Source organism: Miniopterus schreibersii (genome assembly GCF_964146895.1).
Source record: "Miniopterus schreibersii genome assembly, chromosome: 5".
NCBI classification, from domain to species: Eukaryota; Metazoa; Chordata; class Mammalia; order Chiroptera; family Miniopteridae; genus Miniopterus; species Miniopterus schreibersii.
The window spans coordinates 63,328,488-63,472,666 of record NC_138106.1 but is presented as its reverse complement, the minus strand read 5'-3'; the positions used below and the strand labels follow the sequence as shown (position 1 = coordinate 63,472,666).

Below are 144,179 nucleotides of genomic sequence, written 5' to 3'. Positions count from 1 at the left end.
GCCACCTGTATTATTTTGTAATTAAAAAAAAATTTTTAAGCAAAAATACTTCATACACAAATGTTTATAGCATCTTTATTTAAAATACCTACATAGGTGAATATATAAGCAAACTATTATATATATACTTAGACAATAGACTCCCACTCAAAAATAAAATGGAATGAACACTTGGTTTTACACATTAACAGGAGTTCCAAAACCATTATGCAAAGTGAAAAAAGTTTTACCAAAAAAGCCTATACTGTATGATTCCATATATATCAAGTTCTACACCATGCACAGCTAATCTGTGGTGGAAAAAGGAAAATCAGAACAGTGGTTGCTTCTGGGTGGGAGAGGAAGGATCGAATAGGGAGAGTATAAGGGAACTTTCTATGTTAATGGCAACGTTCTGTATTTTCATGGTTTAGGGTTAATTACAGTTTGACAAGATTCAGGAAATGTTCATATAAGATTTGCACATTTTACTGTATATAAATTTTACTTTAGAAAAAAAGAAATTGTGGAGATGGACGAAGACTTGAGTTGGTGAACACAGAATACGGTGTACACATGATGTGTTGTAGACTTGTACACCTGAAACCTGTATCATTTTTTTAAACTAGTGTCACCCCAATAAGTAAGTAAATAAATGGAAACTGTGAGTAAATATTGAACACTAATGAAACACTTGCTTAAGTATATGGGGGGAGGTGTACTGATACATCAAAAACCAAGATGGGTGGAGGGGCAGATAGATGAATACACAGGGGATAAAACAAGCTTAACAAGTGTTGATAAGAGAATCAAAATGGTGAGTTTATAGGTGTCCACTAAAATATTTCAAATTTTCTGTAGGGAATTTTTTCATAACAAAATTTTAGGAAGATAAAGGGAGCCATCTTCTGGAAGAAACTGGTATTGCTGATGGGCTGAAAAAGGTAAGAAGGAAGCAGGTTTATATGATTTGCTGTCAATAACTCGAGTAGTTTTCACATACGCTATTGGTTGTTGCTCATATGCACGCGCTGTCTTCTTTGGCTGGAAATCTTTCTTCCCTCAGATCTCGCTTCCCACTCAGATTTTACTTCCTCTAGAACAGAGGTCTGCAAGTAGTAAATATTTTAGGCTTGGTGGGCTAGGAGGCAAAATTGAAGATATTATACAGGTATTTATATAGCAAGAGAGAAATCCGATTTCCAAATTCTCATTGATGAAATTTAAAACATAATAATAATATCGAGTACAAGTGTTTGTAAAACAGGTCTACTAAAGAGAAGAATTAAATTCTTTTTTGGAAAGGTGGGTAACATTTCTCTTAATCAGAGTTCAAAGTTATTCCCTGTCATAAAAATTGATTGCAAATGTTCCTCTGTTAACCCTGATCTGTAATGAGATTTTACACATTTAATCTTTTACCCAAATTTAGTCTTTTCACCCAGATAAGCACTGCCCGATACTGAGATCAATCCAAGGGCATGTGATATAAATTGAGAATTTTAATCTCTTGGAAAGAAATTATAGAATTATATTAGATTATTCTCCAGACAGTTTCTGTCTAGCATGTGATATCTAATAATTTCTTGTTCAAAGTTAAGTGAAAGCTGCTCAATGGCATAACTAAATGGGTCTTGAAATATGAAAATTTATTTTGTATTTGCATTGAGGTCTCTATAAAGTAACGCTAAAATTGTAGTTTGAGCTCGAAAAATATAACCACTGCAAATTTGTGAGAATGGAGATCTTGCTTTTATTGTCAAAATGCCATTACCACAGAGTAAGTTTTGAAAGTTCTGTGTTGTCTTGTAAGTTTAGGTTGAGTTCATTAAGAAGGATCATTGAGTGATCACAATTAGCAAATTAGCAAAAATGAATTCTAAAGCCACCCAGTCAGTGTTCCATAATAGTGGTTAAGGGAGGTTCTTCTCACTTAGAAAAAAACTTCAGTCTTGGCCCTGAGCTAAAAAGCAAAACTCACAATAAAATGTTACCACTGGTAAGTCATCAAATGCTGTGTGGTAGGGCAAGTCGGGATATTTAGCTGCTAATTCTGATGCAGATATGTGGAGTGACAATAGTTACATCCATGAGAACAAATGAAGTTTATTGTTGACACTACTGGTTCAGTGACAGGGTAGTCAGACGTTTTCCACAAACTACCTGTTGGTTGATAATACAGTACAGTGATGTGATAACCATAGGATTTAAACTCCTTATATTTCCACAAGTGGAAATCCATCAAAATAAGCCTGTTTCTTCTTACAAAAGTTGTCACACATCATAGCTGATTTCACCTTAGGAGTATTGATAAGAGTTTTCTCAACTCCTTTTTAAATATTTTCACCTGTTGCATGCAGCCGATTCGCAGAGGCTAACTCTTCAGTCACTCCAAACACTGACTCCTTGAATAAACAGCCACAGATGAGCAGTATCAATAACACCTGTCAACTTATTAAGCACCACGGAAAACCACTCAAAATAATTTGCCTTCACTAAATCATTTAAACTATCGATGTTGTTCCCAGTGGCCTCAACACTTTAAGCAGCTGTTCTCACCCAAAGGCTAATGGTCTTAAACAGATTTGTTTTTTTCCGATTACATTTCTTCAGCTGCTGCAATAAATCATCATTTAATCCACATGGCTAACAAATAAGCCACTTGGAAGCTTACTATGACTGCAGCCCTCATTTCCTTCCTTTTTACCTCTTCTTATTTTGCGAGGAAGTTTTACTGTGGTGAGATATTCCATTTAATTTGTATAACTTCTCTGACTGTTTTCTGTGACTTGGGGATACTGTGAAAACCTCCTGGTCTGGTAATACATATTGTTATACCCAGTTTTTGCGAGATTAATTCACCCAGAGCCCAAATCGATCGTTTGGAGGTTTATTATGCCGGAGGCTGGGAGGGGCTCCTGCCCTAAACAGACTCGCAGCCCCGAACAGCCTTCGCAGGGAGAATATAAAGGCAAGACCCGCACTCCGTTTGGCTAAGGGGCGGGTGGGGGGCTAGCGAGCGGCAGACAGGAGCTCAGACATGCGTTAACTAACTTTCTTGGTTAACTATTCCTTGGAATTTACTCCCTGGAAGTTTTACGGGGGAAACCTTTTACAAAGTTGACAAAGAGCCAGGAGAAGGGGGAGAGGTCATTGTTTACCAAATTTTGTTGCTCTTGCTTATCTTCAAAGCAGCGACTGTAAAGGCTGAAAGGGAGCCCTGTGCTTCAATCTGCTGTGTTCTTGTAGCGCAGACACGGGCTCAGAGCCTGACGAACACGCTGCTTTGCCGTCGGGTTTGATAAAGAAACAACCCACCTTTCATTGTATATTAAGGATGGACTATCTGAAGTCCACTTTCTTCTTTTTGTTTTGACATGACAGGTATATGCTGGTAATAAAGACAATGAGTGTGAGGGGAGGGTGCTGTGCGCGGCCCGCGTGCCGCCGGGTGACACTGTGACGGAGCTGTGGGGAGAGTGCCACACGCGGGCTCGGTCCCGAGTGCCCTGGGGCTGCCGAGTAAAAGGCCACAGACAATAGTAAATAACTAAGTACGGCTGTATTCCAGCAGTTTTATGCAGGCACACTCAAATTTGAATTGCATATCATTTATTTGACTTTTCCCCCAGTCACTTAAAACGTAAAAACCATGGTTAGCCGCAGGCTGTAGGAAAGCGGGGGACGGGCTGGTTTGGGCCCACAGGCCACAGTCCCCCGAGCCCTGCAGGAGAACGTCTATGTAAAGCAGCCTTTTATTATTTCATTTGAGGGCACGGAAGGGAATTTGTATTTTAGTTTAAAGAGACTGTTATTCATATTCCTTTTGTCTTACAGACTTGGTGTTGTATTTAAATATGAAAACCTTAGGGCTTTCAAAGTTTTGAAAGTACAATTTCAGAAAAGAAAAGTTAACACGTATATTTGCATTCCTCAGCATATCAACATACTTTCTATACATTTCTGCTGGATATTAGCCTCTCTTAACTGGAAAGGGAGAAAAGGTAAACGTTTTTAGGAGGTTTGAGGCAACCGGATGTGCTGTAGAATCAGGCAACTGAAACCAGTATAACTTTGTTTGCCAGTGTCACCCCAATAAATTTAATAAAAAGGAAAAAATAAACAAAAGGTATGAACAACCAAAAATAGGTCACAGGGAAATGTTCAAAAATATTACTTGAAAATACCAGTACCAAATCTGTGTACACTATATATCCACTTCTGTTTTTTAAAAACAGATACGCCCCGCTGGGCGTGGCTTAGCGGTTGAGTGTGGACCTAGGATCCAGGTGATCGGGGTTCGATTCCCGGTCAGGGCACATGCCCGGGTTATGGGCTGCACCTGATCAATGACTCTCTCATCATTGATGTTTCTGTCTCTCTCTCTACCTCTCCTTTCCTCTCTCTGAAATCAATAAAGATATATTTTTTAAAAAAATAAAAAAATAAAAATAAAAATATAGATACATTCCCATCAATAAAAGGTTGAAAGGAAACACCAACACTTTAGAAGTGACTATCTTGGGGTAGAGGGGTTATATAAGATTTTTATGTTTTATTTTTGCTTGCCTGTATTTTCTAAGATTTTTACAATGACATCTTTTTTAAAAATAAACATACATGCTACATTATTTTAAAATAGAAAACATATCTTGAAAAACAAATAAAACATCTAAAGATATATTTAGGCTCCTTTGGAGATTATTCTTTGCGAATTAAATTAAGTTTGAAAATTTGTCTAACATTCTGTGCACAAGCAATATGTAACAATGCTATTCTGATAATTACTATAGTCAGATCACACCTAATTCACCCATACCGTAAATTTTCTTTCTCTTCAGAGAAATTCTCTTTCAAGTTGACCAAATTTTTCATATCTCTAACTGATGTTAATGGAGTCACAAATGAGCTGGAAGATTGCATACAACTACAGAATGAAGACTTCAGTATTTAAAAGCTACTTGAAAGTTGATTACCCCTCTCCCCCACCTGAACCCCAGGATTCTCCAGAGAAACAGAATGAAATAGGAATGGGGGGGGGGGTGATACATATGAAGACACTTATATTGAAGAATTGGCTCCTATGGTTAGGGGGCCTGGCCAAGTCCAAAAGCTGCAGGATGCTGGCAAGCTGGAAACCCAACAAGGAGCCAGCATTGCAGTTGAGATCCAAAGGCTGTGTGCTGGTGAATTCAGTGCTGTTTGGGGGACGTCAGTCTTTCGTTCTGTTCAGGTATTCAGCTGACTGGATGAAGCCCACCCATGTTATGGGGGGCAGTTTGCTTTATTCAAAGTCTACAGAGACATCCGAAATAATGTACAATCATGTATCTGGGCACTGGGGCCCAGTCAAGTTGACACATGAAATAACCGTCACACCCCCTCATTGAAAAAAATGAATCAAGAATAGGGAGTGGGGGTGGAGAGTAAAACTCCCACTCTTATAAGTGAACTTTTTGAGTTTTTAACCACTCAAAGTCTCTTAAGTATAAATTAAAGTTAGAACTTTTAATTTAAACATTCCCTGAACTTGCAATTACTTCTGTAGGTTTCATCGCTTTTTACGAACACCTCAAAGATGATAAGATAAAATAAAAACGTTAAGGATTCCTCTATGACTTTCATAAAGAAAAGACAACTTATTCCCAGTTAATTAAATAAAGGCACCTGAAAAATATCTCACAGTGGCTGTATTCTTGAAATTTATTTATACTTCCACCTCTTCTTTTTCTCAGATAGTAGCTGATATGTTACATGGGGGGAAAGAAAATAAAAATTTTAGTATCTCCTCTTGAGATGGCTAACTCTTCTATATTCATTTTGGCCCTGCCATTGCATGGTGTTTAGGATTAATGCTTTAAAACTGTTCTGTCCACCTTCCTGAAACCCCACTGCTTTTGAGAATGGTGGGCTAGCAGCTTACATCCGGAGGGGTGGTGGAAGCAGTCACTCACTGGTCTCCCAACACGTTTCCTTTCGTCTCCCTGAGAGAGCATCCTATCTGTTCAGCACTAATCTCTGCACAGGAGCCCAGCTAGAGCCTCATTATAATAATAAAGCAGGATACTTAGCCTCTCCATCAAAACGTTATGGTAGAATTTTATTACTGAAAGTCTTTAACTTTGCTTCTAAACTTCTTTTTGATTTCTAGACCACTATGATAATCTGATAGACAAAACACATGAGACTGTCAGTGTATATAACCTTTTGCACTGCTGGGTTTTTATTATCACATGTGTATAACCCCTATTAAATAATATTACATAATAAAGAGGAAAGTTAATGCTCATTTGGGGCTTCTTGATAATCTATATGAATAGATATTTCATAGTGACAGCCTCTCTTTCCATGTCATAGGTCATAGATAAGGGAGCAGGACCAAATAGTTTACCAGTGAATACTAACCAGGGGGAAAAAATGTTTGATTTTATGTAGCCACACCTTCACATAAATAAATAAAAAATTATTGTAAAAAAAATTTGGCCCATTTTCAAAATCTTTCGTTTCAAAATTTTTTATATTAATAACTTCTTAGTTTTAAAACTTTAGAGTTATTATATTTACTTCTTTAAAATATAGGTTCTCATCCTAATTAGAAAACTTCCTTTGTTTTGAAGAAAGAAGTTGCACTATCCACAAATGCTGTTCGAATTTCCTTTCTACCTGGTCTCTTAACTATGTGTTATCTAAACTTGTATATAATACTGTCCTGAAAGTGCTCTGTTAAAGGTTACCATCCACTAGTACAATAGTCTCCTTCCTGCCACTACTCTATTTTTCAGTTCATCCTTGTTATACGAGCAGCTTAACCTTTCTAAAACATGGTTCATTTGTCAATCCCCAACTCAGAAACACCAGGTGGAAACTGGTGGAATGAATGAATGAATGGTGGCAAGTAGGGTGAGGGGCCAGATTCTGGTGGCCCTTGAAAGCTCAATTTCAAGAGAGAGGTTTTTGGGAGGGGATTAACACGATAAAAGGTGTTGTTTTACTTAGATCCTGCCAGTAGTACTGGGCAGATGAATGAGAGATGGGGAGATGAGTCAGGCTAATTAGCTGTCCCATAGATCAGGTATACTGTGCTGATGGGAAGGGCGGTCCTTCTTGTGGCATTTGGGCCTGCCAAAGAATGCTACCTTGTTGACTGGTTCATAGTATTGGTTAGAAGCATCCTCCAAACCGATTGGAGCTTGCAGGGTTTAACATATATACAAGATGAGGCAATTTAGTTAAAGCGTAGCAATTGGATTTTAGATGCAAAAGCCCTACTCTCTGATTTTAAAGGGCTGCTGGTTCACTTGGGCATATAGGACAGTGCCCAAGGACATCTGGCAACTCTCTCTTTAAGAGCCATGACTATACTTAGTTAAAAGAAATCCTCTGTCCCTTTCCTCAGGATCCCAGGTCAGATGAACCAGACAAAATACTCTGGTTCTGCTATTGCTGTAAACTTGTAGGAACCTGTGCTCCTCAAGTACCCTCTGGGATTCCAGGGTCCCTCTCCCAGGTCATTCGTTACCCTGCTACATTGGAGAAAAATATAAACCTTTTCTCCCTCCCTGAGCTCAACTGTCTCCTTAATCCTCTCCAGCTCTCCCAGGGAACAAAGGTAAGTAGGAGACAGCATTCAGGCTTGCTTTGTTCTTACACCTATGTAGCAAGACTGTACTTTCTAGGTACCGAATCTCTTAGAAGAAAAAAAAATCCTAGTCTTAATTCCCTCTTCAGAATGAGTAAATTTGTCTTCGGACTAAAACAGCGGGAAATAAAGGGGGGGGGGGGTCAGAACAATAGGAGAAGCCAGGGAGGAAGGAATGCTCGCAGAATCAAGTGCCTGCAAATCCAGGAGCAGGAGTTACTGAATTTTCCCAAACAGAAATTATCAGAGATTTTGGGCATTGCTGTTTCAGAAGGAGTTCTGAAGATTAAGTTCAGAAGATAAGGTTGCAAGAGGCCATGGAGAAGCAGGGGGTAGGAACTGGAAGCTCCTCTCTGCATTCTGAGGCACTACCTGGCCGCTTTCTGCATCCTGGGGGCACAGCTTCCCTGCCACCTGCCCCCACCTGCAGCCTGTGCTAATGTTTTTCACCCTCAGCTCCTGAACTACCCCTCTTTGAAGCCCTAGCTCTGTTTCACTTCCTCCTTCAAGTCTTCTCTGAAGATTATAGTTTCCCTTTCATTCTCCACTCCCTGAAATCTTCCTGAGTTCAGCCACAGTCACACTAGTTAGCATGTAACAGTTATGCCATAAGCGTGAGCCTGCTCCCCTTCGGTTAGGCAGTGCAGTTCTTTAGTTGGGAGCCTATATTGTACATTTCTTTGGTGCACTCCGTGAAAAAACTCTAGGTTTATACTTATCAAATATACTCCCAGGTCTAAAATTCTGTTAAATATTTAAGAACCACCACTTTAAAAATACTCTATACAAGCGTCTATCCCAGCATGCTTTCACTAAATTTTCAAATAAAACTGATCCATTTTGCCGATCTCAACAAGATCGTCCAACTCATCCCTAAAGCAGAGTTGATAAACTTTAAATTTATGCAGAATTGTACAAAGGGGCAGCGCCTACAAAGACGTCTGGCAGTGAGCTTTCGAATTCGGTCTGCAATAAGCTAGCGATCGTATAATCAGGCCGACGGTAAATGTGTCGAATTTCGCGAACACTTAGAAAAGGGAGTGAAATGATCATTTAACGACAGTTTGCTCACCTGTCCCCTAAGGGAATTGAACAGGGCACCTAAACTCACCGCGGCTGATTCTAATCCGGGTTTTTCTGCATCAGGGTTAGGCAGCCAATTGGGCCGCCCGAGCGCCGTGCATCCTGGGAGCTGTAGTTCCTCGCCCCTCCTCCGGACTACAAGCGGAGCAGCCGGAGGACGGTTGCTTGGTATATTAGCAAGCGGGAAGTATGGCGGTGGCGCGGGTCGACCCGGCTTTGCCTCCTGGAGAAGGTAAGACGATCCTCACCCCTGAGTCCCAAGGCTTACTCCACGGAACTAAATTAGTTACCTGCCAGAGAAAAGAAGGGTTTAGGGGTGCAGTTCTGGACCAGTTCTCTTGATGAGGGTCTGTGGGTGTCGCGGAGGCGCGCTGCCCTCTGGGAGCTGTAGTCCCCGGGCTCTGCCTAGCTCTCTAAGCCTTGCCGCGAGGGGCGGCCAGGGGACTACAGCCCCCAAGGCCCTTCGCGCGCCGGGCTCCTCGGCTCCCGCGCTCCTTAGGCTCCCGGGGTGGTGGGTTTCGGACTGCGGTGACCTTTCTAGGATGTTTACTTTGAGTTCTAGGTGCCCAAGCGAGAACCGCGGGATCTCCCTCTGTCGCTTTGTCCCCTTTTCCCCTTGGTTGCTGGAACGTTCAGGACACCCTGCATCAAACACAGCTCCCTAGACTGACGCTGAACCCTTTCTTGGAAGTGTCCGCTGGCTGTGATAAACCCCGGGGGCGATCCGGCGCCCACACTTCTCCGCCCCTGCTTGTGCGGACGGGATCCTGGGGTCGGGTTTGGCGGCTGCCCAGCGGAGCGCGGGGCGAGGATGCGCCCGTGAAGCGGAGCCGCACGAGCCGAGCTCCTTTGTTTTGGTTACGGCCCCTGAGCTCTGCGGCTCGGCGTGGGCCGCCTGGCCGGGCCAGGGCTGAGGTCGAGGCCTTGCTCCACGGCTTGGATCAGGCGCTTGTTCCATTCTGGGGGGCAGCGGGCAGTCGATGATGCTAAGAAGTCTGTCGACTCCTTGGAATTGTGTGCAAAGGTGGTGCGTTTTCCCGGGACACTGCGCAGCTTTCCCGAAATTCTCAGGGAATCCCATGACGCCCCCACCGCCTCCAACCCCCAAAGCTAGAAGCCCTTAGACAGTGGGAAAATGTTGCACCTCCTCAGGAGAGCATTCTCGAGTAATTGTTTTCCTCAGTAGCCTTAATTTGCGTGTGCATTTGAAATTGGCAGTTTCTCTGCGCCCACCTCCCTCTGATACCTGCTTCTCTTAAACCTCACCCCCCCCCCCCCAGCCCACCAAGGCAACTTACAGTGCTAGCAATTAATATTTATAGAGCAGATTTTATATGAGCTAGATGATGTTTTGAGCGTTTTTGTTTTTTTTTAAGATTTTGCATCATCTCGTTTTTCTCTATAGAACAACATAATAAGGCAGGTTTTATTATTAAATCCATCTTACAGAATAGAAAAGTGAGCCCCAGAGAAATCAGTAACTGGCCCAAGACACCACAGTGGTGAACTGGTGGGGCCCAGGAATTGAAAGTCTGTTGCACTAAATTATTTTATTGAGTGCTGAGTGCCAGGGATGGGGCCAAGTGCTCACTTTTCATCCCCACATCAGTTTAATGAATTAGGTGCATTTTTCCCATTTTGTAGATAAGTTAACTGAAGTATATACTTTGATTGGGGCACTTTAGGATATGCTGGTAGTTAGGTTGTAAGCAGGTTCATCTCTAGCAAAAGATGAGATCCACTTGGTGTAATTTGGTATTTCTGAGGGGAAATGAACAAATTCAAACTGCAGTCCTTTAGAACTTGATTGTTTTTGTTTTAAAATCTTGATGTTAATTGTGCTCCAGTGTTTTCTAACTCTGGGATTTTATAATTCCATTCCTGTGCTCAGGTGTTGTATTTGTGTTTTCTAACAATTTCCCTTCTTTTTCCAAGGATCAGTGGTCAATTGGTCAGGGCAAGGGCTACAGAAATTAAGTGCAAACTTACCCTGTGACGCTGATATTCATACTTTGATTCTGGATAAAAATCAGATTATTAAATTGGAAAATCTTGAGAAATGCAGACGATTAATACAGGTAGGTATTGTATCTGGGCAAATAGTTATATAGAAACAGTTTATTATTACATCTATTAAAACAAAACAACCAATGGAAAAGTAACTGTGCAGGCCTGTAAAGTAGTAAACATTGCCTTAAATCTTTACATGACAGTTTGTCCTGAGGATGAATACATATGTCCTTCATTTATAGTGGACTAGGAAAAGAAACATTTGTTTCAGAAAGCCAACATTTTATGTTGGCAAAATATTGTGTTAAGATAACCTTTTACCTCATGATGGGAGTAAAGAGTTCATTCATTCATTCAACAAATGTTTATTGGCCTCCCCCCAGTATGGGTCAGGCACTGTTCTAGATTTTGATTGAGACAATTTAAGGACCCCATTCTCTGGAGCTTACATTCTCAAGCAGTTGCTGTGTTAACAGGGTTTTCTTTTTAGGAATTGGAGGAGGTCTGATTGCTGAGGGCTATGTGTATTTTGCATTGCTTAGGAGTAGCAGCAGCAACAACAACAAACTAATATAGTTACTCTGTAGAATATGTACACAATATATATGAAAAGTACAAATCGGGTTTATATATTTGGGCATGTTTGGCCACATAAGCAAATCTTTTTAAGCACCCTAACGTGAAAGTAATGTATATATTTTATTCCAAAGAATAATGATACCTTTCCTTTCCACAGTTGTCAGTGGCTAATAATCGGCTGGTGCGGATGATGGGTGTGGCCAAACTGACCCAACTCCGGGTGTTAAATTTGCCTCATAATAGCATTGGCTATGTGGAAGGGCTAAAGGAACTAGTACATCTGGAGTGGCTGAATTTGGCAGGAAATAATCTCAAGGTGAACTTTCCTTTTTTTTCTTTCTTTTTTTTTTTTTTTTTTTTTTTTTTTAGTAATTATGGTTTTTTTCAATTTACAAAAGTATTCACTATAAAAAAGAAATTCGAACAGTATAGAAATGAGTAGAATAAAAAATGAAATTGCCCATTCACACTCTGCAGGAATAATTTCCGTTAACATAAACTAAAAAAAAAAAAATCTCATTTTGAAACATAATGCAGTATAACATTCTTTTAAATGTGAACAACAAATCTATATTATACTTAGAAAAGTGGACCAAATAGAATTAAATGTTAGGAGAGAAACTATATCGTGCTGCATTAAGCTTTAAGTAAATGTTTAATGATATAGTGGAGAATATACTGTTTTAAAAGTCAGGAGATCTGGATTCTAGTCGTGCTTCCACCACTTAGGAGCTCTGTAATATCTCTGTGGCTCACTTTTTGATATGCTAGATGAGGGGACTGCATTAAATGATATTATTAATAGCTGACTTTTACTGAACAGTTAATTTAGACTAGGTAACTATTCTAAGCATCTTAACTGTATTAACTCAGTCTCATGACAGCCTATGCGGTAGCTAGTGTTGTTATGCCCATTATATAGATGAGGAAACCGAAGTGTAGAGAAGTTAAGTAACTTGCCTGAGGCCACACAGCCAGGAAGTCGCAGTCAGGATTTGAATCCAGATGGTTTGGCTGCACTCTTTGCCGCCACCTGTGCGGGGAAGTGGGGGATCCTGAGAGGGAGCGATGGGAGATTAAGAAATACACAGAGACGTATAAGACAGTTAAAGGGGGGGCCAGGTGGGACACTGCCCTTGGACGGAGAGACAGCAAGCTCAGCATCTTTATTATATACATCAAGGTAACAATTCTTCAAGGAAACTGCAGGTAGCTGAAAGGGTCAAAAACAATCCCTTGGCAAGCTTTCTCAGAACATACTGCTTTGCTGCACCCAGAACAACATCTTGGGGGTTTTCTATTGTTACACGCTGCACCCACTGTACCCAGAAGCTGGCACCCGACTGTTGCTCAGCTGAACACATATCCTAGCCTTTGGCAGGACATGTAGCATGCAAGCATAGCTCTGCTCAAGCCAGTGTGTCAGCCTACACAGTCGGCAGGGGAACCTGTATCCAGGCAGAGATTTGCCTCTGCCCTGGACAAGGTCCCTCAGGGTCTTCAGGGCACAGCCTTGCTCCTACTCGAGTCCTGTCCAGCTTCCAGGTTCAGCCACTCTCCACACTCTTAACTTATAAACTTTGACTTTCCAGCTGTCATGTGTCATCACTAAGGTTTCTTCAAGCTCTGAATATCTGGGATGATATGATCCTCTACTCTTCGGAGGTGGAAGCTTGCTACATAACATTTTACCAAATCCTGTTAGCACTGCTTTCTCTTTTTCTTGCTCTGCTTCCAATAATGAGCAGAGGAGGCAGGAGACTCAGCTATGAGGAGCTAGGAAATCTTTATTTTGATTTTGTTTGCATGAACTGACATGATAATTTTCTTGTGATAGGCCATGGAACAAATCAATAGCTGCACAGCTCTACAGCACCTCGATTTATCAGATAATAACTTATCCCAGATAGGTGATCTATCTAAATTGGTGTCACTGAAGGTAAGCCTGTGTTCTGACTATGTCATTTCTGAAATTTTATGCTAAGATACCAAGAGAAAGTGATCTGATTGGCTTTAAGGCAGCCTGCTGTATATGAAGAACAGATTGTGTTCATTACAATAAAACTTCTATTAGAATAGCAGAAACTAAGTATGAAACTTGTTTTTAGTATCTATAACTGATGTAATTAAAACTGGTCATTGTAATTAAGCTTAATTCTTATTTACCATCCTTCAAACATTAAATTCCTTTCAAGCCCAACCAGCCATGCTAGCAGCTTTGCAGTAGGTACATAACATGTTGGCGAGGTTGAGTGTAATTATGCATGAACTTTAGCCTGTTTTCTTGACACTCAGAATTGCTGTTTTTTTAATAATAGGTATTACTAAGTTATCAAAATTAACTTCACTTTAATTTAAAAAATAAACCTGTAGCATATAGCACTTTTTATGGAGGGGAATATATCATGCAGTCAAATAAGTAACAGTTGGACTCACAGCTTCAAACAACATATATAGGCATTTTCCATATTTTTGTTTCATTGGATATTATTAGCATCAGATGAACGTATTAAGCTTTAGAAGGAGTGTTATTAGCTCAGCTTTCCCGACATCTTTAACAGAAAATGCAACAGTTATTCTCAACAATTTGATTTGGCCAGATACTAAGAGAATTCAGATGAACCGAAGATAATTAATCTAATCTTTTTTTTTTCCTGAAATGGAGGGATAATTATCTTATTAGAATCTTATTAGAGTTTTGTTTTCTTTTTTTTTCTTTTTAAATATATCTTTATTGATTTCAGAGAGAGGGAGAGAGAGAAGAGATAGAAACATCAGTGATGAGAGAGTCATTGATCTGCCGCCTCCTGCACGCCCCCTCCTGGGGATCGAGTCCAAAACCCAGGTATGTTCCCTGACTGGGAATTGAACTGAGATCTCCTGGATCCTAGGTCGATGCTCAACAGTTGAGCCATGCCTGCCGGGCTTATTAGAGTTTTTGGTTCCTCATTGTTGCTGACCTGCGAGTAGCACATTCTAACTTCCTCAAGCTTTTAGTTTCTAAGGAAATACAGTTGCAAATTATGGATTGTAGGTTCTCCCCCTCTCCCTTCTTATCTTTTGGAAAATTTGCTTTATACATGATTGTTTCAGTGAATGTCTTCTTTCAGTTTCTTCACTCTCTATTCTGATGTTTTAAAGGGAAATAAACCAATATATTGGAAATTACTCAAGTTTTAATAAACTAAATCTCACAAAATGCTAGTTGCTACACTAAGCTTGTGTTCTTGGACAAGTCTTTAAACTTTCTTGGGCTTAGAATGTAGACGAGAAAAGAGAGAGTAGACCAGAAGAGGACCGAGGACCCTTGTAGCAGTAAGTCTTTGTGTGCTATGAGAAGTATAATAAAATAGGTCCCCCTATTTTCATACGTGCCATTTTGGTTTTTGTCAGAATAGACCCATTTATGCCCAGCTGGTGTTGCTCAGTGGTTGAGCGTTGACCCATGAACTAGGAGATCGCCAGTTCAATTCCCAGTTAGGGCACATGCCCAGGTTTTGGATTCAATCCCCAGTAGGGGGCATGCAGGAGGCAGCTGGTCGATGTTTCTCTCTCACAGATATTTCTCTCTCTCTATTCCTCTCCCTTCCTCTCTCTCTAAAATCAATTTGAAAAAAATAAACCCAGCCCGGCTGGTGTGGCTCAGCAGTTAAGCATTGACCTATGATCCAGGAGATCGCTGTTTGATTCCCAATCAGGGCACATGCCCGGGTTGTGGGCTTGATCCCCAGTACGGAATGTACAGGAGGCAACCAATCAATGACTCTCTCATCATTGGTATTTCTATCTCTGTCTCTCCCTCTCCCTTCTGCTCTCTGAAATCATTAAAGATATATTTTTTAAAAAAGCAAAAAACTAAAATGATTAATAATAAATACCTTTAAAAAAAGTAGACCCATTTATTTGTAATCTTTTCATTTGTAATTCATTTGTTTTTACTTTTAAGACCCTGCTTTTACATGGAAACATCATCACCTCTCTTAGAATGGTACCATCTTATCTACCTAGAAGTCTGGCTATTCTTTCTTTGGCGGAAAATGAAATTCGGGACTTAAATGAGGTAAAGTTTGAGGGTATTCTATGGGATCCAAGAAGCTGGAAAGTTGTGGGAAAGGAGGAGAAACACAAGAGAAAGTTGTGAGCTCACTTTTGGACTGTGAGCCTCTTGGGAGAAACTGCATCAAGATGAAACACTTGGCTCTAGCTGATCATTATTTTTCTCTTTTTTTCTTAATGTCTGTGGGTCATTAAGACTTAATTTCATGCGTAATGCTGCAGTTATTCCATTTGCAAGTGATTGGTGGTAGAGGGGCATCTACTCTAAAGAGGTTAGTAAGGCACACTGTGTGCCTTCCTCTGGCCCCTATTGCATTTTCAAAATGGGAATCTCTCAGCTGGGAAACTGTGCTGATCCTTTCTAAGGGACCTTGTGCAGCAAGGACAGATGGCCATATTGTTGGAACTTTGGAAGTCGGTGGATAATATGAGTGTTACTCGTCGCTTTTCAGAACAAGAGGGGAATTGTTACATTCTCCAATTGCCAAAGATGTGTAATCAGCGGAAGCCCTGTGCTTGACACTGGATAGTCCATTTTGTTCAACAGAGATATCCTTTGTTCCAGATCTCTTTTTTGGCATCCTTAACTGAATTGGAACAGTTGTCGATCATGAGCAATCCTTGTGTGATGGCAACACCTTCCATTCCAGGGTTTGACTATCGGCCATACATCGTCAGCTGGTGCTTAAACCTCAGAGTCCTGGATGGATACGTGATTTCCCAGAAGGAAAGGTGAACAATGACCTCTTTAACATCACATTTATTGTGGAAGTTACTGAAAAAACCATTTCTAGCTTTCTGCAGATTAATAAGCTGAGTATTTCTTAAGTGTGCATTTAGAAATGAAGATCATGAATGCGTTCATATAGCAAACTATGTGCTGTTCACTTAGGATTTTCTATCCTTTCTACAAAAGAATAAAGAAATACCAGTTCCAGATGTAGGGGTCTCAGGTAAGTCCCACAAAAGTTTGTAATTCACTAGATATGTAAGGCAGTATTAGTAATACCTCAGGACCCAACTGCCCTTTTTAACAGTGGCTCTGGGGGGAAATGCATGCAGAGTTCCAGTTTGGAGCTGGTCGCAGACGTGCTGATTGGTCTTCCCCTTTTCTGACCTGTGAAGTGGTAGGAATGAGGATTCCCCCATCTCTACATCATTGATGGTTTCTGTGGCTTGGAGTTGGAACCCTTGCCTGATGGGGCCTTTTGGACACTAGCACACGATCAGTGGAACTAGAGCTTTAGGGGAGGTAAGGAACTAGGATGCAGACAGAGGGTGGAGTTAGAGATGATCGTGAGGATTGAGGTGAGTTTAGTCTCATCACTGCCTCATTGCACTTCCTACTCTCAGTGCGTATGTACATGATTCATGGACTCACACATACATTCTCCCTCACCGTTTCTGCCCTTCTGTCCTGGAGACTGGTGGTATCCCTCGAGGGGTTTCCAGATGAGAGGATGAGTGGAAGATCACAGGCAGGGCTCTCCTTTTCCTTCTCTCTGCTGTTCTATCTGCCTGCTGGACGGGGCGTGGGGCAGTGAGGAATGGCAGCCAGGAGCTGCAGGTGGTGGTGCTGGTGCAGGGTGACTGACATGTCAGGTCTAGTTTGCCTGCCAAAAAGTGTGGCCTTGGCCTTTTTCCTGCAGTGAGTGTTGCCGTGTACTCACGAACTTTATTTTGTTTCAAAGTGGATTGTTCTAAAGCTGGAATGTGGATTCACTTGGATAACCTTCTCTGGATCTTTCTTTAAGTGGAAGAAGTACCTTGTTGGATTTTTCTCTGGGAGAGGGACTGGCAACATTTTCATACGTGGGAGGCAGCGTGGAGAGATGGACAGAAATGAGAGACTGGCTTAAAAAGAGACCTGGGAGGAGAGATGAGACCTGGTCGGGAGAGACAGGAGAAGCCTTCACATCTTTCCCTGCCACCCATTAATTGTGTGGCCTGGGCTGGTCCCTTGATTTCTCTGAGAGTTAGCCTCTCATCTGTAAAATGTGGGTGATACTACCTCGCTCTTAAGGATTCTGTGAGGATAAAGGATGTACATAGCACAGTACCGGTCATACACTAGGTGCTTAATAAATGGTAATTGTCATTGCTTAAGGCTAGGGACTAGGGATTGAAGTGTTTTGAGGAAACTAAAACAAGTGTTAAAACATAAAATATTTGTTGAGCAGATGAATAATAATACAAAGGCTATGTTTCTACACTGTGGAAATGGTTTACTCCAACTGACTTCCAGGTGATTTGTATTTCTTTGAACTTTCTGTGTAATGTTTTACAATTGTTTAACTTCAGAGACTTCAGGAGGTAGGGAACTGCTTTCACGTGGGGTAGCCTCCCTTTCTGTGGGTGTCCTACCCAAAAGAAGTCTGGAGGGTGGCACAATATAACAACCCTTTCTCAGACAGATTCTTTTCCCCCCATATTTAAAAAAATTGCAAAGTTTCATAATTCAGGTATACTTAAAAAATGATATTTACAAATATTCGTATAATCACCACTGAGAATAAGAGTAGAATATCACCAGTGCTGCAGAGATCTCCTTTGCCCCACTCCCATCATAAAACTCCCCTTCCTATGAGAGATAACCACTGCATTGACTTTCTGATAATCCAGAAAGATTATTATTTTTTCTGGTTATTATGGGGTCTTTAAATCAACCAGCTCCCGCCAGAGTAGCTGAAATTTAAAGGACGGACAGTACTAAGTGTTGGTGAATATGTGGAGCAACTGGAACTCTCATACGCTGTTCTAGGAACGTAAATGGTGCAATCACTTTGGAGAACTGGCAGTATTTACTGAAGCTAAGCATACAAATACATTCCCTGTGGCCCAGCAATTTGACATCTGGTCTATACCCTACAAAAACAGTTGCTCTGTCTACCAAAAGACATGTACAAGCATGTTCATAGCAGCCTTATTCATAATGGCTCCAAACATTGGGAGCTATTTGGAACATTTGGGAAATGACCCAAATGTCAGCCCATAGAAGAATGGGTAGAGTTGTATTCAAACTTAGGAGCCTAGATTGTTGTTGATGCCACACTAGTGAGAAAAATGCTGTTGTAGTTGATGTCTGAGACAACCCTGGAGTCTACACTGTATTCCCAGGTTTTAGAATATCTCTGGAAATATTTTGTTCAGGGGGAGGAATTATTCTAAGGGAGAGCTATTATCTTAAAAATTGATGGGTAGCCTGAGCAATGTCCAAAACATTCTCCTGGTCAACCTTGGGAATTGTCCTGAGGATAGGAAGGAATTTCCAGTTTTTGTATTTACCCAGCCTGTTATTTGCTAGAAACATTCGGGTTAAAATTTTCTCCTTCACAAAAAGTTTTGCAGATTCTAGGATGACTTCAGGTACCCAGATATTAAGTGTGTGTCATGGAAAAGAGTCCCTTGAGCGGTCACCCGCCCCTATGGTGCTTTGACTAGAGCTTTCTCAGGGAGAAGCATACCTGTGCAAAGACTAGCACCTTTGTATAGCACCTGAGTATTTGGAGTTCTTTCTGAATTTGTTTTGATCCGTTTTACTGGACCAAACTACCCCTCTGTTGCTTAGTTAGAGATAAGAACTTAGTTAAGGAGCAGAACTTTGGTGCTGTTTCTCTTTTGAAAGGATATTCAAAATATAGAGAAGTGGAGAGAGTAGCATAAGAACACCTAAATACCTACCATGCAGCTTCCAGAGTTATCAACATTTTACCAATCTTGTTTCATCTATCCCCAGCTCAATTCCTGGGCAGGGCACATGCCGGGGTTTCGGGCTCAATCTCCAGCAGGGATGTGGAGGAGGCAGCCTGTCAGTGTTGATGCATTGATGTTTTTCTCTCTCTCAAATCAATAAAAAAAAATTAAGATTAAATAAGTAAACCAATTCAAACATATGTGGGAAAGTAAACAGTAATATAATCACCTCCCATGAATCCATCATCCAATTTCAGTGGTTTTCAATTCATGGCCAACCTTATTCATTTACACCTTCACCCACTTCCTCTTCTCCTGTTATTTTTAAACAGATTTCAGATTACGTACAATTTCATCTGTGAATATTTCAGTATATATCTCTAAAAAGATAAGGGCTCTTTAAGAAATAACTTACAGTACTGTTATTATGTCTCATCTGTGATATATTTAGGTACTTCAGTTTGACAGTAAATGGAAGGAATACTTACTGCTTCTTGGAAAATAATTTTGAAATATTTGAAACTATTAGTGCAATCTGTGGAAGTGCCCCAAAGCAAGAAAAAAGGTTTAAATCATGTTAAGAGGAAGGGGAATGAATCAGAAGGATAGAGTTTTTTAAACTTGAGTTTTATTTACAAAAAACATCCAATGATGCTATAAAGGTACATTAAGAAGGGAGATCATGTTGCTTAAAAATGTATCTTGTCTACCTCAAGTCATCTTCTCTCTGTGCCCCCCAATTCCAGTTTGAAAGCTGAATGGCTCTATAGTCAAGGCAAGGGGAGAGCGTATAGGCCTGGCCAGCACGTCCAGCTCGTCCAGTATCTAGCTACGGTCTGTCCTCTCATGTCTACACTGGGCCTTCAAACTGCAGAAGATGCCAAACTAGAGAAGATTCTGAGCAAGCAGAGGTGAGCCCACGTATTTGTAGCAGCTGATGAATTCACAAGTGAAAATACCTCTGAGTCTTTTCTGTGGGCTCAGTAGGACTGAGGCAAGTGCCGCGGCCCACATTTCTGGGCTTTTGGGCCCTTTTCACTGTAGCTGTCGGGCAGGGAACTGAACCATGCAGTGCAGTCCAGTTTGCTCCACAGCAGCCACATTGCTGATCGTGCCTGGGGAGAGCCAGGCAGTATGGGAGAATGGAATTTTTTTAAAAATGGATCTGTCCTTTTAGTGTAGGTGTTCCATATGGGGTTTTAAATACTAATATTAAGAAGTATAGCTAGGAGCATTTAATGTTCAATTTTTTTTTTCATCAGAGATCCTGCCTTAAATGTTTGTGCAAGTGTATGCATATGAGGGTGTCTATCTATGTGATTTAAAAATAAGTTCCTTAACCTTTTTTATTCAGTGCTTTCAAATGAGACTTTGAAATTTGGTGGTGATTAGAGGCATCTGCTTTGAAGACTTGTAAACTTCCACCTTTCTGACAGTTACCTAGGAAGCAGCAAAGCTTTCTTTTTTTCATATGTGTTAAATCACATCTGATGTTATTGACTTTTAGGTTTCACCAGAGGCAGTTGATGAACCAAAGCCAAAATGAAGAGTTGTCTTGTCTTCCTCCTACTGAAACAAGGGCCCCAGACCATTCGAGCCCTGTTCAAGATTGCCAGATAGTCCAGGAAAGCGGTAAGAAATTAATTGATCAGTTTTCTCCAACTGGTTTGATTTGTTGGGCATCATAAAACAGAAAAGGTGCGGATTTTCATAATTTTTATTCGTTTTTAACTTAGGTGGTCATTTGGATCTTATGTTTTATATATATGTGTATACACACTCATACCTATATGTAAGGTGTCCCAAAGAAATGTATACATACTTTAACAGCTGATAACTCACGTAATTTTTACTCCTTTTCAGGTTTAACTGTTTTGAAATAATAGGTGAAGCCAGACTAAGCTTTGAACACAGAAAATTTATCCTAAAGTGCAACTAGACTATTTTTAATGGGGATACATAAGAGATAAAAGTTTACAGTACAAAAACAGTCAACGAATTGAGGTGCACAAATACCTAATAAAATGATTCTTGATGTTTGCGATTTCATTGCTTTGCGTTATCAGCAGTGCCTAGACCAGAACGGTCATCAGTTTGAGAACAGGAATTGACAAAAAGAAAAAAAAAGATTCACTTCTGTAGATTCTTTTAAATTTTGAAAATGAACTGTGTGTTAATAAACACTGACTTTATAGTCATTCAAAGTGTGTATACATTTTTTGGGAACACCCTGCATATATATATATACACACACACACACACACATCATATATATACATATATATCATAACTATTTTCTAATTTTTAAAAATTCAGAGCACTGCTAATTTTGGTATTGATCTGATACTTTGATTATTCTTATGATTATTGATTTCCTTAAAAATATTTGGTTTGATGTTTTAGGCATATTGGAGGAATTAGTGAAGACATTTTATCGCATTTTACTCTTATTTCAAGGATTAGATTTCCTTAAAAAGATGTAACTGGAAAGTATGTCTTGACTCAACAAAAATAGATAAAAATAAACATGCGAGGTGATCGATGTTTTAATTAACCAGATGGGGGGAATCTTTTCACAATGTAGACATATATCAAATCACCACAATATAGACTTTCAACATCTTACAACTTTGTATGTCAGTTAGACCTTGATAGAGCTGAAATTAAAAACAAAACAAGACAAACCTCTTTAGATATTTAGTGGTTTAAATGATACTCTGTTGATTCTTCTAGACCCTGTCGTCCAAGTTAATTCTTGGGTTGGGACAAGCAGTAATGATGATCAGGTATATGCTGTTAGGAGTAACTTTCCAGCCTCTGTACACACTGCAAGGTATTCTCGAAATGACCTGCACCTGGAAGACATACAGACAGATGAGGACAAGCTGAACTGCAGTCTTCTCTCTTCGGAGTCTACTTTTATGCCAGTTGCGTCAGGACTCTCCCCAGTATCACCTACAGTTGAGCTGAGGCTACAAGGCCTTCACTTGGACCTAGACGCTGGTGCAGGTGACTCGGTGAAGGGGCAGGAAGACCAGGGCTTGGATGAAGAAGATAAAGCTTTTTGGGCTGAAAGTGAGAATTCTGTTCAGATGATGAGAAGTGCAGTCAGTGCAGAGGGCAGTGAGGAAAATGGGCTGTTACCTTGTCCTGAGCTAACAGGAGCCAGTGCTCTCTCGAAAGGGGGCTCCCACAGTGTGTCATCTTTTCCTGAGTCAGTTGGACCTAGTGTCTTACATACAAAACCAGACAGTGAAGAAACCATGTCTGAAGCTGCCTCACAGGAACTTCCGTGTGGAGTCTTAACCCAGAGATCTGTTGCTTTGGGACAAGATAAAATTGCCCTTCAGAAGTTGAATGAAGCAGCCACCACACTGCAGGCCTGTTGGCGGGGCTTTTATGCCAGAAACCACAACCCTCAAGCTAAGGATGTGCGCTGTGAAATCCGGCTGCGCAGGATGCAGGAGCACATTGTCTGCCTCACCAATGAAGTAAGGAGGTGGGTCAGAAGCCCCGTCAGGTGCTGTTTTGTTGGTTTGGGGGTGTCAGGTTCTTTGAGTTGATTCGGAACACTGAATCAGTGCTGTTGTGGTCAGGACACACTTTGTACCACGTTGCCACTCTTGGTTTACCTGTCTCCTGCAGTATACTGAAGGCATTTTGGGAGCACTCTCATATGCATCTCCATGTCTAGCACAGCATTTGGTACATAGATGCAGTAAAGCAATGATTTTGAATGAATACATGCCTTTCAGGCACCTATAAACCTAAGCACAGAAAGGTAAGGAAATGTAGAAAAACTGAATAAGTATAAAAATGAGAAGATGAGAAAGTCTACGTAGAACTGACTAGATGATCTGAGAATTAAAGAGCAGGGATTTAAAAAGGGCTAAAATGCTGGGGCAGTGGTAGGAATTATGCCTTAATTCCATGGTTCACATGTTTAACTGACTGCCAACCCAAGAAAATTAGGATTTCAGAATTTATTTTTAGTATTAGTATTGCAGTCAGCAATATCTGTTAATAGTATCAGGTGAAAGAGGAGGCGGCGGTAAAAGAAACGGAGAAGGAACAGCCATTGTGTAAGAAAACTGGGAGAGAGTGTGTCCCAGCTCCCACAGGGAAATGTCTCGGGGGAGAGAGAGAGGTGCTGGAGGAGTTCCGAGAAGTGTACATTAGACTGAGAAGCTGGGGGTTATGATTTGCTAAAAAGACTCAGGAAAACTATTCTGTTCATGATTATGGTTTATTATAATGAAAGGATGCAGGTTAAAGTCAGCATAGGAGAAAGGCAGATAGGGCAGAGTCCAGGAGAGACCAGGCCCCAGCCTTCTAGTTGTCCTCTCCTGGTGGAGTTGTAGACACAGGGCTTGACTGGCCCAGCAATGATGTGTGACAGCACCTGTGAAGTATTGGCAACCAGGGAAGTTCACTCAAGCCTTGACAGCCAGGGTTTTTATCGGGGGTCAGTCACATAGGCAGTGATTGACCTTAACTACTCAATTCTCAGACCGTACCTGAGGTCAGACTGATACAGGGTCCCAGGTGAACAAAAGCACTTATTCACCAGCCCTGGCCAGGTAGCTCAGTTGCGTGGGGTGTCATCCTGCTACGCCAGCATTGTGGGTTCAATCCCCAGTAAGGACACATACAAGAATCAGCCAATGAATGCATAAATAAGTGGAACAACAAATCAATAGTTCTATCTTTTTCTGACTTCCCCCCTTCCCTTTCTTGCTTTCTCTAAAATCAGTAAGTGAAAGTTAAAAAAATAAAATAAAAACTTAATTCTCCAGAAAGCATAGCGTTAGCATAAACTGTCCAGTTTAGCCCAAGGACCCATGTGTACAGATACTCTTACCTGGCAGGACATTTCAAGGGCTTACAGGTTATCTCCCAGGAGCCAATCAAGGCCAGCTCTGTCTTTGTAATAGGTAGGGTTTGAACACATCCAGTCCTGCTGAGTTAACCCTTTCCTGCCCCGTGACATTCCTAAGAGCAGCTTTCATGGGATGAAGGCCATTTGGAATGGGCTGAAGAGTGAGTGAGAGGTGAAGGGTGAGTGTAGCCAGCTCCTTTGGGACATGCTGTGAGGAAGAGAAGAGCTGGAGGAGAATCTGGAGTTAAGGAAAAAATTTTTCTTAAGATGGGAAGATAAAGAGTTTTCTTAAGATGGTTATGTGTTGATGGAAATGATTCAATAAAGAGAGAATAACTGGTGCAGAAGAAAGAAAGAAGTGCAGGCTTGAGGTTCTTGAGAAGCTAAGAGAGGGGGTGGCTTGAGGCAGGAGCAGGTAGGGCGATAGGCTTGATGGTGGGGTGGGGAAGCCCTGTGTGATGGATGCTTCTCCTCTTTCAGTAACATATAAGATGTGGCAGCATTTGAAAATGAAGAGGGGTGAGGGTCTGAGAGGTTTAAGAAGAGATATGTGAGGTGTGAGGTATTCGTTTTTAAAGTGAACTTACAAGGGGAGTGAAGGAAGATTGCTGGACAGTGTGAGGAAAACTTCAAACAATAGGTCAGGTGGTGTGATTTTCATCGGCAGTTCTCAGCTGTTCTCTTCTGATTCGGGAGTGGTTGATTTTGTTCATCCAGGAATGGAGTTTTTCCAGTTGTGTATGGTAGGGGGAGAGAGGGACAGGCAAGGGAGGGAGTCCAGGATATTTGAGGGGGGATGATTACACGTATTGATGGATCTTGGAATTTAAATGGAGTAAAAGGAAAGACAGGAGGAAGGGATCATCACTTCAGAGGTCTAAATGAAGATCGTTGCAATGGGGTGCAAGAGCAGGTGAACTGGGGAGATAAGAGGTAGTGGTTTGTGTGGGTGCTTGAAATTATTTTTGAAAGTGGTGTAGTCAAAATAAGTGGCTGGGTCTAGAGTGAGACAATGAGAAGGAGTGACGTGGATTGGATTATTCTTAGATGGAGCATCCATGGGAATGTCGAGGTCTCCGGAAAATGATGACAGGAAAGGGGCAGCGAGAAAGACTGGTGCTGAGACTTCAGCAAAGGGGGCCGACAATGGGCAGTCAGTACTGGAAAAGAGTTTGGGGAGATTTAGTTGCTCAAGGAGGAAGGTAAAGAATAGTTTGTAGACAGCAGTGAGAAGCAATCTTCTGACCCTAATGGATGAGTGGAAAAGATAGCTTCCACTTGAGAGGGCGACAGTGCCCTCAGAAGTGGGTCTGATTTCGTTAAGGAAAAGTTCACCTCAGAGGTTGACTGTACAGGGTGGGGCAAAAGTAGGTTTACAGTTGTTCTATGGAAAATAAGAATAAATAATAATACAATAATAAACTCTGTGTTTTGTGTACTGATAACTGTAAACCTACTTTTGCCCCATCCTGTATAAAGGAGTTTGCTGATTACAATTCAGGAATCTCAGATGGCACAGGAGAAGACCTTGGGGGGCTAGAGAATGTGGGGAATTGGGTCGGAGGTTCAGAACAAGATGGTGGTGACAATCTGGGAGATAATGGACAACTCTGGGAGCCTTAGGTTTGTGATAAGCCTAAGTATGGAGAGGGGGCAGTGAGCCCAGAGTAAGACTTGAATGAATGAGGGGAAGTGATGGGATGAGGTGGTTGTCTATTGATGATAGCAAGAAGTTCATCAGGAACTGGGGCAGGCCATGAGGTTTGATGGGATTAGTCCTGCTCGTCTAGAAGGTGTTTCTAGCCCTGATCCTAATCCTTAACGCCTTTCTGCTGATGCCTCTGGTGTGTCCGGGTGGGAAGTTGAGGCCAGATAAATAGCTATTTTAATTATTTTTTTTTTCATCACTGGCAATACTTTGTGGAACCAATATAATCTGAATTTCAGTCCCATCTCACTTGGCTTCTTTGATGAGCCATAGCTTAAAACTTGTTTCACTTAGATATTTTAAAAGTGGAAAAGACCTTTTTGTTTTTTAATTTCTCTCCAAAGCATGTGTTTATTCGTTGTGAGAAGAAGTGCAAATCAAAGCACCCTTCCTTGCATCAGTAATGGATTTTGAATTATTACAGATTAAGAAAAGAAAGAGATGAAGAACGTGTTAAAAATTTTGTACAAGAAGAGGCTGTCAGATTCCTTTGGAACCAGGTAAACCCCTTCCTGCTGACTTGCTTAATGTGTGAACAAAGGAAAATTCTAGATTTATTGAGATAATCATGGAGTAGTTAGGCATACTAAGCACCCTTTGCCAAGATCAAGGATGTAATTTGTACTCTTTGCCAGTAACTTGGAACTAGGACAGTGAACTTTGTCACATTTTATTTAATCTCAAAAAAAAAAAAAAAACATTTTTTTTTTTACTTTTGAACAGAAAGATGAAGAAGTATAAGGATGAAGGCGAGTGACTAAATTGAGGGTTGTGGTTATAACTTTCCAATACGTAGGTATAAAAACTCAATTTGAAGTTTTTATGTAGCTATCTTGTTTTATCTTTTGGGAATATTTGAATGAAAGGTGACTGACAGGTGTGTGATGGTTACAACATGCATGTCCTGAAAGTATGCGTGACTTCAGGGGGAGAGAGTTTGAATCTTATAATAGCACACTTTAGGGACAGTGCAGACAGTAGGTTTTACTATAATTGTATCCCATCAAATATTTTTTTAGGATAATTCCTTGGAAATGTTTTTATAAAAGAGTTTCTTGTAATAGGATTTTAACTGTAAAATTCAAAAACCTTTTTAAGGTTTTATAATTACTAATAGTAGAGGAGTGCTTAAATACATTTTAGGAATAACAGTACATGGAATGCTATGGAACAGTTAAAAGGAAGAACTGGACTGGCATGGAAAGATCTCCAAGATAACATTCATTGTTCAGTGAAAAACAGCAAATTGCGGAATTTCGTGTTACACTTGATTTTAAAAACTCCCTTTGTATTTGAAAATACATAGTAAAAGGTCTGGAAGGATACATATCAAACTGCTATCAGTGATTACCTTGGAGGATAGTCAAAGGGAAACTTAAATATTCTATACGTTGCTTTTTTGTTGCAGATGTTGTAGTAAAGTCTTGAGATCTTCATTGTACTTAAAAATGTAAAGGTCACGTTACCAAGAACTCTGGGTATTTTTAGGTATTTTAGAGTTGTATATACTATATTGTTAGGTATTTTAACTCTTATCCCAAATGGATATCTAAAATGAGATTCTACTTATATTAGAGAATCTACTTATATTGGTAGTCTCTAATCTGCCTTATATGGACTTCAGTATATATTGAGTACATTATTGACCCCTTAGTCAGCTAGACATGTACTTCTGGTTGTTTTTCCAGAAGAAGCGAGAGACTTGCTTTGGCCCATCCCTACTTTCCTGGTGGGGGCCTTTTCTGACCAAGGCCATCCGCTTGTGCCAGCCTGGTTTAGGCTGGAGGTGCTGTATGGAAAGGGCAAGGCACTCAGCCGTTTGTAACTCCAGTTTTGCCATCTGTCATTTACCAACTTCACATGTGTTGGAAATAAAGCTCAAAGGACAATTATAAAACAGGCATGATTTTTATTTTATAATAAAACTACATCCTTTGGTTTATAGGTGAGGTCTCTACAAGCTTGGCAACAGACTGTGGACCAGCATCTGAGTTCCTGGCATACCAGTGCTCCACCTGTATCAAGTACTCTGGTGCCATCTGAACCTCCGTTATTCACCCAAAGCCAGGAGCCCTCTTCTAATCAAAATTCTGACTGGTTCATTGCTCCTGATGAAGCTCTGCAAGAGAAATCCTTACCAGAATTTCCAGACTCTGGTTTTCACTCCTCCCTAACAGAACAAGTCCACTGTTTGCAGGATTCTTTGGATTTTGAAAAAAGTTCCACAAAAAGCAGTGAAAGTTCCATAATGGGGAATTCCACTGACACAGTCAGGTGTTGCAAAGAGTCAGATGTAGCCGATGTTAGCGAAGAAAATGGTGAGTGGAGTAAGGAAAGCTCAAACAGTGAGCAGGATAATAATCTGCTTGAACAGTATTTAGCTTCGGTTCAACAGCTAGAAGATTCAGAGAGGACAAATCTTGCTGACGGTGCAGGAGATGCTTCTATAGACGATACTCATGGCATATCTCCTGCTTTGCAAGATGAAATCAGCCAGACACCAGAGAGTTGTAAATTAAATGCAGAAGGTCCAGGGCAGCAGTCAGAGTGTGACTCTGCATTCCAGGTATTGCATGTAGGTATTACTGTGTAGCATGTCTGGTTGCCTCAGAAGCAGAATCCACTTAATTTTTCTTAAGAACATTGTCAGTTGCCTTTTCTTTATTTTGAAGGGGAATGGGAATATTTCCCCCGATTTTGTTACTATTTATATAGAATTTGTATTCTTGTCTGATTTTTCCTTATTCTAGATACTGAGGTCAATCTTCATATTTATTGGGTTAGCTTTTTTTACTTCGCTGTAATGTATCAAACAGTATTTATGTCGGAAGCTGTAGGCACCTCATTTCTTAACAACAGGATTGCATCAGCAGTGTTCCTGTTTTTTTATGTATTCGTGTCCTTTTAAATATAAACTAGAGTATCTTAAAGAAGATAGAAAAATTTACCTTAAAGATATAACTAAGAGCATTTTGACTCCTGTGTGAGGAAATTAATTGGTGATGAAGAATGCACTCTGTTAAAGTGAATGTAAGTAACGTAGGAGGGTTGTGAACTGTTGAAATTTGCCAGCCTCCTTGGAGGAAGAGCCTGTGTTTTGAAGCCTTTTTCCTCCCTTATGAGGCAAGGAAAGCCTTCCTATAAGCAATGGGGAGCGAGGGCAGCCGTTACAGGATTTCTCAATGGGAGTGATTAAATTGTCTCCTGGCAAACCTTAGTTCATATCATGTATCAGTTTTAACACATGAAGCCAAATGTTCCATCCATAATTAAAATCAAACTTATTTAAAGAGGCAACATAAGGATATTTCTCTCAGACATGAAGACAGCAGACACTAAGCTCCGTTCATTTGGAATAATGTCACGGCGAACATTTACCCCCTTTTCATTTAGTCCTTTATTCCTCACAGTAAGCATTTGTGTGCTAGTACATGTGTGTGCATCTGTGTTCCCGCTGCGTATTTGCATGTGTGTTTTAGCAGAAGGCCCAGGTCTTTTATTTCACTTTTGACCTCTGCGTCCTAATGGAGAACATTTAAAGTAATATTAGTGGTAGACTATGGTATGTTGACTTTTTTTTTTTAAGAACTATTTTCTATCTAAATCTCTGAAAAAAGTGCCACATTTGGAAGACAGTTCAGCAGTGACTAAGAAGAAATAAACCTCACTTTTTTTACTTGTTAAAAAGGATATATATCTGTAACTCCAGGAAGAAATGATAATACTGTGTTTGAATGTTACAGGTACATATATTCGCAAATCAAGGATAATTTTTGGAAGCTTGATATTTTAATCTTTGAGAATGTTCTAATATCATTGAACAATTCATATCTGATTTCCCCCAATCTGTGGACATACAACTATTTAAAACTATGGCAATACTTATTCTCTAAATTTAGGTGCTAAATACCTATTTATTATTCTCTGACGTCACTAGGTCCCCTTCTTTGATGTTTTATACAATAAAAACTTCTGATCCTTCAAAAATAAGGTCAGGGATCACTTGATATACTTTGTTGATAGTTAGAAATATTTCTCCAGTGTGGGTAAGATGTATTTTTCTCTCAGTTTATAAATATGTAGCACTCAGGTTAAGAAGACTTGAACTTCATTCTCAGAAATCCAAAATCTCTTGAAAAAGAAGTATTTTCTGTCTCTTATAAACTGAGCAGCAGTCTTATGTTCAAAATATTTTTTCTAGTGAAGCTTGTGTAACGTAGAAAGCATGTTAAATAAAAATCGAATTTTTTGCTTTTTGAATAATGCTAGTTATCTTTTATGAATGATTTTGAAATTCTTAAATATTCCCTATTTTTCTATTTTACAGTTAAGTGCCTCATTTGCTGCCCATTGTTAGACAAAAAAAAATCAACTTGTACTTCACTACTTGTACTGCAAGCAGAACCCAAAGTGCTGCTTCATGGTCATTAATTTCTCATTAAAGCCCCGGAAATGTCCTGCTTCAGTATTGCCTAAGTGGGTTACTGCTGCCATCTTGTCCCTCTTAACCTTTTTTAAGAAACAGGAAAACACAACTAAAGTCATTTGAACATGAGCATTTGTCAGTAACATTTTCTTTTTTACCTTTGTCGTGTTTTTCTAGATATAAATAGTATTCAGCATACTTTTATTTTAAAATTGACAGAATATGATGACGATTAATATTCTGCTGTCCATTCTATTTAACTTTACGAGTGTTTTGAAGTGCAAGAATATTAAGTAGCCCCCTACCTTAACTTTATAGATTATCTTGAATGTAGATAGAACGAAAATAATGTAAATTAGAATGCAGGAAAACTGGCATACACTTAACATATTTTAATAGGTTTACAGTGTAATTTAAAATAATTTATCTAACTAAGATATTAGGTTTTTAACTCTATGGGTTGTTCATTGGTCTGACTAGAGAGGGAATGGTGAGCTTTAACACGGTCTTTGTGTTTTTCTTACAGGAGAGATTTAGTTCCACTGTGCTATTTTAGTTCATATTAGTTCTCTTGATTTATGGAAAAATCAATGTATTAAGTAGATACTTCTGCAGAAGCACAAAATCATACCATGTGAGAAATGGAAGGAACCTCTGGAGATTATTCTAATATCTTTAACAATGAAACTAAGGCACAGAGAGGTTAAATAATTTCTCTGATGTTATTGCTAGTTAGTAGTAAATAAACTGAAACCTAAAAGTTATTGTGTTCCCAAAGTTTGTTATACACTCTGTATTAATCTTTACATTTAATGAGTCAGTAAGAAAATCTCACATATTTTCCATTCTCTTTGAAAGAGAACACAAATTTCTGAGAGCTAAAACTCTGCCCCTCAAGGCAAAGCTGCTTGTACAAAAAACAATTTGTTCAGAACCCTGAGTGAATTTTCTCTAAGAAATGTGATTTGATTAAAATGGTTTTTAAAGAGCAATAGTAGAAACAAAATATTTAAAGGAATAGCTGCATCTTGGAGTCCATTTACTTGATGAGAAATATAACATGTTACTAAGATATAAAAAATTTTCTAGTGAAATGCTGAGTTTGATTATATTTCATCTTCAGTTTTACAGAACAACAGATGTTAAAGTTTTATCTCTCCTGATGTGCAGAAAGCTCCAATTATGACAGTTAATACATAATATAGTTTGTTTTTATAAGTTTAATTATAAAAGGCTTAGAATGTGCGTGTTTTAGGAAAACCTCACAAGTATTTATATATATGCAAATAATTATAGTCTTGAATGATGTGGATTCCATTTTTGAGTGTGGATTTTTCTTTTGTTTCCAATTACTTTAAATATACAAACACCATAATGGTGTATTTTTCGGTTATCCCCTTAAGACAAGTCTAGTTCCACTTTTTATAAGTATTTTCAAAAACAATATGAGCTTAAGAAATTATACTATCTTCCTTGGTACCTTTTTGATGCAAATTCTTAGAATTGGATTTATAACAATAATATAAAATCTTTTCTGGAGAATTAAGCCCTAGTAAAAAGGAAAATATAAAATGAGTCTGATCAATTTCCTGTTCATAAATGAAATAAAAAGAAACTTTATTGTTTAATGTATATTTTTATTTTGCCATGCACCTTATTAAGGGATATCTATTATATTGTAATATTTTAACTTTTAAATATGTCCCTCTCATTCATGAAGTAAAGCAGAAAGAGTCTGCAAGGAACGTTGTAAACATTTTTAGTGATACTGCTTTTACTGATCAAATCTGTTGTGCCATATTAAAATTAAAAGCCAAGTAAAGAAAGCAGTCCTCGCAGCATAGAGAGAAACAAATAATTGTCTTTTTAAAATGAAGTGCTTTTTATTTGTGAATGAATAGAAATCATACTAAATTTTAATTTCTTAATTGATTTTAGTGAATAGCTAGCAGGAGTCCCTCTGTAGTAACTGTGTTCATTTTCTAATTAAATTTCTTTGAGTGTTTTGTAATAATTTTAATGTTAACAAGAGTTTAAAAATAATTTGATTTTTGACTCTTTTTGGGTTTTTCTTTAATTTTCTTAAAGAAATAGTAGATGATTTCAAGGGGTTATGGTCTGTTTTATGAAGGCTTCATATTTTATATTGTACCTATTTAATTTGTATTTGAGTCTTTAATTCTAAATAAAAAGTTTGTACATTTGAGTGATTATCTGTTTATTATAATTAGTAGTAATGGTTGTTATTCCATGTGCTTGTAATTAATGGGTAATTAAAATTCAGAGAAAACTGCAGACAGAAGTCTAAGAAAGTTCTGAATATTGTTATATAAGTGAATTTACAATAAAACAGTCCTAGCCTTAAAGAAAATGGATGTGAAATGGAAGGACTGCTCGTTTAGTTTAATTTGGTATGGATTTAATTACTTTCAGGATAGTCACTGAAATTCTCTGGGCAGAGAAAGGCAGATAGTCCTCCGAAAGCACAGGCAACACTGTCAGATGCTGTCGAAACAGTGGGTGCTACAAGTGTCGGGTAAGTGAATAAGTATTTGGCAAAATTATTTGACAAAATTAGGACATGTAGTTGGTTGGTGTTATGAACTGAGTTGTATTCCCTGCCAAATTCATATGTTTAAGCTCTGACCCCCAATGTGACTGAATTTGGAGATAAGGACCTTAAGCAGGTAATAAAGGTTCAAAGAGGTCCTGGGGGGCCCTAACCCAGTATGTCTGGTGTTCCTGTGAGAAGAGGAAGAGACACGAGATTTTTTTCGCCACGTGCACCCGGAGTAAAGAAAGGCCTTGGAGGACACAGGGAAAAAGCAGCCGTCTGCAGGCCCACAAGAGCGCGCTCACTAGAAATCAGCCCTGCTGGTACCTTGATCTTGGACTTGCAGCTTCCAGAAATACGAGAAAATACATTTCTGTTTAAGCCACTCAGTCATTAGTATTTTGTTAAAGCAGCCTGAGCAGACTAATGCAATTGATTAATCAAAAAATTGGTTAGAGTAGGAAATCACAATAAAATGACCTATCTACCTTTAATTAAAAAAAAGATTTTTATGAAATTTAGCTGACATACTGTGAACTGCACTTATTTAAAGTGGACAGTCTGATAAACGTGTACAGTCATGCACATACTGACATTTTGGTCGACGGTGGGCTGCATATACAACGCCTTCCATAAGATACAATGGAGATGAAAAATTCCTGTTGCCTAGTGACATACTGTTGTGAAGACATTACGTGTTTGTGGTGATGCTCATGTAACCCTACTGCACTCCCCGTCCTATAAAATGTAGCACATACAACTATGTACAGCACATAATACTTGATAATAAACGACCATGTTAGTGATTTTTGTATTTACTTTGTCATTTTAGAGTGTAGTCTTTCTACTTATAAAAAACAGATTGCTGTGAAACCGTATGCTGTGTGATGCTGGCGGCATCTCATACATCTTTTTTACCACGTGACTTGATTGAATCATTCTCTTGGGCTTGATTTAATCTCGTGCTGTTTTATAAATTCAGTACAGCCTAAGTGTACAGTGTTTATAAAAGTCTGCCGTCGTGTGCAATAAGTCCTAGGCATTCGCACACATGCACTCACCATTCATTGACTCACCCAGAGCAACTTCTGGTCCTGAAAGCTCGTTTATGGTAAATGCCCTATACAACTGTACCATATTTTAAATCTTTTACACCATATTTTTACTGTACCTTTTCTATATTGTGATATGTTCAGGTACGCAAATACCATTGTGTTATATTTGCCTACAATAGTAAGTACAGTAACATACTGTACAGGCTTGTAGCCTGGGGGCAATAGGCTACACCATGTAGCCCAGGTATGTAGGAGGCTATGCCATCTGGGTTTTTGGAAGTACACTCTGTGATGTTGGCACAATGATAAAATTGCTTAACACACTTTCCAGAATGTGTCCCCTTTGTTAAGCAGCGCATGACAACACATAAAATCACAGCAATTGAGATAACTTATCACCCCCCAAAAGATTCCTTATCTCTTTCATAACCTATTTTATCTGGTTGCTTTTGCTCAGAATAATTAGAGGTTCATCTGATACTTCATTCTTTATTGCTGAGTGGTTTTCCATTGTATGTATTTGCTAAAATTTGTTTTTGGTGTTTTTTTCCCCCCAATTTTTTCCAGCTTTATTGAGATTATTGACATAAAACACTGTGTATGTTTAAAGTGTACAACATGATGGTTTGATATATTGTGTTCATTGTAAAATGTGTACCACAGTAATGTTAGTTAGCATTTATTCATCACCTCACATAGTTACAACTTTGTGTGTATGAGTTAAAAACTTTTAAGACCTATTCACAACTTTCAAGGAGTTTTATGGTTTCAGGTCTTATGTTTATGTCTCTAATCTATTTTCAGTTAATTTTTGTGAGTGGTGTCATTTAAGGGTCCATTTTCATTCTTTGGCATGTGAATATCCAGTTTTCCCAATACCATTCACGAAGAGAATATCCTTTCTCTATCGAGTATTCATGACTTTCTTGTCAAATATTAGTTGGCCATATGTATGAATTTAGTATCTCTTGATTATGTTTCATTGGTCTATGTTCTGTGTGTCTGTTGTTATGCCAGTATCATACTGTTTTGATTACCATAGCTTTGTAATATAGTTTGAAATCAGATGCCTCCCACTTTTTATTTTATAGAGTTTAATGCATTTGTTTTATAATTGAGTAATATTTATAAACAAAAGGATCTAATCAAAACAAACTTTCCTTTTTAGAGTAGGCAGTCTTTTCCTAAAAATTTATTTTCTTATATAACTTAAGTTTGGAAAAAACTATATATGCCATTTTATAAATATAGGATAATTGCCTGGCCGGGTGTGGCTCAGCGGTTGAGCATTGACCTAGGATCCAGGCGATCAGGGTTCGATTCCCGGTCAGGGCCCATGCCCAGGTTTTGTGCTCGATCCCCAGTATGGGCGTGCAGGAGACAGCCAATCAATGACTCTCATCATTGATGTTTCTCTCTCTCTCCCTCCCTCTGCAATCAATAAAGACATATTTAAAAAAGAAAAAAAAGAATAGATTTAGTGAGGACTGCCCAGACCTTCACCCCCTTGTTCTACCTAACTGCTTTCTGATTCCCCTGACATCATCTGGCTAACAGATGGAGAGAAGAGATATCAAGGAGGACCGTGCAAGACATTTAAGGCATCAGTACTGGAAGTGGCAAACATCTGTCTCCACAATGCCAGTTCCATTGCTCTGAATTTAATCACAAGGCCCTACCTAACTGAAGAGGGGGTGGAAAAGTATAGCTGAGCTGTGTACCAGGATGAAAATAAAATGGATTTGGTAATCACATGGAACCCTCTGTACCACAGCCCATTAACTTGTGCAGCCCATCCTATGGACTATTACCCTACTCAGAAAATTCTTCAGGTGAAAATTCTAGGAGTGCACATTCAGAAAAGCGCAGCCCATCCTTCCTGATGGGAGGAGACTACGGACACAGATTCCTGCGTGCAAGTCCCTAGAGCCCCCCTCAGTCTACAGTGGTCCTCTGATAATAGTTCTGTAGAGCCTGGCTTGTTGAAATATTTTAGATGCTTATTTGGTTGGGTATCTTTACAGGGAAAGTACACAATTTGAAGTAATTTAAATGAATGTCCATTCTTTGTTAAAATTCCTAATTACAACAATTTTACATCAGTCCTTATCTCTCTCTCCGGACACTTTAGCTGGAATTGTCATGAGCCTTTTAAACTGAACACATCTAAAATGACCTCATTTTTTTTCTCACCTAACCTAACATTTTATTTTATAATTTTTAATATTTTTCAGTGACAACATCTTATGAGCAACTTGGACCAGAGATTAGTCAACTTTGACTTACCCTCTTCTTTGGAAATTATATATATATATCTGTTTCTCTTTGTTTCTCATTCAATCTTTTGCTCTTATTTACTGAGCTATACCTCTAGTTCTGGTCCTTATATCTGTGGAAATCATCACCTACCTCAACACCTTATGAATCCGTTTTACACACTGCGGATCTGACTCTAATAACATCACTCTCAATTGAAAATGTGTTAATTTACTATCCAGTGCCCACCTAAAAATACCCATAATAGTTTAGAATTAAGAATCCATCACAATAAAATTTTGACCTATTTTTTCTATTTTCTTTTCTCCTAAATTAATTCTATATTCCCTATAAATTGGTATATGTTTTGTTTATAGGCATCCTCTTTTAAGTCTGAATTATATAGGTTGTCCCCCAAAAATGTATACACACACTTTGAATAATTATAAAGGCAATGTTTATTAAAATACATTTCATTTTCACTTAACAGCTATCAACTATCAGCTATCATTTTGGGGGGACACCCTGTATATTACCTACTAAAAGGTGACTTCTTTCATTTAACTCTAGCCCAATTTAATATCTTGCTCCTTTGAAATATTTTAATTTTGCTTTTCCAAAAATATTTGTGTATATTTATCTTCAGAGGTATTTGTGTACATGCATAATTTTATTTGCTTTTTGCAGTAAAAGTTCTATATTGGATTGGTGCATTAAAAACAAAGCAGTTGCTAAAAATATCAGTATATTGCTTTAAATGTGTTGAATGAATGACTGTAATTACTCTGCTGATGAAACAAATTATTTCAAAAAGAAAAAAGTCATGTCATTTTCAATAAATGTTTGCTTGGAACACAGTACTCTCAACTAGATTTACTTCCCCTCAGGATAATCTAATTTCTTTCTTCTTGAGACATACACATATACCATCTTAACATCTATCATTTATCCCCCATTTCTCCAGTTATCTCGATCAAATCATTCCTCTTCAAACTTTTTCTTCATAATGAAAATTAAGCTAAAATGACCTTAGTTATAATTTATGTATTATAGAAATAATAGTGTATTGTAACAAGTATAAAAAATTAAATGAAAAGCGAAATGAAACAGTAAAAATCCAGGATCCTCAATATCTACATCACTTGAAAGTATGTAAGTAACTTTTTAAAACTCTACCCAAGTCACTTTTTCTAGTTACAAGCTCTTTCTTTAGATTGTGTTTATTATTATTATTGATGGTTTGTGTTTTTTCTGCTTAACTACTTGTTTTGCAACAGTATTTTCCCATTGTTTTATTGCAAATGTATATCATTTTGGAATTATTATCTATTAAATAGGCTCTGAGAGATACTCCTGAAAAAACTGCTCTTTATTTATGAATTTCTTTTCCAATAGAAAAATGTGTTATAAATTCCAAAGAAATGAACTTGCAAATAAATGTTAAAAATACCATAAGTGGTTAGGAGCCTCTTGAACAGGGGCCAGGGAAGTACTTAAAAGACGATGAGGACACTTAAAGCCTAGTTGTCTATATGCGATTGACTGTCCTTAGCATTTTTATTTCATAACCTTGAGGCATTTACACACTTAGATTTTGGTTTGCTTATGTAGGCTGCCACGGTATTAGAGCCACTTAATTTATTTAACAATAATAAACCTCAATATTATTATTCAGTTTACCAGGGATATACCATAAGAATGTCTGAGAATTTTTGCAGCATTGGTCAGTAGTTTAAGCTTTATGAAAATAGTGATTGCATAAATGTGAAAAATATTAATAAAAAGTAAATTTATTCATTCACATTTGTCATATGGAAATTTACACCATTGGAACTTTCAACAATTTCAAAACAAATTATAGTTACTAACCAAATAAAGACAGACTTATTTTGTAGTTCTTAGATGCCTATATTCTCTTTAGTGAAATAGTGCATTAGTCCTTCTTTGAAATGGGCAGAAGAGTGCTTAAAAGTGAAAACAGAGAGAACTAAACTGTCTACTACTTACTTATAGTATTAAATAGAGCCTAAAATTTTAATCTTTAAATTATCTTTGTAATTATGATGTCTTTGAAAAGTCATTCATTAGTTTCCCAGTTTTGATAATGTACCATAGTCATGTAAGATTTACCATTAGTGGGGAAGTGGGTGATAGGCACATAGTACTTCCCTGTATCATTTTTGCAATTTCCTGTGAGTCTATAGTTGTTTCAAAATAAAAAGGTTTTTTTGGAGTCAGTTATGAAACAATTATATTATTTTTACAGTTTTTGTGTTAGTTACTTGTCATAAAATGAGTTTGTGCACATATTCATGTAGAAAAGCTCATGATTTAGAATTTAAACATGAAATGTATTTTATTACAAGAGAGGTAAATGGTCAGTTTATTTTTATAAAATATATCTTTATTGATTTCAGAGAGGGAGATAGAAACATCAATGATGAGAGAGTCATTGATCGAGCCCCAACCCAGGCATGTGCCCTGACCGGGAATCGAACCCTGATCGCCTGGATCCTAGGTCGATGCTCAACCGCTGAGCCACGCCCGGCCGGGCTAAGTGGTCACTTTATAGTTACTCTTTTAAGTTGACATTTCTCTGTATAGTCTCATTTTCCAAAGCTTTATATGCTAAAGTCACTTTTATTGTTGAGAGTATTACAGATGTCCCCCATTCCCCCCAACCCCAGCCAGCTCCCACCCCACCCCAGGCCTTCGCCTGACTATTGTCTATGTCCATAGGCTATGCATATAAATTCTTTAGTTAATCTCTTCCCACTCCCTCTCCTCCCTTCCCTCTGAGATCTGTCAGTCTGTTCCATGCTTCCATGTCTCTGGACCTATTCAGTTTATTTTGTTCATTAGATTCCACTTATAAGTGAGATCGTGTGATATTAGTCTCTCTCGGACTGGCTTATTTTTCTTAGCATAATAGTATCCAGGTCCATCCATACTGTCCCAAAGGGTAATAGATCCTTTTTTACAGCTGTATCGTATTCCATTGTGTAAATGTCCCACAGCTTTTTTTATCCACTCATCTACTGATGGGCACTTGGGCTGTGTCCAGATCTTAGCTATTGTACACTGCGCTGCTATGAACATAGGGGTGCATATATTCTTTCTGAATGGTGTTTCAGGATTCTTAGGGTATATTTCCAGAAGTGAGACTGCTGGGTCAAATGGCAGTTTCATTTTTAATTTTTTGAGGAAACTCCATACTGATTTTCCATAGTGGCTGCCCCAGTCTGCATTCCCCCAGCAGTGTACTAGGGCTCCCCTTTCTCCACACCCTCACCAGCACTTGTTGTTCATTGATTTATTGATGGCAGCCATTCTGACAGGTGTGAAGTGATACCTCATTGTCATTTTAATTTGCATCTCTCTGATTAGTGAGTTTGAGCATTTGTTTCATATATCTATTGGCCATCTGTATGTCCTCTTTGGAGGAGTGTTTATTCAGATCCTTTGCCCATTTTTTAATTGGATTGTTTGTCTTCCTGTGTTGAGTTGTATGAGTTCTTAATATATTTTGGAGAGTAACCCCTTATCATATGTATCATCGGCAAATATGTTCTCTCATACTGTGGTTTCCTTTTGCATTTCGAGGATGGTTTCTTTTGCTGTGCAGAAGCTTTTTAGTTTGATGTAGTCCTATTTGTTTATATTTTTCTTTGTTTCTCTTGCCCTAGGAGATGTATAGGTGAAAATTCTGCTATGTGAGATGTCTGAAATTTTACTGCCTATGTTTTCTTCTAGGATTTTTATGATTTTTTGACTTACATTTAAGTCTTTTATCTAGTTTGAGTTTATTCTTATGTATGGCGTTTGCTGGTGGTCTAGTTTCTTTTTTGCAGGTACCTATCCAATTTTCCCAGCACCATTTATTAAAGAGGCTGTCTTTACTCCATTGTATGCCTCCTTTGTGAAATATTAATTGACCCTAATGGCATGGGTTGATTTCTGGGGTCTCTGTTCTGTTCCATTGATCTATATGCCTGTTCTTGTGCCAACACCAGGCTGTTTTGATTATAATGGCTTTGTAGTATAGTTTGATATCTGGTATTGTGATACCTCCAACTTTGTTCTTGTTTCTCAAGATCGCTGCAGCTATTCAGGGTGTTTTTTGGTTCCATATAAATTGTTGGAGTATTTGTCCTAAATCTGTGAAATACGCTGATGATATTTTAATAGGAATTGCATTGAATCTATAGATTGCTTTGAATAGTATGGACATTTTAATGACATTAATTCTTCCAACCCGTGAACACTGTATATGCTTCCATACAGGTCTTTTCCCTCCTTGGTTAAGTTTATTCCTAGGTATCTTATTTTGTTGTTGTTACAATGGCAAGTGGGATTGTTTTTTTAGTTTCTCTTTCTGAGGGTTCATTATTGGTGTATAAAACTGCCATTGATTGTCAGATGTTAATTTTGTATCCTGCTACTTTACCAGATTCATTTATTAAATCTAGTAGTGTTTTGGTGGAGTCTTTAGGCCTTTCTATATACAATATCACGTCACCTGCGGACAGTGACAGTTTTACTTCCTCCTTTCCAATTTGGATGCCTTTTATGTTTTCTTCTTGTCTGATGGCTGTGGCTAGGACTTCCAGTACTATGTTGAATAAGAGTGGTGAAAGTGGACAGCCCTGTCTTGGTCCTGTTCTTAAGGGAAATGCTTTTAGGTTTTGCCTATTGAGTATGATGTTGGCTATAGGTTTGTCACATATGTTTAGGGTGGCACCGGCCCTTGGAAGAAGAGAGCTTCTCGCCCCCTTCTATCTCTGCAGCTCACTGCCAGAGGCCCTGATGGAAGCCTCTGAGGAGGTCGCTCTAAAAGTCCCAGTTCTGAGTTGCACTTCTCCCCCCATGTGGGATTCCACTTGGAAGGTGGCGCCAGCAGATTTGGGGAATACAAATCCAGGCAGCCCTTTTTGGGGGATGTCATAGGCCCTTGGCCCTCTGGAGGGGAGCTAGCTGCTTGCCTTCTAGCCAGGTGGCAGCAGCGCCCCACCAGAGATCCTAAAGGGAGGCTTTCAAGTGCGTGCCTCAGTCTAGCTTCACAGCTGCCCGCTGCCTGAGGCCCTGAGCCGGGCACCTTCCACTGGGGGTGGCACCTGCCTAAACCATGGGAGGGCAGAAAGATTGGCTCTTGTTCCCAAGCCCCTCAGCTCAGTATTCGTGTAAGAGTCTGTCTACAGTTTCTACACACACACACACACACACACACACACACACACACACACACAAAAAGTGCACTTTAGGTTCCTGTTGGATGCAGCCAGCAGTCCTTTATGCCGGGCTGTTTGTCTCATTTTGAGTTGTAAGAACTCTTTACATTGTCTAGATAAAAATCCTTCAACAAATATCAATTTTTTCCCCCCATCTGTGGGTTGCCTTTTCATGTTCGTAATCATATTTTTTTTGAAGGGGAACAGTTTTAGGTTTTGAGGGAGTCCAATGTATTGCTATTTTTAATTGTGCTTTTTTTGTGTTGTATTTAAAAAATCTTTGCCATACCTAATGCCACTAAGGTTTCCTCCTATCTTCTATAAATTTTACAGTTTTAGCTCTTACATGGAAGGCTATGATCCATTCTGAGTTATTTTTGTGTATGGTTTGAGGTTTATTTTTGCATATGATTATCCTATTGTCCAGTACCAGCTGTGGAAAAGACTGGTCTGTTCCCATTTAAGTACCTTGGTACTTTTGTCAAAAATCAGTTGGCCAAATATGTATGTGTCCATTTCTGGATTCTATTCTGTTCCAATGATTTATTTGTTTATATCTCAATATTAAACTATTTTGATGACTATAGCTTTAGCCTCAGTCCTGAAATTAGGTAACGTAAGTCTTTCAACTTTGCTGTTTTTTAACACTGTTTTCTTTGATTATAGATACCCCGGAGTTCTGTGGCTTTTGTAAATTCTACTTATCATGTACCATTTCAATTTTTAGTTCCTCTGAAATGGAGTGAGAACTCAAACATACTTGTAAAACCATCTGAATGCAGAATATTTCTAGATTTTTATAATTTCTCCTTCTGATCTTTGGGAATTTTCTTGTCCACACTTAACTCAATAGCAGATTTTTGCTTTATTCTTTTGAGCAATTCGATTTTGAATCATTCCAAATCACTTAAATGTTGTTTTCCAAGAATATTTTTGCTTTTTACATTTGATTTCAAAGGTTCCTATAACAGATAACTAAATTATATAATTATAATAACATAAGTAGCATAAACTGGTTTGGAAACAAGAGGAACTCCAATGGGTAGGAATGGGAATGCGTGCTCTGGAATGGGAATAAAGTGTGTCATCAGAATAACAAAGCTGTTATTGCTGTTTCATTTGCGTTTGAAGGTAAAGAAAATCTTTTTGCGCTTCGAACAAGATTCTTCAAAATTTAGGTAATCTAACATAGAGAGCTGAGAGGATATGTCCTTTTAAAACAGATTAGTAGTTGCCGGGAGTTGAGGAAGGGCCTGCACATGGGAATTTTTAGGGTGATAAAACTGTTGTGTATGGTACTGGGGTTGTGGATACATGATCCTATGTATTTGTCAAGATCCACAGGTCAGTACACAAAGACTAAAGTTTTACTCTGTACACATTTAACCCCCAAATCTCAAGTAGGATGCCAGGGGATCTAAGGGTGGAATGTGGACTATGATAAATGATTTGAACTGTATTGCAAATGCATGGTATAAACTCACTGAAGAGGGCAGGAAAAAAGGAGATGACCCAAGTAACTCTGGAAAACTGCTCTGACTGGATAGTGTGTCTCAGTCCATTTGGGCTGTTATAACAGAATACCATAGACTGGGTGGCTTATAAACAACAGAAATTTATTTCTCACAGTTCTGGAGGTTGAGAAATCCAAAATCAAGACATCGGCAGATTCAGTGTCTAGTGAAGCCTAGCTTTCTGATTCATGGATGACCATCTTCTGGGTAAGTTCTTACATGGTGGAAGGGGTGAAGGAGCTCTTTGGGGTCTCTGAAGCAGAGCAAAGGAATATGCATTAACTGCGAAATAGGGAAACAAGCCCAGCACAAGCTGTTGAGGACTATTTTATCTCTTATAAAGTAAGTGCTCCTGGCCAAGGCTAACTGCATGAAAGACTGTATGTAGGAGACTGCCTTTCCCAGCAACAGGCAATTAAGGTTAAATGAGGTTTTAAGAGTAGGGCTCTAATCTGATGAGATTGCTGTCCTTTTCAAAAATTGATTTTGAGAGAGAGAGAGAAACATCCACATGAGGGCACAATATCAATCTGTTGCCTCGTGCATGCCCCCTACCAGGGATTGAGCCCGCAACCTGGGTATGTGCCCCAAACAGGGATTGAACTGGCAACCTTTTGGTGCACGGAATGATGCCCAACTAACTGAGCCACACTGGCCAGGGCAAGATTGCTCTCCTTTTCAGAGGATGAAGAGACACCAGAGAGTTCTCATTCTCTCCCTGCCATGTAAGACACAGTAAGAAAGTGTTTAGAAGCCAGGAAGAGAGCTCTCACCAGGAACTGAATCAGCTGGCACCTTGATCAGTGACTTCTAGTCCCCAGAACTGTGAGGAAAATGAAGTTCTGTTTTTAAGTCACCAGATCTATGGTACTTTATTAAGACAGCCTGAGCAGACTAATACAGGCACCAAATATTTCTTTCTTTTAGTTTTCTACCCTTGGCAGAATCCTCTCAAGGTTGGTTCATGGTGTTTTTGGAATAGGGTAGTTGGTATCTAATGTGATAGCAGGCACTTATTTTGATCAATGCTTCTTCGATGGTTCTTGGAGCCCAAATTTCAGTCACTCAAAAAGAGGAAGCAAAGGAACTAAATCAGGAGCTGACATGGGCTCAGGAGTGCTTGTGCTCTCCAAGCTTCTGCCACCAGAGATGCAGCCAGATTTGCTGGTGTATCCCCTCAAGTTAGCTGCATCAGAAACAGGTTTAATTTAGCTTTTGCTTATCTAATTTTAAGATCCATGCTTTGTTTTGCTTAAAGAAATATAGTAACATTAGCATCTAAACTATTTTTCAGACAAGTCAGAAATGAACAGTTCCTTTGGTTTTATATCACAACATACATATATTTATATATGTTCTCATTTTTTCCCCAACTAAGTTAGGTTATCATATATGCAACACTTAGAAATTTATTATGCTGTGTCATAACCTGAGATAGGGACTTCAAGAAGACGAGATTTGGGACACCGTATTAGGTACTTTTCATTTGTAATTTCATTTATTTCTAAGTGCAGGCAGTGTTGCCCCCAATTTATAGTTGAGGAAATGAACTCAGAGAAGTAAAGCAATTTGCCTAAGATGGCACTTCTAGTAAGAGGCAAATCTATGGATCAGACCCAGGCAGGCTAGGATCCAAAAGTGCATATTCTTCCTACCGCAGTGTTCTGCAATGCGAGTGTGGTGATTGTGTAGTCAGAGCTATTTTAAGAATCTAGTAGTGATGGACAGGCCTCTCTGGTCCAGCCACTCTTGTTTATGGCTATAATGACAGTCAAATATATGTAAGAACATTCAAATTCCTCAGTATTACAACTGCCTGTATGAATGGGCATTAATAAGGATCACTAATGCAGTCCAAAACTATGATCACTTAGCATATCCTGTCTAAGTATTTGCCATTTGCCAGAGAGCCAAACTGTGAAATATAGGTGGCTGGGAGTGTACTTACTGGGGAGACAGGACTTGACAGAGCAAAAGTCTGTCCCATGGGGCTCTTCATCATTAGGCACAGAGGCAATGGAAGCAATTTTTATGATTACAAAAGGCTCTGGAAGGCTGAATTTCCTGGAGGAATGAGGAGAATGAAATGCTTTCTCCAGAAGAGGCTGCCCAAGTACAGAACCTCCTTTTGTTCCATTCATGAGGCTGGTCATTCATGCATGTAGTCCTGCCACAAAATCATCTAAATAAACACGTAGAGTCCATTGTGGTCAATACATGTAAAAATAATTAATGTTAGCTGTAGCTTATATGAATTCCTCTTCTTCAGCCTTGAGGTAATAACCTGGGGGCAGGTATACTTCCAGAGCCTGGGTTTTGCTTGGATAAATTCGGTTACCTCCACTGTTCTCTCGCAGCAGAGTGATCCCTCTGTCTTCTAAGGACGTGTGTCAGTTCCTAAATTTCACAAGGCTGCTAGGGATATTTTACTGGTTAGAAGAATGTCCAAAATAGGCTAGTCCAGAATTGGGGGGCAAGGTGAGGGATGTTCAGACGGTTTGCTGGAAGCCCCACATCTTGTACACAGAGAGTAAAAGGAACAGGGCTTATTCAAGGACAAAGAGAAGAATAAGTGGACTAGTAACGTTCCTGGGAGACAGGAGACCTCCGTGCTTGTCTTCTTGAAGGAAAGATTTCAGTCAAGAGACAAAGTGTAGCCAAGTAAGTACGAATTTATTGGCTGCAGAAAAAATATACCAAAATATACTTAGGACAGTGAAACAAGGAAGGTGCATAGAAGTAACAGGAGCGCCTAGGCTGGCTGCCCTGGCTCAGTGAGGAACCAGAGGGAGAGAAAGGGGCCTTGCAGACAGTTTCAGGGGGCAAGCCCAGGACAAGCTGCGACTTCCCATTGCTCCCCTGGTTGCAAGTCTCGTGGGGTCCCCTTGGAGGGAAGAAGGGGGAAGGAGATGGCACAGGTGTGCTCCCCTGGGGGGTGAAGTGCTCACTGGGTCCTTTGTCCTGAGTGTATTTATCTCTTTCTTGCAGGTGGAAATCTTAGGGGAATGTCTCAATAGAATATTCATTAGCTTTCCAGATGTGCTCTTTCAGAGTCGTGGTCTCCACTGATTGGTTGGTGCCAGGGCAGGGGGTCATTAGTCACTGCAGCTTGTCCTAAGGCAGCCAAGGTATCACTTGTCTGGTTTTGCTGCTTTTTTGGGCCTGAGGCTGAAATAAAACTGAGATGTAATCTTTACCAAGGACAAGGGCAGGGGGGGCTCTAAACTGCATGATTAGCTATGTGAAAAGTCAGGGATCCAAACTGAAAAACCAGCAATATGCTAGGGGAGGAAAAGTTAACCTGGGGGTGAGGTTCTTATTTTCCCACTACTGCCCCTTGCTAGGCAGAGTCTGGGGCTTCCTGCCCTGGTGAGCTTCTGTACCTGGCCCATCTAACAAACCATTTACTCTCAAGTGTCCTTAGTTTAAGGAAGTTAGAATTTACTAGGTGGCTGCAAACTGCTGTTTAACAATCTGCCTGTGTTTCCCTATTCCACTTGTCCTGGGATTTTCCTAGCTTTTACTATGCTAGAATATTAAGAATCAAGTAAAGATTCAAGGACCACTTGTCCCCCGATGGTGCTTGTCAAATCGTGTCTCTCTGACACAGGGAACAGTACATTCCCTACTCGTGGAGGCACAAGTAGGAGCATCTCCGGTTGGTCGCTTTTCAAGAAAAGACTTGAAATGGATGCTCCCTGGGGAAACCCTGCCTGTCAGAAGGTGGCGAGCAGCCGGGTCCCGAGCAGGCCCAGCTTTCAGTCCGCAGGGCGACAGCTGCAGGGCACCCAGGAGGCGCAGGAGCCGGGATGCGGGCGGATGGTGCGGACCGCTGGGCGCGCCAGCTCCGCCCCCCGCTCCGGGCCGGGCTGCCCCCGCTGGGCGCCGGCCCTGTCAGTCAGCGTCCTGGGCCCGCCCCTCCCGAAGCTCGACCAATCGGAGCCCCGGGTCGGGGGTGGGCCGACGTAGCGTGGTCACGAAGCGGGGGTCCCGGCGGCCTGAAATAGCAGCGACTGTCCTGAACATCAGTGTCCTCAGCTTCCGGGGAGCGGGGGGCTGCCTGCGGGACCTGGAGGTGAGTGCGGACCTGCGGGTTGGGTGCGGACACCCGGCCGAGCCTCCGCCGCCTCGGGCGACCCGTCGCGCAGCTGCTCGCGCGGGCCTCGGCGCTTCCAGGGCTCTTCCCAGCGCGCGCGGGCTCGGTTCCCGGCCCCGGCCCCGGCCCGGCGCCGAGGAGGTGCAGCCGCGGGGGCACGGCTGCGGCGCGGAGCCTGGAAGGACGGGCTCGGCCCGCGGCTGGGACGGGGTCGGAGCCCCGCGTTTGCCGCAGCGCGGCCTGGAGCTCGAGCCGGGGCGGTCCCGTTGGGAGGGGCCGGGGCAGGGCGGGAGCGTCTCCACCCTCGGTTTTCTGGACTTGCTGCAGCGCGGGCTCGTGCAGCTTTCGCAGCTGCGGGGCGCAGCCAGACCTCGGGACGGCCGCTTACAGACACCCCGCCCCCGCCCCCCATCGCTGCGCTGGGCCCCCGCGCTTTGGACTCCTCTGGCCTTACTGACATCAGATTCTTGTCAGACGGGAAGAAACGAGTGTGACCGGACAAGGTGTGACGCGGGGACGGTGGCCTGCTGCCCGCATCTGCTTGATCGAAGGCCACGAGAGTGGTAAGGGAGTCTCGGGCAGGGTTTATTAAAAACATTGCGTGTAACTGCCTGTTTGTAAACTTTTCCCTGCTTTTCGTTATTTACTCTAAAGGAAGATGGTTAACACATTTCCTAAAGATAAAGTCCCACTGCTCTGATGGGCCCGCCCCCTCCTCACCGTGGTTAAGTATCATTTGGAACATCTAGGTGTGCTTGAAGCTGGCGGGACTGCCTGCTCCGATCAGTTGTCTGATTACAGTGGAGGCCGGAGCACGCTATTCTTCCGTGGTGTTGGGTTCTGCTTGCCTTTGTTGAGTATCTTCTCTCTCTGTCTGTTATCCTCACAGTCTCTCTGGGCCTGATAAAGTGCTGTTATTTGTTACTGATAAAGGAAACGTAGGGATAGATCACTAAAGTCGAGTTGGCTGTCCCCTGTGCCTCGGAATTGGGGTGTCCCGACCATGCCATGGAAGTTACAATTCAGACATTTCAGAAAGGCCCTCCCTGACCAACTGATACAGATAACACTCCCTGGCCACCCTAGTGGTTCTGCTCTCTGGCTGCACATGATAATTATCTCCAGACCTTTATAAAAAGCTGTTTCTTGGCCCAACTCCCACAGATTGTGTCTGGTACATTTGGTCTGGTGTACTCCGGGCATTGGTATTTTTAAAAGCTTCCAACATTATATAAATGTGCATGCAAGGTTGAAGACCATTGTCTATCAACATGCCCTGATTTTTCTTTATAGCAGTTGCTGCTCCCTGACTTATTTAACTGATTCGTTTACTTCACTTCTCTACCAACTCGCCCCCCCCCATGAAGGCATGGGGACCTTTCGCCTGTGGGGTGGGGGTGGGTGAAGGAGAAATGGGGTCTGGGAGAACAAGTCCTGCAGACCTCTGTCTCTGCTTCATCTCTGTCCGAGGATTGACCTTCTTTGGTTGACCCATCATTGTCATGGTCTTGGATGTGTCTCTGTTTTTCTCTTTAGACCCTGCCCTTTTAAGTTTCAAGGTTTTACTCAGTACCTTATGAAAAATACAGTTGTTCTTTGAAAAGTTTAGGTATAAACATTAAGTTTGGGTTTGTTTCATGTAAATCTGTGCTTTTTGTCTTTTATGTAGGGGTCCATGTATTCTGAATTAAAATTGCAGATACTTGCTCTGATAAGTACAATTACAGGTCATAGTACTTAGGAAGGGGACTGCCCCAGAAACTGGATGTATGGTTGTCCTCTAAAATATTCTTTGTGGAATGGTTATATAAGAACATTAGCTTCCCAGAGGATGGGGTTGCTGCCTAATTTTCTGTTTAGTACTGCACTCAAGTATCTTATTTGTGCTATTGACAATTGTAATTCCATTCCAAGTGATGTAAGCAATCACTTTATAATTCTCTCGTGAGGTAATGATTAGGAAGTCAAGTACCTAATGGCAGTCTAGGGTTGTGGCCACAGGCCATAAAGAAGTTAGATTGGCTGGTAAGCAGTCTTAATCAAAATTTGGCAAAGCAGATCATGCTTTTTACTTTCTGCTTGTCTTTTGCACATAAATATGAAGCATGAGTAAGCAGTGAACAGACACTTCAGAAAAATTTGAAAGCAGGACTGGTCAAATTTAGATTCCTCATGGGGTAATCATAACTTTTAGATTTGTCTTGATGCCCCTTGTTTTCTGGTAGGGTGAATCTTTGAACTACGTAATTATTCTACTCTTTAAGAAAAATAGCACATGACCCTGGCCAGTGTGGCTAAGTGGTAGAGTGCTGGCCCATGCACCGAAGTGTTCCTGGGTTTGATTCCCAGTCAAGGGCACTACCTGGGTTGCAGATTCGTCCTGTGCAGGAGGTGACCAATTGATGCATCTCTCGCACTCACATAGATGTTTCTTTCTTTCTCTCCACCCTCCCTTCCTCTGTCTTTAAGAATCTAAAGAACTTAATAAACTGATGAACAGACTAATTCAATGACATGGAAGCATAGATGAGACTGACGAATGTCAGGGGGATGGAGGAGGGCGGGTGGGTGGAGGGGGAGAGAGTATCCAAAGAATTTATATGCATATATGCACAACCCAAGGACACGGACAATGGTGGGGAGAGGGACTGGGGAGGGGGATGGGACGGGGTGGAACAGGTCATTGGAGAGAAAAAGGGACATCTGTAATATTTTAAACAAAAATAAAAACAAAACAAAAAATAAATAAAATTCAATGGGAAAAATATCCTCAGGTGAGGATTAACAAAGAAAAAAAAAGAAAGAAAAACAAAAAGAATACACGGAGCTTTTACCTTTGGTTTACATTTCCTTCATTTATATAAAGTTTTGACCAGCTCATATCTGAAAGTGATTTGCCATGTTTATGTATATAAATAGCCAGATACTGTGTTTTATTGGTAGGAAAGGAAATATTCCTATCTCCACTCCTCTCACTATGTTGTACTGAAGTCTCTGTACATCTCTGCTTTAAAATGGTACTCTTGATTTCAAGTATGTTTTCCTTGACTTCATTTCAGTACATTAACCTGTACATCATGTACTTATTTCTGTTGCAGCAAGAAGAATGGTATAAAAATGAAAAAAACATGAACGTGCTTCCAATGTGGCAAATAAGAGCTGCTGTCCTGATTGCTTGAGGTCAGGACTTCACACTGGAAAGAAAGTTAGATGTAAACTTTAATTTCTTAGTTCTAATAAGCATCTTTTCTTGGGAACTGGAAATTTCCAATAAAGATAAAGTATATTTATTATATATTTTTATTTTTTGGGTTGATCTAGGAAACTTCTTTCTACAGTCATTCCCATCTAGCACTTTTGCTCTTACTCAATTCTAAGGCAATTTGAGATACTAAAGGGTATTTTTCTGTTCTCTTTGCAAATAGCTTATTTTGTTATAATGCCTACTTTTAACATTTATAAGAAAATCACAGAAACCTGTTACATATTTTTTCTTTCACTTTCAATCTTTTAATTTAATTACTTAACAAATTTTATTTTTCAATTACAGTTTACATTCAGTATTATTTTGTGTTATTTTCAGGTGTACAGCATACTGGTTAAATAATCATATACTTTACAAAGTGCTGCCCCAGGCAGTTTTGCTCAGTGGCTAGAGCATCAAAGTCCCAGGTTTGATTCGGGCCAAGGGTACATACTTTAGTTGCATACTTGATCCCTGACCCCAGTTGGGGCATATGCGGGAGGCAACCAATCGATGTGTCTCTCTCACATCGATGTTTCTCTTTCTCTCTCTCCCCCCTCCCACTCTCTCTGAGAAGCAATGGAAAAAATATCCTCAGGTAAGGATTAGAAAAAACACCAAAAAAAAAAGTGTTTCCTTGATATTTCTAGTATCCATCTAGCACCATACATAGTCATTGCAATATTATTGACTATATTTCCAATGCTGCATTCTACAATCCCGTGACTGTTTTGTGACTACCAATTTGTACTTCTTAATCTCTTCACCTTTTTCACTCACTACCCCAAACCCCTTTCCCTCTGGCAACCATCAGTTCTCTCAGTTCTCTGTATCCATGAGTCTGTTTCTCTTTTGTTTGTTTGTTAATTTTGTTCTCTAGATTCCATCTATAAGTGAAATCATATAGTTTTTGTCTTTGTCTGACTTATTTCACTGAACATAATACCCTCTAGGTCCATCCATGTTAAAGCAAATGGTAAGATTGCATTTTTTTATGGCTGAGTAATATTCTATTGTATATATGTACCACAACTTTTTTATCCGCTTGTCTGTTGATGGGCACTTGGGTTGCTTCCATATCTTGGCTTTTGTTAATAATGCTGCAATGAACATAGGGGTGCATATATTCTTTCAACTTAGTGTTTTGGGTTTCTTCAGCTATATACTCAAGTGAAATTGCTGGGTCATAAGGCAGTTTCATTTAAAATTTTTTTATTACCTTTCTTACTGTTTTCCATAGATGCTGCACCAGTCTGCATTCCTACTAACAGTGCAGGAGGGTTCCCTTTTCTCTATATCCTTGTCAACACTTGTTTGTTAATTTATTGATGGTAGCCATTGTGAGGTGTGAGGTGATATATCATTCTGGTTTTAATTTGCATTTCTCTGATGATTAGTGACATTGAGCATCTTTTTAATACGTCTGTTGGCCATCTGTATGTCCTTTTTGGAGAAGTATGTATTCAGGTACTTTGCCCATTTTTAAAATTTGATTGTTGGTTTTTTGGTGTTGAGTTGTATGAGTTCTTTATAAATTTTGGATATTAATCCCTTATCACGTGCATCATTTGCAAATATCTTATTCCATTCAGTAGGTTGTCTTTTCTTTTTGTTTATAGTTTTCTTTGCTGTGTAAAACTTTTTAGTTTGATGTCCCATTTGTTTTTTTCTTTTGTTTCCCTTGCCTGAGAAGATATGTCAGAAAAGATTGCTAAGAGAAATGTTCAAGATTTTACTGCCTATGTTTTTTTCTAGTTTTATGGTTTTGAGTCTTTAATTCATTTTGAGCTTATTTTTGGATATAGTATAAGAAGGTGGTCTAGTTTCATTTTTTTGCATGTATTTATCTGCCCAACTATCTTTATCCCATTGTATGTTTTTGCCTCCTTTGTCATATATTTATTGACCATAAAGGCCTGGGTTTATTTCTGAGCTCTCAATTATATTCCATTGATCTGTGTGTCTGTTTTTATGCCGGTACCATACTGTTTTAATTACTGTAGCTCTGTGGTATAGTTTGATATCAGATAGCATGATACCTCCAACTTTGTTCTTTCTCAAGATTGCTGTGGCTATTCATGATCATTTGTGGTTCCATATAAATTTTTGGATTATTTGTTTTAGTTCTGTGAAAAACGCCATTGGTATTTTGATAGGAATTGTGTTGAATCTGTAGATTGCTTTGGGTAGGGTGGACATTTTAATGATGTTAATTTTTTTATCCATGAACACAGTATGTGCTTCCATTTATTTGTATCTTCTTTAGTGTCGTATAATTTTTTGAATACAGGTCATTTACCTCCTTCATTAAGTTACTCCTAGTAATTTTATTTTCTGATGCAATTGTAAATGGGAATTTTTTTTTTTAAGTTTCTCTTTCTGATAGTTCACTATTTGTGTATAAAAATGCAACTGACTTCTGAACATTTATTTTTGTATCCTACTTAAGTTAACTGAATTCACTGATAAGTTCCAGCAGTTTTTTGATGGGATATTTAGGGTTCTCTATACAGTATCATGTCATCTGCAAAGGACAGTTTTACTTTTTTCTTTCCAGTTTGGAGGCCTTTTATTTCTTCTTCTTGTGTGATTGCTGTGGTTAGGACTTCCAGTACTATGTTGAATAAGAGTGGTGAAAGTGGACATCCCTGTCTGTTCCTGATCTTTTTTTTTTTTTTAAGATTTTTACTTGATTTTTATTATTAAAAAAAATATATCTTATTGATTTGAGAGAGAGGAAGGGAGAGGGAGAGAGAGAGATAGAAACATCAATGATGAGAGAGTCATTGATCGGCTACCCCCTGCATGCCCCGACTGGGGATCGAGCCTGCAACCCAGGCATGTGCCCTGACAGGGAATTGAACCTTTATCTCCTGGATCCTAAGTCCGTGCTCAACCGCTGAGCCACTCTCGGCCGGGCTTAATTGATTTTTAAAGAGAGAGGAAGGGAGAGGGAGAGAGAGAGTGGAACATCAATAGACTGCCTCCTGCACTCAACCTGGGCATGTGCCTTGACTGGGAATCCAACCAGCAACCTTTTGATGCAGGGGACAGTGCCCAAACAACTGAGCCACACTGGCCAGTGCTTATTCCTGACCTTAAGGGTAGTACTTTTAGTTTTTGCCCATTGAATATGATGTTGGCTGTAGGTATGTCATATATGGCCTTTATTATGTTGAGGTATGTTCCCTCTATTCCCACTTTGCTGAGAGTTTTTATCATAAATGGGTGCTGGGCTTTTTTAAATGCCTTTTCTGCATCTATTGATATGATCATATGATTTTTATTCTTCATTTTGTTTACGTGCGGTATCACGTTAATTGATTTACGGATATTGTACCAACTTTGCATCCCAGGAATAAATCCCACTTGATTGTGGTGTGTGATCTTTTTAGTGTATTGCTGAATTGTGGTGTGTGATCTTTTTAGTGTATATATTTAGATGCTCAAATTTTGTTGAGGATATTTGCATGTGTTCATTGGGAATATTGGCCTATAATTTTCTTTCTTTGTAGTGTCTTTATCTGGTTCCTTAGGTGTAAGGTTAGATTGTTTATTGGAGAGTTTTCTTGTTTCTTGAGGTAGGCCTGTATTGCTATGAATTTCCCTCTTAGGACTTCTTTCACTGTGTCCCATAGATTTTGGATTGTTGTGTTTTCATTTTCATTTGTCTCAAGGTATCTTTTAATGTCTTCCTTGGTCTCATTGTTAACCCATTGATTGTTTAGTAACATGTTATTTACGTGGCTTTTTTGTTTTTTAATCCTCCCCCAGGGATATTTTTTTTCATTGCTTTTTCAGAGAGTGGAAGGGAGAGAGAGAGAAAGAGATTGATTGATGTGAGAGAGACACAGCAATTGGTCGCCTGCTGCACACACCCTGACCGGGGGTGGGGGGGGTGGGGGGGTGGGGGGGTGGCAGTGATCAAGCATGCAACCAAGATACGTGCCCTTGACTGGAATCGAACCCAAGACCCTTCAGTCCCTGGCTGACACTCTAACCACTGAGCAAAATCCAGTTGAGCTAGTAACATGTTATTTAGCCTCCATATGTTTGTGTGTGTTTTTTTCAGGTTTTTTTTCTTGTAATTGATTTCTAGTTTCATACCATTGTGGTCAGAGACAATGCTTGATATGATTTCAGTTTTCTTAAATTTATTGAGATTAGTTTTGTGTCCTAACATGTGGTCTATCCTAGAAAATGTTCCATGTGCACTTGAAAAGAACGTGTACTCTGCTGCTTTGGGGTGAAATGCTCTGAATATGTCAATTAGATTAATCTGGTCTAGTATATAACTTAAGGCTGGTGTTTCCTTTTTTGTTTTCTCTCTGGAAGATATATCCATTGATGTCAGTGGGGTGTTAAAGTTTCCTACTATGACTATGCTACTGTCGATCTGTTTCTTTATGTCCATCAAGATTTGCTTTATATATTTAGATGCTCCTATGTTGGGTGCATAAAGGTTTACAAGGGTTGTAGCCACTTGCTGGATTGATCCCTTTATCATTATGTGATGTCCTTCTTTGTCTCTTATTCTAGCCTTTGTTTTAAGTCTTTCATTTTAAATTGAATTGTTTTCCCATATCGTATTTAATGCCTTGTTTTTCCTTCTGTCTTATCTTTAGCTATTACTTTTAGAAATTAGCTTTATTCTTTTTTTTCTTCTTTTAAAATTTTATTTTTGTTTAAAATATTACAGATGTCCCTTTTTCTCCCCAATGACCCATTCCACCCCATCCCATCCCCATCCCCAACCCCTCTCCCCACCGTTGTCCGTGTCCTTGGGTTGTGCATATATGCATATAAATTCTTTGTTACTCTCTCCCCCTCCACCCACCCGCCCTCCTCCCTCCCTCTGACATTCATCAGTCTGATCTGTGCTTCCATGTCATTGAATCTATTCTGTTCATCAGTTTATTAAGTTCTTTAGATTCCACATATAAATGAGATCATGTGATGTTTGTATTCTTAATATTTGTGATATTTATTTTCTGGTGAAAAATTAGGACATAAAATAAAAGGTGAAGGAGAAAAGTGAAAACTGCCCAAGTGTGACAACTGGCAACATTTTAGTATATGTGTGTTCAAAGAGAGGTCTGTTTGGTGTTCCTCAGGCTACATTTAGTTAGATATACAAATGGTCTCTCCTGTCTGCATGCTCTACGTGCTCGTAGCAGGAAGTGAGGTCTTTTCCTGACATGATCCTCCACAACGATGTTTAGTAGAAGTCTCTGGCCGCAAAGGGCTTTTTGCATATTTGCATTTCTGCCTATTTCTCTGCAGTTCCTTTAGCTCTGGAGTCTGCTGCCCCTGAGCACTGCTGTGCTGCTGCCGGCTGGCGCCGAACCTCGCTCACATTCTCTAAACTGATGGTGTTCCTGCAGCACGTAGGCCATGCCTGTCAGGTGCAGCTGACTCCTGTGGGGTCTCATCTCTGGGCGCCTCCCTCTCTGGCCGTCAGGGAAACCTGATTCTTATGGCCAACTCCTTGAGAGGGATTTCTACAGAGGAGCAGTTTGAGCCCTGGTAACAGTTTATTCCTCTGTTTCATGGCCATCTCCTTTCCAGAATTTAGAGGCACTTTGGGGGGGGTGGGTGCCTGGGTGTTGGAATGGGCAGTGTTGGGGGTCAGGAAATGGTTAAGTGCAGCCTTTCACAGTAGCTGGCATCTCTGTGGAAGTGGGCAGAGGGGTGGATTTATTCCTCTTTAATTTAGGAGGGGAACCGCCTCTGGCCTAATACAAGTATAAGCTTTTCCAGGGGAATTTCTGGCACTTAGTGCAGTGTGCGGTACAGAGTAGGCCTCCCTAATTATTTGTTGTGTGGAATGTTGAATCAGCTTATATCATGCAAAGAACTAAGTACTTTGAGAGGCAAGAAGTATGATAGATTATCATTACGTTGTTTGTTTATGATGTATGGTTTTTGTTTCTTTTTTAAAAAAATATGGCCATAAATGGTGTAGTCTAATTGGGGAAACAAGAAATACAATTACGAGATCAGCTGAGAAGTGAGAATAGTAAGGTCTGTGGGAATTTTGAGGATGGAGAGTTCGTTGCAGTGGCTTAGCCTTGTCTCCTTTATGAAGCGGGGGTGAGGAAGGGTTGTCATGGTCCTTGTGGCATGGGAATGAATTAGGCAGGGGGAGTAGATGAGCGAGGGAATAGGGAGCTTACAGCCCCAACACAAAGCTGAGGTGTTCCGAGATCTGCACCCTGAATCTTCACCTTTTCCTCCCTCCCTCCGTGGAAAGCCTCGCCGGGAATAAAATGCTAGCACTTTCTCTGCTTACCTATATCAAAATAGCGGCTGGGGAGAACATTTTGCATTCATTACATGGGGGAACAGGAGCAGCAGACTCTGAAGTCCTCTGCCTGTAGCGGATATGAGGAAGGAGTTGGGTGTCCTGTTACTTTCTCCTCGAGCTTTGCTTTTCTCTCCTACATCTTCAGAGCAGGTGTCTTTCTTCCTGTGCCTTGTTACCCAGCTGAGGGAGCATGGGGATCACATATGTGTTGGGGGAGCTGGAGACCCAAAGGGTGTTTCCTGACTTCTGCCATACAGAGGGAAAGCACTCTTTGTTTTTCAGAGTATGTCAGGATGGTTTGCACAGTATTCCAGAACCCTGCCTAAAACCACAATGTTTCCTCTTTAAATATAATTACTGCAATGTTATATAACTTGAACTATAATGGAATTGAAGTGATTTTGTTTACTTAGACTTCTGTAGAAAATTAAGTTACTTTAACTTTGCCATTTCTAAGAGTTTAAAAACATTCTTCTTTGCTCTCTTAGAAGTTAAAACCTAAATAGATAGTAGGGCTGGGGTTGGATTTCAATAAATTGTTCGGATGTGGAATAGATGTTACTTTGCTCTGGCTGTTTGCTTTCTCCGTGTGACTTTGGGCCTTCAGTGAGGTTAAAGAAGAGGAAATGTATCCTTCCTCTTACCCCGTCCCAGGCTGTTACAGTTGGTGATGTGTTTTCTGATCTCTCTTTGCAGGAGTCCTTTGAAGAAAAATGTGCTGCTTAGATCAATCCCAGCTTCTCCATTATGCTAAGAACTCTTAAGGATGCTAGCAGAAAAGAAACACGTGAAACTGAAAGCTCATCTGCAGCTCAGAAAAACAAAGACATGGAGTTTTGAGGCATGAAGGTAGCATGGCGTCAGCCATGGGTGATCAAGACACAGCCAGATAATGTGGTTCAGTTTCTTTAAGCTGCGTCTTTTCTGCTGTCTGCTTGCAGTGTTGATGGTAGTGGTGCTGATCGTGAATGTTACTCAGGTAGAGGTGAGTGCTGAGTATACTCTTTCATAACTAAGGGAACCAAATTGCAGGATTTGGGGCTAACAACCTTGGGAAATGTCGATCATCAGGAAACTCATCCTGGTGTCAGTTCTTGGTTATATTAATTATTTGAGAGCCTACAATGGTTATAAACTCTGCTAGTCACCAAGGGTACAGTGGTGAAGACAACAGACATGATTTCTTCATTTATGGAGCTCATATTCTACATAATGCATGTGAGAAAATAATAGTACTAAGTAATTATAATCATATAGTAATAAAGGATAATTAGAAATTGTGAAAAGTAGTATATAAAGAAAGGAAAGCGGGCTACTACTCCAGAGTAGCTTAAGAGTGATGAAGGAATGAATGCCTTTTCAAGGAGGCGCCCTTTTAGCTGACTCCTGGCAAAAAGCTAAAGGAGTATTTCAGGGAGGTAGTTGGTGATGAGTCTGTTTTGAAGATTACTGTATGGCAGTAACGGGCATGGCCCTTGTCTTACTGAATCCTGACTAGTGCCTGGCACTAAGAAGGTACTTAGGATTCCCCTCCCCCTACATCTGCCACCCCCTGCATGAACCCCTACATCACCAAAATGTTTGGAGTAGTTTCTATATAAAATGGTGCTGTCCTTTTAATTTTGTTGGCTTGTGGTAGCTCACAACTTATAGGTCTAACTTACTTATGGTATTTCTTTGTTTATTGGGTTTTGCTGTGGACTGAATGTTTGTGTCCCCCAAACATCCCAGCCCCGTGGGAGCTCAGGTTACTGTTCTCTTTCAGGCTCTCAGGTGGCCTTTCCCCAGCTTCTAGTAGTTTCATTATGTAACAGAGGGAATTGTAACCCACCCCACCGTTCTTTTGACATTGTTTCTGTAAATGCTGACTCTGACTAAAATGTAGCTTGTAGATAAACAGCATGTTTGTATAAGAATCCTAGAAACTAACTTACTGAAGCTGCAGACTCCGACCTGCAGTCATCCAAGTTCCAGGAGATTTGCTGACCTTCACACGTTGAACCAGCATGACAGAGACCAGGAGGACACGCACTTAGACCATCACTTGACCAGTTTCGAGGTCCTTATTGGAATGGACTGTGCTGGTCTGCACGTAGAGAACTTTTCCACACCCTCCCCTTGATCTTTTTGTTCTGCTTTGCCTCTCCCTCCTTATAAAAACCTCTGCCTGCACTGAGATGTTGAGATAGGCTTTGTGACAGGAGTCCGCATCTCCTCAGGTGACTGGCACTTGAGTAAAACCACTTCCTGCGTTACCAGCATCTGTCTCACACATTTGGTTTTTGTGGCGGCAGGCAGCCGAGCTTGGGCTGCGGCACAAGCACTCCTCTGAATGCTCGGGTGGGGCGCTCCGGAGACCTCCCGAGTGCTCTCTCTGCAGCCCTCTCCTCCTGTGTGCTGCCTGTGGATTCTGATCAGCTTGGTCTTTCAAGACGCTCAGCTCCATCGCCTCAACTGAAGTAGTTCACCAGGCTGCACCTGGGTTCGCCTGCCTATGCGGCAGCTTGGAAATGCTCTCAAGGCTGTAGGCAAAGGGCAGTTACAGTTACCACCTGCTTCTTTCCTTTCAGGCATCATTGTCTTTTGTTATCGTATGTGCAGTGTCTGGAAAACCATCGTTGAATATATTTTGGTTCTTTAAAAAAAGTTGTTTCAGGTGGAGAGGTAAATTTCACTGTTTCTCTATCTTGGCTGGAAGTGGAAGTCTGAGGGACTTGATTTTGAGGGGAAGGAGATAACAGAGAAGCTGGAGAGGTGAAGAATTAGTGGACCAAGGGGAGGAGGAGAGGGTGGGATCTAGAGCACAAATGGATCATGCAACTGTATGTAGGGTGAAGGGTGCATCGTGAGTGTTGTTATTTTATTATTTATTACAGAGGAGGAGTCATGCTCCTTCCTCTGACCTAAGAAGGAAAGATGTCATGATGGTTGGCAGTGTAGATACATTTGCTGCTGGAGGGTAGGACATTGAGGGAGTTCTTTCCTGTAGAGGAGGTAGAAGGTGGAAGGAGGCTGGAGCCCAGGAGGTTTGTGTACAGGGCTCGAAAGAAAGGGGCTGGGAAATGGAGCTGACCCTCCAGGATGACAGGGGCAATACATTTCAAGACCATAAGTGTGCATGGAACTCGCCTTCATCGGTTCTTCGAGTGTGTGTTTTTCTTTTACCACATTCAACAGCCGTGGTATAAGAGTAGAAAACAAGATAGTTGTGTAGATCTAGGGTAGGTAAAACGGTAGGAAAAGGGAGAAAGAAAAACTTGAGAGGGTAGGTCAGAGTTTCCTATCATTAATGTTAGAGGCGGAAGGAATGTTATCAAATTCCCCTAATAGTCCTACGTTAGTTCTTGGAAACTTCTGGGCTGCATGTCAACTAACATTATCAGCTCTAATTTTCTGTACAAACTGAGCAATAATGGAGAAGGGGTTGGCTTTATTAAGACAATTCTGATACCAAAAATAATAAACAATTCTCTTAGTGGAGTGTGGTGACACATTTTCCCTTGTCTGAAGAGATCACCTTGTCCAGGATGAGAATATTGTCATGACTTTTTTTTAAAAAAAACACATCTTTATTGATTTCAGAGAGAGGAAGGGAAAAGGGAGAGAGAGAGAGATAGAAACATCAATGATGAGTCATTGATTGGCTGCCTCCTGCATGCCCCACGCTGGGGATCGAGCCCACAACCTGGGCATGTGCCCTGACCAGGAATTGAACCGCGATCTCCTGGATTCTAGGTCGATGCTCAACCGCTGAACCACGCTGGCCAGGCTATCAGGACTTTAAAACTGTTCATTGTATTACTGCGATGATAATTGATTTTTTAAAAACAGCTTGGTGGAGGGAAGTTGGAAAGGCTCCGAAACTTGGCAGTCTCACCTCCCTTAATCCCCTGTCCAGTCTATGTTTCTGATCCTGATTATACCCTTCTTGTGATTAGAGTACCTGAGCATTTTCTAAAGAACACAGACTCAAACAGTTTTTTAAAAAAATATTTTTATTGATTTTTTAGAGAGAAAGGAAGGGAGAGGGAGAGAGAAACATTGATGGACTGCCTCCTGCCCACCCCTACTGGAGATCAAGCCTGCAACCAGGGTATGTACACTGACCAGGAATCAAACCTGTGACATTTTGGTGCATAGGACAACGCTCAACCAGTCGAGCCAGAGTGGCCGGGCAGCACAGACTCAATTTTAATAAAAAATATTGCATAATATGAGAAGGAGGCTATGTACCAATATGCAGCAAAAGACTGTAGGGAGAATTGTCTAGTGTTTCAGGGATAAGCTCTCATTCAGCATGGCCTGTATTTATTTGTTTTGTTTTTTTCTTACTAATATTTCAAGTATATATATTTTTCTGATTATAGAAACAGTACCAGTGTAATACTGAGGAATATTATTCATTTAGAACAGAATTCAGGAGGTAGGCTGGGCATTGTTTAGGCTTTGTTTCTCCATAAGTCTCTCGGGTGTGCCCTCCTTTGTGTGTTAGTTTTTATCTGCGGCTTTTATATCTTTGTGGTTGGATTGTAGGATGCAGCTGTAACAGGAAGTGGTTGCTTCCTTGTATATCTCCAGCTTGAGATGGTTTATTCCCTCAAAACCCTTCTTAAGAGATTACGTGCATCTTTTCATTTGCAGAGCACTGGTGGAATCTGAATTTGGCTGCATGCGTCGGAGAGAAACCTTGACCAACCTCTTCATAGTTCCAAATTGGGTCACATGGCCGTTCCTGAATCAGTCACTTGGGATTATCCCTTGATCAGTCAGGCCCTCCCCTGCGCTGACAGGTCAGCAAACAGCAGTGCCGTTTTTCAGTAGGCAAGGAGTGAAACAGATGTGGGACAGGAAACCTCTCGTCCACTGCTTACAGTGGCTCCAGGAGTGACCGACCATTGGTGTTTCCTCTTGGCTCTGAATCTAAAAGGATCACAGGCCCTGAAGTTGCCCGTATCACTGGCCTGGGATAGAGTTGTCATTTAGGAAAATTAAACAAATTGACCTTTTTTAATTCCTTTTGATTTGTGAATAAAATTCAGGTGGCTTAGCACCAAGTCTCTGGAGATTCTTGGATGGCTGCACGGGTCAGTCAGCAGGTCTTGAATGGTTGGTAGGGTTACCTAAGGTACAAAGGAGAGTGGGAAAGGAAGAGAACAGGGTAGGAAGGAGAGGGGATGTGTTGTGAGCACATTGTACATGGTTTAGTCCTTAATGGTTTGTTATATCCTCATAGCAACTAAAAATGAGAGGGAGGCTGAAATATTTCCTAATGGTAATTAGTAGGTAAGGGAAAATTTACTTTTCTTTTTTTAAACTGAGATATAATTGACATGTAAATATGCAAGTTTAAGGTGTACAGTGTGTGGATTTGATTCATAGATATATTACAGTATGATTACCACCATAGTGTTAGCTAGCACCTCCATCTCATCACATAATTATTATTTTTCTGTGGTGTGTACAATTAAGATCTTGTCTCTTAGCAGCTTTGAAGTTTATAATAAAGTACTGTTGACTGTAATTACTGTGCTGTGCATTAGCTCTCCAAGACTTATTCATCTACTAGTTGCAAGTGTGTACCCTTAAACATCTCCCCAATTCTCCCACTCTCTAGCCCCTATTTTTACTCGTTTAGCCTTTTTAGATTCCACATATAAGTGATGCCATACATTATTTGTCTTTCTCTGACTCATCTCACTTAGCATAATGCCCTCAGGGCTCATCCATGTTGTCACAAATTGCAGGATTTCCCTCTCTCTCACGGCCCAATAATATTCATATATATATATGTATATGTGAATATACATATATATATGTGAATATATATATATGATATATATTCATATGTAGAAAATTTAAATTAAAAATGAGCATGTATATCCGTATATATGATAATATGTTGATATATGTATCATACACATACACACCACATTTTCTTCATTCGTCAGTGGACATATAGGTTGTTCCCGTTTCTTGGCTATCGTGAGTAATGCTACAATAACCGTGTGTGCAGGTATCTTTTTGATAGCTTTTTTCATTTTCTTTGGGTATATACCCAGAAGTGGGGTTGCTTGATTATATGGTAGCAGTTCTATTTTGATTTTTTGAGGAACCTCTGCGCTGTTTTCCATAGCTGCTCATTTACATTCCCACCAACACATATCTGTCTTCTTTTTTGTTGTGTGTTTTTTTATTATAGACTTTCTGTAAGTTAAGTCTTTTTAAAAAAATCTATTTTTATTGTTGAGAGTATTACCGATGTCCCCTTTTCCCCCTCATTAATGCCCCTGTACCCCGCACCCCCATTCTCCTACCCCTGGGCCTTCCCCACACTATTGTCTGTGTCCATGGGTTATGCATATATGCATGTAAATTCTTTGGTTAATCTCTTCCCGCCCCCAGCCTTCCCACTGAGATCCCTCAGTCTGTTCCATGTTTCGTGTCTCTGGATTGTTTTGTTGGTCAGTTCATTTTGTTCATTAGGTTCCGCATGTAAGTGAGATCCTGTCTTCTTGATGGTCATCATTCTAACAGGTGTGAGGTGATAACTCACTGTGGTGTTGATTTGCATATTTCTCTGGTGTTTAGTGATATTGAACATCGTTTCATGTACCTGTTGGCCATTTGGGTGTCTTCTTTGGAAAAATGTCTATTTAGTACCTCTTCCTATTTTTTTTTTTTTTTTTGGTCAATTCCCCCACCAAGTGGATATTGTCTAGATTTTTACTTAATTAGTTAATTTATTTTTATTGTCTAGATTTTTAAATCTGGAGTTATATACACCACACACACACACACACACACAACCTTTTCTTTAACGTGGTTCTGGATTTGTTTACCAAGCTCCCTTATTCCTGTATTCCTTGTTGTAACCTCCTTGGTCTGGCTCACTTGGTGTTTGAGAACTTCCTCCAAGGCTGTTTTCATAATGGGACTTTGTGTTCTAAGGCTTTGTGAGCATAAATTTCCCTTCTCTACTGTAAAGCACTATTTTATTTTCTTGAACCCACCAATACTGTTGAAAGTCTGATGTCAATCTGGTTGTGCTCTGTTGTAGGCAGTCTGTTCTTTCTTTCTGTGAGCTTTCTGCATATTTCTTTGTCTTGTTATAATGAGCCTCGGTGTGGGGGTTTTCTTGTCCTCCCTGTTTGGCACTCTTTCAGCCCTTTATTCGGAGGTCTTTCATCTTTCTGTAATATTGGTAAATTCATTACTCATTGTCTCCTCGAATACTTATATTTATATTTATTCTTCTCTTTTTCTCTGTCATTGGGAGACTTCTCATCATCCAGATGTCAACACTTCTATTTCTGTTTTCCATTTTGCTAACCTCTCTTTTCTGTTTTCATCTCACCTTCCACCTCACTAATCACCCTTCAGCTCCATCCATCCTGCTACTTCTTCCATCTATAGTAGTTGTCATTCACACTGTTCTAGTTTTAATATCTAATATTATCTCTTTATTTTTGTGAAATACTGGTTTTGCTTTATGTTGTTGATATCTTCTGTTACCTTGTTTACTGTCTTGTTTTCAAGTTTTGGTTCATCTTTGTCACAATTCTGCATTAGTATATGGTGTTCAATTTGTTACCCATGTTTTGCAGTGGTTTTACTCCGTCCCTGTCTAATTCTGTGGGTCTGGATGTTCATTCTAAATGGGGCAACAGCTAGGTTGTGGGGTCAGGTCCAGCCATGGGAGAGGGCTCAGAGGTACCACCAATCTCCCAATTTGCAACTACTCCATTAGCCAGCTCTTAGGGCTTTGCCCATTTTTAAATTGGATTTTGGTGTTATTATTGAGTTGTAGGAGTTCCTTTTAAGGTTTCTGTAGGGTTGTGCTCCCTCTGGAGGCTCCAGAGGAGAATCCTTCCTGCCTCTCCCAGGAAGGGGTGACTTTCCCACATCTGAGGCCACCCTGCCTTTTTGGGGACTGCAAGTCACCCCATGCCCTGCACTTTAGCCCTGCCTCTCAGTGGACTCTTTTCTGGAAGCAATGTCTCAACATGCTCCAGTCCCTCACTGGGCTCGTGTCTTTCATCAGTTGGCAGAGTTATGCCCAGACTTTGGAAGCTGTGTCACTTCCCGCCATATGCTGTGGGTTGCGTGTCCCCAGCCAGCTCTACGGGCACTCTACACCCAGAGTCCCTGCAGCTCAGTCTGCTTCCTGGGCTCCTGCCAACACCCACTGTCAGAGGTTTCGCTACACTACAGTGGCAATCATACTGCCATATAAATGTATCAATCAATACCTGTACACCTTAAACTCACCCAATTTCTATGTCAAATATTTCTCAATTTTAAAAATACTGGCTGATTCTGTGAACCTAGAGAGGAGACTTGATGTCTGCTTGAGTGCTCAAATTGCAGATTCCTATTGGGGAAAGTATATTCAAATAACTTCAGGATCCATTTTATTGGCAACACTTAGAATGCAAAGCATTTTATTTGTAAACTGTTGAAGTCTGAAAACATGACAACCTAAGTTAAATAATATAAAGCTTCGTGTGCTCATTTTGAGCTCCATTTTTTTGCTTGAAATAGAAAAACTTCCTAAGGCTCCTAGGCAGGAAAATGATCTGTGGTTCGATGAACTGTTCAACCTCAGTTGGTCACATCCCTTTTTTCTTGGTAAGGATTAAAAAAATTCTAGATTAGCTTCCTTTTTCTAGTCTCACCCCAGCACTTCAGTTCCAAATGTCTCCTGAGAGGCACTCACCACACATGGGACTCCACCCTCACCCTTCTCACTTTCACACACTTCCGAAATCAGTGTGGGCACGTGCCCCTGCTGTGTCTGTTCACACCTGGAAGAAGGCTGTAAGCACTTCTGAGGACCTTGATGAACGTACACATGCTGTCATGATCGGGCACGAGGAACGCGGTTTATCCAGGACAGGAAGCTGCTTCTCATCCTTGAGTGGTTCTGTTATCACCAGGGTTGTGCTAGGATGCTGCATGCAATGGGGGTCAGGGCGCCGAGGGTTGTCTGACGGTGGGGCAAAGGTGTGATGGCCACTGTAACAAGAAGATATCTTAAGACCTACAAATGAAGCAGGCAACTCTATAGATTGTAACAGGATTTATGATGGGGTCATATACTTAAGGGAAGATTGGATCGGAGCAGAAAGGGGACCTAGCAGTCTGTAGCAGACCCCTGTTACAGTACAGTGGTACCTCGGTTTTCAAACATCTCTGTTGACAAACATTTCGGGTTACAAATGCCATAAACCGGGAAGGAAATGCTGTGGTTTTTGAACACGCCTCCAAAGTTGAACATGCCACCCAGCTTCTGCTGAGGGCAAGATCCTGAGGCCCAGCTGTCGGCTGTGGATCCCTCGGTTTTCTAACGTTTCAGAACCCGAACAGTCTTCTGGAACGGATTACATTCGAAAACCGAGGCACCACTGCACTTTTTAAAAAATAGTAGACAAGCCCACCCGGGCGTGGCTCAGCTGTTGAGCGTTGGCCTAGGATCCAGAAGATCACAGTTGGATTCCTGGTCAGGGCACATGCCCAAATTGTGGGCTCGATCCCCAGTCGGGGGCGTGCAGGAGGCAGCCAATCAATGACTCTTTATTCATGTTTCTATCTCTCCCTCTCCCTTCCTTTCTCTGAAATCAATAAAGATATATTAAAAAAAACAACGACAAGACAAAGGGATGAAGAATGCAGTAGCACCAGGAGCTGTACCTTCTGGTGGTTTTGTTATAGATGATTGTCTATAGTTGGTAGTGTTAACAGTTTGGTATTTATCTCAGTTGTCATGTCATTCCACTCTTACTAACAAAAATATTTATGGCTGGCTGCACTTTAAGGAACATGGATAATTGTCACCTAGGAAGCTTTGATAGAAAGCTTGCTAAGGACAGTGAGATTGGTCACAGCATGAAACTTACAAAATGAAGTGAAATGAGACACAGAGATGGAGTTTTTTTGTTCACGTTGACACCTATACACTCCACCCCTGACATCTTTGTGGCCCTCACAATTTTATCTGCCTGTCTTCCAGAGTCCCTAGGTTGGGAGGTGGCCTGCATGCTTATACCACAACAGCAATATAAGCAGCAACAGGAATGGAGTAGCCTACTCGGCCTAAGAGGATCCCCAAAGTAGCCAAAGTCCATTCCCCTGGGAGAAACAAGCAAGTGACTAAATGAGTCAGCAAAGAAAATCTCATCAGCCTTATCGATAGCATTTTTCATATGAGTTAGGTCAGTAATGTTAGATTCATAAGAAAGGATGTAAGTACATTCCTGTTTAATGAGTACGCAGCTCCTTCCTTGTGCTGCAGTGAGAATTTGTAAAGCCATTCTTGGTTCAGCAAGAAAATGCTCTGTCTAGAACCATTTCAGGCAGTTGCTGTGAACTTAGCCCAGGCTTGAATTTCTAGCTTCGTACTAATACTAGTGTACTGGGGTGAGACAATGGAAACAGGGCATTCGAACCAAGACAGACAACAAGTCTCCTGGGACTTCAGAGCAGGTAAGTTTTGGGGAGGGTTTCTGGTAAAGTCTTATAAGTTTTTCTTGGTAAGGTAGGGATGCCCCATGTACAGCGACCAGTCCAGTCCATCCATAAGGGAGATAAGGCCATATGTGTGCCACGTATCCAGACACCTGTTTTGGGGGTCAAAGGGACACTTGACTTTAAAGATTTGTTTTCTCTTTCTGTCCAATCAATGTCTAAAACCTTGTGCATTACTTGACAAGTAGTGGGTGGGAGTCACCACATACGTCTATGCCCATGTGTGGTGTGGTTCGTCCAGTAGAGCAAACACAACCAGTCTTCCGTGTTCAGCACATACCCATCCTAAGCCGTCCCAAATGTGATAAGTAGTGGATCATAGAAGAGTTAGTGTGATGTCTAACTAGACTTTGTAATACGTTCAAAATTAAAGGAGGGACCATTAACCCTGGTCCTAGGAGTCAAATTTCCCAGGTTCTCACAGGTCGCCTGCCCCATTGTTCCCGGAGATATTAAAGGGGAGCACCACCCAAGGTATTCCTTCGGTGCTGGATGTGGGCAGCAGTCCACAGGCTCAGCAGTCAGATTGTTGTGTATTTCTGCTTAAGTGGCAGCCCCAACATTCCAGTAATGGTTCCAGAAAGAGCAAATTAAGGGAAATGAGACAAATATTTAGTAGGCATTTGGTGGGAGAGGTCCTCTCTGAAACCATGACAGCAGTAGTAGTTTCATCCTTATTAGTCAAGATGAATGTGGCCTGTGGATTCTGGGCAGGCAGTGCATAACAGGCATGTAGCCCAACGGGATTATCTGCAATTTGAGCGCAGTGACACAAGACCATGCTAACTAAGCAGCCAATTACAGTGCCCTTTAGTGTTGGCTTTTGTCCGTTGTAGTCATATACAGCATCTAGCCTCAGATTCCAGCAGGATCAATGGGGACCATTTTAGCTGGCCAGACATTCCTCACTCTCTGGCAAAAGAAGTATCCAACCTGGGGGAAGTTGCCAGCCTACGCTCATTCAAATGTCCCCTCTCCTCGTTCGATGCCTCAAGGAGCTCTGAATATAGTGGACGTTGGCCCCTTTTCAGCTCTAGCTTTAAGGCATCAGGCTGTAGCTTCCTAACAGATGTGGTCAGTGGAACGTCTCATGTAACAGTTCCCAAGCATTGGTAGGGAGACAACCTCATGTGGGCATAGGCTGAATTTATTTTCCTAACTGCCTTGGCAGTGACCTTGGCCCACTTGCGCAAGGTGGAGGATTGCAAAAGGGCATGTAGCTGTGCTTTTAAAATACCATGCTTTTTTAGGGCATGGGGACTGTACCTTCTTTCATTGATGGGGATATCTCTTGTGGGAGCTCTGCAGTAGGGGTTGAAGTGGTCTTGTAATACATTGGCCCCAGAATGGCATGTAACTCATTGTCTAAGGGACTTGTGGAGAGAGCACTGTGCTGTTGCAGATATGCATGCCATTTCTGCAAGGTAGAGGCTTGGGCAACAGCTGAACTGGGTCTTCTAAGTAATCTTTCTCTTCACTCCTTGAGTAGGAGGGATGTTCTTAATGCAACTGGCAGCTATTTCCTTCCTTTTACTCGCTTTAGGCTTTGTTTGTTGTTTTTCTAGTTTCTTTAGGTATAAGGTTAGATTATTTATTTGAAATGTTTCTTATTTTTTTTTTTAGCACAATTTTTTTTTTTTTTTTAATGTATCTTTATTGATTTCAGAGAGAGGAAAGGAGAGGGAGAGGGAGAGAGATAGAAACATCAGTGATGAGAGTCATTGTTCGGTTGCATCCTGCATGCCCCTGACTGGGGATCGAGCCTGAAACCCCGGCATATGCCCTGACTGGGAATCGAACCCTGATCGCCTGGATCCTAGGTCAATGCTCAACCACTGAGCCACACCTGGCCGGGCTGTTTCTTACTTCTTTTTTTTAATATCTTTATTGATTTCAGAGAGAGGAAAGGAGAGGGAGAGAGAGAGACAGAAACATCAATGATGAGAGAGTCATTGATCAAGCCCGCAACCCGGGCATGTGCCCTGACCGGGAATCGAACCCGGATCGCCTGGATCCTAGGTTGATGCTCAACTGCTGAGCCATGCCCGGCCGGGCTGTTTCTTGTTTCTTGAGGTAGGCCTGTATTGCTATGAATTTTTCTCTTAGGACTGCCTAGTTGTGTCCCATAGATTTTGGATTGTCGTGTGTTTATTTTCATTTGTCTCAAGGTATCTTTTGATTTCTTCCTTGATCTCATTGTTAATCCATTCTTTGTTTGGTAACATGTTATTTAGCCTCCATGTCTTTGTGTGTTTTTCAGTTTTCTTCTTGTAATCGATTTCTAGTTTTATACTATTATGGTTGGAGAAAATGCGTGATATGATTTCAGTCTTCTGAAATTTATTGAGACTTGTTTTGTGGCCTAACATGTGATCTATCCTGGAAAATGTTATATGTGTGCTTGAAAAGAATATATATTCTGCTGCTTTGGGGTGAATTGCTCTAAAAATTTTAATTAAGTTCATCTGGTCTAATGTGTTATTTAAGGCCTCTGTTTCCTTGTTGATTTTTTGTCTGGAAGACCTACCCATTGATGACAATGGGGTATTAAAGTTTCCTACTCTGACTGTTCCTGTCCATCAATTTTTAATTTATATATTTAGGTGCTACTATGTTGGGTCCATAAATGTTTATATCCTCTTATTGGATTGACCCCTTTATCATTATAAACTGTCCTTTGTCTCTTATTATAGCGTTTGTTTTAAAGTCTGTTTTGTCTGATGTAAGTATTGGGACTCCAGCTTTTTTTTTCATTCCCATTTGCATGACGTAGTAAAATCCTTTCAGTTGAAAGTATCTGCATGCAACTGTAAAATCTGGCCCATCACCTGTTTTGGTATAGTCCAGGAGGTAAGAATGGTTTATAAAGATGAACATTTGCAATAGAAAGGGAACATTAACTTTGATGTATTGCCCCCAAAAGAATTACATTTTTCTTGTTATCAGACCTGTATTAAAAAAATTGTATTCAGTAATTATTATAATCTGAATTTCAGAAGTAAAAGTTTTGTGGGAGAAAACAGATTCTAAGAAGATCATAAAAAATACTCTTGTATTTTGGGAGTAATTTTACCTTGTATGGGATTATTTTTATCTTGTATAGTATTTTGAAGTGGTTTGGCGTAGATGGAGAGCTTGGGTCTTATTTGTTTGTAACAGGTAATATTAGCTGTCGAGGAGTGTAATTTTTGTTGTTAACTTTTTTTCCCCCTTGCAAGTTAACTCAGCAGTTTCCTGGGGTAGGTACTAAAAAGGTGATGAATAGCCTTGGCCATTGTGGCTCTGTTGGGCATCGTCTTGTGCTCCAGGAGGTCACTGGTTTGATTCAGGTCTGGGCACATACCCGGGTTTTGGACTCATTCCCCAGTATGGGGCATGCAGGAAGCAGACTATGTTTCTCTTTCTCCCTCTCCCTTCCTCTCTCCCTAAAGTCAGTATTAAGCATATATTTTTTAAAAAGGTCATGCAACAGTTTTTAATGTATGTATGTGGGGGGGATTTGCCCCACAGCTCTTGAATATTGTATTTCCATTTTTTCATTTTGTTTTCTCTTTGCTTTTTAGTTTTGGAAGTTTCTGTGGACATAGCCTCAAGCTCAGATATTCTTTCCTCAGCTGAGCCTTTAAAGGCATTCTTCATTTCTTTTACAGTGTTTCTGATCTCTGGCATTTCTTTTATTTTTAAAATTTTTATTTTAAAGACTTTATTTATTAAAGAATCTTTATGTTTACAACGAAATTGAGAGGAAGTGTTTTGTGCCAGTCTCCGTCTTTGATAACCAGTGTTGTAGCTGGCCCGGCACTATGGTTCTGTTATAGGCAGTGGGAATGGCACTGGGTGTTAGTCCGGTGGGGTCAGACCAGACTTGGGTTCTGGCTAGGAAAGAATTCAGAGCCAAGACCCAAACTATAAGAGAACATTTATTTGATAAATCACAGAGGTAGGAGTAATTCCTAGAAGAAATGGGCTTAGGAAACAAGTTATAGAGGTAAAGGATGGGCCCTTGGAGCTTGGGAGTGAAGAAGCTAATGGTAACGTGACTAGGGGGAGGAGGAGGGGGGGAGGAAGGAGAGGGGGAGGGAAAGGGAAAGGCGCGGGTGTGCTCCTGGGAGGGAGATCTTGGGTTCTCCATCCTAATGGTTGGAAGGGTGGAGATTTTAGGGGTGGTCCTAGGGGAAGATCTCATTATAATATTCAGCAGTTTTCCAGGTGTGTCCTTTCAGGGCTGTGGTCTCCACTGATTGATGGGTCGGCTCGGGGCCTTCATTCAGTGCAGCTGTGGCTGGTTTTGCTGCTTTTCTGGCCCTGGAGCTGAAGTACAACTGAGGCCTAGATGTTATCTCTAGGGAGGAAAGGTCAGGGTGTCAGCTGGTCTTGAGATATGCTAGGGGAGGAAAGGCCATCTTGGGGGTGAGGTCCCACTCTGCAATTGTCCTTTGCTAGGCATCCAGGGCTTCTTTCCACTGTACCTAGCCCATCGTCTTTGCTCTGCTCATGACTGTCTAACTGCCTAGCACATCACCCCCTCAAGGACCTTGGCTTTGAATTCTTTCCTAGCCAGAACCCCAGAACTGAGGTTGCTAACCTAGGTCAAGTGTGACCCCACCGGACTAACACCCAGTGCCGTTCCCACCTCCCGCAACATTTCTTAAGATTGCAGGACACACAGCAGTAACCATGGGGCCATACAGTGAGGTTGTGGATAGAGGAAGAGAGGGACTGTGGACCCAGAGGCTCTACTTTTATTGGTGTCAAGGGTGGGGGCCTGGAGTTTCATGGGTTCACTTTTTATTGGTGAATTTAAAACATAAGAGTGAGAATTTAAAGCATGAGAGGAAAAAGAGATGTGGCCCAGGTAGTCAGTTATTTAAATCAAAGATCCATAAAACAAAGGAGCCTGGCGACGAGGGAGGGGTGCCTGGCTCTTTACCTAGTTGTGTGGCTGGCAGTGTGTGTGCGTGTTTAGATAGCTGTCTTTGAAGTGGATGCCTCTGAAATGCCTGAGCAATCAAAGTTGAAGTCAGGCACTTGCATTACAAAAAAGAAAAACCAACTGGCAGGGTTTACTCTCTACAGAAAGATTAAAGATATTTCCCAAATGCTCCCTGTCCCCATATATGCATCACCTCCTCCATTATTATAATCTTATCATTATTATTTTTTACCAAGAATGAACCTCCACTGATGCATCATAATCACCCAAAGTCTGTTGTTTACCTTAGTGTTCTCTCTGTGTTGTACATTCTGTGGGTTTGGACAAATGATAATGACAGGTGTCCATCATTATAATGTCATGCAGAGTTTTTTCCCTGCCCTAAAAATCCTCTGCTCTGACTAGCATTTCTTTTTCACTCTTTCTCGGAATTTCTGTCTCTTCTTACATCGCCCCTCTGTTTTCATATGCTCTCTGCTTTTTCCATTAGAGCCCTTAGCATATTAATCATAGTTGCTTTAAATTCCTGATCTGATTATTCCAACATCCCTTCTGTATCTGAACGTGTTTCTAATGCTTGATCTGAAACACATTCAAACTGTGTTTCTTGCCTTTTAGTATGTCTCATAATTTTTTGTTGAAAACTGGACATGATGTGCTGGGGACACTCTGATAAATAGGATTTTAATGATGTGGCGGTGAGGTGTGATTATGTCTCAGTCGGTTAGTGAACCTGTGCTCCTGGGCTGTGAGCTTCCAAAGTGCTTCTTAACCCTCCCCCCACCCCTTAAGTTGGGCAGAATGGTTAGAATGGTCTGGAGTTGGGTATGTCCTTTAGCCCTGTTGGGTTAGGCTCTGATAAAACCCCAATAGGTTAGCCTCTGGTAAAATAGTTTCTCTTGAGGTCAGTCCTTGTTAAGAACAGAATGCTCTGGTACATTTCAGAATGATACCTTTTCCCTTCTACTGGAAGCACAGGGAAGAGGGCGGGTTTTCTCCAATATTTACTGTGGGAAGCTAATTGAGTTCCTAGAGGCAAATGTCACAAAACTGTGACTTTCCTCATTTTGATTTCATTGTTACAATACCATAGCCCTGTAAAACTAGTGAGCTTTGGTTGTTGAAACAGTGTCATCCCAAGTAGTTAAATTAAAATTTAAACGGAAGTAGAGATTTACTTGGTTGAATATAAGGAGACTCGTTGTAGCTGTGGTTGCTGATTTTGTTTTTCTTTTCAGTACTTGGACCGTGAGACCGTCTCAGCCACATTCGTCGACAGCAGTGGGCAGTTTGTTTCGCCTCATGTGGTAGGGCCTAGCCGGAATCTTTACTGTGGCTATGAGCACCAGACTCTGTCCAGCCAGGAGCGTTTGGAGGAAGACTCCTTGCTGACTGCCTTACAGCTGCAGGTGCCTGACATGGGTCCTGTCCCCTTTTTGAAGAGCAGTGACCCTTCTTCCAGCTACTTTGTCATCTTGAACTCTGCAGCCTTCTTCAAAGTGGGAAGCCAGCTAGAGGTGCTGGTTCATGTACAGGATTTTCAAAGAAAGCCCAAGAAGTATGGTGGAGACTACCTGCAGGCCCGAATTCACTCTCCGAAGCTGCAGGCTGGGGCTGTAGGCAGAGTGGTAGACTACCACAATGGGTTTTACAAGGTCTTTTTTACTTTGCTCTGGCCGGGCAGAGTTAAAGTGTCCATATCTCTGGTCCACCCCAGTGAAGGGATCAGAGTTCTTCATTACCTACAGGAAGAGAAACCAGACAGGGTCTATTTCAAGAGTCTCTTTCGTTCAGGAAGAAAATCTGAAACTACTGAGTGCAACATGTGTCTTCCTAGGAGTCTGCCCCTGTGTAACTTTACAGATCTGTACACTGGAGAACCCTGGTTCTGCTTCAAACCAAAGGTGCTTCCTTGCAGCAGCAGAATCAACCATTTCAAGGGTGGATACCTGAAGGGCCTCCTAACTGCTGCAGAGAATGCTTTCTTCCAGAGGTACATGCTTCTTGTTCTTGGGGGTAATTTAAGAGTCCCTTTCACTGTCCTTGGCCTATTTAGGAGACATTGTTACATTCAGGAGACTTTCTTGTTTTGATTATGTGCTACTTATATCTCCCTGAACTTGGCCCAATTCAGGAGAGGTAGTGAATAAGAAAATAAATACAGATTTATGTTTTGGGATTAGTTTTTGAAAAGTGAAGCTTAGTGCTTATTTCAGTTCAAATGAAAAACCTTTTACCTTGAATTTTCATTCTTTTACCCTCATATCTATGTTTTATTTCAGAACTATGTAGCACATCTATAGCTGTATAAACAAGATCATTAATTCACAGACCGATACAGATCATCCAAGAACAGGGCTGGTAAGAGGTCTGTAGTCAGGCCAGAATTTTATCTTCATGTCTAATAAACTAAAATAACTAAGGTTTTTTTTATCTTCACCCAAGGATATGAGCTGTTGTTTTTTAAATGATTTTTAGAGAGAGAGAGAGATCAATGTGAGAGAGAAGCATCAATCAGTTGCCTCCTGCACATGCCCTGACCAGGAATCGAACCTGCAATCTTTTGGTGCATGGGGTGCACTTCAACCAACTGAGCCACCCAGCCAGGGCTAAACTAAAATAACTTTAAGTGACATATCAGTTAAAATCATATAAACATTTATTAATAGGCAGAAGACTATGAATATAGCAACATTGCTGGGTTAATTTAATGATAAGCATGGGAAGCCAGGAAATACCACAGCAAACTATATATTTTAAGTTAACAGTTTTATATTCTTTAAGTATAAAACTTTTCAGCATAGTGATCAATATATGTACTAATGTGCAGAATGGAATGCCCGTTAGTGTGAATTAAACTTTCTGTTTTCGTCAAAATTCCATGTAGTTTTGAATTAAAATAATATTTCTAAGACATAAAAAGTTATAAAAGCTACATGGTCAAAAGTACAATTATTTGAAAGAACATTAAAATTTAAAAAAAAATTAAGGAAATATATTCTTATTAAACATTCCTTGGTAGTGAGATATTTTTGTTGAGTATATCTGGGCACCCTGAAAAATTTTATATTTTATGTCATTACTTGCTGGGGTAAAATTTCCGACCATAAGGTATGTATGTGGTCTATAGAAGCTTCTGGAGTCAGCTCGGCTAAGTTTACCCACACATTTGATGGGCTCATGCCATGCTCTTAGAAGGCCAGCAGAGGGAGCACTACTCAGTGTATTTACTGTCTGAGAGGACTGCCTAGGTTTTGTATGGATTAGTGCAAAAGGACTCTAGCTTTAGTTTTGATCCTGTGTGCTATCTCAGGCATGCTCTTTATTGATGACTGTGAGCGGATTATTTTATTTCTGTGCACTTTTTGTCTCTGTATGAAGACTGCTCAGGTATGAGTTGTGTTGTCAGCCTACTTAGTGGCCTAGCAAAGAAGAGGAAGCACAGCTCGTCATTTACTCAGATTCCAAGTGGGAGAACGTTTAGAGAATGAAATTAGTGTAAAGTTTAAAATACGTCTAACACCAGTCCTACCACTAAAACCAAAAACCAGCTGTGAATCCAGAAAGATAAAATAGCGTCTGTCCCTGCCCTTTCTTCCATACCCTGGATGAGGCTGGCTGATGGCACTTTGTAGTAGCATCGTTAAGAAATCATACTTACCTGGAAGTCTGCTGGCAAAACAGTGTTTGAGGTGGCATAAGGTTTTGGAACCAAGCAATCGACAGAGTCCTGATACCCATTTTATTTTCTGCATTGTTTACTCTGTTAAAATTCTGAAATTTAGCACCAGGCTAACTGAAAAGAAAAAGAGAAAGATTGACATTGATCATTTGAAAGATCTTTGGGTATAATGTTTTGGGTTTATGGCCTGAATATGTTAAGCTGACACCTATTTTTACCTCTTTTCTTGGTGGTTTATAATGTTTAATTCAGAAAGGATTATGAAGCTTAGTCTTGGCTTTAGGTCCCTAAATGATGTATGAACAAGGTGATCTAATGTTTGATTTTTACTCTCAAGGGAAAAAAAAGTGTTGATTTTGGAAAGAACGATAGTACAGTACTTTGCTTAGGAGATCCTATTAATACAAGGGAAGACCTTTTGAGGGAATGAGATTATTACGTAAAGAGCTTCCCTTTATTTTAGCATGATTTATACCTTTTTCTTTCTGACTCTGTATTAGAAGGACTTCAAATCTTTAGAAACTCTGCAAGAATAATAACAGTGAGCCCATATATCTTTAACTTAGATTAATCATTGTTAATGTTTTCCGACATTTGCTATCTCTCTCTGTATGTGTGTTTACATGTGTGTGTCTGTGTATAATTTTCCTCCTAGACCATTTGAAAGTAAGTTGGAAACATCATGGCACTGAACCCCATGAGTATGCATCTCCTAGTGTTATTGGGGAAGTTGAGGTGTCCCTTTTCCCACTGAGTGCTGGGGCTGGAGTCCTTATGATATCTTGAGAAAAAGAATTTTCTGAGACTTGTGTGGGAGGATGAGTGATTTTTCTTTGCGTGAAATTACATCTCTGTGTTTCCAAAGTCCCATTTCCCTTAATCCAGTCCTGGAAGAAGTGTAGCTAGGGATTCAGTAAAGCTAAAAGCAAAGCCAGTATCCAGAGTTTCCATTCCATATTGCAGCCTGGTCCCGTTCAGCATCAGGCTAGTTACCATCCATTAGTTCATTGTGTGTGAGGTCTACGTGGCCATGGGCCGTGTGGGTGAATGCAGGGGAGCCAAGAGAGCATGCCTCCTGCAACAAGAGTCCCAAGGGCAGCCAAAAGGAACGAAGAGCACCAAGAGGACCCAAGAGAAACAAGAGAGCAAGTTTCTTTGTTCAGGGAATTAAGTATCTCAAATCTTCCCACGCTTGCGGTGGCCACGCCCATTCTGGCCAAAGACCTGTGTTCCTAGGTGTGACCGACAGCAAGCACCTTCTCTAGTCCTCCCAACTGTACTGGGCATGCATCTATCTCCCTTCTGTTGGACCCCTGGAGAGTAAAGTTGTAGCTTCCTGGCGAAGCTGCCCAAATGACATGCCTATAATATTTGGTCTTCCCTCTGCTCCTTTCCTGTTATTAATAACTAGGTTAATTACAACGGTATCACTAGGAACAGGGACTTTCTCCAACATATAACCATAACGCAATTACCATACTTTGCACATTTATCATTGATACAGTATTATTATTTTATATATATATATATATATATATATATATATATATATATTTTTTTCCTAAAACCCAGTAGTAGCCTGAGCAAATGACTCGCAAGCAATGTAGGGGAAGCATATCTTTTAAATTATAATTTGGGAAGGAGGGCGCTGCTTTTTTGAAATTTAAGCTAAGCATGTGTAATTTCTTGTGAAGAAGCCAACACTTAAAAGACTTTTAAAGTTGTTTACTTTTTTATTTTTTGGTCCTGAAATAAAAAGTGGCATGCGTTTCTGCAGTTGTCCCAATATCCTTTATAGCTTCCTTTTTAATTTTAAATAATTGAACCACTGTTCACACACAGTGTGTTTAGTTATATCTTTAATCTTTAATCCAGAAGAGGTTTCTAGCTTATTTTGTTTTTTACAATATTAAGAATTTTGATGTCACTATTTTGTAGGATGTCCCTTAATTTGGAGTTGTTGCTTTATTTCTGCATGACTAAAGTAAGGTTAAACATTTTTACAGGAAAATTGCAGAGGTGAAGTTTTCTTTGTTTCCTTACCTTAAAGTTCTAAACTCATGAAAGCAGTTTATATGTGTGCTTTTCAAGTCATGTGCTCTCTTAAATGTCACTTATTTAAGCTATGGAATTTTGTTATTCTCTAATGTAGCCCCCTATACTTCCTTCCTCCCTTAATTGTTATTTTGTCTCTCCCCCCACCATTATAATGTCATTTCCGTAAAAGAGGAGATGCTATTATATCTCTAGCATCTAGGAGTGCCTAGCATACAGTAAAGTTTAATAATTACTTAGGAATAAATCTCTTTTTAAAAAAAAAAAAATATTTTTGTTGATTTCAGAGAGGAAGAGGGAGATAGAAACATCAATGATGAGTCGTTGATTGGCTGCCTCTTGCACCCCCCCTACGGGGGATTGAGCCCTCAACACGGGCATGTGCCCTGACTGGGAATCGAACCATGACCACCTGGTTCATAGGTCGATGCTCACCCACTGAGCCACGCCATCCAGGCAGAACAAATCTCTTTTGAATTGACTGTTGATGAAACAAAAAATCATGACTGCAAGTTCCCATATCAAGAGTTTGGAAAGTTAGCATTTCATTTATTTATTTTTTTTGTTTTTGATCTAAGTGTCAGAGGCCTAATTATTGTGACCTAGTTTCTGGAATAGTTCACCAGGTTTTCGGTATTCTTCTCTTGGGCTCCAGTCTCCCCCACTTTTTCACACAGCCCTCCATCTAATATTTTCCAAGCACAGACTCTAGTCTAGGACCTGTACTAGGAAGTACTGAAGACAAAAGGTGAATGAGACACCACCCACGTCTTCAGCGAGTTGCTGTTTTAGTAAGGGGAGCGGACACGAAAGAGCCGGCGTAGTGGTGAACAGAGGACTGCATGAGCACTTGTCCGGGGTCCGGGGTCTGCAGCAGGGCTCATTTCAGTTCTGGGCAAGGCCGAAGGAAGCCGGCATGTGACTTAGTCAGCATAGACTTGCAGCTGAAAACTCGGAAGTGAAAACACAGATACTCTCATCAGTCTGAGCCATTCTCTGAGTCTGAGGGGTGTAAGTAATTAACCAGAGTTTTTCATTTGGGGAGTTTGCTTTAAGAGCTAAGCAGTGAAAAATTAATCTGTTTAATTCCTATTCAGATATATGACCCGCTTATTTCAGGGGAGACCTAGTTATTATTAATTATGTTGATGAGTATTTCATGTTAACGAGGCTTTGTGCAATCGTATCTATTTTTTATTTGTAAATAAAGATACATATTGGAAAAGAAGTTCCTGAATCTAAGTCTGTGCTCTTTTTATTCCCCTTAAAGTGGTGTCAATATCAAAATGCCAATCAACTCCAGTGGACCTGACTGGGTGACTGTAATGCCCAGGACAATAAAAGGTAAAGCGGAATGATGAGCTTGATGATTTGTTGTTTTTCTTGCTAAGTGGGCTGAGGCTCTGTAGGTTCACTGATGTTACAAACCCCCACCCTCCCTCTGTTAATGTGACGTGGTTACTTCGGAAGGATCTGTTGTTAGGTTAAAATAAATCAGTTAGACCTTATGTGCATACTCTTGGCTTTTGCTACTTATTTTAATTTTTAAATTATTTTTTAAATATATCTTTATTGATTTCAGAGAGAGGAAGGGAGAGGGGGAGAGAGAGATAGAAACATCAATGATGAGAGAGTTGTCATTGATCAGCTGCCTCCTGCATGCCCCCGACTGGAGATCGAGCCCGCAACCCGGGCATGTGCCCTGACTGGGAATTGAACCGTGATCTCCTGGATCCTAGGTCGATGCTCAACTGCTCAGCCAAGCCCAGCCAGGCAGCTTTTGCTGTTTATACTCATGTAAACGTCTTCTTCCTCCACTCCCGTCTCTTTGGCTCCTCAAGAGCCTTCAGAACTGTTCTGTCCATTATGGTAGGTGTTAGCCGTATGTGGCTATTTAAATTAAAATTAAAATTAAATAAAATTAAAAATTCAATTCTTTTTTAAAAAAATTTAATTTTAAAATTCTTTTCCACCACCATTTACTTCTATGGATAATTCTAGGCCATCAAATTAAGGAATATGTGTACATTGTGTGCACACACGTATCCCCCGTCCTTAATTTGCACTGTGTCTTTCCCCAGCTCTTTCTAGCTAACTTAGGGAAATTTCTTTCTCTGCTTTTTCTCTCTTATTTCTTCCAATTGGTGGCTGAAATGGCCCTCATTATGCCTAATGCATGACATGGGATGACACCCTTTGGAGGAAAATATAAGCCGCGGACTTTAAAAAGAAGCAAAAACATTTTAGAGAAACAGAGACCTTACTTGTGAATAATCAAAACTATCCCTTCTATTTTGCATAAAGATCTTTATATCTGCCTTTTCAACCATCTATAAACTTCTTTCTTCACCATCTATATTCAAGATAACCATAAAATTGAGTAGTAACTCATTTTTATTTTTTTAATTTTTATTCCCCATGTATGTACACTAGGAGTTATATTATTGATTTAAGAGGCTTTCATATCTCAGTTATTTTATGTGAAAGTGCATTCTGAGTTCCAAGAAACGCTGACTTTTTAAACAACTTTTGACTGTTTGTTAAAATCATATCGTTCAGGACATGTTTTTGTCCCAGCTGACCATAAGAGGGCAATGTAGGCACAGGCATTTCACTTTTAAAAATATGTTTTGTTATCTAGAGCTGCAAGTTTAAAGAATTAATGTTAGGTTCAGTAATTGATTTGCTTTTCTTGCCTTAACTCTGGTAGTAAATGTAATTAACATTTGAATGGAGATGGTAATAGTTTCCTGTGTGGTATACACTTTTATTTATAATATGTATTTGATACAGAATAACCTAGTCTACTGAGTTAACCTTGGTAAAAATTTTAACTTCAAAATCGCTTTCAGTTCCCATCCTCGTAAATGTTTCCGTGGGCCCAGGTGTCTGCTCTGGAGCTCTCTGGCCTGTGCAGCTTTGACCTGCTGGTATAATTGAATGAGCTTTGGGCAATGTGTGGTAACATGGTTAAGCCACACTTGGTACATGTTGAGAAATTGTTTTTGAATGAGCCAAATAAATATTTGAATGAAGAGAATGAAGGGTGTTTCTTCTTTAGCCAGCAGCCAGATTCACCTTCATCCCTTCATTCTCCTTGTTTGTGCATCTGTCCTCTCATTCATTCGGTAAACATTTAAGTACCTACCCAGGTCTGGCAATTGCTATACTTTATCTTTTATTCAGAGTCCCACAGTTTGAAGAATCTTATGGCAACAAATGGGTCAGGAAATTGTAGCTATCCGGATGGAGCCAATCCAAGGTGTCACTCTCCCCTAGCCACCCCTTCTACCACTGTCCGTATTGATATGGATCGTTCTGCATGAGAACTCAGCTCTGATACATTAACTTCCGCAGCATAAGATTCACAGACCTCTCCAGCACATTGGCAGGTTCGATTCCCTCAATTCTGGTAACAACAACAGAAGAATACACCCTACCTCCCATTTATTTATTTTACTTTTTTGATAATCCAATTTGCCAAATAAAACTTTTAGAAAAGCTTTTTACTTTTTAATTTAGGCCCTGACCTGCAAAAAAATAACAGATACAGCCCTGGCTGGTGTCGCTTAGTTGGTTGGAGTATTGTCCTTTACAACAAAAGGTGGCTGGTTCAATTCCCAGTCAGGGCACATACTCAGGTTGCAGTTAGATCCCAAAGTTTCTCTTTCACATCCATGTTTCTCACACACTCTCTCTCTTCCTTCCTCTCTCTAAAAATAAAAGGGGGGGTGGGAATAAAGCCAAAGTAATTTTTAGTAAATACAAATAATATCCAGAAATCAAATTAGGTGAAAATAGTCACAAATAGGAGACTAAAATTTATGAGTCATATAAGAATTTGGATTTTGAATTGTGGTTTAGCAGGTGAGACTATAGAATTACTGGATTATGATCAAGGTTGGAACGTTGGGGTGTGTAAGGAAGTGATATAAAACGGTTGGTAGTTTTCGAAGATTGTGGATTTTAGTAAGTGTTAGAAATGAATACATGCACACCTTTAGGAAAAAGCCACAAAGAAAGTGACTGACATCTACAAACATCTAGTTGTTTTTTGTTTTTTTTTTTAATCTTCATCCCAAAATATGTCTTACTGATTTTAGAGAGAGAGGAAGGGAGAGAGAGAGAAACATTGATGTGAGAGAGAAACATCAGTTGCCTCCCGTATGTGTTCCTACTGGAGACAGAACCTGCAACCTAGGTATGTACCCTGACCGGGAATCGAACCCAAAACCTTTTGGTGTAGGGGACAACGCTCCGATCAACTGAGCCACCTGGCCAGGGCTGCAAACATCTAATTTTGAGGGGTGCTGTAGCACCGTGGTTAAGAGCATGGGCTTTGGGCACACCTGCCTGGATCATCAGTTCCTGGCTTTGCTCCTTACCAGCTCTGGGCCCTAGGTCATGTTGCTTAACTCTTCTGAAAGGTGCGGATAATAATAGGATCTACCATGAGCATCTTATGAGATAATACATTTAATTGCTTACAACAGTGTCTGGTGCAAAGCAAACTTGTAAGAAATACTAACTGTTCCTGTTTGTTTTGAAGCACGTAAAGCATGTTGTCTCCACAGTGGCATTTTCCACGGGAGGTGTTAGGGCAGGAAGATGTTGATTCTTTCTCTGAAAGGTGTCTTGACCCTGCATTCCCATGTGTAGCTGGGCTACAACCATGAATACTCACTGCTGATGCATTTTTAATATTGTTCATTGTGGATAAAGACTTTCTGAACCTTTTGTATTGCGGGGAATAATTTTTTAGACTGTATGTTGTTGGCCTGGTTGTCTGGTGGTTTCCTGAATTAATATTTGATCATAAGACCCATGGGTTAAAACTTTTCTTTTTATGGGCTGAGAAACAGTGGACTATTACTATGCATATGTACAATAGGAACTTAAATTGTTACTTGCCTCACAGGCATTTGGATGAGAAACTCTTCTCCTATTCTGGGACATGCTGGACAGTGCTTATATCTACATATTTCCTTGGATTTTGCCTGTCTTTATTTTTGGCTTTGATAAAAACGCATAATCAGAGGGAATGCTCAAAAAAAAGAGAAAAGTCCCCTCTTCCCCGTCTGTCCACCGATACCCTCACACCCATTTCAGATCTTCCTATTTTTGTGTAAAGGAGAACCTTTTGTAACAAGGGGAAAGTCTGGGATTTCTTTGAGATGTGATGGCAGGAAATGTTACCCATATTGCTATCAGGCTAACAAATATTGGGGCATAATTGTGTTTCTTGGAATATTTTCAAGTATGCTTTGTTAGAAGAGAATTTCAGAATATCTACCTCAATTCTTTCCTTGTTCTTTGCAGAAACTAACAACCTAGAACTGTCTCAAGGCTCAGGAAGCTTTCCTTCCGGGTATTTTTACAGAAATCAGTGGAGGCCCAGAAAGTTTAAGATGCGCCAGTTCAATTACCCCAACAACATCACAGAATGCTTAAAAAAAAAAGTGGTTTATTTATTTGGTGACTCAACAATCAGGCAATGGTTTGAATACCTAACTGCATTTGTTCCAGGTTGGTACTTTGCTTTTTGTCTCATAACTCTTTCAAACATGCACAGAATCAGCTTTGAAATAAGCAGACTCACTCGGGTGCCTGAAGAAAGGCATCAGGTGAAAAAGCAGTTATTTCTCTGTCGGACTAAAGAGGGATCCTAACCCTGGGAAGGTGCGTGATGGTTCTTGATCAGTGGTGGCGTTGTGATGTATTGATGGAAGCACTGGGTTCTTGTTGAAGTTTATCCCACTGATGAGCTGTGTGACCCCGGACAAGACATTTTCTCCTCAAAGCATCTTCAGATTTAATTTCTAGAAGGGAAGGAGGAAGTAGATATGACCCCAAAGAGTGAAAAGTTAATTCCAGCTTTGTTTTGCTTGTTTTTTTGTTGAAACAGGCATAGCTGAGTTCTAGTCGATAAAGCATAAATTAAAAATCAAGAGAAAGGAAGTCATTTGTATGGCATGGTGGCGAGGCGTGGTTTGATGTTGACTGGGCAGGCCTTCCAGGCGTTGCTTGATTCTTAATTCTGGTGACGTAGTTTGGTATTTCCTTTCATAGCAATGATCACATTGTCTTGATAATTTTCCACCATACCCTTTGCAGAGATTTTCACCTGATAAAGCTTTGTGTCAGTACTTGATCTTAATCAAAGAAAGAACAGTAGATTGAGTTTTTATTCCATTTAAATGGGGTTAAATGCTAAGTAGTAGTGAATTAGGCAGAAAAATCTAGAAGAGAAGCCTGGGACTGCAGGGTGAGAGAAATGAAACCTTTATTTAACCCTCAAGAGTAAAATAGTGCAATTATACTTCGATGTTACTTCTTTACATTGACTGGAAGGCGAGGACTGTGGGCGAGGACTGTGAATTCTCCCTCTGAGCATTGCTGGCTTGTAGCCCTGTAGCGGCTGGCACTGAACAGCTACCTAGGAAATGTTAATTGAATTGGGTTGCCAAAAGTTACTTCGTCTGTTCTCTAAGGCTTTTTACAGGGATATTTAGGAATATGAGACAGACACTCTTTCCTCGTGGGGAGTATTAAGTGATGCGTTGTACAGTTTTTTAGGAGTAAAAAGGAATCAGTGATTCCTGAGCTCTTCAGACTATCTCAGAGGAGCTGGATTTTGAAACAGTTTGGATAAAGGGGAGAGAAGGGAATTCTAACTTGTGCTGCTGTCTTTATTATTCTTATGACAGAGATAGAAGTTCAAGATATTAAACATGATTTTTCCATCCATAAGGTGATGTTGAAAGTCAGAAGAACAGAGTTGCTCCTTTCTTTGGCTTATAGCAAAGAGAGGTATTTAGTTACACAATAGCAAAAAGGTATTTGGTTACGCAATCGCAAAAAGAGGTATTTGATTACTATTATGTGTTCTTAAAAAAGCAGAAATTATCGCCCTTGCCCTGGAAGAAATGTTTATCTGTTAGAACAAAAATGTATAAATGCTAACTTGATTTTTAAATATTCAACAGTTCGTGCAAACAGGAAGGTTTCTTGACCTAATAGAGGTAAACAGGTTGTTTTGTTTCTGAGGTGTAGGCACAGGCACAGAATCCATCACTGATGTTATTATTTGTAACATCATGTTTATGGAGTGAGTTAAATAGTAACTATTTTAGAATCAAGGTCCACTGAGGCAAAGGGGGCCGAAGTGCAGTGAGCTGGGCATTCCCTTCACAGGCGTTCCGCCGAGCAGGGTCCATTTATACCGTCCCTTTCTGTTGTTGTCCTTTTATTTTAAAAGCTGTTTTATGAAGCCACCAAGTAAAGAATAATAAGAACGTTTGTGTTTGGTTTGAACATGTTTATGAATTTGAGCTTCCCTTGTTTCAGATTTAGTGGAGTTTAACTTGGGGAGCCCCAAGAACGTGGGCCCCTTCCTCGCGGTGGACCAGAAGCACGGCATCCTGCTGCACTACCGCTGCCACGGGCCGCCCATCCGCTTCACCACCGTCTTCAGCAGTGAGCTCCGCTACGTGGCCAACGAGCTGAACGGCATCGTGGGAGGGAAGGACACCGTGGTCGCCATAGCCGTGTGGTCCCACTTCAGCACCTTCCCCTTGGAAGTGTATATCCGGCGGCTCAGGAACATCCGCCGGGCGGTGGTGCAGCTCTTGGATCGAAGCCCGAAGACCGTGGTGGTCATCCGGACAGCCAACGCCCAGGAGCTGGGGCCTGAGGTGAGCCTTTTCAACAGCGACTGGTACAACTTCCAGCGGGACACCGTCCTTCGGAAGATGTTCTCAGGGGTTGGAGTATATCTCGTTGATGCCTGGGAGATGACCCTGGCCCATTATTTACCCCACAAGCTCCATCCGGACGACGTTATTGTGAAGAACCAACTAGACATGTTCTTGTCCTTTGTGTGCCCCTTGAAGACTTAGCCTGCCCAGGAGGGGACTGGAGGAATCACTTTCAGTGACCTTTTCCATCACCTGTGTTACAGAAAGTTTATGGGTGGCCCTGTGGAAAGATGGCTACCATTGATATGTAAAAAAATTTCAAAAAGAGCGGGTTTTTGTATAATGATTTGTGAGGAGCTTGGAAAACAGAGGTTATATTATATCTACCTATAGGATATTTTCCAGCCTTGATTTAGCCATGGAAGAACCATTAACGGCATCCACACACTACATTGTCCTTGTAACCAAAGATGCAAATAAGTGTGTTTCAGCTAGCTTCTGGGAGGGGAGATTACTGTGCTTAAAAGTCTGAAAAATGTTCTGACCTAAATGGAAGGGACGAGTTTGGCTGGCAGTGGAGTGTTTGCGGCTTATTTGGCAAAGGAAATTGAGCACAGCAGCATGAACAGCACAGTCCATCTTCAGCGGGTAAACTAACGAGGCTTATAATCAGTGGCTCCTGTAACACACTGAAGACTGCCATGGCTCAGAGTTTCTCTTGATAATTCACTTTTCTGAATTACTTGAAATGACCAGTGTCCTTGCTCAGAATTTCTAGTGAGAATATTTACAATGTCTTGCTCTTATCTGGAAAGGAAGCAAAAGGGAGCTATGAAAACAGTATGTATAAAATCTTTGTGTTCAATTAATATTTGCATTGGGAGATTGTTACTTAATTCAGCTAAATTTTACGTTATGAATGCTCATTCTAAAATAACCATTTTTGGAACTGGAAGGGTGAAATCTATAAATGGAAATTTATTTTTGTGTTCTGAAGTTTGAGGGTTTTTAGAATTGACTTTTATGTAAAGAGTCCTATTTATTATAAAGTTGTGAAAATTATTTCCATCTATTTCAAGTGTTTCTTTTTTGGTTGTTATTTTTGTTAATGGCGAACAGTACAAGATATCGGATCTTGGTCCTTGAGTTCAGCTAAGAAAAGAATTCAGAGCCAGGGAACTCAAATATAAGCAAAAATTTATTTAGAAAGTAACAGGAGTAGAAGAAGTAAGTCATAGAAGAAGTGAGCCAGCTGGGCTTCGTGGATTCAGTAAACAAGTTACAAAGGCAAAAGAAGGGCCCTTGGAGCTTAGGAGAAAGAAAGGCAAAGAAAATGCACCTGGGGGAAGCAAAGAGGGGAAGGTATGGGTGTGCTCCAAAGAGACAGCGAGCATGAGCTGTTCTCTAGAGAAAGAGCTGAGCTGGATCCTTCGTCTTAAGGGTTTTTATCTGGATGTCTTAAGGGAGGATCTCAATAGAATATTCATCAGCTTTTCAGATGTATCTGTTTAGGGTTGTGGCCTCTAATGATTGGTCATTAGTCATCGAAGCTGGTTCTGATATCTGCCACTGCGTCACCCCACCTGACCTTGCTGCGTTTCTGGGCCTGGAACTGAAACACAACTGAGGCCTAGATGTTATCTCTAGTTTGACCAAAGCTGTCTCTGTGATCAACAAACCCAAGGCTTTGTTCTTAAGGTGATTTGATGCTGGGCAGAGCCTCATTATCTTGAGGGCTTAATACTTAAGGGAGTGGTTGTGCAGGGGCTTGTATAGAAAAGTAATATGAGGCTGTTCTCCAGCACCCCCCCCACCCCGCCCACATCATCCTCTAAGAAGATCTACCCATATGACAAATGATATGCCAGGGAAGGAGAGGTCAGGGGAGGGTCCGAATTCCATGATCAGTGATATGAAAGGTCGGGGTCTAAACCCCAGGACCAGCCATATGGTAGGGGAGAAAAAGGTCACTCTGGGGGTGAAGCCCCACCCTATAGTACTTGTCCTTCCACTTTTGCCCTTTGCTAGGTACCCGGGCTCTCCTTCCTGGTAACCTTCGGTACCTGACCTATTGTTCCTACTCTGCTCATGCCTAACTGCCTACTATATCATTTGCAATTGGGTACCCATATTAGAAATTAAAATCTAATTTGAAATTAAAGTTAGATATTGAAATCTATGACAAGTATTTCTTGATTTGGGCATAAGGTACATAAAATTCTCTCATGCTTGGAATTCAGGAGCTGCTATTTCTACTGGCTATCTTAAAATAAATTTTACTTGACTAAACTTAAATGAGTTTAAGTTAATTTGGCGCCATTTAGTAAATACTCTTCTTTTTGAGCCACAATAGATTATAGTCTAGTTTTAGTTTTCCTAAATGGACATGTGAAGAAACTGGGGAGGGTTTAGAGCTGAAGACAGATGCTTAAAGCATGAAAAAATGCACTCTTAGAAGACTGGGTCAAATATATTTTTTCGAAACTTAAAACAGAAAGTCTAAGACCTTCCTTTCCTAGCTTTGAGGGCCACCTTCAAGTTTATAAAATATATATCTATGAAGAAAGAAGATTTTTAATTATTTTCTGAGTCCAAAGAAGACCTAGTAGTTAAATATTAAAATAGCTTACTTTTAATGGTCTTTAAGCTTTAGAGTGTCTAAGGATCACATGGAATACTTGATAAAAAATGCAGAATTGGGGGCCATGCCTCCTGGGAACTGTGGAGTCAGCCTCTGTGAGGAATGCCCAGTGAGTGTGACGCAGTGGTTGTGTGCTGCACCTTGAGAAACAATAAGGGAAGAGGGAAAATAGAAAAGGGAAATAACGTTCTTTGTCTATTATTTCAGGGGCTTTACCCGTAACAATTCTGATCATAATAGAAAAGTGTGGGTGATACTAACTTTGTTTTATAGATGAGGAACTTGAGTTTGGATTTGAACTAAGGAATGTGAGAGTCCATACCCCTTTTCAACTATAACTTGTTGGGCTTTTTATAAAGAGAAGTTTTCTTTTTCATGAAAGAAGTTTTGAGCATTTTCTCAAGGATTGCTTGAGGAGGCTGTCATCTTAGGAAAATTTCAAGGAGAGAGAGGGCACTGCCTCTGTAGGGCTTTGGAGTGATGCTGCTTGTTTGTGCAAATGATCTCGTAATATTGTCTAGTTTCTGTTATTTTTTGATTTAGCAGCATGAGGTCCTAAGGATTTGATGACACAGTTTCTTGAAGAATTTTCAGTCATTTCTGTCCTATTCCTAATTTGTCTTTCTACTCTCTGGTGTGGAAGTTTTTTTAAAAAGTGCATATGTGTAGAATTTGAAATATTATTTAAATTGGGTGGGGAACGTCCAGCCCGAGGGCTGAAATCATTTGGTCTGGTCCTGCCAAGGCAACTGAAGGCAGGACTCAAAATTTAATAAATCTAGGACATTTTTTCATAGCTAATTTTTAAGTTGATAATTTTGTATCGCCCACAAATGATGTTATAAATATCCAAATGGTCCTTTGCAGGAAAAAGGTTCCCCACCCCTGATCTAAATCTTCAGAACACTTAAATGTAATATTTTAATTTCTTCTGAAAAGCTTATTTTAGGCCAGTACCACATGGCTGTGAATATTAGCATCCCAGCCAAATAACATAGTTGGTTTTAAATACATATTTTCCATTATAAAGGGAATCATAGTTTTAATAATTTTTTTTTATTTTTCAATTACAGTTGACATACAATATTATATTAGTTTCAGGTGTACAACATAGTGATTGGACATTTATATAATTCAAGAGGTGATCACCCCGATAAGTCTGGTAGCCATCTGACACCATATATAGTTATTATAATATTATTGACTGTATTTCCTGTGCTGTACTTTATATCCCCATGACTGTTTTCATCATAATTTTTAAAATCCAGAAGAAAATCTGTGCATAGAATCCATAATTCTATGATCTGATCGCAATGACCATTACCATTTTAGTATATTTTCTTACTTTTTTTTCTTAACCACATAGCTGTAATCACAGAATATGTAATTTTTATCTGTGTTTTTTTTTAACATACAAATATTTTTGTTAGTCTTAATAACTTAATTGTAAAAATCTTACCAAACGTTCAGCTAGTGATGTTATTTTTTTTTATTTAAGTAGGCCATAATGGTTGGACACTTAGGTTTCTAATGAAATATTAAAACTGTGGTTTATATACAATTTGAGTTAAAATATGTTTTTTTGAACCAGATAGCATGAATTTCACTTAATGGGTCTCTTCATATTCTAGAACTCAAATGATTGATTTGATACTAGTTGCGAAAGGGAAAATCCATAAGGCCCGTCTGTGCAAATTATATTTTAAAGACATCATCCTATTAAGAGTAACCTTTCTATAGCAGTACAAAAAAGACCTTTGGTGTTCCAGCGGGCTCCATCTACCATTCTGAACAACCATCATTTTATTAAAAATCAATTGACTGACATTTCCCGGCTTCAGGGTCCGTGACAAGAACATATATGGTGAGCCTTTACATATTCCTGTGTAAATAAGATCTCCAAGGTGCTCTTTTTCTCTTTGGAAGTGAGTGCTAGGGGCACCTAGGATGGGGCAGGGGGTAGAAGAAAAGAGGGCTGTTGAGGGCAGAACTTTATAGGATACAGAAGATAGAAGCACAAAATGCACCTCATCAATGTCAGTCTAACCTTTTCTTCAAAGTGCACTTACATTTCAACTTTAAAAAAGTGTGAACTTAAGTGTATTAACTTTTGCTTTTCAATATTCTGCGTTAAATGAGAGGAAGTTAGGCTTCTTTTAAAAAGGATCTTCGGTTGTGTTAAAGTTTTAAGCACCTTCTCGTATTTAGCTCTAGATGCCCCTTACTACTGAGGACCAGGCATTTCCTGTCTCATTATAAAGCTGGATTGTAACTCTGCCGGGTGTGTGGGGGGAGAGCGGTACAGAGATTACAGTAGAAAGTCCCAGAAAGAAAAGAAGCCACAGTGAAACCAAATGTCACAGAAGACATCCTTTCAGTATCCTGCAGTGGTTCATTCTCTAAATTCACCCACTCTACTTGCCCCCCCCCCCCCCCCCCCCGGAAAATAACGCGATCGTCCAGTTACAGGACCACTGCTCTACTGGTCACCGATTCCTTTGTCCTTGAATTTGTCAATGGAGGCACGCGATAGCCATACTTTTTGATTGCCGTATTTAAAAGGCTGTGTTGAAAGTTACCCCCCCCCCACCCCACCCCATCCAGAGGCCATACAGAAAAATTGAAATAAGGTGAATCTCATGAGGCAGCGCTAATGCCCGGCAGTGGATTCCTCGAGGCGTTGTTTTCAAAGGCATCCCTAAGAAAAAGGTCTCGCTAGATTCGTTTCTGACTCCGCTGCGCGGCTCCAGGCCGGGTCTTGGAGGCCGCCCGCCCGGGGAATGTCCGCGGCTCGGCGCTGGTACCTTTTCGGCCTGGGAATTTCCAGGGCGCGGAGAAAATCTGCGCCCCCTCCCCGCCGCCTCTGCCCCCCTCGTGCCCACGCAGCGCCTTTCAAAGAAGAGCCGAGGCCGGCTGCGTAGCTTCCCCGCCTCCACCCCGGCCCCCCCCCCCCCCCCCCCCCGGGGTGACCGGCGGCGAGCCCTATAAAGGGGCCGGGAGCGGGCCGCCGCCTCCCGCTGCGGGGTCAGACCGCTGTCCTTAGAGGAGAGGCTGCGACCCGCTGCTGCTTATCATGTAACCTCAAGAGGAAACCCACGGCTGTCTCTCTCAGGCTCTCACGTACTGGGGCGGTTATCGCTGAGTACAGCTGGAAACAATTGGCTTGCCTTTCCGTAGTTGTATGACTTGACTCTTCAAACACCAAGGTATCTTTTTATTGTTTGATATTTAGTATGTAAAAGTATCTTAAATGTTAAACTTTTTTTTTTTCCCCCCTTTATCCATATTCAGAGTCTCCTTTGGAGTCACTTTCTGATATTTGGATAATCATCTTGGTTGTGGGGCAAACTATCGGGGTGCAGTTTTTTGGGGGAAAGAAACTCTGGGATGGTTTTCCAGTCTGGTAATGGCTGCGAATCGATTCTGTTTGCCCTGAAGGCCCAGGAAGAACTAAGATGCTGATGGAGGATATGGAAGGGATGAGTGATGGAAGTAGCGGAAATATAATGTAACAGTTTAGCCAGGAAGAAAGAACAGTGACACCCCAAGGCAGAAATCTCCCAAGTTTCAGTGTGGGCTTAACGATACAGTTTCTCACCAAGGGTAGGCATAAAATTATTTCTTTATGAAAAAACATCCCCGAGTAGATGGAAATGTGTTATATCATGTCCTCACTGATCCTTATATTACTTCTGTAATATTAAAGACAAATATGACAAGACCCTTTTGTGAATGAGGGAGACCTGAAATTTAATGACTTGGTGGGACCCTCAGATTTATAACAATCTGTATAAAGTATTTAAGGGATTTGGGGCAAATAAAAGCACGTTTCTAGGTAGGAGGGATTAGTGAACTGGTTGTCATGGGGTGGGAGTGTCCCAAAGAGGATGACATTTAATATGTAAATTTTGAGCTCTTGGTAATATATATTCCCCCAATTTAAATCTGACATCTGAATACATTATCTGGTCAGGTGGAATATTTTCTTGCTTCTCTTCGTACATTTTTAGACAATAAAAGGAGAGAAAAATTTCCAAAGCTTATTCACTGCCCACAATAATCCCTGGTAGAGGAGGGGATCAACTACACAGATCATTTAAACACGCTAATGACCCTGACAACTTTTTATGTGGCTTCAGAATACAGTGTACGATCCACCATCTCTCTGCATTATAATATCTTGCGTAGGCTAAAGACACAGGTGGGCAGGGTACAGGCGAGGAGCCCTGGGCCCATAGAAGAGTCCGTCTGGGATGAGTTAGCACAAGAAATCAGAGCACAGCACACATAATGTTGAACACCTGGTGGCATCCTCTACAGCATGGAAGTGATGGCCATGGTCAGCATAACTTAGTTGTCTAGATACAGACTTTTTCTGAGGACATAGAGGCAAACCTCTCTCATTTTACTTTATCCTGAAAGCCATTCTGCACTCAGAACACTAAAGAAACACTCTCAGAAGTTAAAGAGCCTTGGAGAGCTACCAAGGGGAAAGATTTTATCATTGTTCTGAGACCCACGATGAATTGCTCCTGAGAAAACCATTTCCTTTTGGCTCATAGCTGTTACTGATCTCTCTGTCTCTTGATTCCCCACCACCCCAGGCTAAGAGGAAGATCAGGAGGCAGAATGGCACCTTTTGGCTTTCTTGGCCTGATGCTGGACTCTGAAGGGTGAGCAAGGTGGATATTTCCAGATGTTACCTGGGCCTTGGCAGATGTAGTCATGTCAAAGTGGGCAGTGGGATGGTTTCTAAAATTTCTAAGATTCTTAGATCTTCTCAATCACTTATAGAGAGGCATTTTACTGTGATTTCTTGTGAACTAAAGATTTTTTTTGGTGATTTAGCATCTTTTTAACCAATTTGAATTTCCACTGTATTCCATGAATAATACATCTCAGAGGGGAATTCAGCTCTCTGCTGACTGACAGTTTCAGGGTTATGTAATCTTGAGCAGACTCCGAGAACCTCATTACCCCCGCGGTTTTTGTGAAGATGCTCATAAAAGCTAGCATATGTGGTTTCTGATGAAAGCACTTCCTGTTCCTTTAATTTGGTACCATCTGTGAGGTAAAACACTTTCCTTCCAAACTTAGTGGATGAAAATATTTTATGCTCCTTGGGGAAGTTAGTGGATAGGGAATTAACATTTATTAAACATTTATTTTGGGAGCTGACCAGCAAGATCTCATTTAGCCCTCCTAATAGCATCTGAAGTAGACATAATTAGCCTTATTTTAGAGGTGAGGAAATGGACGCTTAGAAGGATCGGGCTATTGGTTCAGGGTCCCCCAGATAGTAAGTGGCAGAGCTTGGATTTGAATCTGAGAGGGCTGGTCTCCAAAGCCAATGCCCTTGCCACCAGGCCACTGGGCTATCAACAGAGGTACAGTGAGGATGGGTCAACCTTTATCCAGGGCTCTGAATTCCCTAGGGTCCCTCGCTTTCACTAGTGCACACCTGGCTACCATCTACTCCCTGCTGAGATTTAACTGATAACGTTTTAGGTGATAAACTCCTAACCCTTCACAGTTTAAGACTGCAGGAAAATCTTTCATTCCTCAAAGAGTGAAGCTGGTGGAATTGATGGGAGTGGTTGGGCTAATGTTTGGGGAGAGGCAGCCTCTTAGTAAGCCAGTTTTGGACACAACAGCTGGATTATAAATAAAGGGGAATCTCGCTGCTTGTTCACCTTGCTCCGCTCGGGACATTTCCTTCTGCCTGGAAGAGCATTCCTGGTCACCCCTCTGGTGAAGGGCCCACTGCTCCTGCTTCGGAAGAGAGGCGCTGTGGGCACTTGGTAAACCCATTCACTGTTCTACCATCCCCACTATTGCAGAGCGATTTAACTATCGGAATTAACTTCTTTCAGAGGTAGCCCCCGGAAAGAAATGTGTGTGTTTTATATCTGGTCTGTGTGTGTGGGTTTTAATTTTACACAATTCTTTTCTAGTTTGCCTCTTCCATAGGCCCTTTAGTATAAGGTGAGTGGAGTAATAAGTCTACTGGGATGGTTAAAAAATAAAATTCTGTGATGAGTTAAGGAACAATTTAGATGCTTGTTTTTTAAGGCAGTGCTCCCCAAATGTAAATGTGCATCAGGATGACCTGCAGATCTTGTTGAACTGCAGATGTTTCGGTAGGCCTGGGGTGGGGCTTGTAATTCTGCATTGTTAGCAAGTTCCCACGTGATCCTGATGTGTCTGGCCCTAAGTCCACCTTTTGAGTTGCAGAATTATAAGGCTCCTTAAGATCCAGTTAATAAGAAAAATTTTGGAGTTTTTCTGTGAAATCTACATATGTCATTTTACCATGTAGGACAGCAATTTTCAACTGGTGTGCTGCAAAAAGTTTTAAAACATGCAATACCTGACAATTTAGTCAGGGACACTGACCTCTTTTCCCTTAGATTGTCAAATAAAAAAAATGACAACAGCCAACACAACAATAGCTGTTTGGCGTGATTGAATCAAAATTATACCTTTTTGTCAGTTTGGCAAAAAATATAATTTTTAACACGGTGCAGAAATTTACTAGTTTATGTGTGCCATGAGATGAAAAGGTTGAAAATCACTAATGTAGGAAAATAAATTATGTCATGGTTATGTCAAACAACAGTGGCAATGCTACATTCTCTATACATGACACCAAACATCTACATTAAACTTCTCAAAGTTTTGTTAATCACCTACATGTTATATTCACACAATGGCAATTTCCAGGTATCTGAAGACATTAGACGTGAATGTCCCACTTTTTATTTAGATGTTTAGCAGTGTGCAGATATTTTTAATGTTGGTGTAAGACTTTTGGACACATTTTAGCATTCGTTAGTGTATTAACAGATAATAGGATATCTGTGGTTTTAAACTTTCATTGGGACAATTTGGAAAAAAATGTCTAAAAAGTCTCCTTGGGGGGTGGTGTGGTAATGAGAGCAAGGTTGAGACACAGCTGCGAGTGCTGTGTAGATTCAGTTGAGGTCAAAAGGCTTTTTCTCTGGCCTGTTGTGTCTCAGTGTTTGGCTTTATGTCTGCCTCATTGTCATGGATTTTTAAAATACTTGCTCCCAGAAGAGGGATGACTTTTTTTCATATTTTTTTCAGAAACATTTTCTTCTACGTGATTAATAGTTTAAGAAATTGTGATAAAATATACATAACATATTTTATCATCTTAACCATTTTTTTATATATTTTTTTCTTTATCGTGGAAAGTATTACAGATGTCCCCCTTTTTCCCCCTCATTGAACCCCTCCACCAGGCATCCACCCCTGCCCCCCCCCCCACGTCTTCTCCACACTATTGTCTGTGTCCATAGGTCATGTATATATGCATCTAAGTTCTTTGATTAATCTCTCCCCCCCCACACCCCACCCCTACCTTCCCTCTGAAATTCGTCTGACTGCTCCATGAATCTTAACTATTTTTAAATGTACAGTTCAGTGGCGTTAAGAACTTTCACACTGTTGTACAACCGTCCCTACTGGTCGTCTTCAGACATGTTTTATCTTCTTAAACTGAAACTCCACATCCATATAGTCAAATAATGACTCCCCGGGGACTCCTCTCTCTCCCCAGCCCTTGGCAACCACCGTTCTACTTTTATCTCTATGAATGGGATGACTCTAGGTACTTTGTGTACGTGGAATCATACACTGTGGAATCATACATTCATAACATAATGTCTTCCAGGTTCATCCATACAGTAGCACGTGACAGAAATTTCTTCCTTTATAAGGCCCAGTAATAGCCCGTTGTATATGTATAGACCCCATTCTGTTTATCCTTGAATCCCTTGATGGGCACTTGGGCTGCTTTCCCCTTTGGCTCTTTTGAATAATGCTGCTATGGACAGAGGTGTACAAGTGTCCGTTTGAGTCCCCGCGTTCAGTTCGTTTAGGTATATACCTGGAAGTGGAATTGCTAGACCGTAAGGTAATTCCATCTCTAATATTTTGAGGAGCTGCCGTACCATTTTCTTCAGCAGCTGCACCATGATTTCTTTCTAACTCATTTAGTACAGTAAAGTGAAAAAGTGTGTACTCCATGAAAATATGACAAAGTGATCTGAAGTTCAGAGGAAGCAGTCTGCTGAATGAGTCAGCACCACGGCGATTAAAACAAATTAGCCTCCCCGAGACACCCCCCTTGTACGCCCGCCTACTACAGTGTGCGCACTTCAGACAAGTGCATGGCTGGGAATAGGAAGAGCTCCTCTGAGAGTCAGTGAGGTGATGCACTTAGAATATTTCGAAAATGTGGGCCACCTGCCATGCAATCCCACAGTTAAAAGAAACCTGGAGAGGCTAGTGGGAGGGTCAGAGCTACCCAGGTGCCCACAAATGTGAATGGAGATGCGCTGAACCCAGAACACCTTGAGGACAGGAGCTGTGTGAGTTGGGACTGTCACCCTTCTCTTCGGTTCCTCCACCGTTTCCTCACCTCTGCAGTGTGAGCTCACGATCACCATGTGAGTTTTGGTTGCACAAACTCTGAGAAGGGGGGAGGAAGTGACAGAATTATTTATTTTCTAATCTATGAAACACTACCCTGAAGACTAAGGCCCTTCTCTTGTATATGCCTGGCAAGGCTAAGGGAGGTGGGCTTAGGGGTGGAGCCGAGCCCCCCGCATTTACCCTTGGCGTCCCTAGTGCCATCATGGAGGAGCTGGGGCGCTGAGGACGGTGTGCTCTGACACATCGCGGGCCTTCTCAGGCCTGCTGTTCTCTGCTGGTGTTTCCTACGTTCTAAACAGCCAGTGAAAACAGTTTTGTTTGTTTATCTGTGGTGCTGAACAGCACCCGGCTAACGCTGGGAAGAGATTCTTAAACACAACACTAATGTCAAAATCTAGGAGTGGTGCCCGATTGCAGCCAGATGACATGTTTATAGCAGACAGGAGGCGGAACGTGTGGTGATAACATTCAAGAACAGGCTTCCCAGCTGACAGGACATCTTAAAAGAGACTGCCTGTCTCCGGGAGCTTGCGCATCTTGGCGGTCTTGCTGCACGCCGCTTGCTGGAAGCTTGCTGAAGAGCAGTCTCCTCTCCGAGCGCACGGGGCTGTCGCTCCTCTCCCTCCCGGCGCCCTGTGCTCTGCGCTCTGCAGCGCGCTTCCCGGGCTGCCTTCCACACGCAGCGGGCTTGCTGTTCTGCGAAGGGCCTCTCCAAGGTCTTTCTGGGCCGTGGTAATGAATCTTACGAAATGCGCCTTTTCTGATGTGATCGTGTTAGCTCCAAAACTTTTCCTATTGCGGTGTTTCCGTTCTTTATTTTCCCACGTGGATTACTGAGCAAACTGGTCTGTGTGTGGCATGCCTGATCACAGACGGGTTCAGTTCTCAGCATCAGTGTGACAATTGCAGGATGCTACCATGTGGGACATTGTTTTTCCCATATTTGGAAGATAAATTTATGCATAGACTGGTTGGTTTGTTTTTTTTGGTAAGATATAGTTAATAACTAAAATTTATTGGAATGGTCTTGCAATGACTTGTATCCAGATGCTTAAAGAAAGCATTGCTGCTACAAATATTCCTATTTTTAGAAAGGGTTTTTATGGACCAGTGCCCTAGTTGTTGGTCAAGCCTGGCGTTTTCATTGTTTAAAATGTCACCTGAAAAAGGGCGTTATTTATGGGGTTTTTTTTGCATTCCTGATAATTGTATGTATTGTATAAAGTCTGTACATCGGGTTATAACACTAGTATATTTAAACTTAGGGGCTTATTTGTAATGTAAACCACGATTTCAATGTACTGTAATGAACATGGTTATAATATGTACTATTCTCCTCCCCTCCCCACCACACAACTTTTTTGTGTGTGAGATAAACCAGTTTTGGTTTGCAATAAAACCTTGAAAAATACTTTTTAAAAAAGAACAGGCTCTCTCCACCCCGTACTTCACTTACGTTTGTCAGTTATTCAGATTTCCTGGTGGTTTGTTTTGGGGGCTCTCTCTTAAAATGCAAGCCTTTGGGAAAGTTACTGTTTGTGTCTTGACGTGTATTAATTTTGAAATGCCTTCTTGAAGTTTTACTGAAGAGAAGGGCACAGAGACGGCCCTGGTCAGACTGCAGACAAGGGGGTGACGTGCAGTGGCAGGAGCAGCACTGGGCATGGAGTGTGAAGTCTAAAATCAAACTCAGTGCCTCCCCCGCTCTCCTTCACCTGGCCTTTATATTTCTGTTCATGGTGTTACCACTCTATCTCTCTGAAGGCCTTGGAGTTACCTCTGACTCTCTTCTCTCCTTCTGTGTGCAGTCTGTTGCCAGTCCTATGGATTATACAGGGTGTATCTGTAATTTCTCTAAACAGTCCCCCCTTTTTATTCCCATAAGACACTGCTCTAGTTCAGCCCTTCATGACCTGTCATCTTGACTATTGCTGACCACGTACACCCAGCTGCCACTTTCCTTCCTGAAGCTTGGCTTCGAGCATGCTTTCACTCAGTTCAGAAGTGCTGAATGCTTCCCATCAACTCCTGCATGCGCAGGGGGCATCCAGGTAGGGCTGCAGACGTGACTCCATGCCTCTTCCCTTCTATATTCTCTTCAAGTTGGGCTGGTAGTTCAGAGGCTGCAATGCTTAACAGCCGAGTATCAAACAGCACTTTGAAAACTGGATAATAATTATAACTACCATCATGGAGTGGATACTGTGTGCCAGGAGTTGTTCTAGGCATATCATGTCCTCTACTTCACTTAACCCACGTTCTTCCTGAGTGAGTTAATACACCCGTTTCATGGGGGAGAAAACAGTCCTAGAGACGTTAGTTAAAGTTACATGGCTATTGAGTGAATGGAGCTGAGTTTTGAACCCGGGTTTGTTTGATTTCAATGCCCTGTGCTATTAAGCAAGGGATGAAGACTATATATGTATATTACAGGCAAGAATTCTATCTTGGATAAATGTTTGGGGCAAGAATTAGTGTGCTGTTTTCCAGAATTCATGAGGACTTCGTGTTGAGTAGGAGGCATTAGTTTGGTAGGCCTGACATAGCACAATAGCACAGACTGGGTGGCTGAATAACACAAGTGTATTTTCTCACAGTTCTGGAGACTGGAAGTCCAAGATCAAGGTGCAAGCAGGGTTGGGTTCTCCTGAAGCCTCTCTCCTTGGCTTGCAGATAGCTGCCTTCTTGCATGTCCACGTAAGGCCTCTTCTCTGCATGTGCATCCCTGGTGTCTCTCTTCTAAGGACACCAGTCAGATTGCATCCCGGCACATCCTGATGGCTTCTTTTTAACTTAATTACCTCTTGTCCCCAAATTCAGTCATATTCTGGGGTTGTCTCCAAATTCAGTCATATTCTGGGGTACTGGGAGGTTAGGGCTTTAACATATGAATTTTGGGTGAGTGATGCAATTCAGTAGACAGCAGATGGATTTTAGAGGATGTGAAAGGCAGGCATAGGGATTTAATTTTGGTGTGGGAGGTCATAGGGTCCAGTTGTGGTTGAGCAGGGAAAAAGATGAGTATCATAACTCTCCCAAACAAACTTCCAGCTGCTTTTAAATGTGATTGTAGTTGGAATGAGGATTACGGGGGAGGTAGGAAGCATTTTGGAGAAGGAACTGTTAGGGTTTTTCTACCGTGGAATGAAAAGCTGGAAGAGTCAAATCTTTTAGTCCTCTAGAAATTTTTAGAAAAATGAAGATGGTCTGTTGGTGGGGGTAGAGGAACAAAGGGGGAATGTGGCAGGTTTGGTCTTCAACCTGTGGATGATACTCTTGGCAACATGGAATTAGCACTCAGAGGCAAGGTCAGAGCTGGAGATAGGAATCAGGAGCCTTTGTGTGGGACTGGGCAAGCTTGCTCAGAGTTCAAATAAGAGGAGACAGGAATTCTCAGGTCTCCAATTGCTTTGCTGTCACAGAGATTTGGGAGATAGTATGGAGGTTTTCCAGGACCTCTGCAGCTAGAATAGCACCTTGGGCTCTCTCCTTTTGCCCTGCTTTGTTTTTTGCACCGGAGCACATTATCACCATTTGATATATTTCTATAGTTAGTTGATTATTGCCTGTCTTTCCCAGGAGAATGTAGGCTTCGCGATGCCACAGGCGTCTTTTTGTTCAGGACTGTATTCCTAATGCCTGGAAGAGAGTGCAGGACATTGGAGCTACTCAGTCAACATATGGTGAATGAATCGATGATTAGTTTAATTTTTATGATCAATAAAATTTAAATTGATGATTGCTAGATATTGCCTTTTTATCTTTTCTTAAAATAAATTTTTGTTCTTTAACAAATACCTTTAGATACATGAACACACAGACATATATATTTGAGAATCTTGAAATGTACAACCTAAAAATTTAGTTTTGTTTCCATTTGTTTTCCCTTAAATTGTACCTCCCTGAAATCCAGACTACCTAGTTTCTTCTCTGAAACAGCCTTTCTTTATGAGAAAGTAGGTGTGACTTTCTTTAAAGTCCAGGCCTTTCAGCAGTCTGGTTACTCTTCTCAGATTATCTGTTTGCATATACTTTTTTTTTGTAATTTTCATAGAAGGTTATTATTATTATTATTTTTTAAATATATCTTTATTGACCCCAGAGAGGAAAGGAGAGGGAGAGAGAGAGAGCTAGAAACATCAGTGATGAGAGAGTCATTGATCGGCTGCAGCCTGCAACCCGGGCATGTGCCCTGACCGGGAATCGAACCACGACCTCCTGGACCCTAGGTCGATGCTCAACCGCTGAGCCGCGCCGGCCCCACTCTCCTCTTTATCACAGGACTGATTTTGGTCCCCCAGACAGTTTGCTAGAATTTTTTGGAACTTTAAAACTGCAGAGGGTGATGCAGGCTGATGGGAAGAGGGCACTCTCCAGGGCAACAGGACAAGTCTGTAAAATCCAGAATGAGGTTACGAGGTGAAATGTGAGCATGCATGTTGGAAAAAGAGAGAAATGGAAGGAGGTCAACAGGAGAGCCTGTTTACTGAACCTCATGGCCAATGTAGTGCATCTTTTAGGATTAGTTCGTTATAATAGTTTTCTGACTTACAAATTCTACAATTATGATTCCTGACCAGCTTGCTTGCACAAATGTGCAAGTGCTCTGGGACAAAAACACTATACAGTCAACGAGGTATGACTGTCACCGCAAGCGGGTCTGCCTCGGGCTGTCTGGTAGTGTGTCGGTTCTTGACTTCGTGCAGGACAGATTTCACATCACAAGCCCAGGTGATATTGAGGGCAAGTTTATTAAAGCTGGGGATAGTGAAACAAGGGGAGGAATTAGGATAGAGTAAGCAACAGGAGAGAGCCTAGGCGGGGCTGCTTTGGCTCTCTAGAAATGTTATAGGAAAGAAGTGAGCCATGAGGGGCTGTTTTTAGCTCACTGGAAAGTCAGAGAAAATGGGTCCTTGGAGACAGGTCAAGGGGTTTAGCCCTGGAAGAGCTGCTGATACCTTTGGCTCCACAGGTTGCAAGTCTCGAGGGGACCCTTAGAGTTTAGGAGAAAGAGCAGAAGTACACACCCAAGGAAAGGAGAGGCATGGGCGTGCTCCAAGGAGAGAGAGCTCTGGCTTCCTTTACTTTGAGGATTTTAATTTGTTTTCTAAAGGCGGGAATTTTAGGGGAGGTCTGGGGAGAATCTCAATAGAATATTCATCAGCTTTCCAGGTGTGTCTTTTAATATGCTGATTTATCAAAATGAGCATATAGAGGGGTCAGGGTCACTCTCTGGTCAGTTTCACCTGCAAAGAATGTCATGGAAGAGGGACCAGGCCTGAGGCGGGTCTGCCCTGGCACAGTCTGGAATGTGTAAACCATTTGCTCCTAAGTGTCCTTGGTTAGGGAAGATAACCTGTGATTTAGTATCTGGCTGTAAATTGCTCGGCCAGTTTGTTCAGCCATCTGTCTCAGTTTCCCCATTACACTTGCCAAGGAATTTTCCTAGCTTCTTACTATCCTGCCTCATGACTAGACAGGCTTTTGTCCAATATGTAATCTCTCCTTCCCTGTTTCTCCCAGACACACACACAAATAGGGTGGAGATTTACTCAGTGGTCATGGTAGTTTATGGGAATGGGAAGGGAACTAACAGTAAGCATCTAAGATACATCAGATACTTTATATACTTTGTACATTAACTCATGATGTTAGCAACTTGATTTAGATACTCGTGTCACAGTTTATATGTGAGTAAACTGAGGCTCAGAGATTAGGGGACTTGCCCAAGGTCACATAGCTGGTAAATGCTGGAGCTGAGTTTGCAGGTTTCAAAGCCCTGACACTACAGTGCCTCTGAGATCTTTTGCTTCAAGCTGGGGTTCACAAACTTTTTCTATAATGGGTCACACAGTAGACATTTCAGGTTTTGTAGACTAAGACAAGATAGGGATATTATGTAGGCACTTAAATAACCATTTAAAAATATAACTACTTAAAAATGTAAAAACCATTCTTAGGTGACAGGCTGTGCAATAGGCTAAATCTGGCCTGGAGGCCAACTCCTGGCCTAAAGTATTCAGCAAGGGCAAGCAAAAGCAATTTTGAGGGAGGTGAGGCGATTTTCAACCAATAATTGTCATTAAGGTATACAATTTACATAATCCTTTAGTAAATGAGAGTTCAGATTTCCTCATTAATTCCAATATTAAATTATCCTTTCAATTACAAAATTATTTTTAGAGATATACATGTTTATTGTATTTTGTCTGCTAATGTGGGTTGTAGTTGGCAATAACTGTGTATTTCACCTTAACTCCTGATCATTCTCCCAGGCATCAATCACATTAGAGATAAGGTCTATATATATAAATACATAGTATTCAGTACATGGTGGATATTCAGTAGTAGTAGTTATTATTAACCTTATCAGTATATCAAAGTATTATTATATTGTGGGTTTATAATACAGGGCACCACCCAAAAAATGCATACACACTTTAACAGCTGATAGCTCAATTTTGAAAATGAAATGTATTTTCATAAACACTGCCTTTATAATTATTCAAAGTGTGTGTATACCTTTTTGGGGACACCCCATGTTTTATTATTTTGGGGGTCATGGTGTCTGTTCTGTACGTGATCTAGGCTAATTTCTCCTCAGCTCTTTCTGACTCACACATGCTACTGTCCTTGTTTATTGAAATTCAAAATAAATCCCTGTAGACTGTGGAAAAAAGTACCCTCATCAAAAACAAACAAACAACAACAACCCCCCCCCCCCAACCTCAAGTTAAAAGTCTAAATTAAAAGTTCTAGAAGCAAAATTCTTCTTGATAAAATGCAGCATGCACAGCATTCATGCCTTCCTCAGGCATGACATTGTATGCTCATCTCTAATCTAATTAGACAGGATGTGTTATCTGTGTTAAAAAGGGAAGGGAAAAGGAGATTATGAAAGTGTTTTTTGTTTTTTTTAAAATATATCTTTACTGATTTCAGAGAGAGGAAGGGAGAGGGAGAGAGAGGGAGAAACATCAATGAGGAGAGCCATTGATCGACTGCCTCCTGCACTGGGAATCAAGCCCACAACCCCGGCCTGTGCCCTGACAGGGAATCGAACCCCAATCTCCTGGATCCTAGGTCGATGCTCAGCTGCTGAGCCACACCCAGCTGGGCAATAGGAAAGTTTTTTAAAAAGATCAATCAATGTATGAATCAGTCCAATCAACATGTTTACTAAGCAGCTACTTCCTGAGCATTTACACATATTGCATCTTATTTCCATATTAAAAAGCTGTTTTGCTCAAATTAACCCACCTTTCAAATGTAACCTCTTCTAGGAAAAAAACATGGTTGAAATCAATCCCTAAGGGACGCATGTGCCAATGCCTCACACAAAGAAAGAGCAAAGGGTCTTTCTGTCAACAATCTTCTTTGCTTAATTACTTCACATCCCCAAGTTCAACTATGAAACATTTAGTCCTTTGGACTTAATTTGTTGCCTTAAAAATTTTTTTTTCTCCTTAAAGAGTAAATATCCCCATGAAAGGTAACAAAGTTATTTATTTACCTTACAGTGTGAGTCAACTTATCAGAATTTTCTTCCTGAAAGCTGAGCTAACTCCCCAGAGGATGGGTGTTTTTTTTATAGGGGGATATACGGAAGAATAATTTTGGACCATGTTCTACTATCTGGATGGAATCTGCAGATTTATGTAGAAAAAGTGACAAGAAAGAGAATGGAGTGGGAAAAGGGGAGTTAGGGGAAGATCGTTTTCTTTCTTGACCATTCTCTTTAAGGTGGTTCAGATTTTAGGATCCTGTAAAGGAGGCAAGAGCTGATGATATTCCCATAGTCAGCACTTAGGATGGTGGTTTCATTCATACATGTGGAAATGAAATCTGTGTTGTCAACAAGGCCGAGAAAGCAGAAGCAGCCACGGAACTCAGAATGCTCTGACCTTCTGGCCGAAGCTCACCTACATCATTCATACTTCTCTGTATGTCTCTGATGGATAAAGTTCATCGTTACGTGGCAACCGGGAAGCACCCTCATGAGCTAAGAGCGATTTGAGGGTGCATTTTAGGGAAGTGCACTAGTTTCATGGGGACGTTTTGTGTGAGTTTTGATCATTACCTATTAGGGAGTGTGGTCCACTAGGTAGCCCTTCAGACCAGCGTCGACATTATTCCATCATATCATATGATTTTGTGCGAATCATCCACGTTTTCAGTGCGTGAATATTTTCTCAAATCCAATGGAAAAAACTTTCAATTCCTTATAAATGAAGTGTTAAAGAGGAAGAAAAGTTTGTTTTGTTTTCCAGTTTACAGACTTGGATATTTGGTTTGCTGCCGGGCTGGAAGGTTTGTCGGTACTGGAGCGCTGCTGTGGTTCAGCTTCAGGGCGTCTCATTGATGGAGATGTTTAGCTGTGTCACCTGACCTTGTGCAAGGAGCCTCTTCTCGCCACCCCTCAGAGGACAGGCCTTGAATACCTGCTGGAAAGCAGTGGGGTTACTTTACATAGTGGACGCCTCACCAGGCACATCATAGGGACAGAGTGGTACATGGCACCTCTTTATAGGTACTTTGAGCATGAGAAAGCTCCAGAGAGATGTCCCCAGGGACACTCCAGCATTAACTTTGCTTCACACAATGCAAGGTTGTACATACTGCACATACCGTAATTAAAGTGATTCAAGTTCCTTCTGTCTGCACTGTGGAAAGTGTTCCGAGATGTGGAAACCCTTTGCTAACTCATCTGTATGGTGATTAGGTTACTAGACACGTCTGTTTACCTGCTTTGAGAAACTTCCTCAACAGTAATGTAAGGGGAGACTGTGCTTTGATATCAGATCGTAATAATTTGCTGCAAACAGGACGTAGAAGTTTATTTCCAAAGACAACTTTTTGGTCTTTCCAGGCTAAAATACACAAAATAATGTGTTACGTGTTTGTAAGGAAGCAGGGTGTGGCTCTTCCTAGCTACAGCAGCTTGTGCCGTAGCCTGGGAGGTCAGATGTAGGTGTCCTTGGGAAGTATGTTAGTCTTGATAGGACCGAGTATATGTATTTCAGTACTAGTAATAGTATCTGAGTATTTGACCAGAATTTTCATACTTCTAGATATAAGCTCCACAGAGACAGGGGTTTTTGTTTGTGTGGCATTCTGCTGTGTCCCTGTGCTTAGGAAATACCTGTCATTTAAAAGTTGCTACCATACCAAAGAACAAATGAACTTGAAAATATCCTCTGCATTAAAAATAATCTCAGAAGTTTAAATGCTTCTTGAGAGTTTAAAAAGTGTTTTACCTTGCTATGGAGATAACAAATTATTATTTTTCAGGGAAAGCATCTAACAAATGAATATATTACATAATATGATATCGGTTTTGAAAACTCCTGAAAACATTTTATATTATTTGCAATATGATAGTTGCAAATTATTGGCAAAGTTGATGTCAACCAAAGAATCCTGGGCAAGAGGCAGCTGGATTTTTATATTTACAAGAGATATGAAAATAGTTGTGTAGTAATCCAGGTGCTGAGAATGAAGGGATCTATTTTGATGTCTGTGTGGTATTGCACATAAGATAAGTTTGGAAGCATTTGCATTTGTCCCCATCATTCAATTAAATATGTGCTAAGTAACAAGTAGTTGGCTACTTACAAGGGATGCATGTCCTGGGAGATTACAGTGTAGAAGAGAAAGACTCATAGACGGCTACTTTCAACACAATTTAAGAGCCATGATGGAAGTGTGTTTGGAGACACAGAAGAGGGGCCCTTAAGCCAAACTGGGGTTGAGAGTGAGGGTGGGGAGGCAGGAGGGCCAGGATAGGCGTCAGGGGTATGGGGTATTAATCTGAGTCTTGGGAGAGATGAGCATGAGTTGGCCCCACGGGGAAGGGGAGAACGTTCTGTGCAGAGGCAGCAAGAGAATTCCCAGAGTTTGGGAACTATATTCAGTTTTGTATTACTGAAGGTAAGGAGGAAGATGAGGATTGTGAGGAAGGTGGGGCATGGCCAATTGCTGTGCTAAGAAGATGGAACTCCATGCTGAAGATGGTAGGGAACCATGGAAAGATCACAGAGGAATTCTTAGATATGGCTGTAAACAGGTATGCTGATGGTAGTCTGGAGGGTGGTTTTAGGTGGACAAGGCTGAGTGGGCAATCATTTGCTCAGGTGAGAGAGAAAGGCCTGTCTTGGACAGTTTAAACTGAGAAGCAGAGGAGAGGACGGCTCTAGAACCAGGTGTTTAACAATTATTAGTCCAATCTAGAATTATTAGTTTGAATGATATATTGTCTACATTCTATCAAAAATTTTTTAACTTTTTAAAAAAATATAACTTTATTGATTTCAGAGAGAGGAAGGGAGAGGGAGAGAGAGAGAGAAACATCAATGATGAGAGAGTCATTGATCAGCTGCTTCCTGCAAGCACCCGATTGGGGATCAAGCCTGCAACCTGGGCATGTGCCCTGATCGGGAATCGAACCGCAATCTCCTGGATCCTAGGCAGATGCTCAACTACTGTGCCACTCCCACCCGGGCTTTACTAGTTTATTTTTAAAATTATATTTTCTAAATTAGGAAAAAACACATTTGTTGAGAAGAAAAGTATTGTTTTACATTTTTGCAAATCTCTTAATGTCTTACTTTATGAGACACATTCTCGTATCTGTTTCTGCATTTATTTGTTGCAATATATTGTTTTGGTTGAAGTGTATGAAGAAAATTTGGCCTTATACATATGTGTAGTTGGAAAAGGAAGACATGTTTTAATATTCTTTTCAGATAATTATGGATCTTCTTCTTTAATATCGTGCCAAAATAAGTGGTAGTTCCTTAGGGATAAATGCAATGTAGAATCAGAAACCATATCAATGAACTTTTTTTACTCTTGTACCTTGAATGGAATGTATGATTTTGTAACATATTATTCATTTGGAAAATATTAGTTGAGTTATACACATTTCTTTTTCTTTTAAAAATTTTAATTGAATTTATTGGGTGACATTGGTTAATAAAATTGTATAGGTTTCAGGTATATAATTCTATAATACATCATCTGTATATTGTATTATGTTCACTATCCAAAGTAAAGCCTCCTTCTATCACCATTTGTCCCCCCTTTACCCTCTTCTACCTCCCCCATTTCCCTGTACCTCTGGAAATCACCATACTGTAGTCTATGTCTATGAGGTGGGTTTTTTGGTTTTTTTTTGCTTAATCCCTTCACCTTTTCCACCCAGCACCCCAACCTCCCTCCCCTCGGACAGGTAGTCTGTTCTCTGTATCTATGAGTCTGTTTCTATTTTGTATGTTTATTTTGTTCATTAGATTCCACATATAAGTGAAATCATATGGTATTTGTCTTTCTCTGACTGGTTTATGTCACTTAGCGTAATACTCTCCAGGTCCATCCATTCTATCCTGAAAGGTGAGATTTCCTTTTTTTTGTTTTATGGCCAACTAGTATTCCATTGTGTAAATGTCCCGCAGCTTTTTTTATCCACTCATCTATTGATGGGCATTTGGGCTGCTTCCTAATCTTGGCTATTGTAAATAATGCTTTAGTGAACATCGGGGTGCTTTTGCTGTGTTCCATAGATTTTGGGTTGCTGTGTTCTCATTTTCATTTGTTTCAAGGTATCTTTTGATTTCTTCCTTGATCTCATTAACCCATTCATTGTTTAGTGATACATCTTTAGCCTCCATGTATTTGTGTTTTTTTCCTTGTGATTGATTTCTAGTTTCATACCATTATGGTCAGGGAAGCTGCTTGATATTATTTTAATCTTCTTAAATTTATCGAGGCTTGTTTTGTGTCCAAACATGTGGTCTGTCCTAGACAATGTTCTATGTGCACTTGAAAAGAATGAATTATACACACACACACACACGTCATATATGTAAGTCTGAATAACCACATTTTGTCAGGGAAGTAACATTGGTGTTCCATGAAAAACAGTGACTACTTCAGCTCACAACTCAAACATTATTTGATAGAACAAACGGCAACTTTATAGAATAAGTGCTTTTCCAGATACTCATCACAGAATATTAAAAAAATGTATATTTCAAGAATCAAGATTTAATTACATTGATTGTTACCGTTTCATCTAGGACTTTACTTTCTTAAGTGAAACTGACTCCCCTCCCCCCTTTTTTCCTTTTCCTGCAAGGGGGTGGTAGTGAAGAATACAATGGCTACTAATTGATTTTGTTGCCACTGCCTTGATTTGTTTTAAGGCACCAGTGGTTTTACCCATTGCTTTTGTACCATCAGTGCAAATGTTAACACAATTGTTCCCAGATACATGATATTAAAAAAATTATTGTATACTTTGAATGTTTCAGCACCTCTTATGGTTGTTGTCAGGCATTCATATAAAAGAGCTTCTTTGATTTAGCTGGTGCTGATACCTGATGAATACAGACAAAGCAGCAAGTCCAGACAGTCTGCAGATCTGTGCATTTCTAAGGCAAAAGTGCAGTTCCGCAGACAAGATCAGTTTTCATGTTTGTAGTTAAATCTTCAATTTGATGACTTACCGTATCATTGGGAAGTGGCAGTGCTGATTTCTTTAGTTGACTTTTTATCTGGAAAGCATTCAGTAAAATAAAATCTTCCAGGCTTTATTGGCCACTTACCTTCGATGTTCACTTCTTCAGTCAATGCAGTACAATAACTTACCTTGAAAGATTCTTCCCTGACTTTTTCATTTTACATTTGAAAAGCTGCATAAAATTTGGCTTTTCAAAGATCATTACACTTATATTTAAAAATTCAGTACCTTTTTATTTAACTGGCACCATAATATAATTAATTCAACAATGTTCCACTGTATAAGACATAATAAGGTAAATGATTAACGTCTATAAAGCCAAGGGAATGATGGCATCATATTTTTATTCCTTATTTACGGTTTCTACCAGTTGCTTTCGATTTTATTTCTCCCTTCCACCAGTCAGGGAACTCTGACATGTCATTTTCACCCTTTTCTCCATCATTAGATGTAGACAGTGCATCTGAACCTTGATGAAAACAAGGCTTCTAATGTCTCTTAAAAAAACACGCACACACAAAACTTATGAGTGGTTTATTTTTGTAATTTTCCATGTATTTATTTTTATACTTTATTTTTCCATTACAGTTTATATTCAATATTATTTTGTATTAGTTTCAGGTGTACAGGAAAGTGGTTAGACAATCACATACTTTACAAAGTGGTCCCCCAATTATCCCCATTATTTCAAGTACCCACTTGGCCCCATACACAGTCATACTATTATTGACTATATTTCCTAAACTGTACTTTATATCTCTATGACTATTTTGTGACTATCAATTTGTATATTTTCCCTTTTTAAAGCAAAATATCAGTCTCCAGAGTCAGACAGATGAGGATTTTAATCTCTTCTTTATCTATGATGAACAGTGTAACAGACAGATTCTCAAGGCCTCAGTTTTTGAATGTAATTTCTGTGGTCAGGAATCTGGGAGTGGTTTTCGAGGTGGGTGGGGGAGGGGGTGGTCCTAGCTCAAGTTTGCTCGTGAGACTATAGTCAAGATGTTGGCCAGTGCTGCAGTCATCTGAAGGCATAATATGGAACTTGGAGGGTCTATTTTCAAAGTGGCTCACTCACATGGTTGGCCAGTTGGTGCTGGCTATTAGTCTCAGTGGACTTTTCCAGTGTTTTCATTAGATGGTGGCTGTCTTCCACAGAGTGTTCAACCGTATTTGATTAGAACAGTGGCAGTGTTGGGTCTATTCAAACAAATAGACCAAATTGAATATATATTTCAACATTTAAATGAAGCAGAGGATTTTTAAATTCTCCTTTTGAAGTGATATTAACAACCATTCTTGACCATGTCTGGGAGGGCTTCTGGGCGTTGAAGGTTGTAGTCTTCTCAGACAGTATGATTGCTTTAGCATTTCACAGAAAACTTTTATTTTGAGACATCAGTCTTTCACTAGTCACATTTATCTACATAAAGTTTGCCAGAGGCCCTGATTTTGAGGTTTGAATTTTTATATACCAAGTGACAGAAAATAATTTTAGGGGAGATTTTATTTTGAAAAAAAAATTGCCATGGATTTTGTCCATGAATTTATTTGCATGGCCATTAAGGCTTTTATTATACATAATAATAAATGGATGTGGCCAGGTCTATTAGGGGAGACCTCCCCAATAAGCCAATAGAATCACATGTAGGTTACACACAGAGAGGGAGAGCTTACACAATAGCAGCTAGCAGAGCAAGCATTGGGCTGGGAAGTCCTGGTCACTCGCAGTGTCCGCAGGTAGAGGTGGGCATTGTCTCAAGCCAGGCGGCTACAGTGGGAGCACAGTTTGGTGGAGTGGAAGTCTGATGGGGCTCCAAGTACAGCCAAACTCCAGCATCGGGTGGTAGGAGCTCTGAGTTCTTATAGCCCACAAGGGGCAGAGGTCCCACCCATACCAATGTCCAGATGGAGTCCTTACCCAAGTATCCAGACTTGTGTTTTAGGGCATTACCGTTACACCAAGGACCTGTCTTGACACAGTACTTGACAGAACAGTCATGACTGACAATAACTCCATATTGGATTGTCAGAGGTGTCCAAAAGTCCACTCTTACTCTAAACAGGGGAGGAAACAAAATACAAATAGATTGTATTGAAAAAGCCCATCATTATCTTTGGAGCATCTTTTAAGTGACTTTGGTTTTTGAGGAATTGCAGTTACTGGAGTTTTCACTTTCTGCAGATACATCAAGAGAGTTGTCATCTTTTAATTTTTTTAAAAAGTTACCAAAATCCAAAAATTGGGAGGAAGAGGCAAGAAGTTTTGGGAGCAATATAACATTTGTGAGAAATGAGGAAGTATTTACTCTGGAACCCCCACCACGGCCTTATGCCACTGCGAATACTGATACCAGCTCAAGCTCACAGTCTCTCCTGTCCCTTCCTCCCTCCTGGAGTCCTAACGTTCTGCGCTTGCTCATTTCCCGGGGATCCGAAGCTGGCCTCCTTGTTCATCTGTCACCCAGACCCAAACCAGAGCCTGATCAGAGACCCTTTCGTGGCTCCCCACCTCCAAATCCCCGCACTTCTGGATTCTGCCCCAGCAATGCTGCCCAGCCCTGCTTTCTTTCCATTTACTCTTTCCCGCTCGCTGCCTCTGCCCCAGGGTCAGGCTGATCCCCTCCTGCGCTATTGCAGTGGCTCCTGGTGGCCTCTGGGTCCCTCAGTGTCACCCCCTCTAACCTGCTTCCAGATTACTTTTGTCTGCCCCAAAGTCTTTCAAGTTTATTAAATACAGAGCCAGTGTCTCAGCCTACCCCTGGAGGTGCGCCACCCGAAGGCACCCAAGTTACCTTTTCCATTTAATGTTATCTTCCCTCTGACTGTCCTGAAAGGGACTGTGAGCTTTTCTCCAGCGCCTCCGCGGAGTTCCTCGCTCGCGCTGCGAACGCCGTGGGCTGCAATCCTACCCACCCTCAGTGCCTGTCTCAGCCGCACCTCCTTCGCAAGGCTTGTCCTCATGACCTCCTTTCCTCCGCCAGACTTGCCTCTCTCTTCAGGACACTCGCTGAACTTTGTATCCCTTGTATTTAGTCACAATCTGTTTCTTTTAATAGAGCGCGAGTGTACTGACCTTATCGCTCCTACAAGATGATAACGTGCTTGAAAGGACAGACTCAAGCATTCTTCGTTTTCTCCTGCCAACTCCTAGCCAGGGACTTAGCAAGTAACATGACTTCAATAAAAATGTGCGTTAACCCATTTTAAAAAGTATTTAGGACAGGAAGGGAGCAAAATCCCCGTGTTTATCCGACGCAATGTAAAGTTACGCAGAATAAAGAAGTCACACGTGTAACCACAGGCACACACGCGCGTGTATGTATCGCTGCGCTGAGAGGACGCTCGGGCGCTGCCTTCGATTCCCGGGCTGCGCGCCCCGCCGTCCCCGCAAAACTTAGCCGCTGCCCAGATTATAATTTTAAAACAGAAAACTGGCGCCAAAGTATATTCAGTTGGGGACCCTGTGAGAGGGAACGCTGGCAAACGTTTACCCAGTTAAGAGAGAATTTGCTCCGAGGCGCTGGGGAGGACGGTGCGGGCGGCGCGCGCCCCGACCTTCCTGCTCCGCGGGAACCCGGCCGACCGGCTCCGCGCCGCCCCCGCCTCCCCCCGCGGCCCACGGCCCCGCCCCGCCCTCGCCTCGGGCCCGGCCCCTCTCCCTCTCCCTCTCCGCGGGCGGGCGGGCGGCTGGGGCGGGGCTCGGGGTCCCGGGGGCGAGAGGCCGCTCTCGGCCGGGGTTTCCAGGTGAAGGGAGAGAAAACAACCGGTCGGGCGAGGCGGGGCCGGCGGGCGGGCGGGGCGAGGGCGGAGGGCGCATTGCCTCATCCTGTACATTTTACTGGCAACGGAGCGCATCCGGAGGAGGGGCCGGGCGGAGCCGCCGCCGCCAATGGCCGCGCGCGGCGCGGGGGAGGCCGGCGCGGCCGCCGCCCCTCGGCCCCGCCCCCGCCCGCCCGGCCTCCTATAAAAGCGGGCGGCCCGGGGCCGCGCCCGTAGCCGCGCCGTCCTCGCTCCCGCAGCTCCAGCTCCCGTCGCAGCCGCAACCGCAGCCGCAGCCGCAGCCGGGAGGCAGCCTCGCGCCGCCAGCCGGTGGCGCCGGTGCGTAGGGGTCCCCGAGCGCCCAGCCCGGGAGCATGATCGTGGACAAGCTGCTGGACGACAGCCGCGGCGGAGAGGGGCTGCTGGACGCGGCCGGCGACTGCGGCCTCATGACCAGCCCGCTGAACCTGGCCTACTTCTACAGCGCGTCGCCGCCCGCCGCCCCCGGCGCCTGCGACGCCAGCTGCGCCGCCTCGGGGCCCTCGGCGCCCGGCTCGCCCGGCTCCGACTCCTCCGACGTGTCCTCCGCCTCGGCGGTGTCCTCCTGCGGGGCCGTCGAGTCCCGGCCCAGAGGCGGCGCCCGCGCCGAGCGGCTGCAAGGTACCCACCGGCCCCCCGCCTCTGCGCCTTAGCGGCAGGACCTGCCCCACAGGCCGTCATTTATTAGGCGACTGCTGGACGCCTCTCCCTGGGCTGGGCGTTCGACCTCACCCCAGCCCCTAGGTCACCTGTGAAATCGCGCTCCCGCAGCTGCCTTCTAGCCTAAAACGCCTCTGGGAACCGAGGGCTCTGACTTCTGGGGGTGTAGTGGGGGGGGGTGTGTGTGTGGGGGGGGGGCGGACCGCATTCTCTGTTTAAAAAAGCAGCTTTCGTCAGCTGTAATTCACATACTGTGGCGAGGCTTTGGGTCCGATGTAGGGGTAGTGTTTTTGTGGCTTTTTTTTTTTCTTTTTAAAGTGAAAAGGTTTGAGTACTGTGTTTAAGATCATGACTTAGTTCTTCCTAAGTATTTGTGGAAGTTTTAAGTAAAAGAACTTTACGTCAAAGGAAAGAAGCCGATATTAAGATGTAAGGTGAAGCTGGACAGAAACCCAACCCCGCGGATGCCTTTGGTCTGTGCCGCTGGCGCATTTTGAGCGGGCCCGGAATTTCTGCGGTCCTGTTTTTGTTCTGTGTGCTCTAGAACGGTTAAGCCCTTTCTGGCAAAGAAACACGTAATGTTTTCTTTCTTTGGTTGTGAATTGGTTAGTTTCATTTTTAAAATTTTTATGTATTGATTTGAGAGAGAGAGAAACATCGATTTGTTGTTCCACATATTTTTGCATTCATTGGTTGGTTCTTGTATGTGCCCTGACCAGCGATCAAACCGGCAACCTTGGTGTATTGGGAGGGCGCTAACCCACTGAACTGCCTGGCCAGGGCTGGTTAGTTTTTTTTTCTCTTAATGAACTGAGTTGTGTAATTTGGGGGAAAACAGGATGCCACTGTGGGTAGACTAAAGAACCTCTAGACAATCTCAAATGTTGGAGAATCTAATCAGCATGATTTAAAGAATGTTATCTTTTAGGTGTTCCCCACTGCTATGCACTTTTGGTTGTCTTTTATTTTAGAAAGTGATTAGCCAGTTTAATTTAAAGAAGTGATATAAGCCACGTAGTTGTATGTTAAGCGTTCCACTAAAGCAAACTTGTGTGTGTGTATTTGGAACCTTTTCTCCCACATTTGGCTTTCATCTGGTTGAAACTGCTTTGCTAGTTCCCTGGTTTACAGCATAACCGTAGGGGATTTCTGAAACTGAATTTTTCTCCTTGTGACGTTGAATTATTAACTCTTGTCATTCCAGAGAAATGTTGTGTTAGATTCTGGCAAGATATTCCTAAACTTAAATGTAAAACCAACTAGTTATTTAATTTACCCTACCCATCATTAAATTGTTTCTTGCATATATTTATGACATATATGTTCAAATTATGTGTTGTTTCTTGTCCCGTCTTCCCACTTCTTTCCACTGTCAGTGAGGTGGCTGGATTATTCATTTCCTGACTTTTTGCATGTTTACTTTATGTTCAGCTCATCCCAAGAGGTTGTGACATAGTAGTGGTCAGAAGTGGAATGCTGTACTCACAGACTACGTATTAAAGTGTGTTTTAGAGTTGAACTATGAAATGAGATTACAGATTTCCTTTTTACTTAGAAGGGCTCTCTGAGCAATTCTAAAAACAGTCAGTGAGGGGAAATCCTGCCTGCGTGTGTGGAAATGTGTTTCAGCTGAGTGAATTTAAGCAGATTTCTTGGCATAGCTGACTGAATTGAGCAAAATAATAAAAAACAGATCTAAGACATTGTTCACTGTTAGGCTTTGGTACATTGAGATCTTTGGAGGAAGTTTGTTTTGTGCTTTCTTAGGTGAGTGCATTAGTAGACTTTTAATTTTTTATGTGGGCACAAGGCCTTTGTTTGAAAAGCTAAAAATTCATCATTTACTCCTTGCTCCCCCAAGGTTTTTCAAAAGTCAAGAATGATAAATCTAGGAGAGTTAGGGTTGAAAATCTGTGATAGTGTCTCGGGGGGTTAATAGGGCTGAGAGACAGAGAGGCTTAATTTGGATTTATCTGTTGGCTCTGAACACCCTTGAAAACACAATTGTATGAGCTTTAATTCTTTGGGGTGCCTGATGGGGAAAAGTATTCAGGCAGCGTCAAACCTTAAGTAGGACTGGGGACTGACATGTAGGCCATTGACTAGAACGAGTTGGAAAGGCTTTGCATTCTGGTGATTGAGGACTTGATACATTAGACAGCTATGCTTTTGAGGTTACCAAGATTTAATTGGGATATGTTTTGTTTTCTTTTGAACAGTTGAGCCCCATATGGGGGTTGGAAAGCAGCAGAGAGGACCCTTTCAAGGTGTTCGTGTGAAGAACTCAGTGAAGGAACTCCTGCTGCACATCCGAAGTCACAAGCAGAAGGCTTCTGGCCAAGCCACGGATGATTTTAAGGTGGCATCTATTTCTTGTTTTGTGTTAGAGGTCAGGAAGGCTAGTCCATTGGGGTTGTTATTTTTTGCTGTGCTAGGCCCAGTAAATCTTGTAGACCACAAAGTCCATAGGACAGAGAGCAAATATATTTTGCTATCTGCCATGTTCCTGTCACAAGCCCAGTGATAGGCACTTGGTAGGTGCACAAGAGAAATTTAATGAATGAATAAATGAAGGCAAATTGGGGGCAGGGAAATAAACAGAGTTCAACTGAAATGGAATGTTTTGATTAAGAAAGGGAACACTCAAACGGCCTTATTAATTTTATCTTGATGTAGTTGAACTAAGGTGAAAGAGCAAGTGGGGGGAAGGTGCAAGATAGAATGAAAATTAAGATAGAAAATAAATATTGATAGAATAGCTGCATCAGAGGTTTATGGTGAGCTATAAAAAGTGGTAGAGATAAGTATGTTTATTGATGTATATTAAACAGGAAGCCATTTAATATTACACTAAATTGAAAATCTTTTTTCCTTATAGACCCAAGGTGTGAACAGAGAACAATTCACAGGTAAGAATTACTTCTATTCATGATATTATGGGGGCTTTAGAGTAAAATAACGTAGTGTGATTATGGGTAAAAATTGCAAAATAAAATGATCCATATTCCTTTCTTGGGTGTAGAATTGACAAACACAGTGTCATATAGTGGGAAAAGGAAAGGACCTGATTCGTTGTCTAATGGACCAGCTTGCAAAAGGTCAGCTTTGCTGCATAACCAGTTTTTGGTAAGTATCTCACTATTTCCCTCTGAATACCTTTCGGAAATTATTCCTGGAATAATTTTGGAAGGGTGTGTGTGTAATTTACTTTTTCTTTCTTTCCAGACACCACCTCAAACACCAACACCCGCAGAGAGCATGGAAGATGTTCACCTCAGTGAACCCAAACAGGACAGTAGTGCCGATCTGCTTCAGAACATTATCAACATCAAGAATGAATGCAGCCCAGTTTCCCTGAATACTGTCCAAGTTAGCTGGGTGAGCCCTGCGGTGGTCCCTCAGAGCTCTCCCCGAGAGCAGTGTCAGGACTTCCGTGGAGGGCAGGTCTTCAGTCCACCTCAGAAGTACCAGCCTTTCCAAGTCAGCAGCTCCCCACACATGATGGATCAGGCTTCCATGTACCAGTATTCTCCACAGAACCAGAACATGCAGCAGCCGCAGTCGCAGCAGCAGCCACAGCACTATACCCACAACCCAGCTCTGGAATACAGTCCTTATTCCAGAACTTCCCAGTCCCCCAACTATGAACCAAACTTCTTTGATAACCCAGAACTACAGTTCTGCCCAAACCAAAGTTTTGCATCCCTTCTAAGTAGTCATGGGGAATGTGAGAATGTTGCTGTTCCTGTTCAGACTTCCCCCAGTGTTCAGCAACAAAATGACGCCCACCTGCAGAGCTTCAGCCTGGTGCCACACAGTGCCTGTGAGGCCATGGCTGGGCACGATGCAGGTTCTGTGCCTTTAAGCACTTCACTGCCATTCCAGAACATCATCAGGAATCCAATGAACACCACGCAGTTAGGGAAGTCATTTTTTCAGTGGCAGGTAGAGCAGGAAGAAAACAAATTGGCAAATATCTCCCAAGACCAGTTTCTTTCAAAGGATGCAGATGGTGACACGTGAGTATCCCATTATTTCATGTATCTAATTTGGTAAACCATACTTGTTGCACGTAGTGGGCAGAGCATTTCTCTAGGGTATACCAAGTTAGACCTTACTGAATGGTTGGCTAGTCAAGATGACCAGTGTAGGTAGAAACTGCAGTTCAATGATAGCTAGTATTTCAGAAAAGATTTCCTTTTTTTTCCTGGTTGAACAAATTACCTGTTCTAGATTAATAAAAATATGTGCGTCGTCTTTGACTAATTGGCTTTGAAAGACTAGCATAGACAATATCTATAGAGAAAAAAATAGATCATGATTAGTTGGTCATGCTCAACTGTGAGTTGATTTATAGATTGAATTCTTATTCTTACCTGTCCTGATATCTTTGGCCTTTTGCAAATTATGTATGTTCTCTGTGCCTCAGTTTCTTGACATGTAAAATGATAATACCTCCCTTATAGGGTTTTTATGAATATTAAAAATAATAGATTTAAAGTGATTAGTAGTAAGGTGCTTGGCATTCTTTTTCTTATTTCTCGTAGCCTGACACATCGTGTTGCAACTCAGATGTATTGTCAACTTAGCAGAAAAGACAACTTATGCTCTGTAATGTTTTATTTGAGTGTACCAACATATCAAGAAAGAGGCTAAAAGAATACTTTTTTAAAAAGATGAACTTAGTGAAATCAGAAGTAATTCACCTCTTTTCCTTGTCTCTCAGGTTCCTCCATATTGCTGTTGCCCAAGGGCGAAGGGCACTTTCCTATGTCCTTGCAAGAAAGATGAATGCACTTCACATGCTGGATATTAAAGAGCACAATGGACAGGTAAGGACCTTGACAGAGTGAGGTGGCAAAGATGTGGTCTGTGTGAAGAGAATGATATCTACAGATAGTTTCAGAGCCCAAGACCAAGAATGTTTAGTTAATATTAACTGTGAGATGTTGACTCTGCCACCATCAGCCTTGAAGCCATTAACATTAACTTTGTAGTTATTTGAACAAAGACTAACTGGGTATAATAAAGCCACACCGTAAGTTTACTTTAGTATTCTTGTTACAGTATCTTATTATTTATTAATAGGATTTATTTTTTCTGTGTGTGTTTTTCCCCTCAGTCTTAGTTTAGGTTCATATTCCTTGTTACGGTAGTGTTATATGTTTTAAAAACATTTCTTTTTCTTCTGAATGTCCACAGAGTGCCTTTCAGGTGGCGGTGGCTGCCAATCAGCATCTCATCGTGCAGGATCTGGTGAACCTTGGGGCCCAGGTGAACACCACTGATTGCTGGGGGAGAACCCCTCTGCACGTCTGTGCTGAGAAGGGCCACTCCCAGGTGCTTCAGGTAAGAGGCAGTGAGCAGGCTTCTGTTATCACAGGGCCAGAGAGAGAGGGCTTGAATGTTAGACGTTGGATGTGGGTTGCAGTAATCTATTTTGAGTTCACTTACTCGTTTCTTGGAATACTTGTGTGGCTTGTCTTTTGCTAACAGATACCTGTTTTTAAATTTTGCAGGCAATTCAGAAGGGTGCAGCGATGAGCAATCAGTTTGTGGATCTTGAGGCAACTAACTATGATGGTAAGCAAATAACACTTTACTGGGTGAAAAAACAGTTATAGAGAGGGGCCCTTTAGTTCTAAAGGTATATCAAGTTTTGTAACAAGAAGGAAGGGAGGTAATTAAAGCTAAAATATCCTATAGATGAAATTAGCACTAAGAGCCAATGACAGGATTGTTCAGATTGCCTTACTAGTTCTTGTGGCGCCCATTCATAGAGCACATTAGTGGCCATCCTCAAGGTTTGTAATTACCTAACAACTGAAAGGGCATGCTTGACCACTGCTCCACTATACTTTTTCTAGGCCTGACTCCTCTGCACTGTGCGGTCGTGGCCCATAATGCTGTGGTGCACGAACTCCAGAGAAATCAACAGCCCCATTCACCTGAGGTTCAGGAGCTTTTACTGAAGAATAAGAGTCTGGTTGACACCATTAAGTATCTGATTCAGATGGGGGCAGCAGTGGAAGCTAAGGTAAATTCACAGAAGACTTTGGAGATGGGATGGGGAGAAGTGGTTACTGCAACAGGCTTGTTCCCAAGTAGAGATTAAAATGTTTTCCCCTTTTCTTTTTAAATTAATGGAGTTGAGTAGCAAAGTATGGATTTTGGCTTCATTTTCATATACTGATAATCAAGGTAGTGCTTTGTGTAAGGTAGCTGCTTCATTGTGTGATCTAGACTTAATCTTGTTTTTTAAACTGGAAAATAGTTTTTTTCTCTTCAAATTTCAGGTTTATTTACCGAGTATCTCCTGTGTAATGGTGCACTGAGTTAGGGGCTCTGGGGGGAAAAATGCATAAATCTAAGCTACTTGAGTCCTTGGGAACCTAACTGTTTAATAGAATAAGTGAGGAATACAACTAATAAGTCTTCTGGGTGGCTACCAAGTGTGGAAACACAGGCAAGTACATAATAAATGGTTTATTGCATATTACAGTACACGATAAAACAATATCGTCTGTGTTTCTATATTTTATGGCCCCACTGTATACAAGGGTAGACTTATAAGAGGCATCTAGGAATTTAATAGGAATGAGAGATTTCATCTAGTTTGGGGTTAAGGAAGGCTTGGTGTAGAAAGAGCATCCGGAGTCTCCAAGAGCGTTTAGTGAGTCAGACATGTGAGAGACTGGGTGAAAATCGTGTTATGGCACAGTGTCTGGATGCTCAGCTTTTTCCCCCTCTTGCTTTTGACAAGGATCGGAAAAGTGGCCGCACAGCCCTGCATTTGGCAGCTGAAGAAGCAAATCTGGAACTCATTCGCCTATTTTTGGAGCTGCCCAGTTGCCTGTCTTTTGTGAATGCAAAGGTACTTTTACAAAGCTTCAATAATTGCACAGGAGTTAGAGTGACTTCCTTTACACCTTTTTCAAGCTTTCAAACTGTTCTCATGAAAGCCCCCCTTCCTGATGGGTGTCATTTTGTCCCTTTGTCTCAGGCTTACAATGGAAACACTGCCCTCCACGTTGCTGCCAGCCTGCAGTATCGGGTGACACAGTTGGATGCAGTCCGCCTGTTGATGAGGAAGGGAGCAGACCCAAGTACTCGGAACTTGGAGAACGAACAGCCAGTGCATTTGGTTCCTGATGGCCCTGTGGGAGAACAGGTGAGGGTGACAGAAGGGACAGGAAATGCTTTCAGGCACTTGGTCTGAAACATAAAGGGAGTTGAGGTTGTTTAGGGCTGGGCCAGCTGGTGCTCTTTAGGCAGGTTCTATCACTGTTTGTGTCCCTTGGTATTTAGTGAGTCAGTATCTGTAGAGTGTTCAGGAGAGTCCCAGGCACATAGTAAGTACTCAGTAAACATCGACTCTTAACAATTATTTCTGTCTACTAACTGATACTAAAGAAATAGGAAGGTTTTTTTATGCAGTTTAGAACCTAGTACTATTTTATTCTTTGAACAAAATTATGCTTTACTCATCATGGTTATATATTATCTTTGGGGATTGAATAGTTTCACATGACTGAACTTTTCTTGATAACAAGAACTGAATCTTTAAGGACTTAAGATATTTTTGATGGAAATTTTCCCTGGGGGAAATGAGGGTGATTGTGGCTATGAGTAAGCCATTACATATTTTGATAATCACAAAATAAAATATATGGAATACAGTTTAGCTATTCCTTTGATTCACATCCCTCATATGATCATAATACTAAAAGAACCCGTATTTGTAGAGCTCTTTATCACTTAAAATGGAGCTTTGATAATTTGTAAAGTTTTCATGTATACTACTTAATAGTTATGAAAACTTTGCAGTATGAGGGTTCATCTGAGAAAATGGAGATTCGCAGAGGTTCCAGGGATAGGAACCATCATGAAATAGTAAATTGGTAGAGTCCTAAACCCACTGTTCGCTTCTACTCGAGGTTCGTGGTATGTGGTCATACAGTGATGTTCTCAGGGCTTATTGAATACAGACAGCGTTTAACTCTTCGCTTAATGTTCTCGGGTTACTCTCCTTTCTGCTTTTGTCTTTTTGTGTCTGTGTGTATGTAGGGAGCGTCTTCTCCTTTGCTTCTCGTCAGACTGTGGTCATTGTGTCTTCTAGCGGCTGACAACTGCATCCCCCACTCCAATCTTGTTTCTTCTAATTTGTTGCTTTTAATCTGCTGTGGCTGAGAGACAGATAAGAAAGTCTGTCAGACTGGGGTATAAAGTCAGTCATTAGGCTCTGAATGAGCCTGGGGCTTTCCTGTCATCCATGAAGTTATGTGCAGATACTTTATTCTTGGGTATCAGGACAGCTGTTTTGACTTGAAGGGTATTAAGGATTGTGTGTATAAGGTGTGTTCTTGCTGAAGCTGACTGTAAAAAAAGAAACCTTACAAATCCTATTCATTTCCATTCCAGATCCGACGTATCCTGAAGGGAAAGTCCATTCAGCAGAGAGCTCCACCGTATTAGCTCCATTGGCTTGGAGCCTCGTCGGCAACACTCACTGTCAGTTAGGCAGTCCTACTGTATCTGTATATAGACCATTTGCCCTGTATCGGCAAATGTAAGTTGTTTCTATGAAACAAGTATGTTTAGTTCACTATTATATAGTGGGTTATATTAAAAGAAAAGAAGAAAAGTATTTAATTCCTCTTGGCAGATTTAAATATTTCATGCCCAGGTATCTGGGAGCTAGACATCTGAATTTAATATGAATGGTAAAATTGATTTCAATTAATAGTAGCTTTTGGATAGGAAAAGACTTTGATTTGTGGCACAAGGCATTGCTCATGTAGCTATTGCCAGTTTAAAAGCAGTTAAATTGTAAACATTCTTTAAAGAAAAATGAAAGCATTTGGAAGGGAAAAAATAAATCTGGATGTAGTATTGCAACTTCGTTTGGCCTGTTGCAATACCTGATAGTTACTAGTGTTGGAAAGTCTCTAGTCATTGGACTAGACAAAAGGTACCATGGTTATAATTTGATTTTTTCAAACTGTATATAATTGTTATTTTTGTTTTTTAAAATGTTTGTACATATTTGGTCATTAACATGGCCATATTTGAAATGTGTAAATCAATAAAATAAAACAGAACAAGTGAATTGTCACTATATTTAAAAATTATACACATTCAGAGGAGCTGTGTCATCACCCAACCACAGTATATCTCTATAGATGAAGCACATAGAGAGTTGTTCCCCGTGTGGCTGACAGAGCTCTGTTCGAATTTTAAATATGCTTTTCTTCGTGCATTGAGCTGAGACACGTTATTTGAAGGGAATTGCATGTTCTTAAAGAGAACACCTCTTTATGGCTCACTTTCTAGATTTATAATTTACTTGCTCTGTTGGGAATTTTGTTTTACCTTTATAGGAACAACAAATAGTCAATACCGAATCCTGTCTTACTGGGTTTTCACGTCAAATAATGATCATGTGCTGTGATGTTTTATATTACCACACAGAAAAAAATCCTTTATTTTTTAGTGATCTTGATTCATTTAATATTTTGCTTACTTCTGGCATACTCTGAGGAGTGTATTTGGATTTGATTGCTCACTAATTCATTGTATAAATTTGATTCAGTAAAACCCTTTTTTTTTAAAATGAGAAGTTTCACAAGCAACTGGTTAATCATCTTTGGCTTAAATTCTGTAAAAAAAGATAACCTTTGAATTGATCACATTGTTTGGTTTAGTATGTCTTGTGGACAAAAGTTAGTTACGGTTATTTGGTATCTGTAAATATGGCTATGCTATGAACCAGTCTATTTACTTTCATGGAAAAACTCATGCATGGTTTTAAATAAACATTAATTCAATAATTCTATTCGTCTTAAGGATGTGCATTTTCTTTCCATAGTTCCTTGCTTATATTTTCCTAGGTTGAAAAAGTGCAATTAATTACTAATCTGAAAACCTTTAACTTAGCTAATACATTTTAATTTGGGTTTTTTGGGGGGATAACTTGTTTCCTAAAGGTACACAACATAAAAAAAGCTCTGCTGAGTTCCTAGAGGTTTATTGGGTTCTGAAAATATGGAAGTTTAATAGATACTGATCATTTAGAAGGTTATGTGCTAAAAAAGCGTAAGTCTGTATGTTTATGTCTTTATTTTTTCATATTCTATCTTGTGGCACAGTGAACATAGGAAAAACAATTTGGAGATTATCAGGATCATCCTGAGAGATGTAAACCTGGAAACAGCGGTAAATGGGGTCTTTCCCTTTCCCAGCATTCCATTTTGACATGTGAGAACAAACACATCAACATCTCAATTAGCGTCAGTCAACTACCATATAATTTAGGTTATAAGAACTGAAAAAACATACTTATGCAAAAATACACAAGTGCTGTATACAATGTCAGAGGCATCACAGCCACCCAGAGTCCATGCCTCACAGGTTAAGAATCTACTGTAGTTTCATTTCTTTACATCAAATGTAACTTTTATATAAATACAATCTTAAGAGTCATTTGTATTGTAAATGCAACTTGGTACTCAGAACAGTAGAAATGATATACTCCCATTGGACATAAGACAATAAGCTTTTTCCCAAGTGAGCTTATATGTTCTCTTAACCTAAATTCTCTGATAATGAATTAATTGAACAGTGCTTAACAAGCATGTGATTTTGTGTGTGTGTGTGTGTGTGTGCAAAGTTGTATGATAGATAATATGAGGCGTTCAAAGACGTAAAAGGCATCTATTTTTTATCCTTAAGATGCATATATGGGAGACATGACATACACTTTACCAGATACCATAAAAAGGGGGAAGAAACAGGCTTAGAAGAGGAAGGATCTGAATGGGGAGAACTGGGGAACTTCAAGGCAGAACACTTGAGCTATATGTTCAGGAGAGTTGATTTGGATGTTCATAGTGGCAGAGGAGAGGGAGCTGAAAGGCAGAAACAGAAAATGACATGAACCAAGGCAGCAGAACTTTGGCGGGAACCACAGGTCATTCAGTGTAGTTTGGCTGGCATCTAGATGGCTAATAGGTTTTATCTTGTGTTCTACTTTCGGTAATATTTTCATAAGTAGCATGTTGAGAAAGATCCTCAAGCAGTCTCAGGCTTGGCAGGAGAGGGGCTGTGACTGATGAGTGACATCTGTCTTAGAGGTGTGGGACATATTTTAAAGAATGCGCCCCACAGAAACCAAGACTACATGCTCATTGCTACAACCTCAGTGCCTAGCACAGTGCCTGGCACAAAGGGGCTCATCAGTACTGGTTAACTGAGTAAATAGATGTATGCCAGTCCTGGCTGGGATCACCGGCTCTGGGGGGAAGTGGTGTTTCCAGCCAGAGTTATATTATTAAGTACTTATGAACTAATGAGTATTATATTTCTGAACTTAACCATATAATTTAACAATGATATCTATGGTGTGTTAATGAAAATGGGCACAGTTGTATTCTTTTGAAAATTGGGCAGCCCCTCTTTGCAAAGGACTACCTCTAGTACTGTACTTTGGTATTTCACTAAGGAATTCCCTGAAGTGTCAGAGACCAAATCTTCCAGCTTTGTTTGTTAATCAAATCAGTAACATTTAACATCCTTTCTATATTTTTACTTAATCAGGAGTGGAGAATTTCTTTCAACTCCTGTAACATTTAATAAATGTCAACTTCTTAGACTCAGTACCACTGACTTCCATTTTCTGATTACATCAGTTCTGTACTGAACATGAATGACCTCAGGGAAAAATCATCTCATTCTCTGGCTACGTTCTCTATGGCCCCACTGAGATCAGGGCTGGGCACAAGGTTTTCGATTAGTTATAACCAGACTGCTGGGCTTTTGTTTTTTCTGCTAGTGCCCTGGATTTGTCCTTGAGGGGAAGGGAGGGACCGTCTTATCATCAGAGGCCCTGTTCCTACCACAGTACCTGACATTGAGTAGACATTTAGTAAATACTTCTTAAATGGAATTTAAGTTTATGGCTCCCTTTTATTTTTAAAAAAATTTTTTTCTTCTAATTTTTAAATTTTATTTTTGTTTAAAATATTACAGATGTCCCTTTTTCTCCCCAATGACCCGTTCCACCCCATCCCATCCCCATCCCCAACCCCTCTCCCCACCATTGTCCGTGTCCTTGGGTTGTGCATATATGCATATAAATTCTTTGGTTACTCTCTCCCCCTCCACTCACCCACCCTCCTCCATCCTTCTGACATTCGTCGGTCTGATCTATGCTTCCATGTCATTGAATCTATTCTGTTCATCAGTTTATTAAGTTCTTTAGAGTCCACATATAAGCGAGATCATGTGATATTTGTCTTTCTCTGCCTGGCTTATTTTACTCAGCATAATATTCTCCAGGTCCATCCATACTGTCCTAAGGGGTACGAGATCCTTCTTTTTTACAGCTGCATAGTATTCCATGGTGTGAATGTCCCACAGCCTTTTTATCCATTCGTCTACTGATGGGCACTTGGGCTGTTTCCAGATCTTAGCTATTGTAAACTGTGCTGCTATGAACATAGGGGTGCATATATTCTTTCTGATTAGTGTTTCAGGATTCTTAGGATACATTCCTAGGAGTGGGATCACTGGGTCAAACTGCAGCTCCATTTCTAATTTTTTGAGGAACCTCCATACTGTTTTCCACAGTGGCTGCACCAGTCTGCATTCCCACCAGCAGTGTACTAGGGTTCCCCTTTCTCCACACTCTCGCCAGCAGTTTGTTGATTTGTTGATGGAGCAATTCTGACAAGTGTGAAGTGATACCTCACTGTGGTTTTAATTTGCATCTCTCTGATGATTAGCGACGTCGAGCATTTTCTCATGTGTCTCTTGGCCATCCTTATGTCCTCTTTGGAGAAGTGTCTATTCAAGTCCTTTGCCCATTTCTTAATTGGGTTGTTTGTCTTCCTCTTGCTGAGTAATGTGAGTTCTTTGTACACTTTGGAAATTAGCCCCTTATCAGATACATCCTTGGCAAATATGTTTTCCCAGACCGTGGGGTTCCTTTGTATTTTGAGGCTGATTTCTTTTGCTGTGCAGAAGCTTTTTAGTTTGATGTAGTCCCATATGTTTATTTTTTCTTTTGTTTCTCTTGCCCTAGGAGATGTATCAGTGAAAATTCCACTACGTGGGATGTCTATGTATGGCTCCCTTTTAAATTTATACTTTCTCAGTGTATTTTATACTTCAGTGTGTAAATGTTTTATCACATGAAACTGATGATTTAATTAAAAAAAATACTTTTATTCATCAGCTGTACACCAAATCTGGTTCTGCTTTATTTTCTCAGTGCCCTCAGTCCACCTTTGGAGTTGGTGTAGACCCAGAAACATTGCATGGATGGCACATTGCTAGGAGTAAGGGTGGAGATTGTTCTCAAAGTGTGTCTAGCTTGCTTGTGTGTATTTTCTTAAAATTTTCCTTATTTATTTTACAAATTTTTTTCAATTACAGTTTACATTCAATATTATTTTGTATTCATTTCAGGTGTATAGCACATTGGTTAGACAATCATATTCTTTACAAAGGGTTCTTCCTGATATTTTCAGTATCCACCTGGCACCATACAAAGTTATTACAATATTATTGACTATATTCCCTATGCTGTACTTTATATCCCCATGACTATTTTGTAACTACCAATCTGTGCTTCTCAATCCCTTCACCTATTTTACTCAGCCACCAACCCTCCTCCTATCTGGCAACCATCAGTCTGTTCTCTGCATCTATGAGTCTGTTTCTATTTTTTATTTTATTATTTTATTTTATTTTATTTTATTATTTTGTTCTTTAGACTCCACATGTAAGTGAAATCATATGGTATTTGTCTTTCTCTGACTTATTTCACTTAGCATAATTGGAGCTAGTTGGGTGGTGCTCTGTTGTGGTCTGAAGCCGGCCACTGGATATATCAGTTCTGGGGCGTCCTGGGAGGGGATCCAGCGCAGGTCAATGTCAGATGCTGCATGTGCCCAGCCCGGGGCTGCCCTGTAGGAGCTACAAAGTGACCTGCAGTTGGTAGCTGCCTGTGCCGGACCTGGAGGCGCGTGGGAGAGGCCATGCTGCAAACCAAGGCCTGCTGCCCCCAGTACCAAGTCTGGGGCCCTTCAGCAAAAGACACAGGGCACTCCAGATCTGCCACCGCCTGTTGGCTGCTGGTCAGGCTCATGCTGAAAAGACCTTTGGGTGGGACTTGAGTTGGGTGAGGTGGAGTGTCAAGAGGACAAGGGTGGAGTGAGCGGTGTTCATTTGGTTAGTGCAGATTTAGGTGTGGGGCCAGTGCTGAGCCTTGGGCCACTCAGCAGGAGGCACAGCTCACAGCCCTGCCCCCGACACAGCCTCTTTCGGTGCACAAGCTGGGTAGGGTGGGCTGGCAGAGTCGTCAGGGTGGGGCAAGTGGTGCTCACCGGGCTAAGGTAGATTCAGATTTGGCCATGTGTGGGAGGAAGACTCCCACAGGGACAGCGGTGGCTGTCCCTCCAGCCCTCATGCTGAAACCACAAAACTCAGTGTTTCACTGTATGTCTCTGGTGCCTCCTGAGCTGCTGTCCCTCTGCTAGAGCCCGGGTTGAGTTCCTGTGAGCCAGTCTGTGTGGGCCCTTTATGAGGACACCTGGGCTTCCAGCAGCCTGTGTCGCACCCACGTGGATGAGATCCCTGCTGATTTGCACAGCCAGATGTTGGGGGGCTCCTCTTCCCGGCCATGGTGCTCCAGGCTGGGGAGCTCAGTGTGGGGCTGGGACACCTCACTCCTCAGGGGAAACCCCCTCAGCTGAGACATCCTCCCAGTTCCCCACCAGCACCCTCGGGTGTGGGCCAGCCCGTTTAGGGCCTTTGCCCCTCCTGCGAGTCTCCACGTGGCTTCTTCTTTACAGCCTTAGTTATAAGACTTCTGTTGGGCTAGTCTTCAGGGGGTTCTCCAGGTTGACTGTTCCATAGTTTAGCTGTACTTTTGCTGCGCTGGTGGGAAGAGGGAGCACAGTGTTTACCTACTTCTCCGTCCTGCCGGAAGGCTGTGTAGCTTTCCATGCACATTCCTTGTCCCCAGCCCTGTGCTCCCCGCCCTGCCCCCCACACTGGCCCCCCTGCCTAACAGCCCGAGTGGGTTTTGGAACGAGAGTAACCAGGCAGTGTCTTTGGTAGACATTAGCATCTTTTATGAAGCTTATTAAATGTGCAGATTCCTTGGCCCCACCCCAGACTTTCTGAATCAGAATTTAGGGCTTTCAGGGCTCTTGGCTGGTATATGTGAAGATGGTTCTAGTGCAGTTTTAGTCTAAGAAAGAAAATGCAGACTTTGGAAGGTGTCTGTGTGGGGCTGGGCAGTAGCCATATGGTGGTAACAGAATGGGTTGCTGGAATGCTCTTGGGGGTGAGGTATGGATGACTGCTATGTTAATGGCATGCTGAATTCTGTGTTACAGAGCCTAGCTTTGAAGGAGAGATCAGGAGTCACCTAATTTTTGTTTTTTTGGTTTTTTTTTTCTTTCAAAAAACACTTTCTAAGGTCATTCTGGTTTTTAATCCTCAAGCGTATTAGTTTCCTAGGAGTATGTAACAAATTAGCTCAAACTTGGTGGCTTAAAACAGGAAAAATTTATTCTTTCACAGGCCAGGAGTCTGAAATCAAGGTGTTGGCAGGACCGTGCTCCCTCCAAAGGCTCCAGGGGAGAATCCTTCCTGGTCTGTTTCAGCTTCTGGCATCCCCAGGCTTTCCTTGGCTTGTGGCCACGTAACTCCAGTCTCTGCCTCCATCTGCACATGGCCTCACCCCTTTCTCCTCGTGTCTCTCCTCTGTCTGTCTTTTATAAGGACACTTGTCTTTGGATTTAAGGCTCACCTAGAGATTTCATAATTACACGTGCAATGACCCTTTTTCCAAATGAAGTAATGTTCACAGGTTTTTAGGATTAAGATGTGGATATATCTTTTTTGGGAACACCATTTAGCCCATTACACCAGGGAAAGAGGCTTAGTGATCTTTTCTGATACCATTTTTTCCCTCTTGCGAAGTTGTTAAGATGAATACTACTTCTTTATGAGAAATCCTATAGTTTGTCTTCAGAATCTGTGGACATCTTTTTACAGAATTATTGATTGAATGTATATCATCTCCATTTCATTTTAGCTGTATCATTTTATTAGCTGTATTTGGTATTGATGAGGAGACTCATTTAGCATTGATAAACTCTAGTAGAAACAAAAACAATAGTTATTGAGCTGTAATTTAAAAATAAAGTTATTATAATGGCTAAAAGAGATTTATTTATTTGAACCTTCCAACAAAGCTTCTCTGGTTATCATTAGTCATTCTATTCTCTGGTACACATATAAATAAACCTGCTTCCCCTTACCTTGGATCACACTACCTAGACTGCTCATGTGGGACACAACATGATCACAAATTAAATGCCTGTGTTTTAGACCATCTGACCTTGTAATAATAACACCAGGGTAGCCACTTATTGGAAAGTGCAGATATTTGAAAGTGAAGGGTCAACTTAAGGAAATGCATGGTTTTAGACAATAAATATTAATCCACTTTCCCAACTCCATTGAAATATATTGTTTTAGGTCTATATATATGTTTTTAAGTGACAGGATCTGGCTATTAATCTGAAAATAAAGATTTCTGTAGCACTCCAGACTTGGTAATTGGATTCAGCACATGCTTCCTGTTGAAATAGCTTGACAACAGGGATACATTTCAGATTGCAAAATAATACTAGATCCCTCAGCTTAATTGATTTGGAGCTTAAGTTTGAAATCACAGTTTCTTTTCTCAATTTGGGGTACCTTAATCCATGTGGTCTTTGTATTTGTAGTCACATCTCTCAGGAAGGACTTTAGTTTTAAGTGCTTTTACAAGAGTGTGGGGTACCTCTTGACTGGCTCTCCTGGAAGCCTCAGATACTGACGTCTCTGGCAGTGAACTTCTCTTCAGTCGCTCAGGCTTGCTTAGTTTGGGCATTTGACTCAGTGGGATCCTGCCATGGAGAGTCTGTCTTTCCAAATTGGCTCTATATGTGTTTTACATTAGATATCACTGTCATTTATTTTTAAAAATCTCTCTCTCCCCTTTTGCTCCCAAGAAGTATTCCTTCCAGAATTACATTAAAATTTTCAAAAAATTTCCCTTTTTAGGCTCTTGCAGATATGGAAATAAGAATTATTTATATTCAGAACAGCAATTTTATCTGGTATAACTTCTTATGTCTATCTCAAGAAAAATTAAAATATATCAGTTGGGAAGATAAGTAAACATTTGGACCTTTTGGGTACTTTTACCCAAAAGTGTCCTGGAAAAAATTTTAAACAGGTACATTTCTGGACTCAAATTGTTGAAAACTTTAAAAATAGTATACTACATTAATATGTCTTAAAAATGAGACATATCTAAGGCCTCACAAAATAATCTTTTTTTTTTTTTTTTAAATATATCTTTATTGATTTCAGAGAGAGGAAAGGAGAGGGAGAGAGAGAGACAGAAACATCAATGATGAGAGAGTCATTGATCGAGCCCGCAACCTGGGCATGTGCCCTGACCGGGAATGGAACCCCGATTGCCTGGATCCCAGGTCGACGCTCAGCCGCCGAGCCATGCCCGGCCGGGCAAAAATAATCTTTTTAATAGACCAAATAAGGCTATATTTTAACTGACCAATTTTTCCCAACAGACCTCCTAAATTTGATGAAAATCTGTTCAGTTCTCATGTGGTTCAGTAGACAGAGAGAAATCTATAGACAGAAATTTAGCTTACACAGATTATTAATTTCCATACACATTCCGATAAGACAGACCAATAAGGACTTCATTTAAAATTCAGAAATTTATTGACAGTGGATAGGTTCCTTTTACAACATTGTTCTATTTTCAAGGCTATATGAGTCAACATTGTTTCTTTTTTCAACTGAAGTTGTTATATCAAATCTGTTATCAAGGTCAGATTTGATATAAATTTAAATTCTTACTTCTATATCTGCGATAGAAGTAAGACTAAAAAGAAAAATTTTTTGAAAATTTTAATGTAATTCTGGAAGGAATACTTTTTGGGAGCAAAAGGGGAGAGATAGGTTTTAAAAATAAATGACAGTGATATCTAATGTAAAACACATATAGAGCCAATTTGGAAAGACAAGCTCTGTTGAATTAGTCATTTTTTTCTATTTTCCCTGCCATCACCCATGTCTAGGTTTTCATGACTTTACTCCTGGATTACCACAATAGGCGTAATTTTTTTGTTTTGTTATGGAAACATTCAAACACACACAAAAGTAGGGAGAATAGTATATTGAACCTCCATGAACCTATCATGAAGCTTCATCAATTAAAAACATCTTCCCATTCTTGTTTCTCCCCTTTATTTTTTTTCTGGAATATGTTTAAAGCCCATCCGACTCAGCATAGAATGTCTGTATGTATCTCTGGTAGATAAGTCTGTCCCCAGTAGCTTTCTAATAATTTTTCCTCTAATCTCATTTTTCTCCCAATCCAAAAATTTCTAACCATTGGGTGTATTCTTACATAAAACCTAAAAATGTTTACAAAGGATCAATATTGTTTATTGAATCGAATGCAAACTCTTGCCCTGGTTTACAAAGCCATCTTTACTTTAGCTTCCCCTGTCTGTCTCTTATTGTCTATTACTGCCCAATAGGCTCGCTGGTGGGTTTCCTTGCTGCTCAGCCAATGCCCAGTTTATTCCTCTCTCTAGTCATGTTCTTGCCTGCCCAAATCCTGTGCCTCCTAGAGCTCTGCTTAGGTGCCACTTCCTCTAGGAAGCATTTTCCAGCTCATATTAACTTCTCTCTTTCCTGAATTCTTGGGATTTAAAAACAGTTCCTCTAACTTTAAATCTGGTATTTTCTGTGGTATCCCATTGTGAAAAGCGGGCTCTGAATCGCTGACTGGCAGCACTTGTTTTCAAAAACAACCTTAAAAAATGATGTATTTAAGGTTACTAATCAATTAACCTTACGATCCAGGTGCATCTGGCCTAATCACATGAGCCCTTTAAAAGCAGAGTTTTCTATGGTTAGTCATAGAGGATGATGACAGAGTCTAAGCTGAGATTCAACCCATAATTATTGCCTTTGAAGATGGCTGAAGGGAGCCATGAGCTAAGGAAGGCAGGTAGTTTCTAGGTAGCCAGAAAGAAAATGGGATCTCAGTCCTGCACATCCAAGGAAATGAATTCTGCCAACAATCTGAATAAACTTAGAAGGGGATTCTTCCCCAGAGCCTTCAGATAAGAGCCCAGCCCACCTGACTCCTTGATTTGGGCCTCGTGACACTCCATGCAGAAAATACAGCTCATCTCGCCCAAACTTCTGCCCTGACAAACTGTGAGAAACTAAACTGATGCTGTTTTAAGCTGCTAAGTTTGAGGTAAATTGTTAAGGCAGCAACTGAAAACGAATGCAGTAGGTAACACAGGGTTTGAGCTTATAGTAAAATTTTATGCATTTCTTGCTATTTGTTTTTTCAGTTCTATTGAGTTATAATTGACATACTGCACTGAATAAATTTAGTGTACAGTATAATAACTTGATGTACATAAATTGAGAAATGTTACCACAATAAGTTTAGTTAATATCCATTACCTCATACAGTTAGAAATTTTTTTTTTCCTTGTGAAGAAAACTTTCAGGATCTACTATCTTGGGAATTTTCACATATATCACGTAGCAGTGCTATCTGCAGTCACCGTGTTGTACATTACATCCCAGTACTTATTTATTTTATAACTGCAAGTTTGTACCTTTTAATTATCTTTCTCCAATTCCCCTACCTCCCACCCCCTGCCTCTGGTAACCATAAATCTGTTCTTTCTATGAGTTCTTATTTTTTTAAGACGTCACATATGAAAACATGGAACACTTCACAAATTCGCATGTCACCATGCACAGGCCATCCTCATAGTCTCTGTATTGTTCCAACTTTAGTCTCTGTGCTGCCAGAGCGAGCGCCCTGCGTTATTGTTAAGACTCTAAATCAGTAAGGGGGGTTTGCCAATAGTGGAGCCACTCTCCTTGGCTCACATGGCCATTTCACAGGCCAGCGGCGCCCTTAGTTTATGTTGTCTGGCTATTGTCCACTAGATAGGAACATTTCAAGGACAGGAAAGTCTAGCTTCCTTATTGCCTGTGTTTTCAAAAAAACAAAACAAAACAAAAGGCCTGCAAGGGGGCCCTTGAGCAGGGGAAGGGGAGTAAGACAGCCTGTCTGACCCCGCGGTGGCGCGGGCGGGCTGTGCATGGGGCGCGAGGCGCTTAGCTCCGCTGTGACACAGGCCAGGTTTCGCAAGGAAGGCGCCCCAGGCTCTGCAGCAGCCAAGAGTTCCGATGGCAGAACTTGTTTATGAAATGAACGCAAACACACACTCGCCTCAGGAGCTGCTCAACAGATGGTTCCCGAGGATGCTCAGGACGATCGGAACCAAAGGTACAAGCCCTTCTGCAGTCTAAATTAGAGACGGTGGCCGGGCTTTTAGTAGTTTAACGCGCACCTATTTCCCCAGCCGCACACAATGGTTAGACGTTCATTTGGGGTGCCCGCGTGTGATTCACAGCCAGCTCGTTCCTTATAACATTTACTGCTGAATGACTCATTAGAGGATGATGATTAGGCTTCTAATTTAAAGAGTGAGGCAGGTATTCTTTTAAAAATCAACTTTGTGAGGTATAATTTATATACAATAAAATGCATACCTTTTAAGTGTATAGTGCAATAAATGTATACACCCTTGTAACCATTACCACAGTCAAGACATAGCACATTTTCTTCAACCAGAAAGTTCCCTCAGACATACCCCTTTGCAGTCAGTCCCTCCTCCCACCCACTGCTCTAAGCTCCCACTGAGCTGGTTTCTGCCACGATAGCTTAGCTTCGTCCCTCTAGCACTTCATAGGAATGGAGTCATTCATTATGTGCTTTTTGGTGTTGAGCTTCTTTCACTCAGCATACTGATTTTGAAGTTCATCCACATTGTTGCACTTATTAATTTATATTTTTATTGCTGAGTAGTAGTTTGTTGTATTGACAACAATTGGTTAGCCATTCACCTATTGGTGGACATTTGGGTTGTTCCAGTTTTTGGCTATTGTGAATGAAGTTGCTATGAACAGTCTTTTTGTGGATATATATCCTTATTTCATTTGCAAAATACCTAAGAGGGAAGTAGCAAGTTCATATAAGTGTATATTTAACTTTAAAAGAAACTGTTAAAACTGCTTTCCAAAGTCATCATGCCATTTTTCACTTTCAATCGCAACATAACAGAGACCCAACTATTCTTCATCTTTCTCAATACTTGGTATTGTCAATCTTGTAAATTGTTACTGTTAGCCTTTCTAACAGTATTTTGTTGTAGCTTTAATTCTCAATTCCCTGATAACTAATGATATTGAATACCTCTTCTTCTGCTTATTAGCCATTCATATATATTTTTTGGTGAAGCATCTGTTCAGGTCTCTGGCTCATTAAAAAATTATTAGGTTGGTTGTATTATTATTAAGTTGTAAAAAATTTTAAATATATTCTGGATATAAGTTAGTTGTCAGATATATGTATTACAAAATCTTCTCCCAGTCTATGGCTTGCCTTTTAGTCATTTCTCTTTAAAAAAAAGTCTATTTTGCCCCATTCTTGCATTCTTCTCCTTCTGGGTCTGTACTTATGCATATTTTGACCATTTTCTGTTGTCCTGCGGGTCTCTCAGGACCTGTTTAACTTTTAATCTATTTTCTGTCTATTCACTAGTTTGGATAATTTCTAAAGATCTCTTTCTATGGTCAAGTTCACCACTTCTCCCGTCTCTGACCTACTGTGAATCTATCTGTTATTGTACTTTTCAGATCTAAAATTTCCATTGAGCTTTTTTTATAGTTTACATTTCTTCCCTCTTTTTACTCGTTAAGTCCATATTTTCTTAATTCTTTGAATATAAAATTCTTTGAGCCATATTTATAGCTACTGATTTAAAGTTTTTGTTTTCTAAATCCATCATCTCGGTAATGTTGGGACCAGTGCTTTTTCCTTGATTATGGGCCACACTTGCTTTTCTTTTTTTAATATCTAGTAATTTTTTTATTGTATACTGAATATTGTTGGCTCTGGACTTTTATCTTCCTTAGAGAAGTGTTGCCTTTGCTTTTGTTAGGCAGCTGATTTCCTGGTTAATTACTTTACACTTCTGTGGTCTTGTCTTTATGCTTTGCTAGGGTGCACCTTTGGAAAGCTCAACATGTTTCCCAAGCTCCTGTATCACGGCAGGTCCCAGCCTCCAAATCTGGTTTTCACTGGAGATCTAAAGGGTTGGCTTTCGACTTTGTTAGGTTGGGCCTGGAGTGAACCTTACCCTAGAGCATGGTGCTAATCTTTTCTGGTATCTCAGACAAATGAATGGTGTGTTAACAAATTGATAACAATGTCTTGCCACTAGGACTTGACCAGAACTTCGGTGTCTACTGGCAATGTTTGATATCAAGTATCTCTGTTCTTCTGCTCTTGTCTATGGCAACTGCTCTCCTTAGTTACTACAAGCCTCAGGTCTTATGCGTCTTAGCCTTGAGCCAAGAATTCATAGGGAACCTTCTGTACAACTTCTGGGACTGTCCCTTCTCTCAACCCCTAATACACCTTCCTTACTGCCTTGCCTGCCCTACAGATTCTTACTGCTTTAGGTTTTCTGGACCCTGTCGTCTGCCTCTTCAGCTCAGCAGGAGCAGTGTGCTCTGCTTGGGTTCTAGCTTGCTGTGTCATGGTTGCGTAATTGTACTTAGGTAGAGATCCAAGAAAATCATGTGTTTCACCTCATGGATTCTTCTCTCTGAGGGATCACAGTGTTGTGTTTCCTGTTGTCCAATACTTAAAAACAATTGTCTCCTATGTTTTCTCCCATTTTATTGTTTATAGCAGAAGGGCTAGTCCAATACCAGTTGCTGCATCACACCTAGAAGTAAAAGTTTATAAGATTTGTTCTTTGATTATATATATATATATATATATATATATATATTTAATCCTCACCTGAGGATATTTTTTCCATTGCTTTTTCAGAGAGAGAGTGGAAGGGAGGGAGAGAGAAAGAGAAACATCTCTGTGAGAGAGACACATTGATTGGTTGCCTCCCACAGGCACCCCAGTGGGAACCAAGTTTGCAACTGAGGTACGTGCCTTTGGCTGGAATTGACCCTGGGACCCTTCAGCCCCTGGGCTAACCCTCTAACCACTGAGAAAAACCGGCCAGGGTAAGATTTGTTCTTAAGGATTAAATTAGGTAAACTGGAATGCATTTATCGAGGAGGGCCCTAAGCTTCTTTCTTGGGCTGAGAAAGCATTTTTAATAGTCATGAGTGTCATGCTATGGCTCAGGACACTGGCCCCATTCAGAGGAAGTTAGTATATTCTGGTAGAGTGTAATTTCTTTATGTTGTTTCTAAAAATTGAGTCTAATAGCTATCTCTTCTCTCTAAGAGACACAAGAGGGTCTTTAATAATAATAATAGTAATAATAACTTACTATTATTAAGTACTTATGTTCTAGGTGCTGTTCTTAAGACCTTATTAACCAATTTATTCTTATGACAACCCAATGTTAAAGTGCTGATTGCTTATTAATAATTCTGTTTACAGGTGAGGAAAATTGAGGTACAAGTATGTTAAATAACTTTCTTGAGGTGACCATCTGGTAAGTGGTAGATAAGAAAGAGAAGTCTATAGAAAGCCTTTGCCATTGTAGAAGTTTCCATTATAGAAGTGTTACATAGCATAAGGATTTTAGAGAGAAACACAGATACAGTAATGTGTGAATGAGTAGGAAAGTTGGTGAGGGCGTTCAGGAGCACATGTGAGTATGTGAGAGTGTGGATGGTATGTGAGAGCTCCTCTGCCAGGTTCTTCCCAAATGCTGTTCTAAACCCTTGATCACCCCACTTCACCTTCAATCAACTCAAACTTTTTCTTCAGTGTTTGGTTTCCATATCACTACTTCAGGGGAGCTTGTTACATGCTTTCATAATAAGGTCTTCATTATTTCTTTCTATCACAGTTGTGATTGAATTTATAAAAATATTTCTTTAATAAATGTCTTTTCCACTAGACTGCAGGCTGCATGTATTTAACACATCACACAGTTTCTGGCATGAAGTATGTGCCCAATGTATACTATTTGTTGAGTGAATGAGTGAATATCCAAGAGTAAGTAGATTTCCCTCCTCAGATTGCTATAAACGAATTTATCATTGAGAATTGCGTTTTTTTGGTGTGTGTTTTTTTGCCTTTCCTCTCTATTAAAAATTACATACAGTAAAATTTAATTTTTGGCATACAAGTTTATGAGGTTTTACAAAAGTAAAGAGTCATGTAATTACCACAACCAAAAAGATATAGAACAATTTACTCCCTTCCCACCTCCTTGTAGTCAAACTGTATCCCAACCATTAATCTCTGGCAAGCATCAAGAATCGTTTATTTCACATTACCTTGGGCTCTTCTTTTATCTTCTGTCCAGTGTTGCCTGTATTTCAGCTATATTATTGCTTAGTAGCACTCCTAAATACTTTATCAGAGAAATGAGGTGGAATTTAGACAGTTGCCTTACCCATTTACAACCCCATAAATTTGTTTAAGCAAATAACTTCACTTCTTGGAAGAATAAAAAAAGGTCAATTGGGTTTTTGTCAGTAGCCTATCAGTTCTACTCTCTTAATGCCTCTAATATCTTTACACAGCCCTGTTTCATTACCCTTGCTTTAATTCCGGCTTTGTGATCTTGTTTGGATCATTGCAAATGCCTCCATACAGGTTTCTAAGCCTCTAATACTTTGCTTATATTTAATCTCTACATTTAACCCAGAGTGAACTTTCTAAGACTCTAAGACTTGAAGCTCTTCATTGGCACCCTACTCAGCCTCAGCCCCTTAGCATATTATTCACAGCTTTCATGAGGCCTCCGTTTACTTCTTCAGAATCATCCTTATTGGGTCTTGTTCCTTGCACTCTGATGTTCCGGTTGTCCCAAATTATTTGGCATTTTCCATGCACCACATGTTTTATGTCTTTATGCTTTTGTTCACTTTATCTACTCATCATTGAAAACTCAACACAGGCTGTCTTCTGCCTTCTTTCCAAAGACCACTTAACTCTTCCTTCTTTTGTGCCCACAACTACCTGTTTACCTACCTGTCACAACACCTATAACTCTTTATTGCTACCTATGCAAATTTGTCTCCCACTTACTAGAAGCGAAGCTTTTTGAGGTCAAGGCTGTTCTTTCACCATTGAATCCTCAGTGCTTAGCACAGTGCCTGCCATTTAATAGGTGCTCAGTAAACATTTGCTGACCTCATCAATGAATATACATTTATTTTAACTCTATATTACCTTTGCAATTTAATAATTTTTGTAAATCTGTTTTACTATTTTTTGATGTCCTGGACAATTTTTCATCAAGTATTCACTTATTTCACGAGAAGTTGGTGATCTTATTTTGTGTGACTGCTTCAGGTTCTCTCCAGCCTTCTATCAGTCACTATGCATCTGTCTCTGTGTGACCTGGCCGGGTGGCATTCTTTCAGCTGGGCTTACCCATGGCTGCCTGCTTGCGTATAGAAACTCAACTTGCAACTGTGGAAGTAAAAAAGGGGAAGACAGGGGATGTTGAAAGTGAACATGAATTTCCCATTAGTGGATAACTGGCTTTGAACTTCCTCCCCACTTAGGCTCAGAATAAATTCAAAGCTATCACTGTGCTCAGGTCTGAGCAGGTTACAGGTCACACTGTTAGCTCTTTCTCTGTTGTGTTCAGTGTCATATTAAATGTATGAATTTTCACCCCAGGAATCTTAGTCCCAAGGTGTTTGGGCTCAATATAGTTGTCATGAAAGCAGAGATTTACTTTTTCCTTGTGAAAGTGAAGACATTAAATCCTTTAAAAGGTTCTTCCCAGTTAATCATGTCATTTTATTTTAAAAACAAACACTGATATAGGATATGATTCTTATTAATAAAGCAACCACATTTATGACCAGACAGCTGTTGGCCAAGAGTGAGAGTGGGTGGGAGAAGGGAGGAAATAGTTTATGTCTTCATCTCATTATGACCAGGGTTAGGGTCTGGATAAGAATCCACCTCCTCCCAATTGAATGGCAGCAAGTGTAATCTTGAAGCTTTCTGGAAAAGAAACTGTCATCTCTTAGGACAATTACATATTCCAGGAAAGATCCAAGCAGTAAAGAAAGTAGTTAGTACCATGATTTCAAATTTTCATATTACCAACTTAGGCCACAGCAATGTTTCTCAAATTTGCATTTTCGCCAGGATCAAGTAGGCTGCTTGTTAAAACAGATACCCCTGGTTTCTATCCATGGAGATTCTGGGTCAGGAGGCTTAGGGTAGATCCTAGGAAGCTATATTTTTAATAATCTCTCTGGATGATTCTGATGCACAAAGAAGGAAAACTCTCTCTTTTCTTGGATTGCTGGAGCTGAACAAAACAATGTGATTCTTCTGACAGGAGCCTTGGGCATTTCGAATTTGTTGACAGACCAATGCACCTTCATAAAAATAGGTTTCAAAAACTGGGACTTTCTGCCCCAAAGCTCATCTCTTTGCATTGTCTGGAAGTCCATTGGAGCTTGTGGAACGCTCATGAGCAGAAAGCAAGGGCGGCATTGGAGCTGGAAAACCTGCCATTACCTTCTGACGGGATAAGCATTCTACTGAACGGAGTTTGTGGGGCGCCACTGCACTACTGACCTATTGTGGAGTGACATGAATTTGCATTACTGCACCCTCCTGCCACGACTTACATCTGGTTATAAGAGTAGTGCCAACCTAAAGTTTGGACGTGTTTGGCATGGTGGTTGTACAAATGGGATGAGGCAGAGCTGAGATAAAAGATGCACAGGTGCTTGAAGAGGTGAACAGCGACGTGGGCGCGTTGTCCCTCCACCTGCTTTCTGCTACAAGGGGAATTCCAAGAGGTTTGTTGAGTTTCTTCAGTTTTGGTGCAGGTCTCCAAAAGGTAGGTTTGGCCTCAATGTTTGCAGCATTTTTCTGAACTATAAGCTCTGGAATTAAGGGTGTCTAGCAGAGGGTAGTAGCTGAGAATTTTCACTTAAATTTCATTGAATAATAAGGTACTTATATTATATTCCTGAAAAGTATGAAAGTTCAGAGAGACCTTATTTTAAGCAATCATTTCCCAAGTGCTATTTTGATCTTGGGAGATTCAAGGCATGGGCGCAACACACCCAAAACTTGTGACAGACTGTAGACACACTTCAGCATGTCTCAGCAACCTAAGTGTTACCTGGTACAAGGGAAAAGAATTGCCCTGGCTTCTTTTTGAAGAAAACATGTCACGAAACTGACAAGCAATTTTCTATCTGTTATATCCTCATTTCTGGGGTGGGGGGAGGGAATTAGTAGAAATTGTACTATTTTTTAAATAATGGGACACAATTATCTTTAGGTTTGCAAAATTAGAAAATGGCACTAAAAATCAGGGACTTATGGAATATAAGAAAGAAGGAACCTTAGAGGTACAGGGTCCTACGCCATAGATTCACCTTTAGCCTGTCTTTTGAATGGTTGTCTGGCTTTTTATTGATAGAGCAGGATAATCCAGTGCTACTTTCCCCAACGTTCAAATGTAAAGGGGGTGGATGGGCAGGATCTGTGAACTGCCCTTTGTCTCTCTGGAGTGCTGTAGGCCAACACCCGCTATCACCAAGCCCAGAAAGTTTTGCCCAAGTGTTTGGTCAAGGAATCACTTGGGTAGAACAGAAACTCCTGCAGTCTCTCTTGTCTGCCAAACAGCACTGGCATCGGAGCCATTTACAGTTGAGTGAGAACTTCCTGGGTGTTTGACTTTGAGTATGTTGTCATTAAATCTGCCAAACCTTTGAGTCTTCCCCTGTAAAATGTTACCACCTATATAACTTGCATGGATTGAATGGCAATACATGGGCAAAACACCTGGTATATAATAGAGGTAATAAATTATATACTTTTGCTTGGGTAAATAACATTTTTATAATGCCATTAATATTACCCTCTTTAATATTGCGCTCCTCCAAAGTAGGGCAGACATCTGACTAGGTTTAGCAGGGACACTGAGAAGGAAAAACAAATACAATTTGGAGGCATAGGTAAAAGTGAGCTTGTTAAAAGCAAACAACCTATGCCCCGGCCACTGTGGTTCATTTGGGTGGAGTGTCGTCCGGTACACCAAAGGGCGGTAGATTCGATTCCCTGTCAGGGCACATACCCAGGGGTGGGGTCATTCCCTCACCGATCCCCAGCCAGGGCATGTGTGGGAGGCAACTGATCGGTGTTTCTCTTTCTGTCTCTTTCTCCCTTCCTCTCTCTAAAATCATTAACAAAAAAAGTAACCTGAGGTATCTCTCTTCATCAAGAGCATCCTTTCTGTACTTTGGCAAAAGCATGTGCAGGCAAAAAACAAAATTTTTAAAAAAATCTTATTTGACATTGTCCTAAAAAGCTCCAAATTCCAATGACAATGCTTGCATTTCTGGCAAACACTCCCAAAAGGATAAGTTCATTTAAAACATGAAGACAGAAATCTTTATGTTTTCTGAAAATTAATTTTTGGTAAGTACACTTTCCTTGCCCTGTGTCCATCACACCACTCTCTGGCAGGCCGATGTTATTGTCTCCCTGGCACGCTCTTCCTAATTTTAACTTTCACCGGCTCTGGTGCCAATCCTCTCAACAGCCAGGCCAGTGCCTTCCTATTGCTCTCTCCTGCCCTATATTCGTTTCATGGGAAGGGTGTCCAGGGTTTGTAGCTTTTCACCCTAATGATAACAATAACACATATAAACCATTTTACTTTACAAACTGATTTCACAGCCATGGCTTGGTTTACTCCTCTTAATAACCCTGAGTGGTAGGTTATCTCAATTCTGAGAATGACAACACTGAGGTCAGGAGAGGTGGCAAAGACAATAATATTAGCTCATGACATGGTTCATCTTATCTTTTATGAAACTTCTGCTTTATCTGTCATACAGCATTGTCTCCTTTGCAGAGAAAAATCTTGTGTTGACCAGTGAGTCCTATAATATGCATTTTAAGAGTCTTGATTATAGGCACAGCTTTAAATAAGAGAGTACTTTATGGAGTATTTTGAATTGTTGTATATAAGTCTATATTAAGAGGTTCAGAAAAAGGAAATTATCTTAGTGGTTAAGAAACTGCTTAGTAGCAAAAAAAGGAGAAGGAAATATATTATTTAATACAAAGAGAGAACACTGGTGTTTGCAAAACAAGTGTGATTTGAATAATTATGAGTCTACAATCCACGTAAGTCTACAATCTTGCTAGTGAGGTTCCCTGAAGGCTATTCTAGAACTTTGCTGAGCAACTAGTGGAAAAAAATTGCTGAAAAAAACCCGCACCAAACCAAAGGCTATTCTGCCAGTTCCCTGTTGTGGTTGTGAGACAAATTTTATATAATAAAGTGCTATTTAAAGTATGAACTGCAGTTTTATGCAGCTGATTTTCCTTAATTCTAAAGAAAATAAATGGAACACTTTGGCTGAATCTTATGGAGCTGTAGCTTTAGCTATACAAATTATTTAAATTTCACCATGTTACTGAAAGATGGGTAAATAATTTTCTCTTTTAGTTTCAGAAGAAACCCAGATAGTAATAATGGCAACCACCACCACAATAATAATAAACATGGTAATCTATAAAATGTTTACTTTTTCCCCCTAATATTTGTTACAATTGAAATCCATTCTTTGTATTAATAGAATTGGGCTGGGAAAGTGACAAGGAAAAGGCAAGTCCTGTCATGCTTTATGCTTATTTTGGGAGTCAAATTATTACTTTGGGTTTGGTTAGTGACTCTAAGGAGTAAGAGGCCATGGTTGCCAGTGGAGAGCTATGAAACCTCCAGCACTCAACACGTTGTTTTTTCACTCTTCGTCTCTTAATTCTATCTGACAAAATATGCTTTTCCGCACAGATTTGTACAACCTTTATCCATATCTGTTATTGACTTTAAAGGAATATGACTTTCTCTTTGACAAACATCTGAATTTACATATTCAGATGCAGTCTGTCTTCTTCAAAATGAAAGCATATTTCTACATTATTGCCATTTTTGAGCTTTTGAGGTTTCACCATTTCAGAGCCTTTTGTTTTTTAATACCTTCAAGGGTGTTAAGTTTTGCTCCTCAGAGTGAAGTTGATTTTTGGAAAGAGCTGAAAGTGATTGGAAATCGAGTGAGGTAGATGTATATATAAATTGTGGTAAAACATGAGCCGAGACTATGAGCAATGTTGCCTGGGGAGTTCCCATTTCTTATTGCTCTGATCTCTTTTATAAAAGAGGGTTTAAAAAAAAAAAAAAAAAAAAAAAAAAAGTGATTTCCTGATCCTGATATCTCCCCTTTGCAGAGCCAAATGTCAAGGCCTTGCCTGATTGACCTTGACCTACCCTCACAGTCTGACTTTCCATGATGCTGCCGTTAACTCAGGCTATGGAGCTACTGGACCTTCCCTCCATACTTCCCGACTCTGTGCCTTTGCTCATGTCGTTTCCTGTGGAACAGCCTTTCCTCCTTATTCTCAGGGTTTTGTATTTATTACCCCGTTGTTCCAGAAAAATTTTAATGTGGCCCTCTTCGTTCCTGCTGAATTCCTATTCGTCTTTAAGGACCTATATAATGACAGTTCCCAGGTCTTCCCACTTGCAAGTCAAAGTCTTTGAGCTTCAGTGGCATTCTGTGTTGCCTTCTATTTTGTAGTGTAGCTACTAGATTCTAAGTCTCTTACTTGCCTTCAGTTTTGTAGGACTAGCATCTAGCCCAGTTTCTTCTGTTACATAGGAATAATAATAACAGAGCTGTATTATTCTTCGTTTTCCCCCACCCCCT

At 40.8% G+C, this 144,179-nt stretch overlaps 3 protein-coding genes across 9 annotated transcripts; all 3 read left to right on the top strand.

Annotated features, from left to right (window-relative positions):
* Positions 1-8,832: 8,832 nt before the first annotated feature.
* CEP97 (centrosomal protein 97) lies at positions 8,833-29,985 on the top strand. Of its 3 annotated transcripts, none has more exons than XM_081138261.1 (11): positions 8,833-8,933; positions 10,637-10,779; positions 11,448-11,606; positions 13,128-13,229; positions 15,237-15,350; positions 15,912-16,078; positions 19,786-19,950; positions 20,547-20,671; positions 21,773-22,538; positions 26,051-26,126; positions 27,572-29,985. In XM_081138261.1, exons 1-11 carry the CDS (start codon positions 8,891-8,893, stop codon positions 28,217-28,219), a joined length of 2,508 nt encoding a protein of 835 aa, XP_080994387.1. In that variant the 5' UTR covers positions 8,833-8,890; the 3' UTR covers positions 28,220-29,985. The 3 variants fall into 3 exon arrangements, 2 of the variants coding, with proteins under 2 accessions (XP_080994387.1, XP_080994388.1); XR_013998863.1 differs by having other exon boundaries at positions 8,834-8,933; positions 21,773-22,530; positions 27,572-27,660; XM_081138262.1 differs by lacking the exon at positions 19,786-19,950 and having other exon boundaries at positions 8,843-8,933; positions 27,572-28,310.
* A 16,604-nt stretch (positions 29,986-46,589) lies between these two features.
* On the top strand, positions 46,590-89,399 carry NXPE3 (neurexophilin and PC-esterase domain family member 3). Of its 5 annotated transcripts, none has more exons than XM_081137920.1 (8): positions 46,606-46,734; positions 47,230-47,318; positions 49,854-49,935; positions 57,003-57,291; positions 73,002-73,756; positions 78,771-78,844; positions 82,820-83,026; positions 84,848-89,399. In XM_081137920.1, the coding sequence occupies exons 4-8, from the start codon at positions 57,199-57,201 to the stop codon at positions 85,396-85,398; spliced, it is 1,680 nt and encodes a 559-aa protein (XP_080994046.1). In that variant the 5' UTR covers positions 46,606-46,734; positions 47,230-47,318; positions 49,854-49,935; positions 57,003-57,198; the 3' UTR covers positions 85,399-89,399. The 5 variants fall into 5 exon arrangements, with proteins under 5 accessions (XP_080994045.1, XP_080994046.1, XP_080994043.1 ...); XM_081137918.1 differs by having other exon boundaries at positions 46,625-46,734; positions 47,146-47,318; XM_081137919.1 differs by lacking the exon at positions 49,854-49,935 and having other exon boundaries at positions 46,590-46,734.
* Positions 89,400-112,816: 23,417 nt separating this feature from the next.
* NFKBIZ (NFKB inhibitor zeta) lies at positions 112,817-123,125 on the top strand. Its single transcript, XM_081139312.1, has 12 exons — positions 112,817-113,243; positions 115,502-115,641; positions 116,161-116,191; positions 116,305-116,408; positions 116,508-117,301; positions 118,009-118,114; positions 118,485-118,631; positions 118,802-118,865; positions 119,150-119,319; positions 120,046-120,156; positions 120,286-120,453; positions 121,704-123,125. Exons 1-12 carry the CDS (start codon positions 112,958-112,960, stop codon positions 121,755-121,757), a joined length of 2,175 nt encoding a protein of 724 aa, XP_080995438.1. The 5' UTR covers positions 112,817-112,957; the 3' UTR covers positions 121,758-123,125.
* Positions 123,126-144,179: the final 21,054 nt, after the last annotated feature.

What these genes read in the sequence shown, in the direction of transcription:
- NXPE3 (XM_081137919.1), top strand. Translation starts at nt 57,199, where the DNA reads ATGTGGTTCAGTTTCTTTAAGCTGCGTCTTTTCTGCTGTCTGCTTGCA. An exon ending in GAGAATGCTTTCTTCCAGAG is followed by an intron (nt 73,757 to 78,770) that starts GTACATGCTTCT and finishes TTCCCCTTAAAG; the next exon opens with TGGTGTCAATATCAAAATGC. An exon ending in CCTAACTGCATTTGTTCCAG is followed by an intron (nt 83,027 to 84,847) that starts GTTGGTACTTTG and finishes CCCTTGTTTCAG; the next exon opens with ATTTAGTGGAGTTTAACTTG.
- NFKBIZ (XM_081139312.1), top strand. Translation starts at nt 112,958, where the DNA reads ATGATCGTGGACAAGCTGCTGGACGACAGCCGCGGCGGAGAGGGGCTG. An exon ending in GCCACTCCCAGGTGCTTCAG is followed by an intron (nt 118,632 to 118,801) that starts GTAAGAGGCAGT and finishes TAAATTTTGCAG; the next exon opens with GCAATTCAGAAGGGTGCAGC. An exon ending in TGAGGCAACTAACTATGATG is followed by an intron (nt 118,866 to 119,149) that starts GTAAGCAAATAA and finishes TACTTTTTCTAG; the next exon opens with GCCTGACTCCTCTGCACTGT.
- CEP97 (XM_081138261.1), top strand. Translation starts at nt 8,891, where the DNA reads ATGGCGGTGGCGCGGGTCGACCCGGCTTTGCCTCCTGGAGAAG. An exon ending in AAATTCGGGACTTAAATGAG is followed by an intron (nt 15,351 to 15,911) that starts GTAAAGTTTGAG and finishes CCTTTGTTCCAG; the next exon opens with ATCTCTTTTTTGGCATCCTT. An exon ending in GTGATTTCCCAGAAGGAAAG is followed by an intron (nt 16,079 to 19,785) that starts GTGAACAATGAC and finishes CCCCAATTCCAG; the next exon opens with TTTGAAAGCTGAATGGCTCT.